The sequence below is a fragment of the Pelobates fuscus genome, chromosome 11 (genome assembly GCF_036172605.1).
Source record: "Pelobates fuscus isolate aPelFus1 chromosome 11, aPelFus1.pri, whole genome shotgun sequence".
NCBI lineage: Eukaryota > Metazoa > Chordata > Amphibia > Anura > Pelobatidae > Pelobates > Pelobates fuscus.
This window is the reverse complement of record NC_086327.1, coordinates 126384289-126528467: the sequence shown is the minus strand read 5'-3', so window position 1 is coordinate 126528467 and position 144179 is coordinate 126384289. Positions and strand designations below refer to the sequence as shown.

At 40.1% G+C, this 144179-nt stretch overlaps 4 protein-coding genes across 5 annotated transcripts in view; 1 reads left to right on the top strand and 3 right to left on the bottom strand.

Moving 5' to 3' along the window:
- NKAPD1 (NKAP domain containing 1) overlaps positions 1–9697 on the bottom strand; it is a 13237-nt gene extending 3540 nt beyond the window's left edge. Inside the window, exons 1-5 of one of the 2 annotated variants that reach the window (XM_063436731.1) lie at positions 9571–9697; positions 5234–5310; positions 4151–4251; positions 2778–2831; positions 2429–2581 (exon numbers count right to left, since the gene is read on the bottom strand). In XM_063436731.1, coding sequence (XP_063292801.1) covers positions 2429–2581; positions 2778–2831; positions 4151–4251; positions 5234–5302 — 377 coding nt within the window. In that variant the 5' untranslated portion in view covers positions 5303–5310; positions 9571–9697. The remainder of the gene's footprint in view (positions 1–2428; positions 2582–2777; positions 2832–4150; positions 4252–5233; positions 5311–9570) is intronic. The other variant, XM_063436732.1, reaches the window with a different exon arrangement.
- Positions 9698–10422: 725 nt separating this feature from the next.
- PIH1D2 (PIH1 domain containing 2) lies at positions 10423–17432 on the top strand. The gene is made up of 5 exons (XM_063435967.1): positions 10423–10621; positions 11277–11400; positions 12287–12520; positions 13582–13868; positions 17072–17432. The coding sequence occupies exons 1-5, from the start codon at positions 10439–10441 to the stop codon at positions 17243–17245; spliced, it is 1002 nt and encodes a 333-aa protein (XP_063292037.1). The 5' UTR covers positions 10423–10438; the 3' UTR covers positions 17246–17432.
- Positions 17433–19458: 2026 nt separating this feature from the next.
- Positions 19459–46113, bottom strand: DLAT (dihydrolipoamide S-acetyltransferase). Its single transcript, XM_063435637.1, has 14 exons — positions 45913–46113; positions 36479–36580; positions 35178–35302; positions 34344–34497; positions 32712–32838; positions 31547–31728; positions 30747–30900; positions 29952–30019; positions 25213–25320; positions 24557–24664; positions 23869–23987; positions 22479–22641; positions 22136–22272; positions 19459–19715 (listed from the first exon to the last, which is right to left on the bottom strand). Exons 1-14 carry the CDS (start codon positions 46111–46113, stop codon positions 19586–19588), a joined length of 1878 nt encoding a protein of 625 aa, XP_063291707.1. The 3' UTR covers positions 19459–19585.
- A 9090-nt stretch (positions 46114–55203) lies between these two features.
- Positions 55204–132965, bottom strand: DIXDC1 (DIX domain containing 1). Its single transcript, XM_063436376.1, has 20 exons — positions 132755–132965; positions 112196–112325; positions 109877–110002; positions 107242–107491; positions 103234–103344; positions 81863–81975; positions 81228–81376; positions 75579–75668; positions 75434–75487; positions 74678–74728; positions 73387–73491; positions 70380–70433; positions 64309–64401; positions 62196–62267; positions 61426–61518; positions 59376–59537; positions 58724–58790; positions 58080–58191; positions 57427–57535; positions 55204–56757 (listed from the first exon to the last, which is right to left on the bottom strand). Exons 1-20 carry the CDS (start codon positions 132812–132814, stop codon positions 56671–56673), a joined length of 2088 nt encoding a protein of 695 aa, XP_063292446.1. The 5' UTR covers positions 132815–132965; the 3' UTR covers positions 55204–56670.
- Between the last annotated feature and the right edge of the window lie 11214 nt (positions 132966–144179).

Sequence of the window (144179 nt, the reverse complement as noted above, 5' to 3'; positions counted from 1 at the left end):
CATCAGAACACATTAGAAAAAGGAACAAAATATAGTGCCCTTGAACATTTCACATAGTACACAAGTAGGTACAATTTTGCCGATCGTCAAGGGATTTTCCAATATCTTTGACATTGTTAGATTACCAGACATGCGTCTAAGTATGCAGTGATATCCCCACAAAGCCATAGAACATCATATGTTGTGTGATTGGAATACCAACTGTGTCTAGGCAGAACAAACAGATAACACTTATATTGATCGCCAGCCCCTTGTGTGTATCGGATGTCCAACAACATCAACCAGCCCCTTATCATAGACTGGTCTAGTAACAAGAAAGAAAGAGAGAGAAAGAAAAAGGCCGAAAGAGGGTAAAAAGAATAAAGAGGGTGGGACCGTTTGGAGTTTATCGATAAAAGGTGACAAGCACCAGTTAGTGCTATGCAGGGGGACTAGGCGGTTAGACAATGTATTTAATCATGTATTTGCCATGAATATTTGATTGGTTTGATACTCAAACTGAACCCCTTTAACAAGCCTTGACAAAACTTAAATTTCAAAGCAAAACATTAATAAGCAGAACTAAAAACACATCTAACACCAACCAAGCTTCTGAGACTTACATTGGGACACATAGCAAGTACTAAGAAGAACTGCAACAGAAGACACAGGCGCTAGCTCAGTGTTTCACCTGGGACTGGATAGGCAGTTAACCACAATTTTCTTGTGCCTTTATGGAATGCGGGAGTTTCATTTACCTCGCCCATGTGCTCATGCTCTGGTTTGTACAAACAAACTGGAAATAGGAGGACTTGTTGCAGATACGCCGATGACGTGTTTATGACTCTCTATCACAACACCTCTACTGCCCCTGCTCATACTACACTAATGCATTTATCTGGTTTAGTGAGAGATGCATTGATCTAGCATATATAATTAATTTTATTTTGTATGCAATCTTTTGTATGCAATCCAAAATTTTGTTAAATACCAATTCTCTTTCAGTGAAATTCCAACACAGTCAAAAGGCGTATTTTTTTTAAATGTATTTTTATATGTTTATTCTCAATGTACAGTAATTAGAGAAGGATGGCTGATTACAAGATGGGACTTGCTTTTCAGCAATTCCAAAAGAGTATGACTCAAATGTTCATCCCGCTATTAAACATTATATAAAATAGTGTGTTCTCTTCTTTCTTAGTTTATGAATATATTAAGATTATATAATTAATGCCTTCTTCTTCTTTTGAGTGCATAATGTGAATAATTTTTTTTTTCTTTTAAACAAGTGCTTGTTGAATAAGACATTCATTTGACTTGGGTACAAGCTCTGGTTCACTATTTGGGATACCATGAGATTTGTTTCCCTGACCTCCCAGTTCTATTCTCCTCTTAAAAACTCTAGCAGTGCTTACTCTCTGCCAAGAACCCTCTGGTTAATCACTGTGTGGTCAAATTGAGTTTGTGATTGTGAAGGACTTCCCTGGTACCCTGTTACCCTGGTATTTGCTGGAATATTATTTAGCAAACTTTGAAATGTGGAGAAATGAAAAATAATTTGCAAGTTTAATGCCCAAACCCCCCCTCCCCCCCCCAAAAAAAAAAAATAGCAAAATGATCTAGTTCAAAAATAAATGTTTCCAGGTGTCTTAAATCTGGTCAATTCTTTACAATTCCTAGTATAGTGCATAAACCCTAAGATGAGATCAAATTGTGGTGGGCATCAAAATGGGTCTTTGCCTAGGTTGATATAAATCGTTACACCACCCTGACTTTTGGAATGCTTCCTAAATGTCTATAGGTAGAATAGATATCTATTGGAGAAATAGAAATCTAAATCTACAGAGTTCCAGCCAAATCACTTGACCACGGAAACAATTAAGCCTTAATCACGACATGGCTGTAAATCTTCTCTTTTCTCTTCACTAGCCTATCGATATGACATGATCTAAGCATGTTCATTACAATATACATTCCACATGCAACAGTTATGCAAACGTTGAATAACTATGCATGGTATGCTTATACTTTGCTTGTAAGTGCTGAAATTTTTTACCAATGTCTTCTTTTTAATTGTATGTTATAGGCAGGAACTAATGGATACATGGCTCCAGAAAGGATAAATATTCTATCTTTATGAAATGCTATTTTTACATGGAGGAATGACAGTGCCATTTTGAGCTGTCCCTCCTCCCCTACCAATACTCATAGAGAGGGTATGTTTCTTTATCAGCACAGAATATGGAAACTATTTATCAGATCGAAAAAAAAAAAATTATATATCTATATCTATATCGGCATATGAATGGTAGGATTGAAATCAGGAAGATCTGATTTAATCCTTGACCTTAGATAGATCTGGTGACATCACTAAATTATTGCACACCCCTCTGGATACCATACCTGCGTTATCACTGACTATTAAGTTATTAAAAAGCAGTAAACGCACCTGTCAGGTAAGCTGGCCTCACACTCGTAGAACTTCTTGTTCAAAGCCCGGATACTCAGGGCACCCTGTCTCAGCATCACTGCCGATGCCGCTCCTGTTTTTTCAGCTTGTTTACTTCCATCAGCATCAAAACCATCGGATCTCATGCGGCTTCTGCAAGATGTTAGTTATAGCGTCAGTAAAGTTAAATCAAGGCCTTAAACATGGAGGATAGACAAATAGAAAGTGAGACAGACAGAAAAAAAAAATGAGTGTACGGATGTGACGAAACATTAAAAAAAAAAAAAAAAACGAAAACAACAAGTTATATGGCCTTTCCACTGGCAGCAACTGTGTTCAACAAACTTACTTGTCATTATCAAATTCTTCGGGATATAACTCCTTGTAGCCATTGTGATCCCACCTAGATGAAAGGAAGATCGTGACACACAACAACTAGGAGAGTATGGGAAGATAAAACGTCATACACTGAGGAATCTAAATGAAAGGTAAAGAACAAAATGTAAACGAAGATGGTAAAGCAAGTAAATAGAGAAAAGGCATTCCCTGCAAAGGTTACCACAATCGGGAAATTTTAAATATGAATGGTTTGGAGAGGCTGAAAGGAAATAAAGCAACAGAACAAGTAAATCCCACATCAAATGGAAATTTTAACACATGGATTTTTTCTAAAACGTTTTGTCTAAATAAAAAAAAACTCTTTGGCAGACTAAGAGAATGAAGTATTCGTGGAACAGAATAATTACATAAATCTTTGCCATAAATACGGTCAATGCTAATGGCACATAAAGCACTAGGTTTAACGTATCTTCCCACAAAAAGTATCAGAGTACATTTTTCCAGGTGTGGAATAACCATGAAGTATTCTAACATTCATTATGTAACAATATTTAAACAAACATCCAAATTCACAGCTAAAAGGTACAGGTAATGCAGTATAATCCATTATTAACTTCATGCACAGAAAAATATAACACTATTTGTTAAAATAAGTTCATCTAAGTCAGTGGTTCCTAAACCAATCCTCATAGCCCACCAACAATCCAGGACTAATGTATTCATGTATGTCCCTTTATTATTCCAATGGAGATACTGACAAAACCTGGACTGTTAGTGGGTCGCGAGGACTGGTTTGGGAACAAATGCTCTAAATGGTTAAATTCCTATAAAACGTTTCTATTCCTTTCCTACTCTTTCTAGACTATCCTTACCCTCTCTAAGTTAAATGAAAATTAATAGGAAATAAATCCTACAAAATACAGCTGTAAACTGACTGACAGAGCTCTGTATTTGATATTTTTACATTTAGAATAATTAATAAATGGAATGCAAATCATTGATGGTGGCATTAAATTAGAATACAAAAAGAGAAGTCCTGCGCTCACTCCCATCACTACTGGGCCGGCAGCAAGGACCACAGTACACATCAGCCCCAATATATAGTAAAAACTAAAAAAAAAAAAAGAAAAAGTTACCTGCGCTGTCTCCTTAATCCCTATGTATATTTAGACAAATGGGGGTCATTTAGTTGCTCCAAAGGCCATTGGAGGGAATGCCCGCCTGCCAACGTCAAGGCAGACCCCCCTAAGTGGGTCCTAACACTGACCCTTTCAGCCTGCTTCCTTGAGCCTCTGGCAAAGATATCTCTCATGAGACAGAGAGGGGTATTTTTTATATACACCCCTAGATACTTTTTAACACTTATTAAATTAGAATACCAACCGGTTTGGCTCTGGTGAGGTTCTTCTCCGCTTTGTACCATAATCATCTTGTGCCTGCTTCTCCATTTCTCGAATTTTCCACATTTCCGATTCTTCTTGAATCTATCAAAAGATGTCACAGCAGATAGTAAGGACAAGAAATAGTAAGGAGCTCACGCGGGATGCAGATTTAATGGTCTTATTCTTTGCAACTCCCTCTTTAATTCCCTTTATACAAATAATCTTTATTTTAATTTTAGAAAAAAAAAAAATTAATGTTAGACATGCAACGTAAGATTTAAATAAAACAGAACTTATAATAAAACAAACAACCTTTTAAAAATAAAAAGATTACAAAAATCAGATATGCAGCCTAGCTCAAAACATACTTTATTTTTAAATCGTACGGCGAACTCATAAAAATCAAATTATACATTATTTTTTTAATCCTAAATTAACACCAACATCAAAATAAATTTAAAAAGTGACTGATTCAGTCAAGTTTCATAGTATATATATCTGGGGTGTGGGACTTCTTATCTCAATCTCTGTTAACAGCCTGCAGCAGCTTAATGTGAATGATTAACGTTCAATAAACAGAGCTGGAGATGATAACTTCTAAAGTAATATTTTTACTTACTAAGCTTTAAATAGAGTATATAAATTTTCTAAAGATTTATACTTGTATTTACCTTTGCACTTACTATCATCGTTCCAGCCTTCTCAAAGAGGGTGGCATGGTCCCTAACCATACTCTGCTGTTCTACTGAGCCAATTCATAGGCTCCAGGCTTAAACCAGAAACTATAATTTACATAAGGAAACCCTAAACCACTCTTCAAAGGAAAAAGGGGAAGGTCGTCAAAACTGGCCTACTGGCCAATATTCCCAGAGCTAGGTTATAGCTCTGGAACATGTGAGTGCCCTATTATTTTGTGTATTATATTTGTGTACACAAGGGTACTACACTATTTTCTGTTATTTATATTTATTTTAAAGGTATATACACAACACTGGACTGCTCAAGAAGAGAGGTGAGAGGTGTGACTCGGGCTGCATAAACAGTGCTGTTCTCTGCACATTCCCCCCATCTTAAGAAATATTACCTTGTTGTGGGCATCAGTATGGCGGATGACATTTCGAAGAAGAACTTTTCCAAGAGGAACACGAGACATCTTATTGCCTGCAAAAAGAAAACTCAAATAAATGCGATTGACACAAAATTGTCCATGAAGCAGTTTATAACTATAGAATTGTAAACTTAAGTTTATTATTTCTTTGGTTACAAATCATATAAAAAATGAAAAAATTATGGTCTAAAGCATTAGTAAACATTTTTATGAATAAAATAAAATAATTTTTTACAGAATTTAGGAGGTATGTAGAAATTTGCAGCAGTGCATGGTGCCTGGTTTTGGGGAGGGTTGGTGTCTATCTCTATCAAGCTTTAATCTGACAGCACCTGTTGTATTTTTAAAGGACCACTCTAGTGCCAGGAAAACATACTCGTTTTCCTGGCACTAGAGTGCCCTGAGGGTGCCCCCACCCTCAGGGACCCACTCCCGCCCGGCTCTGGAAAGGGGAAAGGGGTTAAATCTTACCTTTTTCCAGCGCTGGGCGGAGAGATCTCCTCCTGCTCTCCTCCTCCGATCCTCCTCTTCTCCTCCCCGTCGGCTGAATGCGCACGCGCAGCAAGAGCTGCGCGCGCATTCAGCCGGTCACATAGGAAAGCATTCATAATGCTTTCCTATGGACGCTTGCATGCTCTCACTGTGATTTTCACAGTGAGAATCACGCAAGCGCCTCTAGCGGCTGTCAATGAGACAGCCACTAGAGGACATAGGGGGAAGGCTTAACCCATTCATAAACATAGCAGTTTCTCTGAAACTGCTATGTTTATGAAAAAATGGGTTAACCCTAGAAGGACCTGGCACCCAGACCACTTCATTAAGCTGAAGTGATCTGGGTGCCTAGAGTGGTCCTTTAATGTCGCTCCTGTTGGCCACAGATGGCAATCATGGACTTTTGTTAAACTCCAGTGGGAGTTCACAACTACCTCACCAGGGCTGAATTTTCACTTGCCAATGGCTAACAGGTGAGCGGGAATTCTGACCCCTAAATTAAATACATACAGTATGTTCACATCATCAAAACAAAAATTAACAATACGGAAAACATTTTTTAAAAATTTAAGCTGCAAAACCCAGGGTGTATTAATTTGTTGATTCCCTTAAAATCTATCTTAAAAATACAATTTGTTATCTGCAATCTAAAGCAGGCTCTGGAGAACAGTTGTAAAATAAATAAATTGTAGTAGGTGTGGATCATTAAATCTTTGCATAGAGAGAGTTTTCCAGGGCTCCCAAAGCCCAGTCCTACTATAACTACTTTAGTTACACTTCAGCATTATCTGCCCAAAGCTGTACAGCAATGGATGGCAAAGACAGAGGGAAAGTGTTGGACTACCCTGTCCTCCAGAGTTCTCAGTCTATTACTACCAATGACTGGCAGCTATGGATGGATAAAGTAGTTTTGTAACTATTTTATCTGAGTCGCTGCAGACGGATCAGGGTTTGGGAACTGGAGAGAGCTCTTGTTTTTTTTTTCAAACTTCTCAAAAATGTTTTGGCAAAAGAACATCTGACATGGTTTCAAAACTCAATGCACCATAATCAATGCAACAACTTGTAATATTTAGAGTGACCCATTTTTTTGTCTGCCTCACCCGTATTTGTGCATATAATTCCTGAAATGTAAAGATTCAATTTTCAGTTTTGAATAGTTCCAAATATGAGGTTTTCAGATTATACACCCAACCTATTTGTAGCTGCGCAAGGCTTTCTTGTTTTCTTCCGATTTGTATTTATATTAGTTATTGGCTGCCAGGTATGCTATATCTGCTATTTACAGTCCAAGATTGTTTAGTTGTTAAAATTGTGAGTCAGTAGGATGAATAATGTATGCGTAAAAGGGCAGTCCAGGCTGCCATAACCATTACAACACACCATGGTAGTTATGGTGCCACAGTACCAACAGTTAGTAGTCAAACACTTTGTTAGCCCCACCATATGCTGCAGTACGTTCAGTGTAGTCTATGCATCATCACCTTTGCAATTATGTAATGTTCTAATGGTGGTTAAAGTGACCCTATAAAAGGAATATTTGTGGAGGAACTAATGCACTCGCAGAGCTAGCCGCGCATGCGCATATGCCCACCCTACACGGAGAAGGCAGCGCGCCAACCCATGACGAGGGAGATTGGCGTTGGAATCAGGTGAGTACACAATGGGATTTTAACCCTTTCGATGTTGTGGGGCACATGGGAGCAGGTAGCCACTAACACCTAAATGGCAAAGAATTTAGCAATGAGACAGTAGGGGAATAATCTATACACCAAAACTGCTTCATTAAGCTAGAGTTGTTTTGGTTCTTAGAGTATCGCTTTCGTGGCAAAACCTACAAAATAAATATTACACTTTGCATCTCCAATTGGGGTATCTGACAGCTATTCCCATGCTGCTCAGATAAAGAGGGGTGGCAAATAGCTAACCCCACTTGTTAAAGCATCATGGGAGTTGTAGTTATAGTTAGATTTTACTTTTTTCAGATTTTTCCTGCCCTGAGGTAATGCTAAGAAATCACTTCAGCTCAGTGATGGCACCTGCCAGCCTCTATGGACCAGCAATCCCATAATGCTAAACCAACCCCATAACCTCCTAAGGGTTACTTTTCCAATAAACACAGATTAATTACCAGAATATAAACACTACAATCAATAGTCAAAGATCCATGTGACAGCCACAATGTGTCCCACTGGGTATCCCCTGGGTTACACAGGTTTATTGTTATATAATTATATCAGAGAGCCACAGGTCAGACCCTCCAGCTGCTGTAGAACTACAACGCCCATCATGCTTTGCCACCCTCAAGCACCATAGGAAATGCAGTGTTATAACAGCTGTCCCCCCTTTATAAAGTAGTCCATGTGTCAAACTCTCAGAGGCCTCGCTCAGCCACCACTCTCTGACCTCCCTCCCTGCCAGCCTCCACTCTCTGACAGCCTCCACTCTCTGACAGCCTCCACTCTCTGACAGCCTCCACTCTCTGACAGCCTCCACTCTCTGACAGCCTCCACTCTCTGACAGCCTCCACTCTCTGACCTCCCTCCCTGCCAGCCAGACTCCACTCTCTGACCTCCCTCCCTGCCAGCCTCCACTCTCTGACCTCCCTCCCTGCCAGCCTCCACTCTCTGACCTCCCTGCCAGCCTCCACTCTCTGACCTTCCTGCCAGCCTCCACTCTCTGACCTCCCTCCCTAACAGCCTCCACTCTCTGACCTCCCTCCCTGCCAGCCAGACTCCACTCTCTGACCTCCCTCCCTGCCAGCCAGACTCCACTCTCTGACCTCCCTCCCTGCCAGACTCCACTCTCTGACCTCCCTCCCTGCCAGACTCCACTCTCTGACCTCCCTCCCTGCCAGACTCCACTCTCTGACCTCCCTGCCAGACTCCACTCTCTGACCTCCCTCCCTGCCAGCCAGCCTCCACTCTCTGACCTCCCTCCCTGCCAGCCTCCACTCTCTGACCGACCTCCCTGCCAGCCTCCACTCTCTGACCGACCTCCCTGCCAGCCTCCACTCTCTGACCGACCTCCCTGCCAGCCTCCACTCTCTGACCTCCCTCCCTGCCAGCCTCCACTCTCTGACCTCCCTCCCTGCCAGCCTCCACTCTCTGACCTCCCTCCCTGCCAGCCTCCACTCTCTGACCTCCCTCCCTGCCAGCCTCCACTCTCTGACCTCCCTCCCTGCCTGCCAGACTCCACTCTCTGACCTCCCTCCCTGCCAGACTCCACTCTCTGACCTCCCTCCCTGCCAGACTCCACTCTCTGACCTCCCTCCCTGCCAGACTCCACTCTCTGACCTCCCTCCCTGCCAGACTCCACTCTCTGACCTCCCTGCCAGCCTCCACTCTCTGACCTCCCTCCCTGCCAGCCAGCCTCCACTCTCTGACCTCCCTCCCTGCCAGCCTCCACTCTCTGACCGACCTCCCTGCCAGCCTCCACTCTCTGACCGACCTCCCTGCCAGCCTCCACTCTCTGACCTCCCTCCCTGCCAGCCAGACTCCACTCTCTGACCTCCCTCCCTGCCAGCCAGACTCCACTCTCTGACCTCCCTCCCTGCCAGCCTCCACTCTCTGACCTCCCTCCCTGCCAGCCAGCCTCCACTCTCTGACCTCCCTCCCTGCCAGCCTCCACTCTCTGACCTCCCTCCCTGCCAGCCTCCACTCTCTGACCTCCCTCCCTGCCAGCCTCCACTCTCTGACCTCCCTCCCTGCCAGCCTCCACTCTCTGACCTCCCTCCCTGCCAGCCAGCCTCCACTCTCTGACCTCCCTCCCTGCCAGCCTCCACTCTCTGACCTCCCAGCCTCCATCCATCACTCTCATACCTACAATCCCTGGTGTCACATTAATTATATTCCGCCTTGCTTCCACCAGCAGCGCTCTCCGGGCCGGGCTCTCCTGTCCCCAGCTCCCTCGGCCCAGCCTCCTGCAGAGCCGCCGTTTCCTTTCTACCGGAAATAGACCTGTCAGAGCTGGGCTGGGAGGGCGGAACCATCGGCGCCGGCCGTGTGGGGAAAGGTTTTGGCGGTGCACAGCCGGTTGGTTGCCATAGCAACACATGCTAACAACAACGCGAGAGAGAGAGAAAGACCAGGTACAGGGAGAGCCATGTGCAGCTGCTGCCAGTTTGATGTTTTTATTGAAATTAGGGAATTTACAGCAAGAAATAACCTTTATAATGAATTAATTCTATTATATTATATCCCACTGAACTGGAGACTCATTAGTAAGCTCTGATAAAGCAGATAATTCACTGATAAATGGCTTGTTACCATGGACAGACATTAACCTATCATACAGCCATACAGGGGTCACTGTATTCTATGGATTTAACATTTTCCTGTATATAGAGTCAGTTTGCATGCCAAGGGAACTGGCATTAGTCTGTTTATTTAAAGGGCCAGTTTAGGCACCATAACAACTTCATCTAAATAGGCACTCTTACCCCCAGGGGTTAAACCGTTCTCGAACATTTTAACCCCCCAACGTTGACTCCAGCAGCACCGATCACGTGCAGCATATGAACCTTACATACTGCAGGGCAGTACTTTCAATGTGCTGCCCAGGAGTATAAAGAATGATATACACCCAGGGAAGTATGCTGGGTATCATATGGCAGTACTGTTTAGTTTCGTTATCTCTGTTAATATTAAATGTGTTCTGCTGTTTCCCCACAGAGAGAGAGAGAGAGACATGGATCGTATCGGGAACCCAAACGAGCTGTTAACCCAGGTGAATCATTTTTGGAACATGCTGGATGACATGGCTGATAACAGCCCTGAGAGTTACCAGAAGTTTATACAGAGGCACATGAAAGAGGGAAAGGATTTCATGGCCCCACCAGAGCCGCATCTCTGTCTTCAAACCAAAATATTAGTAAGTAAGCATTGTTCGATGCATAGTCTATTTCTAGAAGTCTGTTTTTTTTTTTTTGTTTTTTTTTAATCATAGATCTTTAAAGAGAAACATCAACCTGATAATGAGCCATCCTTTTTAATGCATTGTAAAGATAATACATTAAAAGTGTCACTCTAAAAGTAATAAAAGAGAAAATAAAATAAACATTTTCCTTATTTTTGCGCACTCTCCACACATTATTACATCATTAGTTTTCCAAATATCATGATGTAGCTTTACTAGTCGGAGACTCTCATGCACATCTACAGAGTCTGAACTGTTGGACACGTTTAATCCAGCACTGTAAGGGCTGTAGTGTATTCGGGGGGTGACTGGCACATCCTCAGTTTTGCTCAGATCAGGGGTTTCTAGTAGTTGTATATTAGTTGTTAGTTGCATTACAACTACCATAGACTTTGTGGTGTTTCCCAATGATGGGTACGTCTGTGTTATTGAACACTGCTGGGGGAAGAAGGGGCAAACATTGTCATTTATTTTACAAAACTATATTTAATATGCAGAATATACAGCCAAAAAGATGAAAAGCATACAAGTTGTGTTGGTGCGTTTCTACAATATTAGTTTCTGTACTAATATATAGAATATTCTCATGATAAACTAATGTCATTTGCAGGATCCAGAGGAGAAGGTTTTGTTCATCAACATTTGCAGTTGGAGCAGGGTTCCAGCTCCTCAGTCTGAGGCACATCCTGTGCCACTGGGTGCAGGAAGACTTGATCATTTGTCTGAAGGAGCAGGTAAGCAGATCACACTCTGCCTGTCAGATCATCAGAAATTTACAGATGAAACTCTCAAACCATGTTTTTATGATGTCCATTTTTTGTTGTCCATTTGAACTTACTGTACATTTTTAGCTTGGGATATAATAAAGTTGATTCTAACAAGTATTGTTATAAATCTATAACTCTTCATAGATTGAAAGCTTATTTAATGCAGTGCCTCCTTCACCTCTTGTCTCTGTTCATGTTATATATCCACTTTTTATGATTGTAAAGCACTGCAGTCTATGTTGGCACTATATTATTGCTAGTAATAATAAAATTAATCTAGCTTTTATTTAAAAAGAACACAGTCACATGTGAAGAATGTTATAATTTGATTCATTATCATTATTTTTAAGTTCTAAGCCTGGAAACACTTCTATAAACTGACCTTTCCCTTCCTTGTGACATGCTTTCAGTAAATGAACCCAGTCAGCCAACTATATCAATGATATGTGCTCTCGTTGTGTGTCAGCTTAGACGTTGCACTTTGCCAGCCTCCTGCATGCAAGCATGACTCTCAGAATTGATACATACGATTCTAAATTATTGTTTAAAATATTAAAGTTTTCTGTCTATTTTAATTATATGTATTTTTTTTTGTGTAATTATTTTCTTTTACAGTACCTTATAAAAATATACGCTCGTTTTGGATGTTACCTAGATTTTGCCATGTTACAACTTTTGATTTACACATTTGAAGGTGCAAAATAGTTTTTAATGTGACACATTTTATTTTAGCAATCTGCGGTTTTGACTTTTACACAATTTAAGTTTTCAGGGATTTTTAATACAGAAATGCACCTAGTCCTTTCCATTTGCTTGCTAACTGTATAAACCTCAATTTATATTTCTCCAACAGTCACTGACATTGCATATAATCCTGCGGTGCTAAATAAAGCTGAGAAGGATCCAATAGAATCTGATCAACTGATTCGCCTGGCAATGAAATACATTGAGGAGAAATACAAAGTCACCCTTTGCCATGCGTACCGCCTGGCTCCATTCAAACTCAAGGGAAAAGTCAAACGGATGAGAGAGAGTCTGCAAGGGATGGAGAAACAAGCTGACATCAAGACGGAAGACTCAACGAAAGGTGGGCAGAAAACATTAAACTTACTTATACTGTACCATCATAAAACTATACATTTACCTCAATTCCTGTTGCTGTTTTTAAAAAAAAAGAACATTTCTTTAACTCAGCTAATTGTGGCCTAAGCTTTGCAGTGCGTTTAATTCATTATTTAAAAGTGTATTTACTAAATGTGGTAAAATCTAAACTTACACGATTTAATCAGAATTGCTTCTCTATCGATTAGATAAAAAAAATTTTAATCGATTAGATTAATTTTTAATTTTGCAAGTTTGGTTTTCACTTTATCAAAAGTTACTAAATATTTTTTATTATTTTTATTTTAAATTCATTGTTTTAATATATACTATTTCAATGCATTATATATGCCTATGTCAGTTCGAGGTAGCAACGTAAAAGAGAATCAGCTGGAGCCAGAGTAGATGAGAATTCTTATACAAATGTAGACGGAATACTGTATAGCAATAACAACTGAAGACCTAATAATGGATTGATTGCAAGGTGTGATATATCATTCTAGAATTGCTGGAGCTGTACCTCATGCATATTAATAGAAAATAATTGATGGTTGTCCCCTGTGTTAAAAATGATTCAGTAATCACAATCTTATATAAAATACAATAAATGTGTTGACAACAGATCTAAATTAAAGAGCTGCTTTCATTTTATGAGTTTGCAGTTAGTCCAGCACGTACCAAGTAGGGTTACTTGATTCACCATGTTTTACACACACATATGACTTATTCATGGTGTGAAGCACTACCTGAATATTGCTGTAGTATGAGGCATCCATTTGCTGCATATGAGACCATCTATTGTGCCAATTGTCACTTGAAAGAAGTAGAGTATGTTAATTATTTTAAATCCTTTAAGTATGCAGAACAAGCTCTAGTATTTAAAACACACTCACAAAGTAGACTTGAAAGGTACTAAATATGGGTACTTAGTGGCTTATGTACTAAACTTGATATTGGAACTGTAGGTTTGATCGAAATTGTGCAACTGTGTTATCAACTCATCATACGTAGTGGTTTACTGAATAAATCTTTTACCTCTTTTTTAAGTGAATGATTCGTTGCTAGAACAGCTAAAAAGCATGGCTATTAAAGGAGAAGAGCAGGAGACTAACCCATCTATAAGTTTAACTAAAGACGAGACTCCCAGAAACGGCATAGCAGGCTTGATCGAAGAGATCTCCAGCACTGAGATACAGGAGGAAGGCTTGCTTGTTTCTCCAAAGCATGACCTTTGTGTGATGAAGGATGAATCTGGGCATCCCACAATGCTGACTCTGAAAATTGACCTGGAGAATGTCCATTCTGTCGCAGAGTGTGAGCTGAGTGTCTCCAAGGTAAGAGCCAGATGGAAGTCATTTAAATTCAATAGTGAGAAAGCAATACATCATGGTTGGCTAACCTTTCTTTTGGAACCTGTGTTACCATTGATGCTCAGTCCGTGTTTTGGCACTGTAAATATATGTCAGATCCTATATAAGAACCTGTATAAAAATGTGTAATTATAGTCTATACATAAAATAGAACTGACCAGGTAAATCAAAAGAGTAACACAATAATAAAATAAACCAAACAAAATAGCATGCAGCTCATGTTTATAAATCGGTGACCTACTCCATATCTCGAAATGCCTAAATATCCAGAACATGCAGGCCATACTATAAGATTGTCAGGAATAACAGATATAAAGAATAAAGTAAATTCATCCAATTGATGTTACATATGACAATGTGAAACTGATAAAATATCAGTTACCGTATTTTTCGCTCCATAAGACGCACCTCACCATAAGACGCACCTAGTTTTTAGAGGAAGAAACCCAGAAAAAAAATATTCTGAACAAACTGTCCCATAGTGTTTCTTACTATGGGACAGTTTGTTCAGAATATTTTTTTTCTCCCCTGTCCCATAGTGTCCCCCCCTCCCATAGTCTTCTCCTCTCTCCCATAGTCTTCTCCTCTCTCCCATAGTCTTCATCCACCCCCTCCCCATAGTCTTCATCCACCCCCTCCCCATAGTCTTCACCCACCCCCTCCCCATAGTCTTCACCCACCCCCTCCCCATAGTCTTCACCCCCCCTCCCCATAGTCTTCATCCCCCCTCCCCATAGTCTTCATCCACCCCCTCCCCATAGTCTTCATCCACCCCCTCCCCATAGACTTCATCTCCCCCCTCCCCATAGACTTCATCTCCCCCCTCCCCATAGACTTAATCTCCCCCCCTCCCCATAGACTTCATCTCCCCCCCTCCCCATAGACTTCATCTCCCCCCCTCCCCATAGACTTCATCTCCCCCCCTCCCCATAGACTTCATCTCCCCCCCTCCCCATAGACTTCATCTCCCCCCCTCCCCATAGACTTCATCTCCCCCCCTCCCCATAGACTTCATCCACCCCCTCCCCATAGTCTTCATTCCCCCTCTCCATAGTCTTCATCCCCCCTCCCCATAGTCTTCATCCACCCCCTCCCCATAGTCTTCATCCACCCCCTCCCCATAGTCTTCATCCACCCCCTCCCCATAGACTTCATCTCCCCCCTCCCCATAGACTTCATCTCCCCCCCTCCCCATAGACTTCATCTCCCCCCCTCCCCATAGACTTCATCTCCCCCCCCTCCCCATAGACTTCATCTCCCCCCCTCCCCATAGACTTCATCTCCCCCCTCCCCATAGACTTCATCCACCCCCTCCCCATAGACTTCATCTCCCCCCTCCCCATAGACTTCATCTCCCCCCCTCCCCATATACTTCACCCCCCCTCCCCATAGACTTCATCCCCCTCCCCATATTCTTCTCTTCTATCCCATATTCTCCTCTCCCATACTGTCCCCCTCCCCTTGTCCCATAATTACTTGCCTGTCTTGTAGCGTTGGCCAGCAGCACAGGGCGCACCGCGGTACTGGAACTTGAATTTCAGGTTCCGGTTTCCGGCGGGACTGAAAGGAAGTGCGCACTCAGCTTGTGCACACTTCCTTTCAGTCCCGCCGGAAACCGGAACCTGAAATTCAAGTTCCAGTACCGCGGTGCGCCCTGTGCTGCCGGCCAACGCTACAAGACAGGTAAGTAAAGCTTCATATTCGCTCCATAAGACGCACAGACATTTCCCCTCACTTTTGAGGGGAAAATAAGTGCGTCTTATGGAGCGAAAAATACGGTAATTATCACAGTCATGTTTGGGTCAATATAGCAATCCCTAAATAAAATACAGTAGGGGGTTACATATTCTATCACTGTGAGAAATGCAGGTCCAACGAGATATGAGCTTACTTAGATTACTCTCCAAATGTGGAAGGAAACAACTGAATCGTTATATCCCTCACTATAGAGGAATAAAGCAGAAATGTGTTGTATAGAAGGTTCAGGTTGAGGAGAAAACATGCAATATTATATACAAGCACACCCCTACCAGTCTTTAACATAATTGCAGCAGTGACTAAAATAAGCACTGACTTAAATGGTCCATGTACTCATACATGTCTATTCATTTGCACAATCTCGTCGTCACGTCTTCCTAATTACGAGGTGCAGGGTTTAAGAAAATGCTGCCCAGCTCAGGTCACCTGCCTGTTGTATTAGAAGATAACCTCCACTAATTTCAGTTGATGTATTGACATATCACTTATCAGAATGGTTTGTAGACACTAAAATAAAATCGCTAGATCAGATTTTTTTTTTAGTTAAATTGAGACATTAATTCACCATATATGCACTAATCAGCCACAACATTGCAACCACCTACCTAATATTGTGTAGATCCCACTCGTGCTGCCAATAAAGCTCTGGTGGGTTGGAGCATGGACTCCATAAAACCTCTAAATGTGTCCTTGGTTTCTGGCACACATACCCAGCCATCCACCTGATCTAAAAGAAAACCATGATACCAGACCAGGCAATCTTCTTCCATTGCTTAATGGTCCAGGTCTGATGCTCACTTTATCGTTGAAGGTTATTTGAGCTCGGGACAGGGGGGGGAGGGATCATCATGGGCATTCTGGCTGCTCTGTGGCTATGCTACCCCATCCACAGCACATTATGATGCACTGTATATTCTGACACCTTTCTATCATGGCCAGCATTATGTTTATAAGCAATTTTGAACTACAGCAACTCTTCTTTGTGATCGGACCAGACAGGTTAGTCTTTGCTTCCTATGTGCATCAGTAAGCCTTGGGCAACCATTACCCTGACCACCAGTGGTCTTTTCTTGCACCACTATTTATAGGTTCTATCCACCGCATACAGGGAACGTCTTACAAGGCTTTCCCTTTTGGAGATGCTCTGACCTTGTCATCTACCCATCACTGTTTGGCCCTTGTAAAGGTCACTCAGAGTGAACACATGAAATTCAACACCTGTTCACTCGCTGCCTAATATATCCCAACCCTTGACAGGTGCGATTTTATAATCAATGTTATTCACTTAGTCTATCAGTGTAATCGGTGTACTTGGCGAGTAAAATTCATTTCATTGGGTTCTATGTTCTCAATACAAAGAGATCATTAGATAAATGTCTCAAAAAAAATTTATTTTCATATTTTTGTAGGATGACTTGATGTTTGAGGTAGCTGGAAGATACCATCTACATTTAAATCTGCCACAAGAAGTTAACGAAGACACAGTTAAAGCACAACTCCACAAAGAAAAGCATGTTCTGACTGTAACAATGCCAGTACTTAAACACCTCACTGCTGAACAAACCACTAAAGCGTCTCTGTGACAGCCACCAAATCTTTGCATGCAATGAAATGTATGCTTTATATAGCTTTTAAGGACTGTAAAATGTTCCTCAAATTCTGCAAATATATCTGATCATTTCCCACAGGTGGTAGTCAGAGAATCAAGCATGACATATAAAAGGAATATCAGAATTAGTATGTGTTTAGTCTAATATTTGGCCCTATGTGTTGTTGGGTGTTTTTTTTTTTTTTGGTTTGTTTGTATAAATGACGTCATTTAGCTTTTTAGGTGCTGGTGCAGAAGTGTCTCTTTCTAATCTATAGGGACTGATCTTAGCGATCATGGGATTTGTACTTCTAATCATTACACAGCGTGACTAGAACAATAAACCAATAGCTGACAGTTTACATCTAGACTCGTTCACAGTTTAATAAACAGATTTGAGGGGGGGGAAAAAAGAGAACTGTGCTTGCACAGACTGAAGCTTGTTTTTTTTATATGGAGTTAATTAGAGTGGTTATGGTGCAAAACCCACCTCCAGCATTATCAACTTATCATTGATAACCAAGTTTGTTCATGTTCAATCGATAATATAAAAAAAAAAAAAAAAATCTTAAAGGCTTTTGGCAAAATGTAAACATTTAAATGACATGTAATATGTAACCCAGTCTTTGCAAACTCTTTTGACAAACAGTTAACACATACAAACCCTCTTTGATGCTGGGATCCAATACGAACCATTAAAGATGTAAATGTAGACAGAACGTAACAGACATTACACTGAAGTAAAGGAACACAAACATTTTGGGTCGTGTACCCATTCAAATAAAAATGTTTTATTTATGAATATCTAGATATATGTTTGTATTTTTGCACAAATAAACGGTTTGTTCTCTCAGTAATTCTGGATGTAACTCTTAAGACCAGATGTATTCAAGTAAACGTTACTTTGCCAGCAAACTATCAGTAATTACTCAAATAAAATATTAACATAGTGTTGGGTAACATTCTTAAAATTGCGTCAGATGGAAGAACAGAACATGGTAACAAAATCTTGTGAGATAATTTCATGTGATGGAAGAACAAAACAGTCTTGAATATCAAAATGTACAAACCATTATCTCCAAAATGGGAAAACAGAAATGTAAATGTATTTCTATACTATACTTTGAAATGTCTTGTTCCTTTAACAAATGGCAATTGTGAAGGATTATTTGCATAACGAAACGGAAACTATTTATATATTCCAGTTATGAGTTAAATGACAATGCAGGTATTTAAAGACCGCTTTACAACAAGATTTGTATTAGATTGAAACAGAATCCTTAAATGTCTGATCACCCATCCTGATCTACGTACTTGGACCTTGTTTCTGTTTTTTTTGGTTCGATATTGAGGAGTGTTTGAATGACAGACTTACCAAGTTTATTGGACTGTGGTTTTTATTTGACGTTGAGCCACTGCTGTTTGTTTTAAAGTGTAGGCTTAAACCATCTGTTGACTTGTATTTTTCATCGTTAAAGGGTGGTATACTAATGAATACCCTATAGCCAGGTTTACCACCTCGTGCCCTATCCAAGATCTCTCCACCTTTATAGGTCTGTGGTGAAGCTTAAGTGCCCAGTCTCTGGTTGTATTGTGGGAGATCATCTTTATTATTCTCTTCAATATTGCTCAGCTTTGTAGCATAGGAAAGTGCTAAATAAGGAATTACACAATTACTTCTACAATTCCACAAGTGAATAGAAGGAAGAGATATCTCTGCTCTTTTGCATTAGAAGTGAAATTTACAAAAGATAGGCAGACATGGACTAGAGTCTCTGTTACAGAATTATATGCAACCTCAAGGTGGTCCTCATTCACTTTTAAAAAAGTGTTTAACTTAGCGATGTAAATGTACAGTTTTTACCATAATAACTCATATAGAAAAAAATATATATATTCATACACCATTAGAGTGATTTCCCAGCAAATGACAGCTGGGTCAAACCATCAACCTTCTATTTATTAGACCATCTGGAATACACACAGACCTTACATTTACACAGATGCATATTTTGCCCTTGGAGCACGTCCCAGACATGATTTAAAATCATATCAGGAAAAATTGACCTTTAGGATAAGATACAACATGGTAGAAACAATCAGACCTGGCAAAGTGCTCGACAGTCTTATTAAAAGTTAGTAACAGTTATGGGAGTGGGGTACTTGTTACTGTACAGCATGGAGATTAAAAAAAAAAAAACTACCACGTTTGTTTGTTCTTTTAAATAAAAAGAAAAAAAGTGATGTATTTAGGAGTCTTTTGATGCAGAAGTACATAAATAGCTTGTTTGGATAACATGTGGGACAAGGAAAGTAGTGGATCTTTGTTCTCCTATTATAACAGCATGGTGGTGGGCTTCTCCAAGAACTTCTTAAATTCAGCAAGCCACTGCGCCCCAACTGCTCCATCCACAACACGGTGATCACAACTTAATGTGACAGACATCATGTTGGCAACATCAAAACTACAAAATAAAAAAAAAAAAATAGTACTGCTTTTATTAAAAAGTCACAGTTTGTTTACATTTTTACGTAAGGTACTTCTGTTGCAATGCAGAAGTCATGTAAAACAATTAGAAGGACACTACATGCGGTCTGTCCCCCTTTTGCATTTTTTTGTGTTTTATTCAGTCATGTAATTCAAGAGAAGTGATTCATTATTTTGGTCACTTTTCTATTTAAGAGAGAGATGCAGCCTACAGCCCTGAGTGTCCCTACAAACTCACTTTAGTCTTTTTAAAAGGGAGCCATCACTTCTCTTGAAATTACACCACTAGATAAAATATTGTAATATGCTCCGTTTTCCTTAACGTGTATATTAAAGATCAAGCAGTATTTAATAGGGAGATATATGTTCTTACAGATCCACATGGGAAAGGTGGGGGAGGTTTCTGTTGCTTACAGTTAAGGAGTTAAAATACGATTTTCATAGCATTCATTAAGGAGCATTCTAAAGTTAAAGGACCACTATAGCTGAATGTACCCCTAGTTTAACCCTGCAGCTGAAAACAGTTTCAGATCAACTGCAGGGTTAATCCAGCCTCTAGTGGCTGTCTCCCTGACAGCCACTAGAGGCCGCTTCCGCAATCCTCAATGCGAAAATTGCATTGAGGACACGCTGACGTCCATAGGAAAGCATTGAGTAATGCTTTCCTATGGGCGGTTTGAATGAGTGCACATTCGGAGCCGACGTCGGCAGAGGGAGGAGGGGTCACCAGCGCAGAGGGAGCCCGGCGCTGAATTAAGGTAAGTGGCTGAAGGGGTTTTAACCCCTTCATCCCAGCGGGAGGGGGGACACCTAATAACCCTATAGTGCCAGGAAAACAAGTTTGTTTTCCTGGCACTATAGTGCTCCTACAAGCAAAGTACAGAAAACGTTATTGATCTGGAAATTATAGAACATCAGGTGTTCTGCTTAAAGGCACACTCCAAACGCCAAAAACAACTTGAGCTTAATTAAATGGTTTTGATGTTTGCAGTCTCAGCACTCAATTCTCTGCCAGTTAGGAGTTAAATCACATTGTTTATGCAACCATAGCCACACAGCATCAGACTGGAAATCACACCACCTCCCTATACACTTCCTGAACAAGAGTTACATTTTTACCTTCCCTTACTCCAACAAAGTGTTTAAGAAATTATCTGTTGACCTGTTCACAGCTTGCAAACAACTCCTGAGAGTAATTAAAGTTCAAGTAATAGAACAGGAGATATTAACTTCTAAAGTAAAAGTACTGTGCTGTAAGATCTGGTTGAGGCAGTGGGAGCATAAATATAACTTTAATTACATACAGAGTCCATGCTGGAGCATCCTGTATGTAATTAAAGTAATATTTACAGAGCAGGAGATTTAAACCTTTAAAGTAAGTTACATCTGATTGAAAATTATTTTGTTTTCATGCATTTAGTGCCAGTCACAGCCATGAGAGGTGTGGCTAAGGCTGCATAAAAAGAAACAAAACTGACCTAGAACTCCCAAATGGCAGAGAATTGGGCAGTGAGACTGCAGGGGAATGATCTCTACACAAAAAGTGCCTTATTAAAGGAACACTATAGTCATCCACACCACGTCATGCCTTATCCTTTTAACCCTGTAAAACACTGCAGCTTTAAGAAACTGCAATATTTAAATTGCAAGGTTAAGTCCACCTCTAAAGGCGCTTCTGGTGCTCTGACCGACCAAAACCTGGTCACCTAACACGGAAGCCCACTGGAGAGCATTAAATACAATGTTTTCTTATGTGGAAGCTTGCACATCAAGTCCCCAATGCTCCTCTCTGACATTTCAGAAGGGGGAGAGGTGTGCAGCGCTGAGGTAGCCTCTGCACTGGAAAAAGTAAAACATTTTATTATTTTTATGGTGAACGAAAGGAACCTATATTTAATTAGGGATAGGAGGCACTATAGCATTAGGAATACACGTTTGTATACCCAACGCTATAGTGTTCCTTTAAGCTAAAAAGTTGTTTTAGTGCTTCAAATGCCTCTTTAAATGTAATAATACACCTTTCAATGTTAGAGCATATTAAAGACACACTTTTACAGTATAAGGAGAAATATTGGCTTTCAAAAGTTCCAGAAATAATCTTCATTTGAAACAATTACAAGTGGTCAATGTAACAAAATAAATAAAAAAATAGAAACAGGAGCATAAGATATAAGGAAAGAAAAAAATATATAGCATATTGATTAATAAAATATATTTTTACATGAAAAATGAAAAGAGAGCTAGTTAGCAGAATGAATTGTACAAGTTTTACAGTTGTTTATAGTATCACCACAATATAGAGAACTAAAATGCCCCCCCCCCCCCCCAAGATAGTAAAGTGCTGACACTGTAATGCCACCAAATGGTGCACTGGATCTTATATGTCTGCATACTTACCCTTTTTCATTGTCTGCTGGTAACAACCTCTTTTCAGATCCCCCCACAGCAAGAATGCAGGCCTGGGGTGGGTTAATAATAGCCGAGAAGTTTTTAATTCCATACATTCCTAAATTGGACACTGTGAACGTTCCTCCCTGCAAAAAGGAAAAATGGGAAATGCTTAAATTTTAATGACTAAAAATAAAATAAAAAGTCCAGAATTAGGAGAAAACAAATATTCTTAAATAGAGGCACCGGAGTTAATATTTAATAATGTGTATGATAATAATGAAATATTTTGAAAGATAAATGCGTCACTTGCCATGTAGAGGTTTGTTTGGGTTTTATTTGACAATCTCACCTGGAATTCATGAGGTTTGAGTTTTCCATCTCGTGCCCGGGTTGCCAAGGAAAGCACATCTGAGCTAATAGCTGCAAGGCCCTTTATGTGGGCATTGAATACTATGGGTGTTATAAGACCAGCAGGGGTGCTCACTGCCACGTTCACATCCACCACATGATTCCTGAAACAGAGAGACAGGCATTTTGGTTACCTACCAGAACCTTTATATACCACCACCTGAAAAGCAGCATATTAACATCTGATGCTCAGACAGAAACGTACCCATCATTTCATCCATTTAGTATTCGGTTGGATTGGAATATTGGAGAAACAAATATTCATTAAAAGGGACCCTATAGTCACCAAAACAACTACAGCTTATTGTATTTGTCCTGGTGTGTATAGTATGTCCCCCTAAGTCATTGTAATGTAAACACAGTCTTTTCAGAGAAAAAGCAGTGTTTACATTACTGCCTAAGGACCCCTCCAGTAGCAGTCACTCAGATGGTCACTAGAGACGCTTCCTGGGTCAGTGCTGCACGTTGCACTGACATTCAGCGTCTCCAAGCTCTGCATGGAAGTGCTGAACGTTTCTCACAGGGATGCACTGAGTCAATGCGTTTTCCTGTACATGCGCGATAGCCTCCCACTTGCTTTCCTATGGGAAACCATTGGACTGGGTGAGATCATAAACACAGGACCCGTGGCATTGCTGTAAAAAGGTGAGTAAACTTACTCTTAACCAGAGGTAAGGGGCAGGGGGACCTAAACTGTTATTTAGACCTAGTGTCAGGAATACTCGTTTATATTCCTCACACTATAGTGGTCTTTTAAGGCCACAAAATCTGATAACACTGCATTTTTATGGTGGCTGCAAGCTTTCAACTTTTTTTTTTTTTTTTTAAGTGGAACTGTCAATTATCTGAAAACCTCAATCCTTCACCCAGAAGATACGACTTATTGAGACCATGTAGAGCAGTAGGTTTATCTTTAACAAAAAATGATTTTGTTTTATTTAGCCCATCTTAAAGTCCCTACAATATTTCGAATAAGTTGATGGGGAGCAGTCAGCTTTATTTTTATAACACGCAACCTACAAGGCGGATTTTCTGATTATGCCATTTCTAGATTATGTAAATCCCGGGAGATATTTGACATCAAAATGCAGGCCTAACGAGTATTTTATGGGTCTATAATGGCAGAAGTATGTCAGAATTCTCTGTGGCTATAATTTCACTCCAACACCCAGAGATAGAGAGAAAGCCACCAACTTCAGCTTGGCAAGCCAACACTGCACAAAAGGCCCCCCCTACTCTGAAGTGACGCTTTTACTTAATTATTCTTTCAGCTTTGTTGTGGTATCACAATACATTAAAGATGGCTTCAGTAACGGTCCCGGGAAACATACTGTCTAATGACTGTGTCCAACCAGGAGGAGTTAGCCTCGGGCACTTTGAGACATGACAGGGCCGAGGCCTTGATGATGAAGTCGTTCACGGAAAGCTTGATGTTTTCAGGCTTGAGAACCTGCAAGAAAAAGGGCCAACTCACAATCATACTATTGAAACCATTTCAAATGAAGACAATAGAATAGAAGCATGCTAGCCACCCGCCAACACTTAACAGTCTTTAATCAGTCAGCTGGTATTTGTTCCATTCTTCAAATTAATTATTATACGGACAAATTATGTAACTCTGAAGCTCCACATTGACGCATCATGAAAGAAATGCAACGGACAAGCCGTTTCATGATTCGGCTGTCAGCAGATTCATTGTTAATGTTCAGTTCTGCATAAAACTTTAGGCAGGTCACAAATGCCAACACTGCAAAGTTTATTTTTATGGAAATTATCCATTGTGTCCCATTACTGACACTTACTTGTCACTCTATATTCAAACCCTATCAAGTCGAGATAAGGCATGCTAGAAAGGATTGTGTTGATCTACAAACACGCTAGTGAACTAAAACCATCTCAATCAATAATCAATATGGATCAACCGCAGTGGTATTTCTAATAGGTATGGATCCAAAGATTTTTCCTAGCCCTGGTATTGGTAGTACCGAATAGATCATATAAAAAAAAAAAGTTTCTTACCTCGTTTAGCTCCTTCCTTAATTCAAGAATTTCTCCCATATTAATATCAATGGAGAGATAGTAGTGAGGTATGGTTTGTTTCGACTGCATGAGCCGCTGAGCAATTACCTAGAAGGAAATGAAACATGAGAAGCCATAATAGTATATTTCTCTACAGGTAATCTATTCACTAGACGTTGAACTATAGAAAACTGGTATCAGAATGGCTACATTTTGGGAAAAATAGCAGATATGGAAAGATTCCCTGGCTTTGCAATAGACACAGCTTGACTCTTTTAGACTACATTTTGCTGCAGTTTAGTGAATAAAACCCACTATTCTCACAGCTACAGATCTTTTTAAATCTATGTATTTACAAGCAATTTCTCCAGGGCAAACCTCAGTTACTGTTTTCATTGCCAATGAATGGCTCCTAAGGCTGTTTAACAGGTCACAACGACCAAAGCTAAAATACACGTAGAACTTCTATTCCTTAGAATTTCAAGAATGGTTTTACTATGTACGTCTTTATACAAATATTTTATGCTTTAGGCTTGAGCTAAAAAGCAATGTGTTTACTGAATACTGCACAAAATAAACCAAGGGGAAACCTGCGTAAGCAAACTAGCAGAGAAACTGCAGACAGTGATAAGGAGCTTGGAATTGTATTCTCTTACCCTCCTGATGTTGCTAATAGGGACATCTGTGAAGACCCCAGTGGGAACAGCTGCCACAGCTGGAGATGAAGGAGTAACTGCCTGGGTTGGTACAGCAGCAGCCGGAGCCTAACAGTAAAGAGAGAGACAGAAAAAAAAAAAAAAAAAACTTTAAAAACGCAAAACTGAGCCGGTTGACGAAAATCATTTCTGAACGTATTAAAATGCAGAAGTATACACAGACACCCCTATTGAACGCCCTTAAATCTCCCATTGAGGACAAAGAATAAGTTATGTGCACGCATTGCTTAATTCAGCAATTGTATAATTTAACAGAAAAGTCTTTGTTGTCTGGAATAAAGCAAGCCTTTTCATTTTGGTATAAAGATCTAAAAGTTTGTAAATTTGTAAATGCATGCACACATGTACACAGAAAATACATGTACACAAATGTTTGTAAAGGTCATAATATTTCCCTGTTATGTAAACATCAACACATAATAAAGAGATTGGAAGGAAAGCTAGCCAGGCAGGTTCTATGAGTTTTACATTTGTGAGTTTCTCTAAAGGGTGTACTCTCTAAACCATGGGTCGTCAACCTGGTCCCTACCGCCCACTAGTGGGCGTTTTAGGATTTCAGGTGGGCGGTAGGGATTTCCAGGTTTTGACGACCTGACGACCGGGCGGGCGGGTGCGAGCCGGCGGTACCCCTGCGACTGGGTACCGCCGTGACAAATTGCTGCTCCGGCCCGCGCGGCAAACCGCCGGGGCTGCATATGGAGGGGTCCATCGGGTGGCCCATGCTGTCAGGGCCACCCGATGGATGTGGATTGTGAGGGGGCCCGGTCAGCGCTGGGCGCTTTAACAGCGCGACCGGGCCCCCTGTGATGACATCGCAGAGCTGGGAGGAAGTGACTGCACATCACTCCTCCCAGCTAACCCTGAGAGCCGCGCGGGAGGAAGACCAGGGAGTCAGAGTGGGAACTCTGACTCCCATCCACCTGAGCCACCACTGGACCCCAGGGAAAGTCACCCTCCTGAATCTAAAAGGTAGGAAACAGGAGGGTGACTTAAATATAATGTGTGTGTGTGTGTGTGTGTGTCTCGTACGTGTGTGTGTGTGTGTCTCGTACGTGTGTGTGTGTGTGTCTCGTACGTGTGTGTGTGTGTGTCTCGTACGTGTGTGTGTGTGTGTCTCGTACGTGTGTGTGTGTGTGTCTCGTACGTGTGTGTGTGTGTGTCTCGTACGTGTGTGTGTGTGTGTCTCGTACGTGTGTGTGTGTGTGTCTCGTACGTGTGTGTGTGTGTGTCTCGTACGTGTGTGTGTGTGTGTCTCGTACGTGTGTGTGTGTGTGTCTCGTACGTGTGTGTGTGTGTGTCTCGTACGTGTGTGTGTGTGTGTCTCGTACGTGTGTGTGTGTGTGTCTCGTACGTGTGTGTGTGTGTGTCTCGTACGTGTGTGTGTGTGTGTCTCGTACGTGCGTGTGTGTGTCTCGTACGTGCGTGTGTGTGTCTCGTACGTGCGTGTGTGTGTCTCGTACGTGCGTGTGTGTGTCTCGTACGTGCGTGTGTGTGTCTCGTACGTGCGTGTGTGTGTCTCGTACGTGCGTGTGTGTGTCTCGTACGTGCGTGTGTGTGTCTCGTACGTGCGTGTGTGTGTCTCGTACGTGCGTGTGTGTGTCTCGTACGTGCGTGTGTGTGTCTCGTACGTACGTGTGTGTGTCTCGTACGTACGTGTGTGTGTCTCGTACGTACGTGTGTGTGTCTCGTACGTACGTGTGTGTGTCTCGTACGTACGTGTGTGTGTCTCGTACGTACGTGTGTGTGTCTCGTACGTACGTGTGTGTGTCTCGTACGTACGTGTGTGTGTCTCGTACGTACGTGTGTGTGTCTCGTACGTACGTGTGTGTGTCTCGTACGTACGTGTGTGTGTCTCGTACGTACGTGTGTGTGTCTCGTACGTACGTGTGTGTGTCTCGTACGTACGTGTGTGTGTCTCGTACGTACGTGTGTGTGTCTCGTACGTACGTGTGTGTGTCTCGTACGTACGTGTGTGTGTCTCGTACGTACGTGTGTGTGTCTCGTACGTACGTGTGTGTGTCTCGTACGTACGTGTGTGTGTCTCGTACGTACGTGTGTGTGTCTCGTACGTACGTGTGTGTGTCTCGTACGTACGTGTGTGTGTCTCGTACGTACGTGTGTGTGTCTCGTACGTACGTGTGTGTGTCTCGTACGTACGTGTGTGTGTCTCGTACGTACGTGTGTGTGTCTCGTACGTACGTGTGTGTGTCTCGTACGTACGTGTGTGTGTCTCGTACGTACGTGTGTGTGTCTCGTACGTACGTGTGTGTGTCTCGTACGTACGTGTGTGTGTCTCGTACGTACGTGTGTGTGTCTCGTACGTACGTGTGTGTCTCGTACGTACGTGTGTGTGTCTCGTACGTACGTGTGTGTGTCTCGTACGTACGTGTGTGTGTCTCGTACGTACGTGTGTGTGTCTCGTACGTACGTGTGTGTGTCTCGTACGTGTGTGTGTCTCGTACGTGTGTGTGTCTCGTACGTACGTGTGTGTCTCGTACGTGTGTGTGTCTCGTACGTGTGTGTGTCTCGTACGTACGTGTGTGTGTCTCGTACGTGTGTGTGTCTCGTACGTACGTGTGTCTCGTACGTACGTGTGTCTCGTACGTACGTGTGTCTCGTACGTACGTGTGTCTCGTACGTACGTGTGTCTCGTACGTACGTGTGTCTCGTACGTACGTGTGTCTCGTACGTACGTGTGTCTCGTACGTACGTGTGTCTCGTACGTACGTGTGTCTCGTACGTACGTGTGTCTCGTACGTACGTGTGTCTCGTACGTACGTGTGTCTCGTACGTACGTGTGTCTCGTACGTACGTGTGTCTCGTACGTACGTGTGTCTCGTACGTACGTGTGTCTCGTACGTACGTGTGTCTCGTACGTACGTGTGTCTCGTACGTACGTGTGTCTCGTACGTACGTGTGTCTCGTACGTACGTGTGTCTCGTACGTACGTGTGTCTCGTACGTACGTGTGTCTCGTACGTACGTGTGTCTCGTACGTACGTGTGTCTCGTACGTACGTGTGTCTCGTACGTACGTGTGTCTCGTACGTACGTGTGTCTCGTACGTACGTGTGTCTCGTACGTACGTGTGTCTCGTACGTACGTGTGTCTCGTACGTACGTGTGTCTCGTACGTACGTGTGTCTCGTACGTACGTGTGTCTCGTACGTACGTGTGTCTCGTACGTACGTGTGTCTCGTACGTACGTGTGTCTCGTACGTACGTGTGTCTCGTACGTACGTGTGTCTCGTACGTACGTGTGTCTCGTACGTACGTGTGTCTCGTACGTACGTGTGTCTCGTACGTACGTGTGTCTCGTACGTACGTGTGTCTCGTACGTACGTGTGTCTCGTACGTACGTGTGTCTCGTACGTACGTGTGTCTCGTACGTGTGTCTCGTACGTGTGTCTCGTACGTGTGTCTCGTACGTGTGTCTCGTACGTGTGTCTCGTACGTGTGTCTCGTACGTGTGTCTCGTACGTGTGTCTCGTACGTGTGTCTCGTACGTGTGTCTCGTACGTGTGTCTCGTACGTGTGTCTCGTACGTGTGTCTCGTACGTGTGTCTCGTACGTGTGTCTCGTACGTGTGTCTCGTACGTGTGTCTCGTACGTGTGTCTCGTACGTGTGTCTCGTACGTGTGTCTCGTACGTGTGTCTCGTACGTGTGTCTCGTACGTGTGTCTCGTACGTGTGTCTCGTACGTGTGTCTCGTACGTGTGTCTCGTACGTGTGTCTCGTACGTGTGTCTCGTACGTGTGTCTCGTACGTGTGTCTCGTACGTGTGTCTGTCTGTTATAGTGGACTATATAGTAAGTGGGCTACCTAGCTCAGCCTTCCTACTGGGCATTGCTACAAGGAAGGTTAAAAAATAGAAAAAAGGGGAAAAAAAAGGTGGGGAGGGGAATTGAGGAGGGAGAGGAGATGAGCTGACGCACAAGAAAAATCATAGAGAGATAATATGAGAAATCATATTATGCGCAAACAGAGAAGTCGTCTGAATATCACTGAAAGAGACCTTCGTTTGTTCCTTACGAAAATCGAACCAGATATCAAATATTTAGTCTCGCAGCATCAACCTCAAGGATCTCATTAATCACTAGTAAAGGTAATTTCAATTTACTTTATTGTTTTCTCATTAAACTTTATAAAGTTAAAAACCTTATAAACCTGCATTAAGTAGAAATAAAAAGATAAATGTACGTACATTTATTTTTTGTAAAACACCCTCCTTTCTAAAAAATATTCCGCATTTGCGCGAAAACTGGTGGGCAGTAAGGAAATTTTTTCAACCAAAAAGTTGCATTAGTGGGCGGTAGGTAAAAAAAGGTTGACTACCACTGCTCTAAACGGTGAAATGTGGACAATGGGCAAGGGAATTGCCATATACTGGACATTTTGTATAAAAATCTACAATTTTTTTTTTAAATTAAATTAGCCATTAAATGGTATTTTATATAAATAAGTAAACAGCATCCTACTTTTAAAAAACAGTGGACAATCGCTAAAAACTATACTTTGGATGACAGATTAACAAAGTGACTTGGACATCAAATGTTTTATTGCCATCATTACAAATCCCTTTAAAAAACAGCACAAAGCTTGGAATTGTCTTTTCCACTAACACTTTGGAATAGTGGGAATGAATTGGTTCAGTTTAGGATATGATATGATATGGGACTTACTGCAGTAACCTTAGGAGGTACAAAGGCATCAATATCTTTCTTTGTAATCCTGCCATCTGGGCCAGTACCTAAAACCAAAAAAACAGCAAAGAATAAATAAAAAATATTTTAAACAAAGTGAACAGCATTAAATAAAAATGTATTTGTACCGGAATAAAAGTAGGATCACTCAAGGATTTTACTACTTCCTTGTCCTGACAAAACCATTTTCTCCACAGAGGATCAAACCCCTATGAAGAGTATTTTAAAGGTATAATTACTTATACTTTGTGTATCGTATACCAGTAAGAGTGTAAATACTGGATGGGACTGAATTAAAACCTGCGACATATCACTGTATTTACCTAATCCCTTGTCTGGAAGAAGTTGATGGTGGCAGCCACAAACAGCAGTTATATATATACTTATTTAATTAGAAAACCATTGGTTCAATTGCACTCATTTCTAAATGCAAAACTTTGATACACGTTTCCTGGGTGCTCTAATAAAAGCTATATGTAACTCCGTAAAATCCAGAGACAATTATACCTAAAGACTAACACATATACAGAAACAAAATGTCTTTAATATACTGCTGCCATCTTTAACTACGCAAGCTACACTATCAATCTTGATCATCGTTATCAGGCAATAAACAGGGTAGTAACCTGAAAATGTATTTCAAAAGAACATTTCCTTTTATAACCGTGAATATATTAATGCCTGATCATTATTTATTCCATTTCATCAGAGTAAATGCAGCGTAGGACAAACTACAACCAGACCCACCTTCAAAGTACCCAGATCGACACTCACCTTTTACTTGTTTGATGTCTATGCCTTTCTCAGATGCAAGTTTTTTGGCTAGAGGGCTCACGAATACCCTCCCCTTAGCACCAGAAGAAACAGGACTTGGTGTGCCAAGTGGGGGAGCTGTAGTTGCTGGGGGAGGTGAAGGCAGTCCTGCAGCCTTAAAAAATAAAGCACATGACAGTTAAAATTGTATTATCAGGGTTAACTCATTATTATTATCCCTAACAAATGCGTCCATTGGCGTTAGCAGTCCACACGATGACATTCACAAATATATACTTGTCTTCCCTGTATGGTATATGAGTAAAGACAGGACTGAAATATGAAGCAATTTCTGCAAATTAATACAGGGGATATCTTTCCGGGGGCAGTTAGATTGAGATTTAGCATGCAGTGCTGCACAAAGAGCAATTAGAGGGTAAATGTCTGCACCGCCTGATCACACAGGGCATATTAGTCTACACAACCTGCAAAAATTGTGCTGCAAGCATTGTCCCCTGTCTGGCTCCAGGCAGAGAACAGTGCTGTATGCGTGTACGCTCCTAGCACAGCTCTTGCACGTTAAAAAGGATGAATTGCACAGCGTGAGACACCAGTGCACACTCACACTATACAGGTACTGGGACGGCAAGTCAAAAAGGAAAAAAAAAAAAAAATAAAGTGCTGGGATCTTAAAGAGAGCTTTCATGCTTGACCTGCTTCCAGAGGCACTAGAATCTGCTGCAGTAGTTTTTAATGCACAAAGTGCCCCTGTAAATGTCTGTAAGAAATGTGTGCCATTTGGAATGGCTGGGTTTTATTACCGGAGCAGAGGGTGCTGGTTGAGGTTTAATATCTACTACAGCGGACTCCTTGTAATCCACAAAACTGGCAATATCGGACTCCTTCTCCACGATGATGCACAGAGGGGTCCCCAGAGGTACATCTCGCGTCCCTTCTGCTATAAGGATTTTTGCCAAATAACCTTCTTCCTGTACCTCAAAGCCTGCGTGCAGAGAGAGGAGAATGAGATACAGAGCTACACAAAGACACCGGAAATGTATATTCATATGGTTGGTAGATATGTTCAAGTGCTGCCCTTTCTTTATGGAATGCCCTCCAACTCCACATTCAACTCTTCCAGTTTCTGCAGTGTTTTACAAAAACAAAATCCTTAAATACTTTACAAACCAAGGAAAACAAACAGTTACTTGCGTTCCATCTCAAAATCCCTACGCACACTTAGAGAAGTGGAGGTTTTTAGTATTACTACAATGGACAGTCAAGTGTATGTTCACCTGCCATGTTAAGGCAAGCCTCTTAGGTGACTACTACACCAACAATTCACCTTGCTAGGTAAAATCCCTAATGAGAGAGAGGGGTACACCATGCACAAATTAATTAACCCTTAATAGGGAACACATGGGGTGGGTGGTAGCACTGGCTGTTATATTGCACAAGTAGCTTATTGTCTGTGTCTTTTATTGAATGTATTGGGGATGATGTGTACTATAGTCATTGCAGCCACCCAAGAGTAGTGAGAGCTTGAGCGCAGGGCTTCATTTTATATGTTTGTACTTCTTCGGAGAAGCCCATCAGCTCGCCCATTAACTCCTCATTCATTACAACCACCTCCCAAACACCCCTTCCATCCTTGCAGGTATACTTCGATTATCCGATTCCCTGTATATTTCTTTTAAATTGTACGCAGTGCACTCTTCACCTATTGCTTCCATATGTCAAATGTGTTTTGTTAGAATTGTTTTGACTATTGTACAGCACTACAGAATATGTTGGTGCTATATAACGAATTGTAATTGCTATGGATCACTGTTTATCCATATAAAATGATCAATTCAAACAAAATGGTAACATACCGTGGTTTATAAATTGATCCAACCAAGTTTGCTGTGTTTTCAATAAACACAAATAAAAAAACACTACCAGCATTAACACACTGCCAAGTAATATAAATGGGCTAGTAGGTACCTATGGTGGCTTTGTCCGTCTCAATTTCTGCCAGAAGGTCTCCTTCACTGAGCTTCTCGCCAACCCTTTTCTCCCACTTTTGTATTGTGCCCATGGTCATAGTTGGTGACAAGGCTGGTAAATTAATCTGTACAATGGCAAACACAACATATTGGTAAAACTGGCATTATAAACATATGTGGAAGATTTAAGGCGTATCACCAATATTATACATTGTGTCTTAATAAAGGATCAATATAATGTATGGCCAACATTTAATCAATTTAACCCCTTAAGGACTGAGCCAAAGGTACACGTTGTGATCAAAACAAAAATTAAACAAACCTAGGAATTTGCACTATATGTCTGTCCAACCGTAAGACACCTCTTTCCTATTAAATGCACCCAAACGTAGTATACATCATTTTGTTCTGGGGTTAAGGGCTTTCATGTTACATCAAATATTTATATATTAAACATAATTTAAAGGGACACTATAGTCACCTGAACAACTTTAGCTTAATGAAGCAGTTTTGGTGTATAGAACATGCCCCTGCAGCCTCACTGCTCAATCCTCTGCCATTTAGGAGTTAAATCCCTTTGTTTATGAACCCTAGTCACACCTCCCTGCATGTGACTTGCACAGCCTTCCATAAACACTTCCTGTAAAGAGAGCCCTATTTAGGCTTTCTTTATTGCAAGTTTTGTTTAATTAAGATTTTCTTATCCCCTGCTATGTTAATAGCTTGCTAGACCCTGCAAGAGCCTCCTGTATGTGATTAAAGTTCAATTTAGAGATTGAGATACAATTATTTAAGGTAAATTACATCTGTTTGAAAGTGAAACCAGTTTTTTTTTCATGCAGGCTCTGTCAATCATAGCCAGGGGAGGTGTGGCGAGGGCTGTATAAACAGAAACAAAGTGATTTAACTCCTAAATGACAGTGAATGGAGCAGTGAAATTGCAGGGGAATGATCTATACACTAAAACTGCTTTATTAAGCTAAAGTAATTTAGGTGACTATAGTGTTCCTTTAATGTGAATTTTAAAAAAAAGTGAGAAATAAGGAAATTGTTATTTTTTTTTTTAGTTCTGCAAGGTATTTTAACTGTGAATGGTATACTAATATTAGCAAATAACTAATTTGAACGCTAATTATGGCCAGTATGTGTGACTAAGTGGCAACTAAAAAAGACTGGACATACCCCATTTGCAATACCTTGGGTTGTCTACTTTTGCCAATGGTATGCCATCATGGGGGTAATTATCATTCGTGGGCTATCATACGGTCTCAAAGACATCATAACCAATAAAGCAAATTTCAATATTGAAGAAAAAAAAAAAAAAGGAAATTCAAGCCTTATTTGTGATTCAGTAACTTTTGAAAACCCCATAAAACCTGTACATGGGGGGTACTGTTATACTCGGGAGCCTTCACTAAACACAAATCTTAGGATTTCAAAATAGTAAAAGATATCACAACAATTATATTGTCAGTGAAAGTACAGTTTGTGTGTGAAAAATGCCCAAAAAAAAGTGCATTTTCACTGACGTTATCATCGTTGTGATAGGTTTTGCTGTTTTTAAACACTAATATTTGTGTTTAGCGATGTCTGTGTTTAGTGAAGACAAATTCTCATTTGTGACTTTCACCTTCATGTGTGTGGGGTAGGTACTGCCTGGGGACTGAACAGCCTGGGGGGTCGGTGCTGCAGCGGTTTGAGGAGGCGCCACAGCCGCTCCTGGACTAGGAGCAGAGGTTGCAGAATCCAAAGTGTAATTTTTAAAGGCTTCAATAAACTCTGGTCTAAGGAGGAAAAAAAAATAAACATGAATAATTGTATCCAGTAGGAACTTATTGTAAGCAACAATCACATACCAAAACAATGTTTACAAATTAGCAGATATATTACAGATGTGATTCTCCGTGTCTACACTCAATAGTGTCAAAACATATCAGTGATTAATAGAAAAAAAATGCACCTTTTTTTTTTTTTTTTTTTTTTTTAACAAATTCGCAGTTAATATTGTTTTAAATATTATACATAAAAATATATACCATGCAGGTACAACACTCAATGTAGAAACACTCCAATATTCATCAAAATGCATCATTAAGTAGTATAATATTTATTTTGTTTAATACACAGCTATTTAAACCAAAATCTTAGGGAAAAAGCGAACTGAATAAACGTTTATTAAACTCTTAACGCAAGTCATGCTGAAATATTTACATGTCTATACTTTTGACGTTTCTTGAAGTAAGGATTCTAGCCCAGTAGTAATAAAACATAGTACTATAGTCTTTTTTATTTTTTCGCTAATGCTATAGAAATGTAGCAAAATGGACTTTGCAAAGCCAGGGATGATAACATAAGTTAGTTTTTCCCCCAGCAGAATTAGAATACCAGAGTTAGTAGAAATTGTTTATCCACTTTCATATGAAGTGGGTAGGAAGATGCTCAACCTCCTTTGTCTTTTACTCACTTGTCTACAGTTATACAGATTACAGAACCAATGGGGACATCTCGAGTTCCTTCTGCCACCAGAATTTTAGCCATGTAACATTCCTCCAAGCTCTCAAACCCCACAGTCGCTTTGTCAGTCTCTACCTGTGCAACAGAGAAAGGTATGTGAGATTATATAGCAACATCTTCCAGATACCTTTTAGATTGGAAGATAAGGATCTAATATTGCTAGATTATAGCCAAACATGACCATCCCTGCACCTGGAACCTGCCGATAATCCATCAATAGCATAAAAGTAAATAAGAAGATGGCATAAACACCGGACACTCAGTATTTACAGACAGCTGCTAAAGGCACTTTGCTCACTGAATTTTCATGTTTGGAGGCAAACACGGTCAGGGTTATTTAACTAAACTGAAAAATAAAGGCCCAAATAGTTGAATTGGCAAAAAAAAAAAAAAAATCTCTAAGTCAGCTAAGCTTCCAGGTCGGCTATTTTGTTCTACAATTTGAAATTCACTTTGAATTCTCACTTTAGTAAAAAAAAAACAAAACAAAAAAAAACGGAGAAGATGCTTCTCACGAAGAAGCATTGAGGTCACTAATTGTCAAAGAGAAGCATTCGATTATCTGAGCCCAGTGATTGCAGCGCATGCCCGATAGGTCCTCAATACTTCCTAAGAGAAGCACTGGGTTGGACCAAAGATGATCCAGACGGCTGTTCTCAGCAGCAGCAGGAGTAACTGCCAGGAGGAGAGTGTTCCATTAACTATAAAACAATGAAGTTTCAAATTCTCTTGATTAATTCAGTTTTTGAGAAATGTACAGTTTAAACTTTGTTGATGCAGGCTGATGCCTATGGAACGACCAGACTTCGCAGAACAGGGAAATATTTGAAAGGACTTGTTGTTTAGAAAGCAACAGTAGAAGAAACAAAAGTGGAGTTGTCAGCCTGTAATATCTTACGCACCACAAAAAAAAAAAAAAAAGAGGAGTTGTTGCCTTTTATTTATCATAAAAAAAAAATACATGTTTCCCGTAAAAGGACACTATAATCACCAGAAGAACTACAACTTAATGTAGTAGTTCTGGTGTCTATAGTCTGTCCCTGCAGGCTTTTATAGGTAAACAGAGAAAATGCAGAGTTAACATTACAGCCTAGGGACACCTCCAGGGGCAGTCACTCAGACGGCCACTAGAGGTACTTCCTGGGTCAGTGCTGCACAACATGTTTTATTATTTATTTATTTTTAAAGCGGGGTACAGTACACATTCTCATCAATGAAGTACGTGTAACTGTGGTCATACACCAGTATTACCTCAGCAATAAGGTCCCCTTCATTAATTTTATCTCCATCCTTTTTTTCCCAGCGAGCAATGGTTCCATTCTGCATTGTAGGGGACAAAGCAGGCAAAGGCACCTACAGATCACAAAGAGAAGACAAACGAAAAGGTTTCAAACGGCAATGCAGTGAAAGCTGTGGAGAGAGTGCAAACAAAAACACTAAAAACAAGCCCACGGTCGCTCTTATGTTTACGGTTTTATCTCATACAAATTAAAATGAGCTCAGTTTCACATATAGTTTGTGACAATCACAAGTCATTACAATATATTCCTAAGCCAAAGGAAAAGCTAAAAAAAAAATGTAGTCCTCAGAGCCCTCCTTGTAAAAACAACCATAAAAAAGTAAAATGCTACAGCATATAAAATCATGAAGACGGGTTGGTGTGGAATGGGGGCGAGCCAGTGATACAATAAGCCCTGCCAGTCAGTGCTGCAGATGAAATGCCAGCAACTTCCCTCAACCAGCACAAATATTACACTGATCAACTTATTTCATTTCTATATAGAGTTCTCCACTACAGCAGTATCTTGTAGAAAATGTGAATAATTCCCAACAAATTCCTGCAGTTGAAACACAATGGTTTGTAAAACTTAAAGTGACGCAATTGTTTAGTTTTCGACACTAGCGGTTCTAAACAGGTTAAATACTGAAATAGTGTTCCTGGCTGGAGGGCACAGTGACAGTTGCACAATTCTCAATGTACAGAATGTTAACTCGATGTAAGTAGAAGCCTTTGGCATCTATAGCCTTCCCACTCATCAGCAGCACTGAGAATAGAAAAAAGAAAATATATAAATCCACATGATCAAGTGCAATCCCATCCAACCGGGGCAACAATGGTGGGCTGAGAGTGGAGGAGGGGGGGGGATGTTGTTCCTCTGAGAATGGTAAGCTATAGGACTATACACGAACGTTGATTCACTTAAATTTAAATGTTTGAATGTAGCCTTAAAGCAGCTCTGTCATCTTTTTGCAAAGACCCCCTAAGGTGACATGCCCGCTTGGGGAGCAGTGCTATACTGACTCGAAGCTGTACCCGAAGCCACCATCATCTTCTTTTTTCAGTTCCTGTGGTGACCATGCTGCATTAGAGCACACAACTCTAATGTCTTGGAGGGTCCCTGAACAGGTCTATTAAGCCCGTAGCCCTATATTGTGTGCGCACCAAGCAATGGAAACTCTGTTGAATAGACATGGGATCATTGTAACCGAAATTTCTGGGATGATGTATTGCTATAGTGGCAAAAATGTTGACACATTGATTTGTGTTCTCTAACTTTGTAATCTGGGCATAATTGTTAGACGTCCGTTATCAACTCACCATTAACAGCGGTTTCCTACAGAGGACAAAATGTGCTATCTTTCTCTTACGCTCATAAGAACCTCAATAAAATAATTAGCATTCACACACATAGTATTTTATTGCGGTTTTCTTCCTGGTTACATACCACTCTCTCATGGACCATACATGATAAGTGTGGCGCTGACCTCAGTAGAATTCCCAGGCATTAGAGAGGAATTCATCCATTAATTCATTACAGTAATGGCTCAGTAGCAATTTACCATCAGCAGCATATGAATGCTACATACCCACTTTCTGATGGACCATACATGATAAGTGTGGCGCTGACCTCAGAAGAATTCCCAGGCATTAGAGAGGAATGTATCCATTAATTAATTACAGTGATAGCTCACTAGGAATTTACCATCAGCAGCATTTGAATGCTATATACTATGCTATATATGAATGCTATATACCCACTTGTCATATTTGGTCTACCAGTATGTAGGAGTGATGTATGGGGGTTCTGGTTTTTGGGGTGCTCATGTCACCCCCTCCTTTGTCTCCTAGTCTGCTGTCACCTCATTAACCCTCTCACTGCCTGGCTGATGATTTAAGTTCTTAATTCTTCTGTTTGCTGGATGTTCACCACAATGCTCTTTGCAACACCCCAATTGTTGAAAGGGTTAATACAGACATAGCGGCATTAGACAGCACTGCACCTTCAGGACTTTCCAAGTCAGTCTATGTACTCATAAGTAAGCATCTTAGTTTCTTCGGCCAGCATGGATTTTGACCAAACAGATTTAATTGCAAAAAAAGGTAGGTAGGCAGGTAGGTCAGCCAGAGAGATTGGTGTGTAGTCCCAAATATCAGGCGGCACAAATACTCCAGTATGGTCTCTATAATCATACAAACACAAGGATCAGTACGACATCAATAACTTCATTATCTAGGCTAAACTCAAATTAGAGACTAAAGTTAAACCCTTAACTTGTGTAACATGTACTTCTCTCAGTGTTGCTTATATATGTGTGGGTGATATGTGTATATATGTGTGGGTGATAGGAGATGCAGGTAAAGAAGGTCTTCAAAGAACCCCTTACCTGACATCTCCGCTCCGACCAATTGCCCCCAAAACTTCTGACACCAGTTTGTTGGGGATAAAATCAGCCCGGACCCTTTGTGGATGATGGATATTTGCCAACTCATTCAGAGCTCTGGAAATTGGAAATGAATAGCAGAGACTTGTTCAATAACCAATTCAAAGTTTATTATACAGTCATATGCATTTATACCCCATTTTCATGTCGGTGGGGGCCATGAGCATTAGTGACATCATTTGTTTTTCACAAGTTATAAACAGCTGTTTCTAGTTATAATCTTTCGTCATATAACGTATCACATATTTGATTAAAACCAGATATTTACAAATACCGATATATTGGACAATTAACAAGAACATTTCGAAATCAGTATTTTTCCAGCAAAAAGGATTTTATACAAATCCTTTTTCCGAGAAATAAAGATGAAATGCCAAATTCATTCTTTGTTCAAATTAACTCTTATATGGACAGCTAGGATAGATATCAAAATAGATATTTGCATCTACACCTGCAGGCTTTTCAATGTAAACACTCCCTTTTCATATTAAAGCCAGTGTTTACATGTCTGGCTAGTAACACCTCTAATGGCAGTCACTCAGATGGCCACTAGAGGTACTTCCTGGCTTTCAGCACGCTGCATGTAACTCGTACAGATACATTAATACAATGCATCTCTATGAGGAGATGCTGATTGGCAAAGTGCGATGTTTTGCCGCGCGCGAGCTACAAAATTGACAAAAAGGAATGGAGCATTTTAGTTACGAAGAAAGGTTAAACAATTTTAATCTCTTTAGTTTGGAAAAAAGCGCCTCAGAGGGATATGATAACATTATACAAATATATTTGGGGCCACTACAAACCATTATCTGAAAATCTATTCATAAACAGGGCTATACATAGGACACGAGGTCAAACATTTAGGCTGGAAGAAAGGAAATTTCATCTAAGGCAAAGAAAAGGTTTTTTTTTTTTACAGTAATAGCTATCAGGATATGGAATTCTCTGCCTGAAGAGATGGTTTTATCAGAGTCCATACAGATGTTTAAACTGCAATTGGATAAATACATGCAAAAACTTAACATAGAGGGATATCATTTCTAATTAGTGGAGTAATAGTTGCTTGATGCAAGGAGACATCTGACTGCTATTTTGGGGTCAAGAAGGAATTTTTTCCTAGTTTGTTGCAAAATTGGGAGCGCTTCAGACTGGGTTTTTTGCCTTCTTTTGGGTCAACAGCAAAAATGTGAGGAAGGCTGAACTTGATGGACGCAAGTCTCTTTTCAGCTATGTTACTATGTAACATTGGAAGGCGATCCTCCTCTATAGGCCATCGGTTCAGGAAGACCCACAGAGAAGACTTGTCAAAAAGGGACCTTGGTTTTTCTGTGTAAATGTGTTAATCCATTGGGGTTCCAACCCCCAGCATATTCCAGCAGCCTGACACACTCTCCCTGACTTATCTTTCTCTGACTAACTTTAACAAAAATAAAGCCAAAATGGGGAAGCCATGTGTGAAAAACTAAGTACACCTTATGATTCAATAGCTTGTAGAACCACCTTTAGCTGCAATAATTTGAAGTTATAATTTTCAATGCACATGCGCATTAGGTCTCCCCGACCGGTGGGCGGGATCAGTCTCGCCCACCGGCCGACGCAGTCAGAACGAGGAGTGGCGCGGAGGGAGAAGCAGCGACGTGGGACATCGTCGCTGCCTCAGGTAAGTTACTGAAGGGGTTTTCACCCCTTCAGCAACCGGAGATTGGGAGGTGGGAGGGAGAGGGAACCTGCAGTGCCAGGAAAACTGATTGTTTTCCTGGCACTGGAGTTTCCCTTTAAGGTCCCACAACAGCATTTCATTTGGGTTAAGATCTGGACTTTGACTGGACCATTGCAACACCTTGATTCTTTTTTTTTTTCAGCCATTCTGGTGTAAATTTGCTGGTGTGCTTGGGATTATTTACCCGTTGCATGACCCAAGCTTTAGCTGTTGGACAGCACATTTGACTCTAGAATAATTTGGTCTACAGCGGAGTTCATGGTCAACTCAAAGACTGCAAGGTTCCTAGGTCCTGTGGCTGCAAAACCAGCCTAAATAATCATCCCTCCGCCAGCGTGCTTGACAGTTGGGATGAGGTATTTGTGCTGATATGCTGTGTTTGTTTTTTGCTAAATGTGGCACTGTGCACTGTGGCCAAACATCTCCAGTGTGGTCTTGTCTGTCCAAAGGACATTGTTCTAGAAGTCTTGTGGTTTGTTCCGATGAAACTTCCAAACCTAAGCCATGCTACCATCTTCTTTTTAGAGAGAAGAGGCTTTTTCCTGGCAACCCTTCCGAACAAACCATACTTGTTCTGTCTTTTTCTTTTCAGATAATTTTTATTAAACAGTTTTTGATACAGATACCACAAAATCGTATTGTCATGAACTTTAATATTGTATTTGCTAACCTTAGGCCTGTTGAATCTTTTTTGCAATTTCTCTGAGCATTGCCGGGTCTGACCGGGTCTGACCTTGGGGTTAATTTTGGTGGGATATCCACTTCTGGAAAGATTGGCAACTGTCTTGAATGTTTCCCACTGTTGAATAGTCAGGCTGGAATGGCTCATTGAGATACAGTAACTGCTGGACTGCTTTATCCATTCTGAATTCTAGAATGTGGAGCATAGTGAATAACCCTGGCACTCAGGTTTAATAATTAAAGGGACACTACAGTCACCTGAATAACTGCAGCTTAATGCAGTGGTTATGGTGTCTATAGACTGTCCCTGCAGGCTTTTCAATGTAAACACTCCCTTTTCATATTAAAGCCAGTGTTTACATGTCTGGCTAGTAACACCTCTAATGGCAGTCACTCAGATGGCCACTAGAGGTACTTCCTGGCTTTCAGCACGCTGCATGTAACTCGTACAGATACATTAATACAATGCATCTCTATGAGGAGATGCTGATTGGCAAAGTGCGATGTTTTGCCGCGCGCGAGCTACAAAATTGACAAAAAGGAATGGAGCATTTTAGTTACGAAGAAAGGTTAAACAATTTTAATCTCTTTAGTTTGGAAAAAAGCGCCTCAGAGGGATATGATAACATTATACAAATATATTTGGGGCCACTACAAACCATTATCTGAAAATCTATTCATAAACAGGGCTATACATAGGACACGAGGTCACACATTTAGGCTGGAAGAAAGGAAATTTCATCTAAGGCAAAGAAAAGGTTTTTTTTTTACAGTAATAGCTATCAGGATATGGAATTCTCTGCCTGAAGAGATGGTTTTATCAGAGTCCATACAGATGTTTAAACTGCAATTGGATAAATACATGCAAAAACTTAACATAGAGGGATATCATTTCTAATTAGTGGAGTAATAGTTGCTTGATCCAAGGAGACATCTGACTGCTATTTTGGGGTCAAGAAGGAATTTTTTCCTAGTTTGTTGCAAAATTGGGAGCGCTTCAGACTGGGTTTTTTGCCTTCTTTTGGGTCAACAGCAAAAATGTGAGGAAGGCTGAACTTGATGGACGCAAGTCTCTTTTCAGCTATGTTACTATGTAACATTGGAAGGCGATCCTCCTCTATAGGCCATCGGTTCAGGAAGACCCACAGAGAAGACTTGTCAAAAAGGGACCTTGGTTTTTCTGTGTAAATGTGTTAATCCATTGGGGTTCCAACCCCCAGCATATTCCAGCAGCCTGACACACTCTCCCTGACTTATCTTTCTCTGACTAACTTTAACAAAAATAAAGCCAAAATGGGGAAGCCATGTGTGAAAAACTAAGTACACCTTATGATTCAATAGCTTGTAGAACCACCTTTAGCTGCAATAATTTGAAGTTATAATTTTCAATGCACATGCGCATTAGGTCTCCCCGACCGGTGGGCGGGATCAGTCTCGCCCACCGGCCGACGCAGTCAGAACGAGGAGTGGCGCGGAGGGAGAAGCAGCGACGTGGGACATCGTCGCTGCCTCAGGTAAGTTACTGAAGGGGTTTTCACCCCTTCAGCAACCGGAGATTGGGAGGTGGGAGGGAGAGGGAACCTGCAGTGCCAGGAAAACTGATTGTTTTCCTGGCACTGGAGTTTCCCTTTAAGGTCCCACAACAGCATTTCATTTGGGTTAAGATCTGGACTTTGACTGGACCATTGCAACACCTTGATTCTTTTTTTTTTTCAGCCATTCTGGTGTAAATTTGCTGGTGTGCTTGGGATTATTTACCCGTTGCATGACCCAAGCTTTAGCTGTTGGACAGCACATTTGACTCTAGAATAATTTGGTCTACAGCGGAGTTCATGGTCAACTCAAAGACTGCAAGGTTCCTAGGTCCTGTGGCTGCAAAACCAGCCTAAATAATCATCCCTCCGCCAGCGTGCTTGACAGTTGGGATGAGGTATTTGTGCTGATATGCTGTGTTTGTTTTTTGCTAAATGTGGCACTGTGCACTGTGGCCAAACATCTCCAGTGTGGTCTTGTCTGTCCAAAGGACATTGTTCTAGAAGTCTTGTGGTTTGTTCCGATGAAACTTCCAAACCTAAGCCATGCTACCATCTTCTTTTTAGAGAGAAGAGGCTTTTTCCTGGCAACCCTTCCGAACAAACCATACTTGTTCTGTCTTTTTCTTTTCAGATAATTTTTATTAAACAGTTTTTGATACAGATACCACAAAATCGTATTGTCATGAACTTTAATATTGTATTTGCTAACCTTAGGCCTGTTGAATCTTTTTTGCAATTTCTCTGAGCATTGCCGGGTCTGACCGGGTCTGACCTTGGGGTTAATTTTGGTGGGATATCCACTTCTGGAAAGATTGGCAACTGTCTTGAATGTTTCCCACTGTTGAATAGTCAGGCTGGAATGGCTCATTGAGATACAGTAACTGCTGGACTGCTTTATCCATTCTGAATTCTAGAATGTGGAGCATAGTGAATAACCCTGGCACTCAGGTTTAATAATTAAAGGGACACTACAGTCACCTGAATAACTGCAGCTTAATGCAGTGGTTATGGTGTCTATAGACTGTCCCTGCAGGCTTTTCAATGTAAACACTCCCTTTTCATATTAAAGCCAGTGTTTACATGTCTGGCTAGTAACACCTCTAATGGCAGTCACTCAGATGGCCACTAGAGGTACTTCCTGGCTTTCAGCACGCTGCATGTAACTCGTACAGATACATTAATACAATGCATCTCTATGAGGAGATGCTGATTGGCAAAGTGCGATGTTTTGCCGCGCGCGAGCTACAAAATTGACAAAAAGGAATGGAGCATTTTAGTTACGAAGAAAGGTTAAACAATTTTAATCTCTTTAGTTTGGAAAAAAGCGCCACAGAGGGATATGATAACATTATACAAATATATTTGGGGCCACTACAAACCATTATCTGAAAATCTATTCATAAACAGGGCTATACATAGGACACGAGGTCACACATTTAGGCTGGAAGAAAGGAAATTTCATCTAAGGCAAAGAAAAGGTTTTTTTTTTACAGTAATAGCTATCAGGATATGGGATTCTCTGCCTGAAGAGATGGTTTTATCAGAGTCCATACAGATGTTTAAACTGCAATTGGATAAATACATGCAAAAACTTAACATAGAGGGATATCATTTCTAATTAGTGGAGTAATAGTTGCTTGATCCAAGGAGACATCTGACTGCTATTTTGGGGTCAAGAAGGAATTTTTTCCTAGTTTGTTGCAAAATTGGGAGCGCTTCAGACTGGGTTTTTTGCCTTCTTTTGGGTCAACAGCAAAAATGTGAGGAAGGCTGAACTTGATGGACGCAAGTCTCTTTTCAGCTATGTTACTATGTAACATTGGAAGGCGATCCTCCTCTATAGGCCATCGGTTCAGGAAGACCCACAGAGAAGACTTGTCAAAAAGGGACCTTGGTTTTTCTGTGTAAATGTGTTAATCCATTGGGGTTCCAACCCCCAGCATATTCCAGCAGCCTGACACACTCTCCCTGACTTATCTTTCTCTGACTAACTTTAACAAAAATAAAGCCAAAATGGGGAAGCCATGTGTGAAAAACTAAGTACACCTTATGATTCAATAGCTTGTAGAACCACCTTTAGCTGCAATAATTTGAAGTTATAATTTTCAATGCACATGCGCATTAGGTCTCCCCGACCGGTGGGCGGGATCAGTCTCGCCCACCGGCCGACGCAGTCAGAACGAGGAGTGGCGCGGAGGGAGAAGCAGAGACGTGGGACATCGTCGCTGCCTCAGGTAAGTTACTGAAGGGGTTTTCACCCCTTCAGCAACCGGAGATTGGGAGGTGGGAGGGAGAGGGAACCTGCAGTGCCAGGAAAACTGATTGTTTTCCTGGCACTGGAGTTTCCCTTTAAGGTCCCACAACAGCATTTCATTTGGGTTAAGATCTGGACTTTGACTGGACCATTGCAACACCTTGATTCTTTTTTTTTTCAGCCATTCTGGTGTAAATTTGCTGGTGTGCTTGGGATTATTGACCCGTTGCATGACCCAAGCTTTAGCTGTTGGACAGCACATTTGACTCTAGAATAATTTGGTCTACAGCGGAGTTCATGGTCAACTCAAAGACTGCAAGGTTCCTAGGTCCTGTGGCTGCAAAACCAGCCGAAATAATCATCCCTCCGCCAGCGTGCTTGACAGTTGGGATGAGGTATTTGTGCTGATATGCTGTGTTTGTTTTTTGCTAAATGTGGCACTGTGCACTGTGGCCAAACATCTCCAGTGTGGTCTTGTCTGTCCAAAGGACATTGTTCTAGAAGTCTTGTGGTTTGTTCCGATGAAACTTCCAAACCTAAGCCATGCTACCATCTTCTTTTTAGAGAGAAGAGGCTTTTTCCTGGCAACCCTTCCGAACAAACCATACTTGTTCTGTCTTTTTCTTTTCAGATAATTTTTATTAAACAGTTTTTGATACAGATACCACAAAATCGTATTGTCATGAACTTAAATATTGTATTTGCTAACCTTAGGCCTGTTGAATCTTTTTTGCAATTTCTCTGAGCATTGCCGGGTCTGACCGGGTCTGACCTTGGGGTTAATTTTGGTGGGATATCCACTTCTGGAAAGATTGGCAACTGTCTTGAATGTTTCCCACTGTTGAATAATCTTTTTCACCATAGAATGATGGACCTCAAATTGTTTGGAAATGGCCTTATAAGCCTCCCAGGTTTGATGGGAAGCAACTATTGCTTCTCTAAGAACATTGCTGATGTCTTTCCGTTTTGGCATTGTGTTAACACCTTAATACTCCAAACCAACAAACTGCTAAAACTTTGGATTTTATAGAGGTGGTCACACTTACTGATGATCAATTATTCAAGGACATTTGATTATCAGCACCTGTCTGCTTCATAGCCTCTTAATTCCTATGAAAGGGTGTACGTGGTTTTTCACACACAGCTTCTCCATTTTGGCTTTATTTTTGTTAAATAAATCATGTCACAGTGTAACATGTCATGTATTGTTCATCTGAGGTTGTGTTTACCTAATTTCAAGACCTGCTAAGGAACAGATGAAGGTTATTATGTTGTGATATGTAGATCGATAGAATTCAAAGAGGGTACATTTTTTCCCCCATGACTATATGTATGACTAACTTGGTTAAACAACTGTGCATAAGATATTGTCAAGATTTGATCTGGATTTTTTCAATTATGTCTCATCTGGACAGGCTGAACTCTTTACTTAATACAAGTTTATTCGGAAACACAATATACAAATGTGTATATTGATACATCTTGTGATTGTTGTAGATTATGGTGTCCACATGGCTTTAGGTGGTACTGGATTTTTCCTAAACCAGACTGTGATATCTGGATATGATAAAAAATGTTCTATTGGCTGGAGTTCTGAGTGTGACATCAGATATCTCTGCAACCTCCATCTGGAAATATCCAGGCCTTGAGAACATTGAGATTGTGGAGCAGCAGCCATACACAAACCCACACAGTGCTGAGCTAACAATTCCTGCCTGCTACTGTGTCAACAGATCCCAATACAAATAGATAAGAAAATATAAGAGACTGTATGTAAAGCAATCTTCACTAAAAGTGAAGGGAGCCACACAGTGGTCAGAGTTGGTGGTACCAGTTCCACCCTAGGGCTTGAACCCAATATATTACAAAAAAGAAGTAAAGAACTAAAGGAGTCCCCAATCTAATGAGGCGCAAAATCTGTTTTTTTTTTTTTTTACAAAGTCTACAGTGGACACTTAAAAGAAAAAATTTAACTAATTCTGGAGAATAAACTTGGAGTAAATTAATATAAAGGTGCTACAAATAGCAATTGTATCTAATCCTAAAGCATGCCAATAGAAAATCAAATATTGAAAGCTTTATTGGTAATTAAACAAACAGGCACTTGCAGTAGGAATAATTACTAAATAGGAAGGGGTTTATTGTAGTCTAAAAATACTAAAGGACTATAGAACACATCCATGGATTGGCAATTCAATTAGGAAGTATAAAGATATTTCAAAACTTAATAGGGCAGCAATTCATCAATCAACCAGGGTCAACCACAGTTGGTAGTTAGAGGCTTCTATTGTTAGGCAACTCTCATCATCCTCAGCTATTGATATGAGTATAGTGCCTAATGAAAAACTTAGGAATAAATTAAACAACAAGAAAGGAGGAGAGGCACTTGACTAATAAACCCCTATAATTCCTAATAAACACCTTCATGGGTGTTTTAAGCTGTCCCTATAAGTTTGAAGTTCAAGTACATCAGATTACCCCTTGCCAAAAAAGTAACCAATAGAACTCCAAGTTTAGATAGAAAAGAATAATAAATAAAAGGTGTTAAACACCTAGTGCTCCCATAGTGAGTGAAGTGTTAATAAATAAAGAACCCTTATTAACACTTCACTCACTATGGGAGCACTAGGTGTTTAACACCTTTTATTTATTATTTTTTTCTATAAGGGTTCTTTATTTATTAACACTTCACTCACTATGGGAGCACTAGGTGTTTAACACCTTTTATTTATTATTTTTTTCTATAAGGGTTCTTTATTTATTAACACTTCACTCACTATGGGAGCACTAGGTGTTTAACACCTTTTATTTATTATTTTTTTCTATAAGGGTTCTTTATTTATTAACACTTCACTCACTATGGGAGCACTAGGTGTTTAACACCTTTTATTTATTATTTTTTTTCTATAAGGGTTCTTTATTGAAAATGCAGGTATTTTGCCCTACCCCTGTGCAGGACTCACCACCAGAAGACTTTCTCTGCAATAATGAATCATGTTTCCTTTCTTCCAACAGAAGGAGATATATGCCTGAGTGACATATGTAAAGTGTTTGTTGTCAATTTATGGCCTGGAGTAACCATTTTCAAAATACATTTTTAGGTTTTTGATTGATCCAAAAAAGATCTCAGAATTGTTTAGTTATTATTATTATATGTTCGACAAGCTGGTGCCCACATCGTTTTTGTATGTATTTAATTTACATATATGGCTGTTGCACTGGTTACCACCCACAAATAATGCATGCGGTATCGCATAATTCAAAGCAGACACCATGTCTTAATCACTGCGAGATATAGCAAGTACTGTATGAGAGCAGGGTGGATCACCTGCATACTTGCTGCCGATGTTGAGGAAGTTACAATTGTATTTCTTCCAGATATTTAACATGGTCACATAATCCTTTTGCAAATGACCGTTTTTTTTTCCGTTCTTAATGATGGAAGAAATACGTTCTATAAAAAATGCCTTTCTACAACTGACACTTTCATTCATATTCCCTAAACTTATATATGACAGGTTGTGTGAGGGCGGATTTAAATAGAAATTGCCACGTTTATAAATTATACCACTTACATCCCCTGGCTTTTCAAGCAGAAAACAGGTCCTGTTACTTACTCATTTAGTTAGCTTATTTGCACTGAACTCAAGAGGCAGCAATTGCCCTGAGTATCTGCCTTGCAAAGACTTCTCATTGAGCTGCATTGGGAAGTCTGTGATTGGACAGCCACAGAAAGTCTGGGCAGGGTTTGAAAGGGAGGGCTTGCAGAGGCAGCAGACAAGAGAAATGCAGTTTTTTGCAAGCTACTTTTAGACATAACTCCTATGAAAAATGCATAATGAAAGGCATGGGGTATAACTGTGTATATAAACAGATCATAGGAATTGCATTCACAAGTTTTGACTTCCGGGTCTCGGCAAAGAAACGGCGCACGCGATGACATCACAGCACCCGGCCGAGGGATGGCGCACACGATGACATCACAGGATTTGCCCGAAAAAGAAAACACCTGCGGAAAATCATTTATCTTGTGGACATTGAGGGATGTTTATAAGGACTAGGGAGGGAGGGGAATTTTATTGTTCATTTTATGTTAATTTGTATCTGTTCATTATACACCACGCAAGTCCCTGAGGAAGTCCTATTCTCTGGATGAAACGAGCAGGACCCCTGGTGGTGACATAGAGGGACTACACTGATGATTTTATAACTTGTAAATGCAATTCCTATAATCTGTTTATATACACAGTTATACGCTATGTTGCTTTATTTGTGATTGGTTCAGCAGATCATCCCCCCTTTTTTTGCTTATACTTTTTGGAAGACAAAAAGGAAGTATTTGGGGATATTGTTGAGAACCTTATCCTGTACAGGGAAGTTTCTTTCTGCTGATATAAATTGAGCACTTATTACACTGTGGTTGGTGCACATACACATTGTTTGTTTTACACATAATGAACGTCATGCAAGTTTTCATGTGGGGTATATTTACTAAACAGTGATTTTTATTCATTTTGTATTTGATCAGTGGAGTGTCCCTTTCATAGGCACGGATGTACGTCACCACATACAATGTGTAAGAAATGTGAATAAATTATATGTGTAAAATACATTTTTTTGTGTGTTTCTGCATACTAAGCTTATGAAAATGTTTGTGTGTTTTAAAGTAGGATACAAATATAATAATACATATATGCAATTAACACACTCAGGGTTAGTCTCTAAAGCTTAAAGGAACACTATAGTCCCCTAAATTACTTTAGCTAAATAGAGCAGTTTTAGTGTATAGATCATTCCCCTGCAATTTCACTGCTCAATTCACTGTCATTTAGGAGTTAAATCACTTTGTTCCTGTTTATGCAGCCCTAGCCACACCTCCCCTGGCTATGATTGACAGAGCCTGCATGGAAAAAAAACTGGTTTCACTTTCAAACAGATGTAATTTACCTTAAATAATTGTATCTCAATCTCTAAATTGAACTTTAATCACATACAGGAGGCTCTTGCAGGGTCTAGCAAGCTATTAACATAGTAGGGGATAAGAAAATCTTAATTAAAAAAACTTGCAATAAAGAAAGCCTAAATAGGGCTCTCTTTACAGGAAGTGTTTATGGAAGGCTGTGCAAGTCACATGCAGGGAGGTGTGACTAGGGTTCATAAACAAAGGGATTTCAAACTGAAATCAAAGAGAACTTCAGAATTGAAGCCCAGCTGACTTGGAGAATGTGTAGCCTCTTGCATAGTTTGCACCTAAATTTAAAATTCATTGAATTCCCCAGAAATCTCACATTAGTGAATAATCTATTTAACAGACACACAAAATACATACATTGCTTTGACTTGGCTACCTTTTATTCATCTTCAAAATTCGTAACTGGTCCTGTGACTTATGATTCTTCGATTGTAAAATTAACTTGGTGATTCACTCTTACGTTTCATTATACTGAATTCTAAAAAAAATATCTTTGTTAGAGATGATTGTTAAAAAAATAAATAAAAAATAAATTGCGTCCTGACCTTGGGGACCTTGCTAAATTCATATTTAGTAACAAATAAACGAAGCAGCACACTAAATGTGATATTCATTATTTTTTATTTACAGAGAATAGCTCATAATGCGGGTTACCATATAACCTCATTTTGTATTTACATCGATAGTATTCTCACCAGACGCTAATTTCTCATAACAAAATAAAATTACTAGTAGAATTTCCTTTGTATGAACGCGAGGCAATATTTGAACAATGTAAGAAACCTACAGACAGCATACAGAAAATTTTGGTTTAATGATGGTTATGACAATTGAAAGACTTTTAACCGTGTAAAAATAGACAGAACTCTGGAAAATCTTTTACTTTAAATAATTACATCGTAGTACAAACATGATACATCACTATAAAATGAAGACTGACTCATTTCACTGCCCCAAAAAGGCAGGTGACATTTGAAAAAATATAAACACAGCCTACATTCACACCTACAAACAAAGAAATGGCAATTTTTAAATAGGGTATACACAAGGAGAAAGGTTAAGTAAACAGAATTCCTTTTGCCGATATACATATATATACAGATTTACAGATCAGATTTCATTAACATTTTGAGAAACATAACCCAACATCTCTAGAAAATAGTATAGATCAAGTTAAAGGACAAAAAGATAAACCAAAATATTTGCATTTCATATTTTGCAGTAACAATAAGGCCTTCTTTAGACGTGTTGAATGTCTGTTTAACCCCTTAAGGACCAGACTTCTGGAATAAAAGGGAATCATGACATGTCACACATGTCATGTGTCCTTAAGGGGTTAAGGTGTGGGTTTCAAAGTGAGTCCTGTAACAAAAACACGGGACATTGTAACTTTGGGATATTTTGAAATAAAAATATACCGTTCCACGATCAGTTAACATAAAGGATATTCACCAATTTCACTTTTATTTATTATTTAATTGGCTTTCGAAATACATTGTCACACACAGCTGCCTTATTGTGGAATTTGGCCGTCATTTTGTTTCAGGGAAAAAACGGAATTGATGGCAATTAATGATAAGAGCCAAGATATGAGATACCCCAAAATATAAAGTACTGTAAAATGCACACATTACCCATCTTGATCATTTTTTAATCAAGTTTAAAGTCAGGCTGGCTCTGTAGAAATAATCTCCAATCTACAACAAATTCATTGTAAATAGATCATTATCATTTCACTGTAAGATATGCAACTTTTGATCTTTTAATAAGGATAATGATTTAAAAATAATTCTGTCATCCACAAAAATAAGTGTAGGAGAAGTCCAGCTGCCTGTAGGAATGGTATCTCGATCTATATATTGTGCTAAAATCCCCAATAAATGACAAATTGAAAGATGCATCTGAGTATTTGCCAATGTGACACATTTGTCATTAACCAAGGAAGTGAGACAGGTACACAGGATTCTGCATAAAAGATCAAACGTTTGGTCAGAAGGTTAATTATATTTAGTTGCTAATTGGAATCCTTGCACAATGTACAGAAGACGTGATTGGGGCAATATCATAGTATACGTGTCACAGTCATCTGGTGGTGCATGAAAAACATTTAGTATAACTGATTTAGAGAAACATCACTAGCCACTGTGTCATTTTGTCACAAAGTTAAAGGGACATTATAGGCACCCAGATCACTTCATCTCATTGAAGTGGTCTGGGTGCAGTGTCCCTGTCCCTTAATTCTGCAATATAAAACATACCACTTTTAGAGAGGAGGGTGGGCGGAGGTGGGACGTGCAGAGAGCCACTATACTATACAGTTTTGTATCTCTAATACTATAGGGTTTCTTTAAATCATTTATATTTAATTGCATCAGCACCTTTCCTTGATATGAACAAATATTTTCTAGATGTGATTGATTTGTAGCAAGACTGAGATATGTCTAGAAAGTTCTATATTCAATGTTCTGTGCGGAGTGATATTGCTGCTGCAGTTACAGAAGAATTAAAGGGACTTTAACATATTTTATTTTAAATGCACTCACAAGCTACCTCGGCTGGGGTTTGCTGTAAAAGGATACATAGCATCGAAATCCTTTTTCTTGCTGTTTTGCAAGCAGAGATAAGAAGCGTACAATCATGTGCATAAAAACAAGAATTCAAACAGAGAACACATTGTGTGGTGATATTCGTGTCCATGGTTTTATTTACTAAACATTGGTTTGTATTTAACTTGCAAGCACATTGTAAAATTTGGGCTAGAATTATGGATTTGGAAAAATTCTTTAATTCCGCTCTAGCTGGACTATTTGTGCCTTCAATTCCCTACAATTCGGTGTTTAGTGAATAAACTATTATATGTTTTTGGTCAATCGGAATGCAAGCCTGTGTTCCTAATGCTATAGTTTTCACCTCTTTATTTAAATGTAATCCCCCTCTTAAATCAAAATACAATTTATTTGTAGCACCAAGATCAAGTCCACAAAGCCGCTCAATCGGCCACCCGCAGTGTCACGCGGATGCCTCTAAACATCCTACCCAACCCTCTTATTAGAGGAGCACTGGGGACGAAAATGCATGCATGGAAAGAATTGAACTCCTCCAATGGAATGGAGGTTAGCTGGGAGAATTTGACTCGGTTCTCGATAGTACCGTAGGGGGAAGACTGGGATTTAGTATATGGGGGGGGGGGGTGTGGTTTAGTAGAGGGGCATGCTGTTGTTGTTTTTTTTTTATACTGTACTTTTTCAAAATAAACCTAAGTTTCTATGAAAATTAAAGGTGTTTTTTTTTTTTTTGCGGTCCACGTAAACTTACATTTTGTTTATTTGGCCCGTGCTAGCCTTTGAGTTTGGCATGCTTGCTATAGAACAAACATATGCACTGCCATTTTTAGACACTAGGTGGGGCTGCTGAGTTGTGAGCCTTTACAACAGGATCATTTTAATCTATATTTTTTATATATGCATCAAATGTATCAAGGGGGCACTCGTTAAATAACATGTGTTTCCCCTTTCATGTTATACGACCCTTAAGATGAACATGAGTTTCTCATGACTGGTATGGGATGTACAGTAATGTTCAGTAGATTGATCTCTGTTGGGATACAAGGTAACACTAATAGCAGCAGTTAGAAGAGATTTGCATAAGAGACAGTTGAGGGAACAGTTAACTACGAGGAGTATAAATTTCTATCAATTATAACACTAACAATATATATTCTTGTGGTGAACTTACATCATATACTAAGGAGCACTTAGAGCAGGGTTAGGCAACCTTCAGCACTCCAAATGCTGGGACCATATCTCCCTTGATTCTTTGCCTGCATTATGACTGTAAGAGTATTATGGGCGATGTAGTCCACAACATCTGGAGTGCAGCAGGTTGCCTGCCCCTGACTTACAGGGTAAAGTAAGGAATATGTTATGAAGCTGATGGACATGTTCAAGCAGCATATAGGAGAGACAGTGGAGGTAGTTTATTAGGTAGCAGACTGGGAAAGTAACATCCAAATAATAATACGATCAGATTCAGAAAAATACCAGAATTTTGTGGCTCATAAACTGTGAGACATTTTGTTTCCTATTGTCCCATTTTTATTTTTCTGTTTCAATGGAATGAGATATCATTTGGTGTCTTGTTAGAAGCTACAGAACAACGTGTCACGGCTATAATACAGTGTTTGTTTTAATTGCTGTCCGAGAGTTCGAGCTAATTCTAGCAAAGATTGCACTAGCATAGACACCGTCTCTCTGGTTTCATATTTGTGGGTGACATACTGCGGATTGCAGAGCCAATCAGGAACTACGTACACAGCAGCATTTGGGGATAATGTGCGGTTACTGTGCCGTGGTTGGTAGAGTAACAACATTTTCAGTATCTGAAAAAATATATTGAAATGAATAACTAAGGCACCAGCGATGGGTTATTTAGTATGGAACTGATCAACTGTAACTTACGTTTTAGATTAAAGCAACACTACAAACCCGAAGTGCTGAAGTGCTTTATGTATGAAGAGAGTGTCCTCTTTTTTTTTTTTTTTCATTTTACGGAAACTGCAGATTTCAATAAAGTGCAGATTTCAGTAGAAATTGGCACTTTTAGAAATGAGCATTGTTACACCCCCCCAGTGTTCAATCAGACAACCAGTCCTGTTATTTCCTGGTTTGGATAGCTCAGTGGAGATAAACTCAAGAGGCAGCAATTGCCCAGAGCACCTGCCTTACAAAGACTTCTCATTGAGCTGCTTTGGGAAGTCTGTGATTGGACAGCCACAGAAAGTCTGGGGAGGATCAGAAGGGGAGGGCTTGCAAAGGCTTTAGACAAAGAAAATGCAGGTTTTGCAAGCTGTTTTTAGATATAACCCCAATGAAAAAAATAACAATTAAATCCATGCATGTTTTAATTGGGATATATCTGCTATATAGTGATATTTTTATTCATTTATTTATTTGGGGGGGAGTGGAGATGAGTGATCCTTTAATTGAGGTTTGTGTTAAATCCCATACTGGTATGTCTTTACTTCTGCTTTTTTTTATAGTTAATCCATACTCAGAGTGCTCAGTTGATTCACAGTAAGTAGCATGGCTTTAATTATTTTTTTTTCTATTTGAAAATGGTTCTCAATCCAATTCTTAAAGGTCCAGAATTTGTCAGTATCCTCGCTAGAACAGAATTAGGAAATGTCTAAATCTGAGTACATTGTAATATAGGGGACTTTGTATGTTAATTTACCTCTAACAGCCGTCTAAAACAAAAAATCTAAATGTTGTCCCCAATTATTAGAGAACACTAAACCACAGTAAATAGAGTCTTTGGGAAAATACCGAACCTCTGTTTTTGCAACCTAATCAAAATCTACATTGCCCCTTTATGTACACTGTGTGGAACCAATACATTAAACATTTACATGCTAAAAGGGAAATGTACTAAGCTGTGAAAAACTGGAGAGACAAATATTCATCGAAAATGCATTTTTTGCATTGCACCATTGTGGGGGAAAATGTCTGCCAATTTGGTTGTATTTTCTATATTTCCTAAATCCAAGTTATAAAATGTTTGAATAAAGATTTTTAAAAAATGCTTTAGTTCTTGAGTTTAAATTGCATGTTTCATTTACCCACTGTACGTAAATATAGTGTTTTTGAGTAGTATTACAGGTTTATGAGCTGTGGAATATATATTTTATAAATAATATAAAAATATAAAGTTTGTGTTCTACCCAACAAACTGGCAGATCTACATTTCATTGATTATAAACCCCCTATATATAGTTTTGATTTGTATCAATTTGACTGGTTACAGGTTATCTAAATCTGATGGTGGGGGGGGGGGGGAGGAAGAATCAGTAAAAATATACAATAATTAAATTATTTACGGGTAAAAGAAACCTAGTACTTCCCTCTGTATCTGGTATCATCGATACTGTACATTATAAATAATCATTATTATGCACAGTGCATGGGAAATTACACCAAATCCCTACAGAATTGTCTGCAGTATTGGAAATGTGCGTGGTCATACGTGGATCCAGTAAATTGTAACCTGTGCAGGTAATGCTGGGATCTCCTTTTTCAAAACGTACACGCAGCCAAAGAGATTTAAGGTAATACTTGACCTTGTTTGAGGATTGTCTGTCCTGGATAAGGTTCGTACACATTGTTTTTTTTATAGCAGATGAGACATGCTCCTTCCATTCAGAGAATACTAAGACCATTTGTCCCTTGTAAAAAATACTGTATCTTCTTCAACAGGATATTTACACAATGTAAGGCTGCTTACATCCTCAAGCCATGAAGAAGCTAATCCCAAAGAATTAGTTAGTTGTCCAAAATTCTTCTTGCCAATACAGATGCTCTCGATGTACCACCAATAATTGGCTACAGACCCGTTAACATTTCTTTAGTATAAATAATGTTCCATTCATTTCGGTGCCCACAGGGACCTATTTTGGCAGCATGAGAAATATTCCTGACCCGTATCATGGAGGTTTTTTTTTTTTTATAACTTCTCTTCCACGTCCAAGATGATGAGCACGTCTCCTACATCTAGGGAAAAGTTTTAATTTCCACTGCTTCCGTGGTCTTCTTCAACCCAGGCCACTATTTTTCCTTCCCAGCCTGGAATGATGTCATCATCATGAAACACCTATGGCAAAACAGAAAGCCACGAGAGTTTTGGTAATTGAAGTTGTTAAATGTGATAAACCTACACAGGCACAATGAGCAAATCTACTGGTAAGAAGTTAAAGGATCACTATAGTGTCAGGAAAACAAACTCGTTTTCCTGACACTATATCATCCTTAGGACCCCCCACCCTCAGGGTCCCCCCTCCCTTGGCGCTGAAGGGGTCAAAACCCCTTCAGTTACTTACCTTAATTCAGCACCGAGGGAGCTTAATCCCCCTTACCTTAATCCCCTGCCGAAGTCAGCTCCCAAGTGGAGCGGAATGCACATGCGCGGCAAGCGCATTCAAACAGTCCAGAGGAAAGCATTTCTTACTGCTTTTCTATGGACGTTCTGCACGCTGGATGCGAATTTCGCATTCAGCGTTGCAGAAGCGCCTCTAGCGGCTGTCAGGAAGACAGCCACTGGAGGTTGGATTAACCCTGCAATGTAAACAGGGCAGTTTCCCTGAAACTGCTATGTTTACATCTGAAGGGTTAAAACCTCTGTAACTATGTGCAAGTTTTATCAAGGGGTCAACAACACTGAATATTTCCACTACAAACAAATGTTTCTAATTTTCCATTAGTATGGATATTTTTTTTATTTCATAGAATCTGAATTGGAAAACAGATTTCCAGATGTATCTACCTCTTCTTTGACAGTTCCAAATTCCGGATCCAGTGCCTTGAAGTGGTATCTGTGATTACCTTCTCTGTCGATTGCTGCTTTGAAGTCCTTCAGTGTGACCTCTCCCAGCCTGGAAATAGGAAAAATCACATGAAGAACTCGGCACAAGAAAACATTTATCAAGCAAAATACATTAACAAATAACTCCACATTTTTCTTAACAGGTCTTTGACCACCTTCTTGATTTCACAAACACAATATATACTATACTGAATTAAATAAATTAAAATAGGACCCATCTGATCTCAGAAAAGGCTGAGGGTACTGACGGCCCTCTTACATTCTAACTATTCAAATAAACTGAAGTGGTTATGGTGCTTACAGTGGCCCTTTAAAACAAACAACACTAGCACATAAAGATTGAACTCCCTACTTCATGAAAACTGTTTCTGCATTTAAACTAAAAAATAATTAGCATATTCAGACAATTTATAATAGTAAATAAATATATAAAATTAAAGACACCTCCTCTTTAATCTAGAGCTCATGCATTTCTTACTTACTACATATATCTGGATAGTATAGAATTCTGAATATATTTTAATATAAATTTATGTATGCATCATACGAAAGGTGAATCTAGGCCCCTTTACTGATTGATGAATCAGTATTACCTCTTTGGGATGTTGACCATGAAAGGTGTCAGTGAGCGATCCGTAAAGTAGAGCACTTTAGTGCCAGAGTTGCTGCTTCCCATCACAGGCGTGCTCTGAGAGTGAGGCATTTCTAAAAAAGAAAAATACAGTACACAATATAGATACATTCACAAACCAGTGGTTAAATTAATATTTCCTATATAAGTAGATTGTACTATTACAATTTTAAAAATGGACAACTTAAACCGAAATCATAAAAACAGCATCCTTAACAGTATGTATAATAAATGAAACCAAGCGTTGCTGTAATGTGGAGGATAACTAAGCAGCGCTTTACGCTGTGGTATAATATTCGCCATGCTAATTAACTGCAATCAATTAGACATCCACTTTCTAAAGGACCTCGAGGGGGTCCAACCTCGTATTTCTACTTTATATGAGCCAAAGAATGAAGACATAATGTCCCATCATCAAAAATATACTGTTGCCAATCAATTAAATATATTTACTTTATTATAAGCAGATTCGAAGCAATTGATCACATAAAGCAAACAATAGTGGCTTTAAGACTCACATAGATATGCACAGATCAACGTAAACAACGTATTCTTTCAAGACTCTAACAGTATAACAGTAACAGAATAAGCAAAATGTCCACTCACTGGAGTTGGGAGGCCAGGAATCTCTGTATTCATTCACTCCTTTACTTCCAGACATCTTTCCCCGAGCCTAGAATACCGCAACGGACAACAGAAATACATATTACAGGTCAGAGAATAAGGTCAGCATGCTTGTATAGCGGCTGTAAACCGTTTGTGTCCTGTTACAAATGTGCTTCAGGGTTTTGTTGTGTAAATCCTGGACCAGTTAAATCATTTTACTACAAGTTCTTTTAAATTATAGAAATCTTTACTTGAAAATATATATAATAATTAGCCCATTTTTCGGACAACGTTAGCATTTGTGGAACCATTTTAACTAGACTGGTTGGACTTTTAAATATTACATCTTATTTGGGCGACATAGAGGATCACACCAGTTATTAAAAATAAACTACATTATAAATTGCAATTCTTATTTTTACAATGTACACAAAAAAAAAATTGTGTTTATGAGAAAGAAGTTGCTGAAGCTGTTGTATACAACGTATCACCTCCACAATTATCAAGCCGTTTATGTCTAGTTTTGTTTAAGAGCTAGTCAGTAATGGATGTCTTTAGACCAGATTCTGTGAGGCCTTCAAGCCAAGAAGGTGAGATTTTATCGGTTTTCCAGATGCCCAGTATTTGTGTCAGCTTGGGATTCAGCACATACCCGCCTGTCTTGCCTCCTCTGGGTCTCAATGGCATGCAGTCTGTCCATCAGGCTAGAGATCCCCTGCTCCAGGCTGTCTATTGTGTGATGCTGGGGATCGTGTCCGCTGAAGCTGTTCCTAAGGCTACGTAAAGAATCCCGTACCAACTGCAAATCATTAGCCTGAGAAACAGCAGAATGAAAGGAGTTGATGCAAATGCACAGATACAAACTACAGAATTAAACATTGTTTGCAAGAGAACACTCGTTACTAAGGCTCCAAAGGTGAAAGTACTGAAGGACCTCCTGTCATTATTAGTATTATTTACAGGAACACTATACAACACTGTATTCCTAACAATATAGTGCCTATCTGCTCCAGCACCCCCTTCCCACCCAGCAAATAAAAGGTAAACAACCCCTTAAACATTTACCTGATTCCAGCACAGAGGGACCTCAGCGCTGGATCACTCTCTGCCTCCTCCAATGTCAGAGATGCAGCGAACATAATATGCATGCGCGGCGAGCGTATGGTCTGCCCCTCAGGAAAGCACTCACTCAATGCTTTCCTATGGGGATTTTCAAGAAGCTGGAGGGCTTTATGCAAAGCATGAGGACGTCCAGCATCGTTTCTCGCAGTTAAACTCTGTGAAAAGCCAGGAAGCGCCTCAAATGCTATGAAGTGGTCTAGGTGCCTATAGTTTCCGTTTCAATATTAAACCCTCCTATCTGTTTCACTTCAGACCCACGCAGTTTAGATGGCAACATCTGTGAACTTTGCAGGCTAACTTTCATTCTTGTGCCGCTGTCATTACAAAATATGTAACTCATTGATGGAGAATCAAACATGGAGAATACCATCATTAGATCTGACCGTCTAGTTCTTTCCGTTTTCTAGTGATATCGTGACACAGCAGTAAGTGGAACAAGTGGGTTATAGAGGCATTGATGCAAAGCATAAGTTAAAGATTGCTGGTCTTAGTTTTACCTTCTATAACAGGCATCGGACACCTTCAACACTCCAGATGTTGAGGACTATATCTCCCCTGATGCTAGCATTCTGATAGATGTAGTCCACAACACCTGGAGTGCCAAAGGTTACCTACCCCTCTTCTGTTATACACCTGGTAAGCAAGATACCACCTAAGCAATGCTTTGGAGTGCCTTAACCTTTATTCTAACACAAGAACAACGAAACTACAAGTACAAAAATAAAATATCCCTGGCAGTACATGAAAGGAGATATCGGAGATATGCAGGCACGTGGCGATCATCTGCACACAGTGAAAATTCCAATTTTCTATTTTTAACAATACAAAAAAAAATTATATACAAAATAAATTATAAAGGGTGGACCCCCAGCCCCCCCTCCCCCCCCCCCCCCTCACTCCATCTCCTCACTTGTCATGCTGCTCTCTTCTGGTGGACTAGATGACATCTTTTTTTTGGATATGTTATTTTTTTCTTAATAAAACAGGCCTTTTATGCATTCGACGAGGAGTTATATTGCACTGACACGTGAATCACACGTCATTAATAAAGAAAACATTGCTTTATTATGGGAGAAGTACCCCACAACATCTGGAATAAAGGTTGCCTAACCCTGTCTAGAGAATTAAACTTCAGAATGTGCGATCGATGTATTATTAATTAAATGTAGCCAGAGAGGTTTCCCAGTAGGCAGAATTCAGAGTAAAATATAACTGAATGCAATTACCCAAATATGTAAAATATAAGGTTTAGGGAAATAATAAGATCATGAACTGAATGAAGCCCAATCATAACAGAGATATATGCATTATGTGACCCAATGATTTAACCCATAGCTAAAAAACGATGTTAAGGAGAAGTTACCAAACATGCTCTGGCAGTGTTACAAATCTACCAATACCCAGTGTCATAACTAAAATAAAAAAACACGCGCACACACACACATACCCAATGCATATCTAACCAGGTCCCAGTATTCTCAGTAGTAGACAGTTTTAACGTGCTATATTATGGTAAACAGACGATATCTGAAAACACATCTGCATTGAAGCAAGTGATACTCTGTTACTGCTGTACCCACCGTTCTCTGTGGCACCGGGTCCCGTGACACTCCCTTACTTGCTGGTTGCAAGAATCCATTAGTCTGAGAGGGGTGACTGATGTAGCTGGTGACCTGATAAATGAAAGTGGCAGTGTGAAACATTGAATGATGGTAAAAACCGGATTCCTTCCACAGTGATATTACAAAATAACAAAAACACTGGGAATTATAAATCTGGATCTATTAGAGTTGTATCTGAGATCTGTATCTGAGAGCTGTAGAAACACAGCACGCACAATGAAACGTAACACGGTGAGTGAGAAATACAAATTGGCAAATCTGAGGTCACGGGGCTGTCGGGAAAGTTAAAAAAAAAAGGAAGTTATGTTTCCAACCTGCTCCTGTGAGTTTAACTCAATCAGAAAATAGCTGGAATTTATATCATGGTCAGTGACCAGAAAATCCACATTTAAATATATATAATTATAAAAGTTAAAATTTTTTATAGAAATCTGCATTTTTTACATAAAAAGCATTTCAGCAAGTTAAAGTGCTGTAGGGGTCTGGAGTGTTCCTTTAAGCAAAAGAATGTCACATGATGCATCATTTACTCATAAAAAAAAAATTTGGATTGTGGAAGACCAGCCCCAAAACAGTGGAGTGTGAAGAATTGAGCCTGATGGACTTGAGTTATTTTCAGCCTATCTTCTATTTATAACTATGTAACATTTTTAAAGTGATATTCCCTGTGTCACAGGGTTACCGGTAGTTAGTAATGTTAATAGGTAAATACAGAACAAAATAATAACCTGTTCGTCTTCTCTGCTCATAAACTGCTGCAAAAGAGCCTTCCTGTGATCTAAATCTTTCTGGAGGTCATTCTGGGGAAAAAAAAAATAGAATTAAAAAATATTGCACGTTAAAAAGGAATAAACAATAAAAAAATACATCTTACACATGTCCTGCGCAGCAAGACAGCAAATATACAAATGATGCGCCGTCCTATATATTGTTCCTAGAGTTGCCAATGCCCAAAGGCTACCGTTTCTGTGGACACTGCTGACAAACCACAGGCCGAGGCCCGAGGGAGGAACGGATATTCCCTGGCCACAAAAGAAAAGACAGAGTCTTGAGCGAGAGAGAGAGAGTGGTCAAATGAAGGAGAAACCAGAAATCATTAAACAGCCCAGGGGTTGGTGCAGGCAGATATCATGAGAGTGCAGAGTCAGGTAGACAGTCAACAATGAGAGACATCAGTGGAATCCCGTACATTCTATTGACCATGGAAACCTTTAATTAGGCAAGGCCAGGCTGGGAGATTATACTACAAACGTGGAAATGAACACATCGTGAACATGAAGACAAATCTTAGCACTAAGGACTAGAAATACAATAATTCAAGAAAAAAAGGGAAAAGTTATCATTTTTAGGTAACCTAACATTGTTACTCTCTTATACTTTTAGTAAGAATCCCTTTGGAAATAAACAAACACAGAATGAATAATTTATCTGTTTTTGTAAAGCACCATCTGGAACATTCTTGACATCTATATTTAATTGTAGAAAGAAAATAATGGCAATTTGCCAACACACTCCGAGTAAGAGGCACGGTATGTCTAATGCCACCTAATGGAGGGAAGATCTATTTACTAAGAAGATTACTGTGTCCACTGTCAAAAGTTATTACATCCAATCAATTATCCAGCATCGTTATATATTCCCTCCCACCTAGTGTCCCTCTGTCAGGGCTGCTTACCTCCATCCCCCAGGCCTGCTGTTGGCACCCATACTGGGTGCAATAATGAGGGCACAGAGCAATGCATTAACCTCGCTAGTCAATGCACTTATATAAGCAGCAAAGTAACAGGCACTCTTGGGAAGTTTTGCTGCACAGTGTGAACAGCTATAACTGCTTTCTAAACAGCTTTACACCTCTCGCCATGATCCAGTCTCTATACATCTTCATGTCCGTTTCAGGCCAGTGCTTAGGCATTCTGGGTGCTTGTGTCTGAAGACCAGCCGGCTGTGACCTCTAGATTCTTGTTTCACCTGTTTCTGTATTTGATACTTTCCAGAACTCTTTCATTCCCTTTAGCATGTAAGCTCATCGAGCAGGGCCCTCAACCCCCTCTGTTCCTGTACCTCCAGTGGTCTGATCTCAATTATGTGTCTGTTAGTCCACCCATTGTACAGCGCTACGGAATTTGTTGGCGCTATATCAATAATAAAATAATAATAATAATAATAATTCTTGGACTAAGAATTTTGACAGTTTGCTTTGATCATCAGACATCTCTCTGATGCTGGCTGGGAATTCTGGTAGCAGATGCTATGTCTTTATGGTGTATATTTTGCCATATGACTGTAATCATTAAATACAATGTAAATTAACTCTGAATAATCTGGGCTTTTAGAAGTGTTTTCACACATCCATCCTATCCCCGTGAATGAGTCATTTGTTTTAAGGGAGGGGGCAGGTGCGTCTCTGCTGGTGTAAAGCCCTGCTGAGCACAAAGAGGCTAAAACAGATTGTCTCTTTGTAAGCAAGATGCAAATGGAAATCAAGACAAGAGATAATAAAAACAAGTAAATTTTAAACAAAGTTATTGAGAGAAAAATCCACACTAGGTGCTTTTGCCCTGTAGATCAAGCTATATGTGAGTCAGCTGACGAGCCTGAAGTTGTAGTTTGGAGATTTCCACGCACAAAAAGAAAGTTGCACGGAGTATACGTTAAACTCCGAGGCTCGGTGTTGCAAAATAGAACTCACTACAACTCTTATCACCTATGCTGATAGCCAACTTCACACTAATGGGCACGGATTAGGGAATATTCCCAGAATTATGTGCATTTCGTATAACGTTGACCACTCGCACAATGAAACGTTGATAGAACGTAAACGATTGAGATAATTCCATGTACCTTTTGATAGTTAACTTCAGAGAGTTTCCGATGAGCTTCATCCAGTTTCCCTTGCATTTGTTGTAAGAGCCAATCCTTTTGGTTAAGTTCTTTCTGCAAGGGACAAGATCAATTTAATTCAAATTAATTAGATACACATTAGACTATTTCATCCATTCATACAAAGATTTAAAAGCACTCTTCACAATGGCACTTTTATTCTTTCAACATTGGTTTGGAGGTCCCGGGAACTGCGCGATGTTCGGTCTGCCCCCTATTCATCATCATTGAGTAAACTTTGACCCTGTACCTCACGGTCAGCAGACACATTTGTCAGGGTACCTGTGGTCTCTACCTCCGAAAGAGGTAGAGACTTAGCTGTTCTTCCATCCAGACGGCCTGATGGCTCCCTTCCCCGCGGTCTATCCGGTCATGCTAGGCCGGCCGCGAGGGAGTGACTGCCTTTTACAGCATCTAGGCAGGAAGTAGTCATCAGGACACTCCCCCGGATCGACCTGTCAGTCAATTGCTGCAGGACCAATCAAGACGCCTTGGAGGCGTGGTTACTGCTCTGAACAGGGTATTTAACAGAGCTTCTTTCATTAGCTCATTGCCCTGTCGTGGTTCTAGTTTGTTCTAGTCACTCAGTGCTTGTGTATTCTATTATCCCTTTTGGTTTTGACCCGGCTTGTTTACCTTACTCTGCTTATCTCTGTTACCCTTGATTCGGCTTGTCTCTCGCTTACCTGTCTTCTGTTACCCTCGACCTCGGCTTGTCTTTGACCATTCTATACTGTACTACTTACGTTAGTCCGGCCATTCTAAGGTCCGGTATACGTATCTGGCTACTGTTTGTACTCTGCGTGTTGGATCCCTGTCCCGATCCTGACATTACGACAGGGCCAATGGATCCTGCAAGTACAAACAGTAAGCTGGCTGCTCCTGATCCTAGGTTTGAAGCCATGGATCACAGAATGGATCAGATGGCGCTTGCGCTACAGGCTCTATTAGCTTGTGCCAATAACCCACCAGAGGAGATACGTAATACCCCTGTTTCTCCTGTCGGTTCAGGTCTAGAGGTAGCCACAGTGGGTGCTTCTTCTCACATTACCCCCCCAGTACGCTATGGTGGGGCTCCTGAGAAGTGTCGTGGTTTTTTAAACCAAATTAGTATCCACTTTGAATTGCAACCTCGCTCTTATCCTACAGATAGGGCAAAAGTAGGATTTATTATCACCCTACTCATTGAGAAAGCTCTGAGATGGGCCAACCCACTATGGGAGAACGATAACCCATTAGTGTATAACTATAACGCATTTGTAGCTGCTTTTAGAAGAACATTTGACCCTCCAGGTAGAAAGGTTAATGCAGCCAGATTACTGTTGCGCCTGAGACAGGAGAACCGAACACTGGTGGATTATGCACTAGAGTTCAGGTCTCTGGCGGCAGAAATCAAGTGGAATGAGCAGGCGTATATGGATGTATTTTTGAATGGCCTATCTGATGTAATCCTTGATGAGGTTGCTACCAGAGAACTCCCTGAGAATTTAGAGGATTTAATTTCGTTCATCTCTCGTATAGATGAACGTCTAAGAGAGAGACAGAACACTCGAGAGAGGAACCAGAGACCTTCTTTTAGGTTAGCTCCCGCTTTTCCAAGTCCTGACTCCACGATATCTTTGTTTACTGAACCTATGCAGATAGGGTATACCCGCCTCTCTGAGGAGGAAAGACAGCACAGAAGAAGAAGGATGGCACGCTGAGACCATGTATCGATTACCGAGGCTTGAATAAAATAACTGTCAGAAATGCCTATCCTATCCCACTGATTACCGAGTTATTTGATCGTCTTAAGGGCTCCAGAATCTTCACCAAGTTAGATCTCAGAGGGGCTTACAATTTGGTGAGAATCCAGCAAGGTCACGAGTGGATGACGGCATTCAATACCCGGTATGGCCATTACGAATACACTGTTATGCCATTTGGACTCTGCAATGCGCCTGCAGTATTTCAAGATTTGATTAATGAGGTACTTAGGGAGTTTCAGCATGATTGTGTTATTGTTTACCTGGACGACATACTAATACACTCTAAGGAGATTGAGACTCACCATAGACAGGTCAGAAAGGTATTACACAAGCTGCTGCAACATGGCCTATATTGCAAATTGGAGAAGTGCAGTTTTGATCAGTCTCAGGTAGACTTTCTTGGATACGTGATTTCTGGGGAGGGTTTTAAAATGGATCCTGTAAAACTCCAATCTATTTTAGACTGGCCCTTGCCCAAAGGACTCAAAGCTATCCAAAGGTTTATTGGTTTTTCCAACTACTATAGGCGCTTCATTAAAGGATACTCCTCTATCATTGCGCCTATTACCAATATGACCAAACAAGGGGCTAATACTAAGTTCTGGTCTAAGGAAGCTCTTGGTGCTTTCAAGACTCTCAAGGAACTTTTTGCCTCGGCTCCCATTCTAGTCCATCCTGATACGACTCTGCCTTTCTTGCTTGAGGTCGATGCCTCTGAGACAGCAGTTGGGGCTGTTCTGTCTCAAAGGTTAGGGGTGGATAAACCGTTACACCCTTGTGGTTTCTTCTCTAAGAAATTTTCTGGGCCTGAGAGCAGATATGACATCGGGGAAAGGGAACTGTTAGCAGTCATTAAAGCCTTAAAGGAGTGGAGACATTTGTTGGAGGGGACCCTACACCCTATTACGATTTTGACGGACCACAAAAACTTGTCCTATATTGGGGAGGCTAAGCGCTTATCCTCTAGACAAGCTCGTTGGTCCTTATTCCTGACTCACTTCAATTATGTACTGACTTACAGACCTGGTTCTAAAAACTCTAAAGCCGATGCATTATCTCGCCAATATGAACCTTCTACTGTACCTGAACCAGTTCTTTCTTCTATAGTTCCGAAATGCAATATCATTGCTAATACGAATCTCAGGATTCATTCTCCATTACTGGCCGAGATCATTAAGTTGCAACATCTAGCACCTAAACAGACTCCTGCGGGCCGTCATTTCGTTCCTCCTGCTCTTCAACTGGAACTTTTACAGTGTTTACATAATAGCAAGATGGCGGGACATCCTGGTATTCGCAAAACTTACGCGTTGATCTCTAAGGACTTCTGGTGGCCTGCTTTACGGAGGGATATTGAGGAGTTCATCGCTGCATGTGAAGTTTGTACTAAAACCAAACAACCCCATACGCTTCCATGTGGATTCCTGCACCCCTTGGAGGTTCCAGAAAAACCATGGTCCTGTTTGGCCATGGACTTTATTGTCGATCTACCTATCTCTAAAAGACAGACTGTTATCCTCACCGTGGTTGACAGGTTTACTAAGATGGCACACTTCATTCCCCTGCCTAAACTCCCGTCTTCTCCCGAATTGGCAGTGATATTCGCTAAGGAGATTTTTCGCCTACATGGGATACCCTCTCAAATTGTATCGGACAGAGGCTCCCAATTTGTTTCCCGCTTTTGGAGGTCCTTCTGCTCTCAACTTGGTATTAAATTAAACTTTTCTTCTGCCTATCATCCTCAGTCTAACGGAGCTGCTGAACGTACCAACCAGAAAATTGAACAATATTTACGATGCTTTGTTTCTGAACACCAGGATGATTGGGTCGGTTTGATTCCTTGGGCGGAGTTTGCACACAACAATCTCGTTTGCGATTCTACTCATTCAAGCCCCTTCTTCATGAATTATGGTTTTCATCCGTCTATTCTTCCTTCGGATTCTCCTTCCCAGGGGGTGCCGTCGGTTGATGTTCATGTTGCCAATTTGAGGAAGTTGTGGGATCAAACTCGACAAATCCTTGTGCACAACTCTATGTTGGTTAAGAAACACGCTGATAAACGTAGAAGGGCGGCTCCGGTCTTTGTTCCAGGTGATAGGGTATGGCTGAGCACGAGGAACATCCGTTTAAAAGTGCCATCCATGAAGTTCGCTCCTCGTTATATTGGACCCTACAGGGTGCTGACCCGTATCAATCCAGTTGCGTATCGTTTAGCTCTTCCTAATACCTTACGCATCCCGAACTCGTTTCACGTTTCATTGCTGAAACCACTCATATGTAACAGATTTTCCTCCACAATAGCCCCTCCTCGCCCCGTTCAGGTGGAGGGTCAGGAGGAGTATGAGGTTAACTCTATTATTGATTCTCGAATCTCCCGGGGGAGAGTACAATATCTGGTTGATTGGAAGGGATATGGTCCTGAGGAGAGGAGTTGGGTACCTCAGGAGGATGTTCATGCTCCCCGTCTCCGCAGGGCGTATCTCGCTTCCCATCTCGTCCCGGTTCATTCCGCCCGGTGGGCGTATCTGAGAGGGGGGGTACTGTCAGGGTACCTGTGGTCTCTACCTCCGAAAGAGGTAGAGACTTAGCTGTTCTTCCATCCAGACGGCCTGATGGCTCCCTTCCCCGCGGTCTATCCGGTCATGCTAGGCCGGCCGCGAGGGAGTGACTGCCTTTTACAGCATCTAGGCAGGAAGTAGTCATCAGGACACTCCCCCGGATCGACCTGTCAGTCAATTGCTGCAGGACCAATCAAGACGCCTTGGAGGCGTGGTTACTGCTCTGAACAGGGTATTTAACAGAGCTTCTTTCATTAGCTCATTGCCCTGTCGTGGTTCTAGTTTGTTCTAGTCACTCAGTGCTTGTGTATTCTATTATCCCTTTTGGTTTTGACCCGGCTTGTTTACCTTACTCTGCTTATCTCTGTTACCCTTGATTCGGCTTGTCTCTCGCTTACCTGTCTTCTGTTACCCTCGACCTCGGCTTGTCTTTGACCATTCTATACTGTACTACTTACGTTAGTCCGGCCATTCTAAGGTCCGGTATACGTATCTGGCTACTGTTTGTACTCTGCGTGTTGGATCCCTGTCCCGATCCTGACAACATTCCAGCCAATCAGCAGCAGACCCTCCCTCCCAGACCCTCCCACCTCCATTACGAATAGGGGGCGGACCGTACATCGTGCGTGTTCGCGACTGCGAACACGCTATGTTCACCGGCGAACGGTTCCCGGCGAACTGTTCGGGACATCACTATTTGGAGGTTGTTGAATTGTTGAGTTCGCCAGTATTCCATTTTAATATGCTTTAAGTGTTTTTAAATTGAGGAATTTTAAAAATAAGTAAATAAATATCTATATATGTGTATTCACACATAAAATGAAATGCATATAATAATTACATTTTATTTTCTGTTTTCTGTTTTTATTTCATAATGATAATTGTTGCAATGATATCTATGTTTCCCTTTAACCCCTTAAGGACCAAACTTCTGGAATAAAAGGGAATCATGACATGTCACACATGTCGTGTGTCCTTAAGGGGTTAAGTCATAATTATTGGCAAATGGAATAAAAATGATAATACTATAATCTATTTACGTTATACTAAAATAGTATTTTGTAATAGGAGGGAGGTTGCACAATGACACAAAATACTGTAGAAGTAGAAAGGTCCCCTAATTGGCATTAGACCAGAGAATTAAAAATAGTCAAAGGACGAGGCATTGTCAATGATGGAAGGTCTTGCTAGCAGCCAGATATAGTTGCCATGAGAACAGGAGAAAAAAAACATTTTGGTATCTCAAGTATTTATCTAGAAATTACAACTAATGACAACTAAAGCATTTACGTTAGCGAATGCCGACTGAAAATAAGAAGAGGCCTATACATGACTATTTAAAAAAAAAAAAACTAGAGTTAAACACACAAGAGTATTCAAAAACCGCGCTACAAATATAAATGAAACTTTACATACAACTGAAGCAGCAGAATTTAGAATTAAATATCCCTTGGCAATATTATTAATATATTAGAGCACAAATTCCAAGAACAGGGTGTGTGAAATGAAATTGTAGTAATATCACATGTAGTGGTGTCATGCCTAAAACACGAATGATCGCAGAATGTGATGACTAAAAGTACGAAAAGTACAGAAAAACAACACATAAATCAACAAAATTCAATTCAGGATTAAACTTATTAAAGGAAAGCAGGTTCATTTTTTTTATGTTTTATAAATGTAAATGTGACTAATGTTTGAATTTTTAGACTGAAATGAATCTTACTTTGTATTCCGCAAGTAGCTGGCTCCTCTCCTCCGTTTTTCTCTGTAAATCCACCTAAAAAGATAAACCTTAATTCAGATGTCTGCTCAATTATGTCATTTTTGGTAATTTATTTATAATTTTTTATGGTCCTATACATAATACTGATATCCACGCGTGGTGTGACGCACATGCGCATTTTAGAATGTTATGTACATTCAAGGGCCACACGCTTTCATCTAACTCCAGAATCTAGCTGGTGGTACAGCTCCCATCATTCACACCTTTAATCCAAGCACATCCAGAAGTATGAGCCAAATGTAATAAATAAACAGAGAGCCAAATGAACATGAATCCTAAAGCCTTTTGCCAAATGCTGAACAGCTGAACAAAGATTTGATATGACAAGTGCGTGCAGCGGCTAGCATTGTGTGTGTATAGCCACTGCTCACAGCCATGGGTCGTGACGTCAGCACGTGTTGCCTACATCTGGTTACAATATCTCAGAGCTGTATTTGCAGGCGTATCCTCAGCTAATTTGGAGAACTGTGTGGCCTTCATCTGTTGCTGTGTTCGTCTTTAACAATTAATGTTTCAGTGTGATGCCTTATAATTTAATTGTGCATTCATTGCTACTATGAACTGCGTGACCATCTAACCTGCAAATGCTGCTGTACGTTGTGTGCACTCTCTCCAGTTGTGGTTGTGTGTGTCTTTAATTGTGTTCATATTAGCTGTGTTTTCTCTCGAGTTGCAGTGTGTCTGTCACAGTTTGTGTTCCTGTATGCTGTGTGTACTCTCTCCTGTTGCAGGGTGTGTCTATCACAGTTTACGTTCCTCGCAGTGTGTCTGTCACAGTTTGTGTTTCTGTATGCTGTGTGTGCTCTCTCCTGTTTCAGAGTGTGTCTGTCACAGTTTGTGTTCCTGTATGCTGTGTGTACTCTCTCCTGTTGCAGGGTGTGTCTATCACAGTTTACGTTCTTTGCAGTGTGTCTGTCACAGTTTGTGTTTCTGTATGCTGTGTGTACTCTCTCCTGTTGCAGAGTGTGTCTGTCACAGTTTGCGTTCCTCGCAGCGTGTCTGTCACAGTCTGTGTTCGCGTATGCTGTGTGTACTCTCTCCTGTTGCAGAGTGTGTCTGTCACAGTTTGCGTTCCTCGCAGTGTGTCTGTCACAGTTTGTGTTCCTGTATGCTGTGTGTACTCTCTCCTGTTGCAGGGTGTGTCTATCACAGTTTACGTTCTTTGCAGTGTGTCTGTCACAGTTTGTGTTTCTGTATGCTGTGTGTACTCTCTCCTGTTGCAGAGTGTGTCTGTCACAGTTTGCGTTCCTCGCAGCGTGTCTGTCACAGTCTGTGTTCGCGTATGCTGTGTGTACTCTCTCCTGTTGCAGAGTGTGTCTGTCACAGTTTGCGTTCCTCGCAGTGTGTCTGTCACAGTTTGTGTTCCTGTATGCTGTGTGTACTCTCTCCTGTTGCAGAGTGTGTCTATCACAGTTTACGTTCCTCGCAGTGTGTTTGTCACAGTCTGTGTTCCTGTATGCTGTGTGTACTGTCTCCTGTTGCAGAGTGTGTCTATCACAGTTTACGTTCCTCGCAGTGTGTCTGTCACAGTTTGTGTTTCTGTATGCTGTGTGTACTCTCTCCTGTTGCAGGGTGTGTCTATCACAGTTTACGTTCCTCGCAGTGTGTCTGTCAGTTTGTGTTTCTGTATGCTGTATGTACTCTCTCCTATTGCAGGGTGTGTCTGTCACAGTTTACGCTCCTCGCAGTGTGTCTGTCAGTTTGTGTTTCTGTATGCTGTATGTACTCTCTCCTTTTGCAGGGTGTGTCTGTCACAGTTTACGCTCCTCGCAGTGTGTCTGTCAGTTTGTGTTTCTGTATGCTGTATGTACTCTCTCCTTTTGCAGGGTGTGTCTGTCACAGTTTACGCTCCTCGCGGACCTGTTTGGAGGATTTGTAAAGGAAAACAAGGCTCTCGGTGGAACTGCTTAGCATATTTACAGAGTGCCAGAAAACCCACTCATGTGCTGATGGCCATCCTTATGCAGATAATAACAATTAAGGATGAAACAATTTGTGTTGATGATTCATTTCAAGGAATCTTTTTCTTTTATTGCAAAAAGTGTTTTTTTTAATCAGTTAATATTATCAGTTATTATTATCAGCTGATCAGAGCAAAGTTGATTCTGTATATTTGAGTTCATGCGTTTGTTAGTTGTTTATTTTTGTTGTTGTTGCTTTTTTCAGATTTATATCATGTCCATTATCAGCTATTCCTTGTTACTACAAGTAAGTTCAATATGGCTGCCCTACTGTATCCGTGAGTACCATCAGTATTATTCACTAACGCTAGAATTGCGGGGAATACAAAGTGAATTTTAAAGTGAATTTTAAATTTAAAACAAAAGTAGCTGATCTGAAAACAGGCCTGAATTTATTTCAATTTGGTTATTCTATCCTTAAATTAGAAATTTATTAGAATTCACTATGAGATTCTGTCAATTCTAACTTTGGTAAATAACTCTGCATGTGTTTTGTTATAATTGCTGTCCGTTTTGTCAGAATTACCGTTTCTCCGTGCTACGGCTTAATTCCAGAAGCATTTATACCAGGAGTTGCCAAAATCTATGTTCCCAGCTGTTAACGTTACAGTTACCTAGGCTGAAAAGAGACATGCGCCCATCAAGTTCAGCCTTTCTTATATCTGGTGTGCCGGCCTAAATTTTATCACACGTGGCTTTCATTCACTGCATTAGAGTATTCTGAAGTCTTTACTGGCAGTGCTTGGCTGTACTGTGATTTTAATTGGTGTATATATATATATAGGATCCATAAATCTTAACTAGGCAGGAAAACAACTTGTGTTGCCTGTGTACAACAAAAGGCCCATCATAGCTCAAAGTCAAATAATGCAAGGTTTTACTAGAGGAGAACACTAGCTGGACAATAATTTTTGGATTATGAATGTTCCCATGAGACCACATCAATAGTGGGCTACATGTTCATGACATTTGATGTCTGTACTCACATTCTGGTTGTGTAGTTCATCTTTGTCCATGTTAGCTCGTAACAGCTCTTGTTTTAGTTGGAGGACAGACGTTTCTTGGTGAGCCATTCTCTGCTGCAATGCATCCTGGGAGAAAAACGCTGCATGTTATTTGATCAACACTCTATAAGGTGGTGAACATTGGTTTCATCATCATGATCATTTAGCAATGGTGAAATGAACACTCCAAGCATCATATCCACATACAGCGCGCTGCAGTAGTTATGGTGCCAGAAAAACCCTGATGCACTCCTTTATAAATAGTCAAAGCAGATTTATAATGTAGTTTGACTTTTTACTTGGTGTCCACCCATTGCTCCCTACCTCCACTACTAATGCTAGAGAGCTCACTGGCTGAGAGTGTCAGTCTGCTTGGAGCATCCAGCTGTACGGTATTAGCTGTGAAAGTGGGGAGCAGAGCCCCAACTAAAACAGCTTCACTACTTACAACAGGGCAGAGGAGTGTGGGGGTACACCTGGCACCATAACCACTCCAGTGAGCTGTAGTAGATGCATACAATTAATAATGATTTTTAATACAACTGCCAAGTAGAGAACAATTCTTACAAGCATTGAAAATTGAGAAATATGTTGTATGAATCGAGGTAGGTTAGTCTCATTCCTAATGGTTTTCTTTGTTGCAATTTTTCTCACATATTACAATTTAGATTGGGATTTGTTGGGATAAGGATTCACCATTCTTAGTGACTGCAACTCCCACCATACTGTGCATGAAGTGACTCCAGATATCTGTGAGGGTAAGTGTCCATGAAAGATAACAGGGATTTCAGAAGAGCTTGCGAAGATGCATGGAGCGAAAAAAAAAATGGTCTTTCTTTGGGAATGACTAATTGCCTTTTTGTTAATTAAAAAATCCATGGCGATTGCCATTCCATGACATATTTAAGTGATTGAGTTTGTTTGGGATGGGTAATGGAGGAGTGTCAGATTTATGTAATGGCTAGCCTAGGACACTTAAGTTCCTATGGACTCTAAATCCCAGGATGCTCCTTTGAGCATGATGCCATCCACATCATATTCATTATAACTGGCTTGCGTGACTGTAATGCTTCTACTTAATCCCTGAGTGTTAGAAGTACCGTATAACTGCTTCTTGCCTAATTCCCTTAACACATTAGCCAACAGAAGCAGCAGCGGAGAGATTATTTCACGCTTACTACACTACGTTAAACCCTTTTCGACTTTTAAGAATAATGAGCTGGTTCTGCAAGGTGTCCAGTTTCATTAAGAAAACCCTCTCTGTGCTCCTCACCTTTATCCCCTGCAAGTTTCGGTTTTCCTGTTTGCAGTTCAGAAGTTCGTTCTGTAATGACAAAGACAAACTAAAAACGTTACAGTGAATACGTCGCACAAAATAAGACTATTGCAGACAAGGACTTAAATTCTTTCTTTATATAAACTTTTATTATAAAACTTTAATCAAACTTCATGATTGTTATTTCAACTAAACCAAGATCAGCTGTCCATATTCCCACCTTACTCTTTCTAAATCAAAGCAAGTACAAATCAAGTCCAATCAAGGTAAAAAAACACTTCTAAAGTGTATCTGCAAGTGAAAACAATAACGGAAATATCGTCAGCAATACGTTATGAAGAATGTTAGATAAAGTTCACATTTATCAAGGTGCTTTACTAGCACAAAGTTTGAAATCGCTATTACGTTACAAAGCATTTTAAATTTGCCCAGAATAAGAACTCCTGAACTCCTGTACCTTGACAAATCAATGTAGGGATAACACAGACATTAGACCCCTGGCAATAGTACTACGTCGATATCTTGGGGAAAATGACTCACATAAAAATAGTATTTATCACAATAAATATTTTATTGGAGAGCTGCCAATAAGTAAACTCCCCACCCCCAGTGCTGCTGAACTGCATATTTTGCTGAATTCTCATAGATTGTTGACCCTCTATTACATATTGAGAATTTTGGGAGTTGTTATGCATTAGCATCTAACGGGTTAGGATTTGACAAGCCTGCATTACACCTGTATTATTTCCTTACCTTTAACGACTGGTTTTCACTCATGCTTTGGTCCAGACGACTTTTGATGATAACCTAAGAGTAAATAAGAGACACCGTAAGCATCGGCACCATCAGTGCCCGAACATGACGAGGAGGGACAAGAAAAGCGAAGAAACTGTCTCACCAGTTGCTCCTCTGGGCACGCCCCGTCCTCACGCAGACCGAACAAACTCTCTTGTTCATCCTCAGGGAGGGATCCGTTTAATAGCAGCGCCTGAGTGGGAAACACAATACGGTAACCAAGGCAAAGAATAAGCTTGAGATCCTATTACACAAGTTCAGAAAAAAAAAATACAAAACACAAGCTTGAGAATTCCATGATTAAATTAGCATTTGTGTGTTTCGTTTTGGTTTGTTTTTATGTGGAATCAGATCAAGAAGCTCAAGCAATTCTAAATTAAGTCCAAAGAATGCTAATAATTATTTATTTTATCTCAATTCTGAGCGATTCCCACAACCCCTTGCCCCCCACAGCATGGGTTCTGCTTTCACTGCGGAGAAATCGAATCCATTCTCAGTCTTTTCATTACATTCCAAGCCTTAAAGGGGAATGAGCACATGATGAATATGGACAAGTAAATTTGTGATTCTGGGGACCCCTGTCTAACGTTACAGCTAGTCTGTACCCCTGAAATGGCTATACAAGCTACTTACTATGTTGATGTAGATACACATAAGCTGATTTTACTACAAGGTTTTAACAGGGAATCACGTCTAGCTTTACAACAGCAGTCTCTGGTGCACATTATCATGGACTGAAATGTTACATCAGTAGCCAAAACTGAGCTATATTCTACAGATCTCTTGTTTGCAGCCATTGCAAGCCCTCCCCTTCTAACTCCGCCCGTCTTTCTGTGGCTGTCCAATCACAGACTTCCCAGTGCAGCTCAATGAGAAGTCTTTGCAAGGCAGGTGCTCTGGACAATTGACACCTCCTGGGTTTAGCTCCACTAAGCTAACCAAAACAGGAAGTTACAGGGCCGGATGTCTGATTTACAGCCGTGATTGGGGGAGGGTTGTAGGAAGGTCAATTAATACATTTCTATTGTAATCTGATTTTTTTGTAAAATGAAAAAATAAAAAAGAGGACACAGTCTTCACACCTGAAGCACTTCTGCAAGCAAAAGTGATTTAGGGGTCTGGAGGGTCCCTTAAAAGTAGAAATCAGATTCACATTCAATTATTTAAAACCATCCATTTTATTGCACTCTCATAGGATAGAGGTCAAGCCTCCCAGATGTCTGTTATTAAGTAAAATAAGATCTAGCTTAAAAGGCTCACAAACCAGTCCTCAATGCGCACCATTAGACCAGCTGAGGCAGCCAATTATAAACCAAATGCATCCAGAATAATTGAAAGACCCCCATATTGCTATAATGAAGGTATAGCTTAATGTGCCTATCTATTGAAGTAGTGACTGGGCAGTGGGTGGGGATTACTTTAAATATTAATGAGGGAGGACCTAGTGTACCCCCTGACCCCTACCCACGGGTGACTGGAGGGGCCCTAATATTAACATTAGAGGGGGGACCTATTGTCCCCTCCCCTGGCTGGTCCCAAGCATAGACAGTGGGTGAGGTCAATAAAATAAACCATAAAGAGAGGGGATCTATTGTCTCCTCCCATGGCCCCCAACAAGAGGCAACAGGTGGGGGCTTTAATATTAACAATAAATGGGGGAGCTATTGTCTCTACCACTGAGACCTATTGTCTCCTCCACAGGCAGTGGATGGGGGCCAAAATGTATTATAATAATAGGAGGGGTTGGATGTGCCATTGTCCAACACTACAAATATTAGTAAGACCCCCCTAATCACCTCGAAATGCACCTAAATAAAGTCCTTACCTATCTCTCTAACCCTAATAATAGTGAGGAGGGAGTTTATAAATCTAAAACCTGTAAAAAAAACTAATTATACTTCCAATCAGAAGTCATTTTCCTTCTAATTCTTCTGTTCTTCAGCTCTTAAATAGGCCAAATAAAAATCCAATATAACCAACGCCATTAATTAAAATAAAAAAAAGGCCTGATCGCAAAAAACAAAACCAAAAAACTACACGCCGCAATAAAAAATAATCCATCTTCACCCATGGAGGGATGGCTGCAGAATGAGTACCGACAGCGCGAAAAACATTTATATAGGCTTTCCCATGTTATGACAGCTATTGCAAAGTGTGGGAAAGCCTATATAAGGACTACCCCCACTATCAGCGCTCATTGCTCAGAGTGAAGATGGATTATTTTTTCAGATTTTAATTTATTCATTTTTTTAAATTATTTTTTAATACTATTTTCATGTGGCGGCTGGCTAGCAAGCACTAGTGACAGGTAAGTGTTGTACTCTCGCACATGTACGAGCTGAAGAGGACCTCGCGGGGAAGATGGCGGTGGATGCAAGGTTCACTACCTTCATTAGCTGCAGAGGACAGGTAATTTGCAGAGCTCAGTTCATTTGAGCAAATGCATATTGTTTTGAAATGATTTGGTATGCGTTAAAAATGTGTGCATTTTTGTACATGGGGTTTCCTTATAACCTTTTAAAAGTAAGCTGAGAGAAAGCCGGGCAGAGGAGATATCCATCTCTGACTTCACTGGCATGTGTTATAAAAGCATGTGTTTTAAAACAGTCATTTACATATTCATGATTTTTCTTTCTATTTAAAGCTTTAATTGTATTCACATCGATTACACATTTTGTCTTGCTGAGACACGTTATATAAAAAGCGCCCTCCTTGCTCACAGAGCAAGAATGTTTGACGTAATGTGCAAAATATATCTGTATAGTACATAAAATCAAATGCCTAAGCAACAAAGTATAATAAACATATTATTATTATTGCCATTTATATAGCACCAACAGATTCTGTAGCGCTTTACAATATCATGAGAGGGGATTTAACTATAAATAGGACAATTACAAGAAAACTTACAGTAACGATAAGTTGAAGAGGACCCTGCTCAAACGAGCTTACAGTCTATAGGAGGTAGGGTGTAAAACACATTAGGACAGGAAATAGCAATCAAATAAGCTGGGAGTGAAGCAGAGCTGGAGGAGAGAGTAAAGTGCTGCCCTTTAGGAGAGAGCAAGAGACAGGTATGTGAGGTAGGGGTTACTGTGGGAGGCCATAAGCTTTCCTAAAGAGATGAATTTTAAGGCACTTCTTAAACAATTGAAGACTAGGGGAGAGTCTGATGGCGATAGGCAGGCTATTCCATAGGAAGGGAGCCGCCCGCGAGAAGTCCTGCAAGCGCGAGTTGGCCGGACGGGTGCGAAAAGCAACAGGAGAAGGTCACGGGCAGAGCAGAGAGACCGAGAAGGGGCATACCTATGGATCTGTGATACAAGAGGGGCTAGAATTGTTCAGTGCTTTATAGGTATGGGTTAGCACTTTGAATTGACTCCTATAGGATACAGGAAGCCAATGTAAGGACTGACAGAGGGGAGAGATGTGAGAGGAGCGACAGTAGCGGGGCAATACGGCAATACCGCAATGACACTTTTTAGAGATGGCAATTAGTATCACTCGAGCAAACAAGGTAACAGTTTTATTTTTGTTATGTAACCTTACAACTATACATACCCATACAAATCTAGCACCTGAAAGGTAGCATTTTATGTATCCATAGAAACAAAATATAACAGAAAAAATGCAGAGATGTTTACAAGAAAATAATATATTTTCTTGCAATATGTTCACAATATATAATAAATCCTGTTAAATATATTTAAATATATTTGAATGGACACTATAGTCATAAAAACAACTTTAGCTTAATGAAGCAGTTATGGTGTATAGATTACGCCCCTGCAGTCTCACTGCTCAATTCTCTGACATTTAGGAGTTAAATCACTTTGTTTATACAGCCCTAGGCACACCTCCCTGCATGTGAACTGCATAGCCTTCTTAAACACTTCCTGTAAAGAGTTATGTACTGTTTACACTTCTTTTATTGCAAATTATGTTTAATTTAGAATTTCTTACCTCATGCTCTGTTAATAGCTTGTGAGACCCTGCAGGGGTTTCCTGTATGTAATTAAAGTTCTATTTATAGTAAGTCACATGTGAAAATGAAACTATTTTGTTTTCATGCAGGCTGTGTTAGTCACAGCCTGCATGGGGCGAGGGGTGGGGGTGGATGGGGCTGCATAAACAGAAACAAACGTGATTTATCTCCTAAATGGCAAAGAATTGAGCAGTGAAACTACAAAGGCATGATCTATACACTAAAACTACTTCATTAAACTAAAGTTGTTTTGGTGACAATAGTGTCCCTTTAATACAAAAATGAAAGCTATAATAACAGATTTACATGTAGCAAATTCTTTTATACATTAGTTTGTTACAAATTATTGACATGTTTCCTCTCTTACCAGAACCCTGTCCTTTGCATGAATGTGTGTTTGTTTGACTTATTTAAAAAAAAAAAAAAAAGACATAAAATTAAAAATAAAATGAAAGCAAACTGAGGAAGAAAATAAAGTATTTTTTTTTTCCATAAATCAGACATTTAAATAAAAGCTCTGACGGAAGAGTTCCATTTTAATCCATGTGGATATAGAGAATTTAATGAATGTTCTTTTTGTTTTAAAGCCAATAATCTGTCACTTGTAAGTACTAAGTACTGGTGCAATGTCGATGACTTGAAAGCGGAGATGGATTATATGGCATCCAGCTTGTGCAACGTTTATGGGAATGGAAACAATATATTTCTCATGCAGACATGCAATTCATGGTGATTTTTGCTCTCTCTGATTTTTTTTCTCTTGTCTCACCAATATAGTCCCAAAAAGGAAAATATTTTTTTATGACTATAAGTTCCCTTGTATCACTGTGACCGTTCTCCATCCACGTTTGTTGGTCAAATTTTAAGATTGCTTATCTTGTCTTCAGTACTGAGACTCCTACACAGTTAATTTCTATGGCATCTATAATCACACAAGCAAGAAGGTTTGTGGAAGATCGGCCACTCTCACAGGATATTTGACGGTCCCCTGTTTTATATTGACTTGAGCAAAAATTATTACTGTGCCATGGGGGGAGAAATTAGATCTAAGGAAATCACACTTTCTCCTCCTAGGAAAGTCTATGCAAAGATGTCTGAGGTCATAAGACTGCGTTAAATATAAGTAGAAGAACATCCAAGTTTTGGTTTTTTTCTTCCTCATGAATGTTTGGTAACGGGTAAAGGGTTACTCGAAACACTATAACTACTACAGACTGCTGTAGGGAGTCCCCTGGCACCATTCCACTATTAAGAGTATCTTGCTACCCCATCCATAGTGCTCCCCGTGGCCTAGTACAATACAGGTCACTGACATGGACCTTTATCACTGACATGGACCTTTATCATGGACATGGACCTTTATCACTTTATCCCTGACATGGACCTTTATCATGGACATGGATCTTTATCATGGACATGGACCTTTATCATGGACATGGATCTTTATCATGGACATAGACCTTTATCATGGACATGGACCTTTATCACTTTATCCCTGACATGGACCTTTATCATGGACATGGATCTTTATCATGGACATGGACCTTTATCATGGACATGGACCTTTATCATGGACATGGATCTTTATCATGGACATGGACCTTTATCATGGACATGGACCTTTATCATGGACATGGACCTTTATCATGGACATGGATCTTTATCATGGACATGGACCTTTATCATGGACATGGATTTTTATCATGGACATGGACCTTTATCATTTGCATTGCTGACTATGACATATAAGGAATGCGAGAAGCTTACCTGTAAACCAGATATCATTTTCTTAGCTTCTTCCATCTCCTTCTCCAGGTGCTCCTGCTGCTCCAGGAGATGTTCTTCCCATGACGTGTCCTGCGGTATGGCAGGGCTGGCAGGCTGGCAGTCAGAGAGGGGCAATGTATGAGAGTCATCTAAAGAAGAAACCAAAAATCTATTGGAAATTCTGCATTTAATTAAAAATGTGGTGACAGACAGACCGACTGGTCCGTTTTCTCATTTGTGATGTCCCCTAAGCTCACAGAGAGTCTAGATCTTGCTAAAAACTGCAACCCACTGTTTGTCTAATTCCCTAACTTCATAATTCAAGAATCATTCATCGGATACAAATGTACACTGTTAGTGTGATATAGCAGTTTCTCAATAAAGCCATATTCTTTTTGATACATTCAAACAAAAGGTTACTTACATAAGCCAAGTGTGGCATGTTCAAGAGAGCAAACTGTTTCATTTCAAACTGCACACGTAACAAATTCACATGACTGCTAAAATGTGTTGGTTACACAGTCATTATAGTATCAATATAGGAATAATGACACAATTATTAGAAAAGAAGAATGCCCACAGTCATGATATTGGTGTGGTTAACAGTAAGTGTCCAATCAAGCCATAGTACTCACCTTTCTTAGAAATGAATTCCTCAGTCTGAATAACTGTAAATCCAGATTTTTCGTCCCGCTGAGCATCATTGAATTCTGATTTTGTGCTGTGTACAGGACTTGGAGATGTTAGGCTGAGGAATGTAAAGGGAATACCAAAATTAGACATTAAACTTACATTGAACTAAGTCTACATATTCATACATTGTAAGTGACCATCAGGGCTACTAACTAAAGTGAGAATTCAAAGTGAATTTCGAATTTAAGGCCATAGTAGCGTAACTGAAAGCATTGATGATTCAAGGAATGTTCCCAGTTACTTGGATCTAACATGTCAAATTCTCTTTCAATTCCCACCTTAGTATATAACCTTGTAAGCATGGGGTTAGTATTCATGACCACTTACACTAAAGTAATCAAGCCATTGAGAAGCAAAATGTCTCTTAAGTGCTATAAAATGTGCATTACAGCGTGTGTGCCGTATATTGCACTGCAGCCCCATGTGCAATTTAAATTACATTTTATCTGTGTATAAGACTTTTTTTTTTTTTGTGAAAAGCAACAAGTCAAGTTATCGAATGCTATTTCAACACATTACAGCTATAGAAAATGCAGTTTCTAAAATCTCGGTAAATACAGAACAGAAAAAAACAAAGCTCTTTAAAGGAGCCTCACTGAATTTTCATAAGACGTTATCTTTTGCTATGTAAACGCACTGAACAAAATGATGCTGAAGTTTGTAATCTTAAATGTGCTGTTAAAGTCAAGGTACCCCTTCCCTCAGTATACAATTTAAACTTCTTGTTTAAGGATCATTTTAGTAAATGCATTCTCTAATTTATTGTAGTATATAGAAAACCCACCAGTCAATACACGTATTGTGTTTCTTAATTGGTGTTTATTCTGTGTTGGAGATGAGCTCCCAAAATAATTTAGCTTAGAGACTAGAATTAACCCCTTTTTCACCAATAAGGACAGCTAGAGGCTTGGTCAGTGCACGGAGACATGACTCCGTCTTACTGGGAGTTCCCACAGTCTGTGTATTTACAGTGTTTGGCTTGTTTTTTGTTTTATTTCAGGTGGGTATGTGTTTATGCCAGAAGGTTTTAGATATTCATTGTACGAACGCTGTTTATATAAAGTTTATACATACACAAATGTATGTCATATCTGCTATTGACTGAACATTTATACAAAGAGTTCCACTGGAACGTACAATGTCTGCTAAGTGATTGGTTTTGGTGTAAGACGTTGCACTTTAAGAAGAGGACATATTACGAAATCTCAAAGCCAATAGCTAAGTCTACTGGAGGATCAGTCTCTGTAGGAGATTAGATGCCTCTTGTTACTGCACCCCCTGGAGATTAATACGATTTGCCTGTATGATCACTTTAGATGAGTAGACTGACGTTGGACTGGGATCTGCCGTTTAGGGAAGCAGGTTTCATTAACTTCACTTTAGATGAGATGATTCCCGTATCAATGTGTTGCAGGGAAATCCCATACCAGATGAGCGTTGGTAAATCTAGATAAGTTACAAAAGCTGTATGGAGCCATACAATAGGTCTGTCCTTTCTAGACACATTGACCCGCTACCTGCCCAAATGGAATCAAATGTAATCAATGTTAATCTATTTCCTGACAACTGGTGACATTATCTTAAGTGAGCAATAAACCACTTAAATGTCGTTTGTGATACAATCTAACTGTGAAATAAAATGTACATGAACTGCAAGGTGATGTTGGAACAAAGAATATAGTGCATGCACCACTTGGAAGACTTGTTTTATTCCGAAAATTAAATATAACATCTATTAAATATTAACTTGAACGAGAGGTGGATGCTATGCAGTAAAGTAAGCAAAAAAAAAATATGTTGAAGCTTGAAACAATATAGCAGCCTATTATATTCAATGATTATAATTGTAGTACAGCACACGCCACCATTTTTGGATGTGTACACAGTGTGCCTCCATTGATAAAGGAATCGCACATTTTTGGGGTCACGATAGCCAAACTAGAACATTTTGCCGTCTCGCAGGTTTATCTAGCTGGATATTGAGCCTATAAATTCAAACTTTAGTAAATACATTGCTTACTTTTACCCTATGATGGACATTGTTACAAGAGAAGTGAGAACCCTCACCAAAAAGAGCGACTAACCCTCCCATATAGGGAAAATCGGGCAGTATGCTCAAATACTCTTTCGAATCACTACTGCCAACCGGCTCCTAACGCGCAGCATGTATACCATGTGTCTTACATGTAATTTATTCACATCATCATAATAATTGATTACAACAATAATCGCAGGACAAATCCACTCCAATTTCTAAAAAGAACAGTTTGCAAAGTGTAATTTTTTAAATAATTAAAGGGACACTATATGCACCAAAACAAGTTTAGCTTAATGAAGCAATTTTTTGAAGTTTGCATTGAGTGTTTAGATGGAAATATATATTTTTGGTGTACAGATCATGCCCCTGCAGTCTCACTGCTCAATTATCTGCCATTTAGGAGTTAAGTTACTTTGTTTATGCAGCCCCAGTCACACCTCCCTGCATGTGATTTGCATAGCCTTCATAAACACTTCCTGTAAAGATTAATTTAATGTTTATATTTCCTTTATTGCAAATTTAATTTAATTTAGAATTTCTTATCTCATGCTCTGTTAATGGCTTGTTAGACCCTGCAGGAGCCTCCTGGATGTGGTGAAAGTCCAATGTACAGAGCAGGAGATAAAAACTTCTAAATAAACTTACATCTGATTGAAAATTAAACCATGTTGTTCGTGCAGGCTGTGTCAGTCACAGCCAGGGGAAGTGTGGCTTGGGCTGCATAAACAAAAACAAAAGTGATTTAACTCCTAAATGGCAGAGATTTGAGGCATGATCTATACACTAAAACTACTTCATTAAACTAAAGTCGTGTTGGTGACTACAGTGTCCCTTTAACGTTCTAAATACAAGCATATATATATTGATAAAAAATGTTTAGTTTTTTTTTTCTTGTTTTGTTTTTAGGTTTGTATTAAGTGTTCAGATGGAAAATAAATATATATATATTTCAGCTGTGTTTTAGCTTGTTGATGAATAGAAATGATCCGTATAATAGCGGAGTTTACAAAATACTTTCATTTTTATTAAATGTATAACCTAATGTAATGCTCTATGTATGTGCTCATCTCAGATTTATGTCTAGCTTTGCTTGTTCGTAATTTATTATTTTATTGTTTATATATCCGTTTTACAGCCTTGCAGAACATTTAGGTATAGTAATAATAGTAAGGTGAAAAAAATACTTCACTTTCCCCACTATTCCGTAAGATCAAAATACTTATGAATATTTTTTATTCAGCCAGAACAGGACCATATGCATTATTTTTTTTGCCAAATGTATCATTTGTCCAGATTCAAAGTAAGTGCTTTTTTGTTCACCAAAACACCGAAATGTAATTATTTTCTATCTATTTTAAGTGTTTGCCGTGATAAATACGCTCGCCATTACGCAGCGATCTGATGCTGACACTAGATCTAGAGTCATGACACTGATATATTAACCCTGACCTCCGGGACTCTCATTGTCCCAGTGAGATAAGAAAAGACATAGCATATTAGGGGAAAAGGCATGGGGTGCATGCAAAGGGGGAGGTCACGATTGACCTTTACTGGTAAAAAATGGAATTTAATTTGTAATTTAATAACACGGATTTCAACAAGATCTAGCATTAGACAAAGAAAACTGTCAACCTGGCTTTTTTGTCTTCCTCTAAGATTTGCTAAAAAAAAGGAATAGAATATTAACAAGGAATGCACTTTTTAAAATTGCCATAGGACTTTAGATGTATTTAATGTTACTCCCAAATAGCTCCTATACAGGGTATTTTAATAATTATACCGTATTGTACTGTTTAAGGTACAAAGGATGATTATATACAAATACAAGTTATATTTTTGTGTATTTTAGGCTCTATCATAGCCCTGTGTAGTTGGATTATATTTTGAATTTCTTATATATTCATATTTGAATGAGAGCCACTTCAACTGCTGCATTCTTAGAATAAAATTGTTTATGTGGCTGAATAAACAATTCTCGTAGTTTAATGACATGAAAAAGATAATGTTACTCTACGTACTGTAATGTATCAATATTCCACACTATACTAATAAATCTGGATCTTAAATGTATTCTTATTTAGAATTTTCTGATACATTTACATGTGATGTGTCAGGGTCCAAGTGTTCAAACCTTATAAAGCTGTGATCTGCCTGAGTGATACCCCACACTCTCTGACAGACAATATACAAGTAATTGTATAAGAAATATGGCAAGTTGTACAGCGCTGTGGTATATGTTGGTGCTATATAATTCAGACAAATAACAGGTGCCAGACTCTTGCAAGGAATCTAGACTTGCACAGAAGTCTCCCCATATTATGGTTGAGAGTAAACAAACCTAGCTACACCCCACATCAATGCATTAGGCTTTATGGCTACTGATCACAGAAACAGCTGATGGGCAGAAGGAATACATTTTAGATTAATTCCAAACAGCCGTTTTAGCCTGGGAAGCAAATACTACCAATCTCAGGCAGTCCAAGACATGTTGCTGCCTTACGATTAAAGGAATCCTAGCTCTAAGCCTAACCCTGATAAATCACATTATATAAAAGATTCAAAAAATTTAAGTATGTATTAGTAGAAAATAATGTCATTTATAAATCATTCTACCGTTCTCATTATTTTTCAATAATACACACGTCTATGCAGTCAGTATCCACTTTGTCAGATATATCTGAACCTACACTAGAAACCTGTTCATTAAAGGGACACTATAGTCACCTGAACAACTTCAGCTTAATGAAGCAGTTTTGGTGTATAGAACATGCCTTTGCAGCCTCACTGCTCAATCCTCTGCCATTTAGGAGTTAAATCCCTTTGTTTATGAACCCTAGTCACACCTCCCTGCATGTGACTTGCACAGCCTTCCATAAACACTTCCTGTAAAGAGAGTCCTATTTAGGCTTTCTTTATTGCAAGTTCTGTTTAATTAAGAATTTCTTATCCCCTGCTATGTTAATAGCTTGCTAGACCCTGCAAGAGCCTCCTGTACGTGATTAAAGTTCAATTTAGAGATTGAGATACATTTATTTAAGGTAAATTACATCTGTTTAAAAGTGAAACCAGTTTTGTTTTCATACAGGCTCTGTCAATCAGGGGAGGTGTGGCTAGAGCTGCATAAACAGAAACAAAGTGATTTAACTCCTAAATGACAGTGAATTGAACAGTGAAATTGCAGGGGAATGATCTATACACTAAAACTCCTTTATTTAGCTTAAGTAATTTAGGTGACTATAGTGTTCCTTTAACCCCTTAAGGACACATGACATGTGTGACATGTCATGATTCCCTTTTATTCCAGAAATTTGGTCCTTAAGGGGTTAATGTAAAGATCTAATTGGTCAACAACTTACTGCACAAAAGTATGCCGACCTCATCAAAAATATCAGTTGTATTTCAAACCAAACATCAGAATGGGTAAGAAATGTGTGAATTTGTTTGTGCCAAACTAGGAGAGCCTCTCTGATCATCCAATATGGGTGAATGGGCTTTGGCAACTGGAGAGAACATAAGTTTTTACTCCTACCACTACAAAGAGGAAACTGAAGATACATTGGGCATTGGCATATCAAAACTAGCCAGTCATCTTGAGATGGTTTCACAGAAATTACAATGGCCACCAGGATCATCAGATCTCATTCCTTTAGAGTACATTTGGGATATTCAGAGCATGTTGACAAATCTGTAGGAACTGCGTGACGCTATCATGTCACTGTGGATCAGAACTTCAAAGCAATGCTTCCATCTTAAATCCATTCTGTAAATAATTTAATCTGCTTTGGCAGCGAAGGGGGCAACCTTCTCTGTATCAACGAAAGTGGCCACCGAGTGTAATATAAATGATATGGACAGTTTATTTGAATTCTTTTCTGCAGTACTATCAGATCTGTAACATATGGGACAAGGTTGGAAAGACATATTGATCCCCTAAGATCGTTAGAAATCCAGATAAAAGGTGACAGTGTGCCAGGTGGCCTCTTTAGATCCTGCTGGGAAGTGTTCTTATTGTGATAAGATTGTTCCTCTTCTTTAACAGCTTGAAAAGGCCAAACAGCTCATTAATTCCAGTAAAACGGCTGAGTCCCTCGCAAAGAATTATTTTCAAAAACTTGAATGAATTCTTTTCAAGCTAACAAATTAGATGGACACTATCATAACTTCTAAATATATATCACTATTTATTTACTTTATCAATGAACTCAACAATGGTCCCTTTCAATTATTTTTCTAGTGCCGTGATGGGTAACCTTGGCTGCCCTAGTTATCGCTGACTCAAACAATCCATCTCTCCTTCACGCAGATGTTTCTATCGGATATGAAACCTTCTGTATACCAGCGGTCAGATTTGTTTTGTTTGTTTCTACAAAAAAAAAAACTGCCAGCAATTAAATAATGGAGATTTTTGTTATTTTTATGCTACACTATAGACATACGGTATTTTGATTAATTAATTGTATTATTTTTAGTCTTTTGAAATGTGCTAAATAAACATGAACAAATGCAGCGTCAAAGGGTGAAGAAAAATGTTAGAATCTAGAAAACTAAGAAGGTTAATGCATACACACCCCATTGAGGAGGGTGTTTAAATAGTTTACTGGTTTTGCAGATAGAGATAATCAAGAAATCCCTACATATGAGAACAATGAGAATTCTAAGTGAATTTCAAATTTAAAGGAGCACTATAGAGTTATTCACGAATTGGCCATTCCGTGAGTCCATCTAGTGGCTTGGCCAAGAGATAGGTCCAGGGGTCCTTACCGACCGGTCTTTCCAGTACATCCGTCATTAGCTTCTCTATTCCCAACCAAAAGCTCTCCGCCCTTAAACATGTCCACCACATGTGGATACAGGTCCCCCTTGTGCCGCAGCCCCTCCAGCAGTCATCTGTGGGAGTTTTGCCCATTCTATGTAGATTGACAGGAATGGTGTACCACCTTAAGAGAGTTTTGTATGACTGCTCTTGGTGAGCCACGCAAATGGAAACTTTGGTTGCTGCCTCCCAGATATCCTGCCATTCTCCTCCCTCTAAGGTTTGGTGTAGGTCTGTTTCCCATTGTGTAATGTATGCAAGGGGTTTTTCGTCACTCTCTGGGGAGCTAAGCTGGGCATAGAGGGAGGTGATCAAACCTTTGCGTGCTCTCTCTGTCATGCAAAGTCTTTCGTAGAATGTGAGCGGAACCCTGACTGCTGCTCATATGTGTGGTTTCCTAGCAAAGTCTCTCAATTGAATATATCTGAAATGGTCTTTTGTGGTTAGCGGTGCGAGTTGTTTAAGTCCGTCAAACGTCCTAAACTTATCCTTATCGTACATTTGGCAATACCGCTGTGGCCCTGTTTATTCCAGTCCTCTAAAGTCCCGTGCTCTCAGCTTTTTTTTTTTCACAAGATCTCAGCACATTGTGGGAGGCTGTAGCACTTAAAACAATTACAACACAGATCCTCTTAAGAGAAAGTAACTTTTTAACAACCAGGACAAAATCTTAACAATACTGAGGAGCAACATGAGACACATAGCGGGGTTCATAGCACCGTATATGTCTTGCTTCTTACTTGTTTAAGGACCTCAAGGCACTCTAGGGATTGCCACTACAGCACATGGTAGTGGTTATGGTTCTTGCAGGCTACTGGTACCATCCCATGGTTCCGTGTGTCACCACTAAATCACTAACACAGCCACTCAAGACTGTCCATATTTGTACATCATCAGTATATCAATTTCAGAAAATGAAGTCGTAAAATGGGCAGCAAGCTGCTTTGTAGTGGTTATGGTGCCCCTTTAAATACAGATATCTTATCTGTTTGGAAAACTGTGAATTTTAGAGAAATCATAAGGAATTATTAGACCAGGTTAGCTGAAGCTCTGCTGTCTTTACAGCTCAGCAATTTTGGCTCACATTTGCAATTCCCTATGAACTCTCCACAATTCATAGTTTAGTGAGTTTGTTTCTTTTTTATCCAGGCACATTCTGTTTATTGATTCCATTCCTAGAATTCTAAAATTGAGGCCTTCTGTGCTAGAAATAAATCATGGTCCAGACTGATAATCAATATTTTCTGAAAAGAAAAACGGAGAGGGGTCAAAACATCAACATCCAGATGTAGTTTTAAATAGAACGTATTATCCTGGATGGAATCTCCTATTATATATCTTAAACACTAGGATCATTCACTTCTTAATGATAGCCCTATCAGGCATCAGTGGACATACAACCTTCCGCCCTGCTAGTGTTATCCTCTTGGTGTTCCTAAAGTAGTTGTATACAATGCCCCTCAGAGGATAACCCCAATGCTGGTATCACTTTAAGGACGTCTGAAACATCTCCTATTGCATTACAAGTCCGGTGGGGCTTTCTTCCCATGTACCTGTTGTTGTGAAGAGCAAAACACCTTGAGATCGGAGTCTCCAATGGCTCTTCACAAAGAGCAGGAAAGGAGAGAATGGTGCCATCTCACAGCATATGCCCAGCTCTCTTAAACTGCCCACCATGGATTGCCCCTACCTGTGAGGTAAGGTATGAGTGAGAAACGGAAGAGAGGCAGATAGAGGCCTCAAAATGTAACATGCTGTAAACCCTGCAACCGTGGGCCACCAGCATACTTTCAGGGCTGCATCAGTCTACGGTTGCTGGTTTACCGGCAGGAGGGGAGCGCTGCGCTGCACTTCCTGTCAGACCAGGTACCGCGGCGGTGAGCAGGTACAGGAATGGAGGGGATACACATGAAGGGCCTGGGGGAGGGAATGAGACATATGGACGGGCTTAGGGGTGACGAAATGAGACACATGGAAATAAGACACACGGGGGGCTTTTGTTGGAAATGAGACACCTGGAGAGGCTGGGGAAGGGAATGAGACACATGGAGGGGTTAGAGAGGAGGGAATGTGACATGTTGGGGCTGATGAGACACATGGGGGGGGGGCAATTTTCGCACTGAGGCCCAGTGGTTTCTAGTTATGCCTCTGAGAACATGGTGTGTAGCAACACCACTGTTTGCAAGAGATAAAGAGGTACACAAAAATGTACATAGATTGTGAATTTGAGAGCATAGGGATTATTAACTCAACAGTTAAGTAAGAAAGAAAAATTCTAAATGAAGATGAGACGGTTTAAGCAGGAAGATTTCTCTCCAATTTAGATATACTCTCAGCTTGCTCAATTTTATCTCATTGATTTAACTTCTGTTCACAAGCACCAAGGTGCGTAGGGTAAAGCCATGTTATCTTCACCTTTGAGGCACGCAGCTTACTGACGGAGAGCTCAAAACGTGTGTTTAGTTATGGGCTCGACCTGCTTCCTGGTTGTATTTAATTTATTAGAATTTTTTATAAAATCAAAATAATTTCATACAGATGTTCTACTCCTCACTGCGTCCTAGAGGTGGGCTCTGGTCTTCTTATTACTGAGGTCTCCTACGGGCTACCTACGCTTATAGATTTATTACCTAATTAACTGTTACATTTACCTTTAAATGTTACATTTCCAACTTTAATGCAATGTACAGCTACTCAGCCAATCAGCAGTGCCCCTGCATGGGGCTTCCTCTTTAAAGAATCTGAGCAGAAGAGGGACAAGGGGCAGAGGATCAGGCACCAGGGACCTCCTGACACCATAACAACTTAATTCCCATAAAACAATGAAACCAGAAAATAAAGTACATACAAACTATCTTAACAAATTTATGAGCACATACATGGTTATTTAATAATGTGAGAATTCAAATTCAAGGTTAGAGTAGGGGAACTGATAGCATAGCTGACTTAGAGAATGTTTCCATTTCAGGCTATTTTGACCTTAAATTGAAAATAAATTTTGAATTCTCACTTCAGTGAATAACCCTGAAAGTAGAGAGACAACTCTCGGGTCTGAACCATATGTAGATCATTGTTACCCCAACAACCGTATTTATTGCATCTATCTCATTGAGAGAGGTTTAGTACACCTTCCTGGGAACAGATCCTACATCCCTGACGTCTGCACTGATTTTACAATTATTAATCACTAAATAAGCCAAGTTATCTCACACACATCACCAAATAATGGACATGCCTTTACTTGGTCACAATGAAAACAGGTGACGTGTAAAATTGTTTAAACGTTTTATAAATCATCAAGCATATATCATCTGTTTATTAGAACATGAGTTGACAATTGATCTACACCGTGTAGGTCAATATAGTAGCGTTATAAAAAATAATAAACTAAACAGACTGTCGGCATACAGACAATGACACAAACTGTCAGCAAGACAACATGTGCCAACTGGGTCATACCTGTCCAGGTAATACTGGATGATGAGCCTTTTAATAACATTGTTTGGAGCCACACACACATGATTTCAAGAAAATCTAAGACAGAACATAACACTAGCCACAATGATAGCCAACATTCTTAATACCAATCTCCTCAAAGAGTAATTTGATCACTACACTCAGGATGTTAACATTCCTATAATATGTTTCTATGGAACTCAAGCTGGAGGTCCCTAAATATTACGACTCAGCAGAACAAATCCAATGGTGTTAATGTAGAAAATATACAACTAAACAACCAGTATATACAATTAAATTGCAAGGTGTATGTTAACTGCTACATCTGTTTGCTTGTCTCCCTGGCTGGTTTTAGCTCACAGGGACAAGCTCTAACAAGACAGAAGTGGGCTCTCTTATGACAATCTGTAAATTAGCGAACCCTTAATAGAGAACACATTGAGGTAGGTGACTGCAATGTAATCTAATAGAAAAGGAATTAAGAAAATACTAGCCCTTTTCTCAGAAACTGCTTAAGACACAGCTGAGACCGGCACAATTGTACGTCCGGGCTGTCCTCAATTCGTGTGTGTGTTTTTTGCAGATATCCATTATTGATTAAGAACTGCTGTTAGAATGCACTTAGAATGTGCCAATTACGCTGCAACGTGAATTGCACTGAGCTGGGTATTGGCTTGCATAATTTAAAAATAATGGAAACACAAAATCCGATTCAGCAAAGGATAGAAAATATATACACATTTACTCATATATGTTATATACATCACATATACAAACATGCACACAAGTCTATGAATATCTCTATATATAACCCCAGATCATTATATATATACACACACACATATATATATATATATATACATATACACACACAAACACACACACACATATATACATACACACACACACACACACACACACACAAACACCCACATTATGGCAATATATGTTGACACACGTAAAATGAATGATGTGCATTATAAATACGCTTAATTATCTAACTTTATATTGGCCAAAATCATTTTTCACAGCAACTAGGAAGCTCCATCCAGCAACTAAGGAGTTATTCATACGTCTTCCTCCTCCCCCTCTCCCCCCAGTCTCCCAAACCCAGGCACTGCCACTGCTTCCCCATGCATCTCTCACCATTTCACCACCTTCCCTCCCATGTTTTTCAATTCAAGTCTTTGGCATTCCGAACTCTGCAGCCAAGGAGCTGTGCGAGCCACGCGTGGCTTATTGGCAGCGTCCTGTCTCCAGATGTTGGCCGGCCACAGCTGATGTTTTTTTGGGTTGTTTTTTTTTTTTTGCTCTTGCCAAACCTAGCGATGCTGCATTCTCTCCATCCTTTGAACTCAGCTAGTCCTCAATAGGAAGGTGCAAGCCTGGCTTCCTAACTCCTGCATCCATGTAGCATCCCTCCATCTGCAGATCTGATTCCCCTGTGCTGTTTTCATTACAAGCTCCTTGCTCCATCACACATTGCCTTTTTCCATAACCCTCTTGCCTATTTTGTGTTTTTTCCCCTCATCTGGATAACATTCTAGGAGCATGCAGTCACTCTCTCTCCTCCTCAGCCTTGGAAACAAACTAACCACATTGTTCTAGCTGATACATTTCAAAGCGTCAGTCATTTCTGTGATAAAAGCCATTCGGTAGAATCCCTTTCTGAAGCTCTGTTGCTTGTTTGTGATCCGTCTGCTTTGCTCTCCCTTCTGTCACCCTTAGCCTGCAGACTATTCTCCCACCCAGTATCACGAGAAGATGAATACAAGCTTAGGGTGAGGGGGAGGGAGAGCCACAGCATCCAATAGGCAGAGGAGATATCTGGGTACCCTGAGAATAGGTGGGATTTTATTTGGCCATCATCATGTTTATATATATATATATATATATATCCAGCACCTCTAGAAATTGTAAATAAAACATCAAATAAATAAATAATAATAATAATAATAATAATAATAAATAATAATAATAAATAATGTGAGATTGTCAGATCTGGCTCTATCTGTCCATCATCACCTTAATACGCTAAGCAGGGTTAGTAGGACTTTGATGTACAGTTAAAGCAATGTATTGTATTTCATCTATTCTCTGATCCGCGTTTCATTATATATGGTGTCTCTGAACCTCTTCATCACAGACACAAATCGGTGCATGTTTATGTATGTGTGTGTGTGTGTACGTGGGTTTAGGCATTCACAAATATATGACATGTTTATAAAATGGGTACATATATATATATATATATCTAGACAGCGAGGCCTTTTACTCATATATCGATACTATCAGGGTTATTTACTAAAATTAGAAATTAAAGAATAGTCAAAAGCTGACAGAGAATTTTTCCTGTTTGGCTATTTTAAAATTCACTTTGAATTCTCACATTTTTTTTTTATATTTGATTAAAGATTAGGAGTTGCACTCACAAGAGTATTTCCTGCCATTTTAATGATGCTAGCTGAAATAGCTGACACTCAGGACTGTAACCTGCACTACTCTCAGGCAGCACTATATGTATGCCTCAGTTCTGTCCTTAAAGTATAGTCCCCTTAACTCCCACACTAACACATTCAACACCATTAAACATGAACCCATACTACTCTAACACAGTACAATAAACATTGAAGGAAAACACCAGGCACCATGACTACTGCAGCCTAGTATTAACGCCAGGCACCATGACTACTGCAGCCTAGTATTAACGCCAGGCACCATGACTACTGCAGCCTAGTATTAACGCCAGGCACCACGACTACTGCAGCCTAGTATTAACGCCAGGCACCACGACTACTGCAGCCTAGTATTAACGCCAGGCACCACGACTACTGCAGCCTAGTATTAACGCCAGGCACCATGACTACTGCAGCCTAGTATTAACGCCAGGCACCATGACTACTGCAGCCTAGTATTAACGCCAGGCACCATGACTACTGCAGCCTAGTATTAACGCCAGGCACCATGACTACTGCAGCCTAGTATTAACGCCAGGCACCACGACTACTGCAGCCTAGTATTAACGCCAGGCACCACGACTACTGCAGCCTAGTATTAACGCCAGGCACCACGACTACTGCAGCCTAGTATTAACGCCAGGCACCACGACTACTGCAGCCTAGTATTAACGCCAGGCACCACGACTACTGCAGCCTAGTATTAACGCCAGGCACCATGACTACTGCAGCCTAGTATTAACGCCAGGCACCATGACTACTGCAGCCTAGTATTAACGCCAGGCACCACGACTACTGCAGCCTAGTATTAACGCCAGGCACCACGACTACTGCAGCCTAGTATTAACGCCAGGCACCATGACTACTGCAGTCTAGTATTAACGCCAGGCACCATGACTACTGCAGCCTAGTATTAACGCCAGGCACCATGACTACTGCAGCCTAGTATTAACGCCAGGCACCATGACTACTGCAGCCTAGTATTAACGCCAGGCACCATGACTACTGCAGCCTAGTATTAACGCCAGGCACCACGACTACTGCAGCCTAGTATTAACGCCAGGCACCATGACTACTGCAGCCTAGTATTAACGCCAGGCACCATGACTACTGCAGCCTAGTATTAACGCCAGGCACCATGACTACTGCAGCCTAGTATTAACGCCAGGCACCATGACTACTGCAGCCTAGTATTAACGCCAGGCACCACGACTACTGCAGCCTAGTATTAACGCCAGGCACCATGACTACTGCAGCCTAGTATTAACGCCAGGCACCATGATTACTGCAGCCTAGTATTAACGCCAGGCACCATGACTACTGCAGCCTAGTATTAACGCCAGGCACCACGACTACTGCAGCCTAGTATTAACGCCAGGCACCATGACTACTGCAGCCTAGTATTAATGCCAGGCACCACGACTACTGCAGCCTAGTATTAACGCCAGGCACCATGACTACTGCAGCCTAGTATTAACGCCAGGCACCATGACTACTGCAGCCTAGTATTAACGCCAGGCACCATGACTACTGGAGCCTAGTATTAACGCCAGGCACCATGACTACTGCAGCCTAGTATGAACGCCAGGCACCATGACTACTGCAGCCTAGTATTAACGCCAGGCACCATGACTACTGCAGCCTAGTATTAACGCCAGGCACCATGACTACTGCAGCCTAGTATTAACGCCAGGCACCATGACTACTGCAGCCTAGTATTAACGCCAGGCACCATGACTACTGCAGCCTAGTATTAACGCCAGGCACCATGACTACTGCAGGCTAGCATAAGCTTCCAGTTCCAGATGAGGCTGTGACCAATGCCTGGAGGACGCCAGGTAAGTTGTCAAACTGTTCACAAATGCTTGGACGACTTACCCTGAGAGGGAGCTGGCTGTAGTGGCCAATATAAAATATTAAAATATTACCCAAATACACTACCCTATAACTAAGCCCCAACCCCTACATTGCACATAAACCCCTATACTACACAAACACAAAACATTAACTCTTACTGTACACTAACATTAACCCCTATACTACACAAACACAAAACATTAACTCTTACTGTACACTAACATTAACCCCTATGCTACCTTAAAGGGACACTACAGGCACCCACAGCACTTCAGTTGTTTAAAGTTGTCTGGGTGCAGTGTCCCAGTCCCACTTAGTCCTGCAATGTAAATCATTGCAGTTTTAGAGAAACTGCAATGATTACCTTGCAGGACTAAGACTGCCTCTAGTGGCTGTCAGAGGCACTTCCTACTTTCTATGCAAGTTTTGGTCACCTAACTGATGCTGGATGTGAGGACATCCAGCGTCAGTAAAATTCTCATAGGAAGCATTGCAGCCATGCTTTCTAAGGGGAAGGCCTAATGCACCTGCAGCATTCAACCCCCCCTATCGGATGATGTTGGAAGAGGTGAAGCGCCAAGGGAGACAGGTGCTGAAATGGGGAGAGTACAGTAAGGTTTTTTGGGGTTTTTTTTTAACCCTTACAGTGCCAGGGGAGAGAGGGGGGTGTGAGGCTGGGTGAGGCCAGAGTGAAGTATAGTGTACGCAATTCAGCTTTGTATGACTTACTCTATAGTACCCCGTTAACACCAACCTTAACCTGAAAATCTCATATGATAGAAATCAGATATAACGGTAAAGCATTTATTAGGAAAAAAATTATGCTTATTGAGGCTTCTGGAGATATTTATTAACCACTCGGCCTTTGTCTCATTTTCCCATAAGGCACGGTTCACTGTTATGTAGCCTTTAAATACATATTATATATATTTGACTTTAAGGAACGTTTGATGTCATAGCTCAGTGTGTGAGTGACAGTTCTGCTTAGCGGAACTTAATTTAGGGCGTTAGAGGGCATCACGATGTATTGTACACTGAGAGCTATAACCTGCTGGGAGTGGGAGAAGCTGACAGAGTGAATCATGCTGAAAGTGAGTAGGTGGTTATAGTAGAGTGGTCAGAGCTAGACAGATAGATGGGAGTCGGCCTGAAGAGTATTATCTTCATCATTGTAACATTCTGAATCCAGTTACAATGTTACTAAGGGCAAATGGAGAAGAAGAAACTGGGAGGTCTGGTTATGGGGTATTCAAACAAAGACTATAAGGGGCATTAAGGTAACACGGTACGGTAAGGTTGATTTATTTAATTCAAACGGTGTGTGTGTACCTTATATTCTACAACTCAAATGCAATATAAAAATGTGGCATTAATGGTTAGGAGATAAAATGAGTTTATACAGCAAACTGTATTTGCAAAATGTTGCTATTATTTGTAAGTTACGAACGTGGCTCAATTGGACAATTACCAAAATCCACCTTTTTCCCTCAATTTGTTAAAGTGGGTCTCAATTTGGCAATCCAAGTCAGGTCATTGTTTAGTGAATTAAAGGAACACTATAGTCACCTAAATTACTTTAGCTAAATAAAGCAGTTTTAGTGTATAGATCATTCCCCTGCAATTTCACTGCTCAATTCACTGTCATTTAGGAGTTAAATCACTTTGTTTCTGTTTATGCAGCCCTAGCCACACCTCCCCTGGCTATGATTGACAGAGCCTGCATGAAAAAAAAACTGGTTTCACTTTCAAACGGATGTAATTTACCTTAAATAATTGTATCTCAATCTCTAAATTGAACTTTAATCACATACTGGAGGCTCTTGCAGGGTCTAGCAAGCTGTTAACATAGCAGGGGATAAGTAAATATTAATTAAACAGAACTTGCAATAAAGAAAGCCTAAATAGGGCTCTCTTTACAGGAAGTGTTTATGGAAGCCTGTGCAAGTCACATGCAGGGAGGTGTGACTAGGGTTCATAAACAAAGGGATTTAACTCCTAAATGGCAGAGGATTGAGCAGTGAGGCTGCAGGGGCATGTTCTATACATCAAAACTGCTTCATTAAGCTAAAGTTGTTTAGGTGACTATAGTGTCCCTTTAACTCTCCCTCAAAAGCCTAGAACTTTGGGACAGTTTGCTGCATTTTGAAGTGAACTGAGATAGATCCGAATTTTGAATCCATTGAATAATTTTAATCTATCTTTGCAGTTTCATTTTGGATTTTTTTTTTTTGCAACTTATTGAAGCCTTTAATTTAACAAGTCATACAATGTTTAGCTCCTTGAAGCATACCAGACATATTGTAATAATTTTTTTCTATTTTTCAATGATATCTAATAAGTATTTATAAACATTTTCTGTTCAGTACGTCTATTTTGCTACATTTTTGATATCACAAGATTTCAAACAGTCATATAACACATCATACACTGATTTCTTTATTATTATGTAGCTAGCTTAAATAAAAGCAAAAAATTTTCTGTTCTGTCTAAGTGGACAGAAAAAAATACCTGCTTGGTATGCAGATACTCTACTGAAAGTTTTCTTCTATTTAAATTATATATTTTTTTTCATGGATTTCAAGACTATTTATCTAGGACAGATTATTTTATAGAGGAAGTAAAAATGCACATTGTTTTATTTATATTGGTAATATGGAAATATTTATAGCGCACAATAAAATGTTAGCTCTTTCGTGCCAGGTTTTCCAGTAATGGGTTAGACATAAAGTGAGTCAGGATTCTGTGTCTAATCCGTTATCCTTTCCATGGCTTGTGACTTGTATTTGCCTAGACGTATGGCATGTCCAATGTGATTAATTGGAAGCGTTCAGCCTTTGAGACACAGATTAAATCTTAATTAAATGGTGCAAAGTGTCCCATACATAATTACGATAATTATCAGGAATACAAAGCTAAGTCCCCAAAGTATTTTACAGTGTCCTTGAAATTGTTTTAAAAACTGCTTTTACCTGGTATTAATAATTCTTTAAGTCTGTTCAGCATATTTTAAGGTGACATGAGAGACTTCTTCTAACATTAGATTTTTTTGGCTTTGGCACATTGGGTACTGAGTATCGGATAATCCATGGAACCTTTTACTGTACCTTGCATAACAGAAAGCTGAGAGCTATTCTGTAAATCGTAGGTTCTGATTGGCTGCTAACATGACCGACTGTCTACAATCTTGTGGTTTTTATCAGTTACTGACTGGCCTTCTAACATCAGATCACTATCTGTAGATACAGGCAAGTGATAGAAAGACGTACTACAAATCTTACGGTGATTGAAGCTAACAAACAAAGATATCCCGCTAGGTGTTAACTAAATATCAGAAACAGCTAGCCAAAGTTAGGGATCCCAGAAGTCAGGGTAGTCGATATAAGCAATAAGCTGGGTCAGGAGTATAGAAATCAGGGTCAACAAAGAAACTAGACAAAATATGGGACACTAGAGTCACCAGAACCACTATAGCTTAATGCAGTGGTTCTGGCATCTATAGCCTGTCCCTGCAGGCATTTTAATGTAAACACTGCCTTTTCAGAAAAATGTTTACATTACTGCCTAGGAACACTTCTAGTGGGAGTCACTCAGACATGCTCAACATGGAGGCGCTGAACGTTCCTCATAGAGATGCATTGATTCAATGCATCTCTATGAGGACATGCTGATTGACGCAGAGCTGAGTTTTGCTGCGCATGCGCGATAGTCTCCCAATGTTTTCCTATGGGAAAGCATTGGATTGGCTGAGATCGTCAATTTCGATGATCAAAGTCAAGGAGGCTTTGCTAAATAGTCCTATGTTGAATTTCTAGTGTCAGACTGTGGGTGATCATCGTGCATACAAGACATTTTAAATATAGAAACAAATGAGTATAAATATTTAGAACAAAGATAACACTGAATTCCTATTGTTACAGTTATCAGCGAGTGACTGAGAATTCTCAGCCATTCCTAGTCTTCGCATTTTTTGTCATGGAAGCTCTATGCATATTATATATTGATGAAAAAGAAGGTATTAATGAAACTAACGGACAAATAAATATGCACAGAGAGACAATTGCTATTAACGTATAGTTTCTTTCTTGGGGGGGAGCGGGTTCATGTATGGAACTGTGCAAGCAGTGTTGTTGGAGCGCTGCCCCGAGTTACCATGGCAACGCTCCGATACAGTGCTATCCATCTACAGTGCTATCCATCTACACATAGCATAGACCCTTTGCACCCTTAACACACAAACACATTACATCCCTCACACACGCACACTGCCACCCTCACACACGCACTGCCCCCTTCACACACACACTGCCCCCCTTCACACACACACACACAACACCTTTCACACACACAGCACCTGTCGCACACACAGCACCTCTAACACACAGACACAGCACCCCTCACACACACACACACAGCATCCTTAACACACATAACACCCCTCACCCACACACTGCACCACTCACCCACACACTGCCACCTCCACCCACACACTGCTCCCTCCACACACACACACACTACACCCTTCGCACACAAACACACACACAGCACCCTTAACACACAGTACACCACAGACACACAAAGTAAAAAAAGTAGAATAAAAAATGGAAATATAGATAAATTTAAGTACAAATAAATAAATAAATAATCGCACTTGCGCTATAAAATTTGTTATTGTGGTACTGGTGGGTGGTAAGGAAATGTTACCATCAACAAAGATGCAAAAGTGGGTGGTAGTTAATAAAAGGTTGACTACCTCTGGTTTAGAGTGTCCCTTTGAGGTTGTGTGAAAATTAGCCATCTGCATATGGTAACAGACGCAAAGTCTCTCTTGCTCAGGAGACCGGCCCGTGTCTTGGCCCACGGCTGTCTTAAAGGGACCATGTAAGCACCCAGACCACTTCAGCTAATTGAAGTAGTCTGGGTGCTGTGACCCTTTTGCACTTAGTGCTGCAATGTAAAACATTGCAGTTCCAGAGAATTACAATGTTTATATTGCAGCTCTAAGTCTGCCCTCTGTGGCTGTCTACCAGACAGGCACTAGAGAGCTTCCGGAATCCAAACGGACTTTTGATCCGTTATATGATGCTTGACTTCCTCAAGGACCTCCAGCATGAGATTTTCACGATAGGAAAGCATTGAATAATGCTTTACTATGGGGAGGTCTAATGCGCAATGGCAATGGGCGCGCGCCCATTAGGTCTCCCCCGCCAGCTGACGTCCGCGGGTAAGGACAGTGGGCGCAGCCTGACCCAGACCTGAGGGACATCGGTGCTGGATTCAGGTAAGTGGCTGAAGGGGTTTTAATCCCTTCAGCCCCACGGGAGGGAGGCACCGAGGAAGGGGGGCACTCCAGGAGCCTATAGTGCCAGGGCTTGTTTTCCTGGCACTATAGGATCCCTTTAATGGTTAGGACCAGCTGAATTTCCAAAAAGTAGACTTTCCCTATGTAATGGCACATGTGGACTAATACGTGTATGAGACCAGAGCCGGTGCCAAACAACAATGTTTTTGCCTAATCTTAGTGTTCTCATATGTTCTATTTCGACAGATGCAAAGACACTGTAAATAAATATAGTGTAGCACAGTGAATGACTAAACCACTGAGTGAGGCTGCCACAATATTTGACCAATTGTCAGATCACATTACGGTGGTCTAACCGCACATCCAGGCGAATGCTGAATAAACAGAGTGAGGAACATTTTTGGAAATCATTAACTATATAAGTAAAAACGGCCTTAAGCCTTAATAAAGAATAAGAGTGTTAAATCTACTCATAGGTTATTTTTTTACAGCTTCAAACATTTTTTTTACAAATCACAAAGAATAGCAGCCAGTGTACAGACAGATACAATCTACCCTGAATCAATATCTATGACTCTTGAGTCTCCATTTCCACGAATCCTGCAATATAATCCCTCCCTCTGGGAAATATGAAGTTCAGCACTCGAAGCTAAGAGAAACCGCAAGAGGTTTGTGGAAGTTAATAAATTACTTACGCCGTTGACAGTTAAAGAAAGTGTTTTATTGACTGGTTCCATGCACTAGGTCAAGCACTACATCAGAAATATTTAAGAACAGACTATAAAACTATCTGAATCCAAAATAGGGCGCAGTACAAAGAGGGGTTTCAGAATATATAGAGTGAAAGCGACTGCGTTCTATCCAGCCTTCAGCTTTGCGTAAAAGTCTCAATGCTGAAGTGTGGATTTGCTGGTGACATTCAACTGCGTAATAACAGGATTAGATGATAAATGGCCACTAATGGAGTAGGGAGCAGTATCTTTTCTGCCAAATGTGAGTCCCACAACGGAACCTTGACAAAATAAAGGGATGGCAGAACTGGATGACACGTTCCTGCTACTTTTTAAATCCGTACCAAACAAACGTGAGTATATAATTTTTTTAATATTTTTTATTGCATTGTCTGCGTAACGCATTTAAGAAATGGAGGATAACGCTAGCCTGGAATGCCCCTTAAATCCTACAATACTTACGCACCGTCACTAATGTAATAAAAAGGAAGCAGGAGATTTTGCAGGATACAGAAATATAATTTACAGTGTTGCTGCATGCGTGACACAACATTCTAGCCCTTTATAATATTATATGCGTCTTTAAGTTGTATATATAGTGCTAGATTCTATACATCTCCAACTTCTCGTATCCTTCAATCGGACCCATTATTAAAGGCTTACCCTGATGTGTCGGAAGCAGGAGGGCTACCTTGATTGCCTTCGTATTGTTGTACCATTGCTCGAACACTCCAGTAAGGGTTCCCAATCTCTTCCTCCATGCCACTGCTGTTCCTAAGACGATTTGAATTACAATTAACGAAGAAAAGGCCAGGTGCAAATACTTACAGAAATACCTTGAAAGATTTGGGTTTGCTTGTTTATTTAATGAAACCATATAGAAAAATATGTATATAAACAATTATTGCAACCACTGGGTGTAAAACTGCTAGATGCATGCAAATAGCACATAAAGAGATGTGAATTGTATCAAAGGGCCATCAATCAACAGAACAAAAACAGAAACAAAAAAAAATTAGAATAGAAACATTTCAATGCAGCAGCAGACGGAATTCAGACAGTTTTTCTCTCTCTCTAAGAAACAACAGAAACAGTTTTTATATGGTGTCTTAACATTCTTAATTAAAGGAAACCTGTAAGCACTATAACCGGTATAGATCAGTGAAGTGCTTATGGTTTGAGTCTTCGGGCACTTTCCTTTAGTTTTGTCAAAATGCTTTAAAACATATTGATAAATACTATGACTCGCCCATGCACCCATAGTTCACACCCCCTGCAGGCACACTAATAATTATCAAGCACCAATATGCTCATTCTTGGACAGCATTGACTGGCTGTGAGAGTGCTGGTAGTGGGCTAGTCCATGGCTCTCATACAATAATAGTCTAGTGTTGAGCAAATGTTAAAAAAAAAAACCTTAATGAGCAAATAACTAGAATTACACCTACAGGGAAAACCATTACAAGGTCTATTCACAGAACAAGAAGTTACGGTGATGGAAAAATTGCAAAATTGATGCTAAAATGATGAATTAGGACACAATCACTAGTTTGTTTGAGATGAAGATTTCGCTCCATCTTCCTAATTTTCATGGAAATTGTACATCTCAGCACGAGTTATTATTTATTGAATAGATCCCACTGTGTACACAGCATTTTTTTTATAATTTAGTATTTTGCTAATTTACTTGAGTACTGCTGACATATGTGCAAATGAATACCTGAGCCAAATAAATTGGGGATAATCTATATTATGTTTCATGCAGACTTTGTCCATCTGCCGGCTACATCAAGTGCCCGCGTGAGAACCCATTTATCTTATTATAACTGTGTTATTATTCTTAGGGACGGTGTTATGTAAAATAAATCATATTTGTTTTTTCAAACCCCAAAAACCGCCTCTGACATCAGTAAAAGAGAAAATCTACCAGGTTTACTTTATTATTAATTATAGAACAACCTCCTGAGCAACTCTTAAATCTTATCAAATAACAGAGAGGTAAATGCTGTCCAGAATTGAATGCGTCATTAAATCTCGTTTGTTTATAATCTCTCGCATGTAAACTGACCCTGCAACAATCCGTGTGATGTTTCGGCTGCTATAACGCTACATCTGTTGCTATAGGAGACACAGCAGGCTAACGTATGAGGAAGCAGATCTGTCCTCACGAATAATGACTTCAGCCTGGGATGTAAATTGTAACCTTTTTCTAAGATACAGAACGTTAATGTCAGATAACAAGATCAAGTCTCACACAGGCTCTTAGTCTTCCTGTCCTCAAACAATTAACGCCTTTCAAGCCTCGGGACAGTTCCCTATTTTCGTCCTTTTATAGTTTGATATTAAATACAAACTGGCTTTATCCTTATTTAATTATTGCAGATTAGTAATCGATTTGCTTTCAGCAATACATATGGTATATATATTGTAAGATCTTTCGAAGTTGGGTCCTCTTTTTCCTGTAATAATGTTTAACTCGCTAATTTATTGATACATTTCCCCCTTAACCTCTTAAGGACCAAGCTTCTGGAATAAAAGGGGATCATGACATGTCACACATGTCGTGTGTCCTTAAGGGGTTAAATAGACACTATAGGCACCCAAACCATTTCAGCTCTTTGAAGTGGTCTAGGCACAGTGTCCCTATTGCACTTAGTGCTGCAAGTTAAAACATTGCCATTCCAGAGAAACTGGAATGTTTACATTGCAGCACTAAGTCTGCCTCTAGTGGCTGTCTCACAAACAGCCACAGAAGGCGCTTCCTGGATCCTAACAGACCTTTGGTCCCGTAACGGACGCTGGATGTCCTCACGCTCTGCACAATCCAAGACAATTTCTTTTTAAAAAATAAACAATTAAGTAACTTCATTGAGGAAGGATTAGACACTTTGAGGTCTAATTTTTTGCAGATATATCTTTTAAATGTGTTGCTTCTTTTGTGCCCTAAACATATTTTTTTAATACAATCATTTGTTCCAATGATAGATAAATGCATGGGGTGAAGGGGGTGGGGGGGGGGCATTTAAATGTTTGCCCCTGTGTATGCTATTTAAACTTCATTAAATGGTGTGGTGCTCTCTTTTGCACATCAGGATTCCCCTCTGCACCTCTGTCTGTTTGTTCCCCTCTGCACCTCTGTTTGTTTGTTCCCCTCTGCACCTCTGTTTGTTTGTTCCCCTCTGCACCTCTGTCTGTTTGTTCTTGCCATGCTGTGAGAGGACTGTAGCTGTGAGAAATAACACAGCTTTGGTTCATTAGAAGCTTTGTGTTTAAAACAGTGAATTCAATTGAACTGAAAACGAACTTGCAAAATCTAGGCAAAATAGCTGATCTGGACGATACTCCAGCTCACGTTACAGCCACAGCTTGGCTTTTTTGTACTGCATTTTGCAATAGGGTTTTCAATTCACCATTAATTTTTTTTTACCAGAAAATCCCCCTGGTTAGATTTGTTTTGGTCTGAAGATATACCGCCCTCTACAGGCTTCTCTTAGAAGACACTGGACACTTAATAGGCAATGGCAGTACAAATTCTTGAAGAGATAACACATGCTTTGCCTTGCACTGCTTGGACCATGATCCCACTGTTAGGCTACAATGAATTATTATTAATATAATTATAATTATATTGCGCCAACATATTCTTTAATGCTTTACAATTATAAAATAAGGATATTTGACAACAGTGATTTACATACCGAATATAACAAAGAGAAGAGGTTAAGAAGGCCCTGATCAAACAAGTTATTCTTAATCTTTTTTTCAATTGAAAATATTTTTCTTGCTTAATTTCCATCGTATGCGAAGCTGTCCTGGCACAACCAGAACATACAATGAGTGCCATGTGAGCGCTGGGCATCACGTAACGCATGTCCAAGTGCGCATGCCCTGATGGGCAATTGTGCGGGAGTGTGCATGGATGTTCCCCAGATATGGAAGAGGTAAGTGTGTTTTATACCTACCTCCAATAGCTGCCCTAAGAAATTTTTTATAGTGCTTACTGGGGTGAGGATATGAGGATCTGTCATTAACAGAAAGGTGACAGATTTAAGTGACAGATGCATTTCCTATAGTTAAGTCAAAAATGAATGCACACCAAAAAACCCTAAGAAATCTCTATCTAGATTTAATATATCAATAATAAGTATACATTGCTGTTACAACAGTCAGTGACACAATATAGATCAAACTAACGAACCCCCCAATGTTTCGGCTCCTCCTGGTAGCCTTTATCACGGGTGTCTTGATAAAGACTTCCGGAGGTGCTGAAACGTTGGGGGGTTTGTTTGTTTGATTCGTGTTTCTGGCCGATTAGACTTGTGAATTGCGGTAAATACTTTTGTTTATTATCTGTAGCCTATATTGTGTCACTGACTGTTGTAACAGCAATGTATACTTATTATTGATTTAATAAATCTAGATAGAGATTTCTTAAGGTTTTTTGGTGTGCATTAATTTTTCACTTAACTATTGTTTTTTTGGTATTTGGGGGAGTACCAGTATTGGATCGCACCCTAAGGTTTGTTTACTTTCTATGTTTGCATTATTGAATGTTCTCTCCATACTTTGTATATTATAAGATTTATTTCCTATAAAATGTAAGTATTGCATGTTGCTGGAGAAGATAGCTATGTTCAAGTTATGAAACAAATATGAACATATCAGATTTACCTCTGTCTGTAGCGGAAAACATCCCGACCTGACCGTGACATGTCCTGGCGTACATCGGCGAGAGCTGCCGCAGCGCCTTGGGCCATTGCGGCAGTGGAGTGAGGCCTGTGGTTGGTTAACGGCACTGGCTGATGTTTACCCGCAATCCCAACCATATTCTGGGGGTTGGAACGTCCAGAAACTGGTTTAAAGTGAGCTGCCAGGGTCAAGATTAGCCGCATAATGGATTTCAGGTTCCCATCGACTATATCTAAAAACAAAACAGGCAAAACATTCCATAAAACAATAAAACACAAAATAAGTTACATTCTTACAGTATTAAAGCATTTTATATCAGAAAACAAGCAAAATGAAACATTGTATTGATACAGGAGATGGGGAAAAAATCATCATATGAATAACTAAACTTTGATTAAAGTCTAAATGCCGATATCATGATAAAATGACATAACATTCTGCAAAAGAAATAGTTACCGATATATATCATCTTAAAAGTGTCAAAACAATACTGATAAAATAACTTTTTGAGGCCTTTAGCATTTCTTAAAAGGTTAATATGAAATACATGTCAAAATAAAAGGCAATTTCAACTCCACTAATTTAAAAACATGAAACATAATGCATTAATTTTTGCTGCAGATTGCTGCAGTTGTAAGCAGCTATGTCTAAGTAAACAGGGCCACCATAACCTATGTAGTCTGTATGAGGAACACAGTCATAGACATGCCATATGATGACTTTTTTTAGATACATTTCCAACGCTAGAAGTTTTTATTCCACATAGCCAAAAAAGAGAAGACCTTGTGCACACTGACTGGCTCCTCCTAGGACTATGCAAGGGTGTGACATCAAGTCCCTTTGTCAGGAATGCTTCTGAGCCACAAATAAGACTGTGTAGTGGACTGATTGTAGCTTTCTTGTAGGGCTATTGAATAAAGTGGGAAATGCTGTGAATTCAACGTGAATTTCACATTTAAGGCTCAAAATAACTGGAGACATAATAGACGTGGATATTAGTTTGTACTGTGACTATTTTGGCCTAAATGTTAAAATTCACTTTAAATTAACAACAATTGTAAATGTTGGAGAATAATTCTGTCAGAATGTATAATAAGAAATTAAGCCCTCTTATATCTCTTCCCAGATCCATAGGTATGCCCCTTCTTGGTCTCTCCGCTCTGCCCGTGACCTTCTCCTGTCCGCTGCTCGCACCCGTACGGCCAACTCACGCTTGCAGGACCTCTCGCGGGCGGCTCCCTTCCTATGGAATAGCCTGCCTACCGCCATCAGACTCTCCCCTAGTCTTCAATTGTTTAAGAAGTGCCTTTAGGAAAGCTTATGGCCTCCCTGAGTAACCTCTACCTCACATACCTGTCTCTTGCTCTCTCCTATAGGACAGTGCTTTGCTCTCTCCTCCAGCTCTGCTTCACTCCCACCCTATTTGATATTTCCTGTCCTAACGTGTCTTATACCCCACCCCCTATAGACTGTAAGCTTGTTTGAGCAGGGCCCTCTTCAACCTATCGTTCCTGTAAGTTTTCTTGTAATTGTCCTATTTATAGTTAAATCCCCCCTCTCATAATATTGTAAAGCGCTACGGAATCTATGGCGCTATATAAATGGCAATAATAATAATAATAAACCATGTTTGGACAGATATAAAAAAAATGTGTCAACACTACACACGGAGGATGAATAATTGTTAAGACCCTTTAACAAATCGATATTTGTCTATATCTGTTTTTGTTCCTGTTTAGTAATCCCCAGTTTAGCTTTGCAGGCTAACTGTAATATGCAGTTTAGGTTTACAGGGGAGACATGGACTTACTCTCCTGTATTAATAATGTCTCTATAGATCTGATAGTATATCATTAGCACCAGGTAATCTTTGGGTTCTTGAAGAGGCAAATCCTCACGACATAAATAAAAAAAATAAAAAACATTTGTAGCGAGGTCTATGCTGCCATTATGTTTGGCATGTGCAAATCATGTGTTAGTTTAATCGCTGAAGCATGAAGAAACTTTATTAACAAGCCAGACTGGAGCACACAGTGCAGGCAAACACTGCTCCTACCCTGCTAGTCTCATCAAACGCATGGAATTTCAGTCCAATTGTGGCCCTAACAAGGACTAGTTGTATCTTTCTCTTTAAGAGCTGTCCCGGTCAAACCAGGAAGGGTTGAGACGGCCAAATGAAAGGCTGGTACTTTAAACAATGTGTTCTAGTGAACTGCATTGTCAAGCTGTGGCTAAAACTCCACTGTTCTGACATAAATTCTGCAATTCAGTGATTTAATTATTGCAATTCACTGTTTAAAGAATAAATCACAGGACTATTAATTACAGAACTTAAAATTTTATTCCAAAATCACAATCTCAAAATCTCTCCAGGTCAGCGATGCTTAGAGCTCCAGTATTTATGGCCTTAAATGATGCAATTTGCTGGTGAACTCCAGTTTAGCGAGTAACACTGTAAATGTTCTTAGTTTTCCCTTATTTTTTACTGTAATGACGAAGAAGAAATCGTTGATGATTCCCAGCTATAAAACTGTTCATCACACACATTTTATTGATGTATTTCATTATTATACATTAAATGGTTCCGGACTGCAGAATACATTATCCAGCTCCTTACCTTTGGCTGAGGTTTGATGCATCCGGATCTTTTTGGATGCCACAAATTGAAGGACTTTCTCCACGTTTTCCCTCATCTCTTGTGTACATCTTGGTTTCTCATTAATTCCAGTGAGTTTTTCACCAGCTTGGGAAGAAAGAGCACAGATTACTATAAAGGTAATACTCCAACCAAACCCATTCCCACAATCACCACCATTATGCCTGGGAAAAAAATAAAAATTTAAATGGAAACTTAGGCTTGTTGGAGGTGTGTGAAATGCGTTGGCATGCAACATGTTTATCGCTCTGGTAGTGAATCACAACTGATATTACACTTCTTTTATTAATTAGCCTAATAAGGCTTAGCAGGTTACTGCAATAAAGTGTGAATTGTCTAGAACTAAATGTGAAGTTAAAGAATGAGTTTTAAGCCAAGAAATGAACCGGAATAAACTCAAAATCAGCTATGTTTTCCCTGACCACCCCCATTCACGACTCTAAAATTAAAGTGTCTCTGTTTGTTCATTTGAAATACCGGAAGTCATGCTGTCAATACGCAAAACCCCAAAAGGACTAAAATTCCAAAAATGATCATCTAATTAATGATTGGCAGAGATAGAAAGCTTTTGGGTGACTGTCTTTGGTCACCCCCAGTCCAGCAATCTCTACCATCCATGGTGGATTAATAGTTTTTACTTTAAATGCAAATTAGCATTTAAAGTGTGTGATATTGTAATACACTATGTGTAATGCCTGGCAATTTCGTATGATTAACAGTAGATTGAAATTGCTTTCTTTAATTGAACCTCATTAAAGGCACAATAATACACAGTAATCTCAAAACAAGACGGGGCATTCAGAGGACGGAACATATAACGATACAGACCGCTGTATTCACAAAGATTGACGTACAAAATTAGAGATCTGTGCCGCTGACATCTAAAACTATTCCTCTGCATTTGATTGAACGCAGCCATTCGGAAGGGTATTACTGTAAGTTTAAAATGGGCAATAAGTATTTGTAGGGTTTTCAATGAACAAAAAGATAAAGTAACACAAAAGAGTGTGCAATTAAGTAACTGAAATTGTAATAATCTCTCTAAAGGAGGAATTGACGATTTAACATCTCTTTTAAAGAGAACATGCTGTATTTAATAGGACACTTTAAATATCACAACAACGACAGCTTATTATAGTAATTTTGGGGTTCGGTGTTTATGATGCACATCCTGGAGGATTGTTCTCCAGAAGTGTAGAGTCTGACTCCTAGAACAAGACTAAATTTGCCACGTTTTCTGCAACAGGAGGGGCGCATTCTCCTGTTGTAAAACCACCAGGATAATGATAGTTTGTCCTTTACCTGCATGACATTAAAACACGTTTACAAATACTGAACTAATTTTGTGAACTTTTTAAAATATAGACTCCTAAAATGTCCAATATAAAACGTTCAAGCAAAGCATTCAGAACAATAAACTTGCAAAAAGAATACATTATTCAGATAAAACGTGACACTGTGTTTAAACGTATGGATCTAAAGCCAGAGAACATCACAAGTCAATATTTTAATCAATTATTAAACTACAGTGTATGTTCGACTTACCTTTGATCTCGATTCAAATGCATAGAAGGTACAGTTTAAAAAGGGATTGTTAAAGCCAGCTCTCGAATGCACGGCAATAAGGGTAGACAAGATCTGTGCAGGAGCTTATCCGAGGATAAGGATGAAGGGAAGATTACCTAACGTGGTCCTGTGACCTGACTTCACTCTACGTTGACATAGACAATCCTGTTTTGTGTATATCTCTACACCTCCTGCTTGTAGCTTGCAGGAGCAGTAGGGTCCTCTCTTCTGCTCTGTCTGAATTTTACTTCACATGGGTTGTGGGTTTGGACGCCTAAACATCTAGAAGGTCACTATAGCATTAGGAATACATATCTCTTTTTACCTGCAGCTGGGTGCCTCCATCTTAGCTCCCTGTCAATCATTGTTATAAGCTCTTTCATTTGCACCTGTCAAACAGCATAGAGAAGAGAACAAATGCAACAATGTTTCTACTTCTTGTCCTTCTTTGTAATGTGTGCCTTGGCTGTGCCTAGACGGAACTGGATTGCAATGGAATTTGCTACATTTGTAATAATAAAAAACAAGGACAATGGATCAACACATAAAAAAAGACTAGCTCAAGTTATAGGTGATTTTCAATGTTTTATTTAGTAGTGTAATTTCCGTAGAAGGGATGGTTTCCCTTTAATAGCCAGTGTTTTCTACTGTTCCAAGCTGCCATTACATGATCACTGAAAATCCATTCGGGTATAAATAACTGTGAAAACTCACCTACTATTTCAATCAGGTAACTTAACGTTACGCCATCCCTCAGATCCAGTCTCAGATCCTGCACGGGGTTAACATCCACCTTCTTTTTTAATTGCGAATTGACCCAGGCCACGTAGGCCTGCAGCTGCTGCTGTAAGACAAAAAAATGCCGCAATTTCAGAACCACAAGTAATCAACTGTCAGAAAAACATTATTTATCTAAAAATACACACACCTACGCATACACATATTTCTGCCTTGTAAAATGCCATATATTTCTCCATTAGATGCTTAACGGTACACTACAAGCACCAAAATATAAGGAGTGGGTACCATTCTTTGCACAGTGAGAAACATCTGGTTATTTGAGATGTTGTCTGTTCTCCTCTTGCACCCTGTTTTGTTGCTCTCCCCAAGGTAAAGGGATTATCCAGACGTGGACCCCTTGCTCACGGTGCCTAGAGGGGTTATGACTATACCTCAACGAGGCAGAAACTATTGTCTTGTGTTGCTGTTTCTCTCGTGCAGAGATTTCCGGCTTGCAAATTTGAATGTGGACTTTTGGGTGGGATACGTATGATATGAAAATGGTTTTGGTTCTCTCTGTAATGGCACAAGAAAAGCTAAAGACAACTTGAGATCTGAGTGGGGACCGACTAAATGGCAAGCTATGTGAACTGTTGTCCATTATCAGCATTGAATAGAGGCTTTCCTATGGGGAAAAAGCTGACCCTGGATGTCCTCATGTAGAGCGTGAGGATGTGCAGCGTCAGTTACCAGACCAAACGTAAGTTAGCTGCCAGGAAGCGCCCCCAGTGGCTGTCTGGTAGAAGCCACTGGAGGCAGACTTAGTGCTGTAATGCAGTTTCTCTGCAACCCAACGTAGCACTAAGGGCAACAGGAACAGGGCACCCAGACCACGTCAATGAGCTGAAGTGGTCTCGTGCCTATAGTGTACTTTTTATGTCCAGAAAAATTGTCAGATAGTTTTCAGTTACTTGGCACGGGCTGCAGGAAAAAGATTAAAAATGATTTGGGGGTGTGGATTTTTACTAACTAGTTTTTTTTAATTGCAGAGAGAGGTAACATTTTCTGTTACTGTGTACATGTAGATGTTCAATAGTAATTGGAAAAAGAACATAAAGACTTCTAATACCAGGTTTTGTAACTTATTATTTTCCAATGACCAGAGAACAAAAAAATAAAATGTGCAACAAATATCTGGTCTTTCAGTCTATATTGATGCGTATGATGTTTGTTTAATATGTTATGACTGCTGGGAGAAGCAGATTCATTATCAAAGTTTATACATAAAAGTTATAGCACGATTTCCATGTTTTCGAAAATATAAAGAAACATATAATACGAAATGCACAGCCACAAGTCTAGTGTTAACAGTAAATCATTGCTGAACATAACCGCATTAATAATTCAGCCCTATGTCTGGTAGAACACACACACGAACACACACACGAACACACACACGAACACACGAACACACACACGAACACACACACGAACACACGAACACACACACGAACACACACACACATGAACACACGAACACACACACACAAAAGCAAAGTCACCTAATTTCCCCTAATTCATGCCTGTGCCGTGTGTTACTAATGATAGCACAGAGACAAGCTAATGACTTTGTTCTTTCTTTATGATTAGAGTTGGGCACAAAGATCACAGATCAAGAGTCTCTGTCAATTATTTTGACAGCTCTAATCCCTGCTTTTTGCAAAGACAGATCCCCCCTACAAAGGAGTTCTCTATAATCTGGGACGCTGAGTCAGTCAGTTGCAACACACAGCATCAAACATTATGTTAATATAGACAGCAAAACAGCAGAGTGAACAGTACTTAAAGGGACACTATAGTCACCAGAACAACTACAACTTAATGTAGTTGTTCTGGTGTCTATAATCTGTGCCTGTAAGCATTTTCATTTTCAGAGAAAAGGCAGTGTTTACATTGCTGCTAGGGAAACCTCCAGTGGCAGTCACCCAGATGGCCACTAGAGGTGACATTCGGTGTCTCCACGAACTTTCCCCAGAGAGATGCATTTACTTATGAGGAGATGCTGATTGGTCATAATTTCCTATGCAAAAGCATTGGATTGGCTGAGATTGTCAATTATGATTATCTCAGCCAAGCAGGGCTGGAATAAAGGTAAGCTTTAACCCTATTTAAGTGGGGCAAGGGGGAGCTGGGCACCTAACATGTGTTTTTAACACATATTTATTCCTGACCCTATAGTGTTCTCTTAACAGGGAAAGTAAAGCATTCAGCTATCGAAACGCCACACTCGTTAAACCTTGCTCATGTCCAGAGGAAAGAGTCATTCAAGGCTCTCTAATCAACTTCACATGTTTGGTGTCCTAGCCACCTCAATTTCCCAAAAATATGTATCTTGCATGTTACAAGGACAGGCTCAGTGTACATCCATTTACAATGAACAACTCGTTCGTCCCAAGTTTCCCTATATTAGACCCAAATCCCTAATGCGCGTCCAGTGGTCACCGCGCATGCGCAGTAGGTCTCCCTGGTTTGCCGAAGCTGGAGGAGAAGGAGCTCAACCAAGAGCACAGAGAGCTTGGCGCTGGAATCAGGGAAGTTTCTAAAGGATTTTTAACCCTTTACTTTGCGGGGGTAGAGATGCAGGGGTGGGTCTGGACAATTATATTAGTGCATAGGGACACTGTAGCATTAGGAATGCACTTTTGTATCCCTAACACTACAGTGTTCCTTTAACCCCTTAAGGGCCAAACTTCTGGAATAAAAAGGAATCATGACATGTCACACATGTCATGTGTCCTTAAGGGGTTAAGCTCTGAGCATTTTAGTGGCGTTCAACACACCGGACATTTTAGGATCTTAACTAGAGTCAAATAGCTTAGGATATGGTGAATACACTTTTAAAAGGTAACAGACCCTAATTCTTCAACTATGGAGAAAGGAGAACCTTACCAAGGACTTTCCTTATTAGATAAGTGTGAGAATAGGGCTATGATAGAGCTTAATAACTGTTCACCATAACTGCGTCATCATGTAAATCTACGGAAGACGCCTCTTTATCATTACAGTTCTACATTTGATTTCAATGGACAAGAAGAGCCTCTGCTCAAAGGAAGAATAGACTGTTTGTCCCTGTCTGGCTCAGTCGCAGTTTACAAGCTTTACAAGCACTTTCTTTGGCATTAACTTTATTTCAGCACGTGACAGTTTTTCTAGCCCATATTTATCAGGAATATACAAAACATAGTGGCACGTCACATTATGATTAAAGCCTCTGGATGAAAAAAAAAAAACAGTCTAATGTGGAGTAAAATAAATTTTGAATGTATCGCTCTGCTGCATGTGTCAGTTACGCATCATACGGCAAATAAATATTTTACAACAATAACATTTTATAGTAACAGGGTCTTTTAGCCCCATATTTGAGCCTCAATGGAAAAAAAAAATCATAAAGATTTGTATATTTGTATATTGTTATTTAATTCTAGAACACGTTAGGTATTGTCTGACTGATTTTGCTCAATGTTTGCATTTTTACAAAACAATTTTACAAAAACAAGTTCTGCAAATGTTTGGTTACTTTGATGACTAAAAATACAAGTGCTTTACGATTTCATATTCAGTAAATGTTCACCTTTCATTTAAAAATAAAATACACGGGGGGCGGGGCCTGACCTTAATGGCAGACAGACGCATCTCACTTGAGCTCCTCCACAACCCTGGCATCTACCGCACTAAAATACCCTACAAAGCCTGAATCCAGCGACAGTTGGAGCCCACCCAGAAGCCAGACCTTGCGGGAGCCGGTGGCGGGGGTCGGAGACCCGAAAGGAGCTGAACGCCAGCCTGAGACAGGATGCGGCCTGGTGCGCACCGGGCGGGAGAGGCGGCCGACCTCCCGCTCGGGGGCTATCTTGCAGCGGCTCCTGTGCAACATGCACCTCGTTACCCCCCCCCTGGGACCGTTGGGGGTAATCACGGTCCGACTCGGGAGTACTGCTCTCGTCTGGAGAGAGGGAGAGGCGATGCCGAGCAAGCCGACCGACTCACCCAACATGGCGGAAGCCACGTGCCTTCCCCGCCATCAGACTGAACTACAGGACAAGCTGGAGGCCATCTTCAACGCCTTTTGGCTCAAATTAGAAAGCCGGGCAAGACTACAAGCCTCCCTACAGGCAAGCAGCCAACCACCTGACCGGCACCCCTCACACACGGTGTATCAGGCCGGGGTTCGAGCGACGAGGAAGGTCCCAAGGGGAAGACGGAACAGACCACATACCTCAGCCAAGCACAAGCACACACATAAAAAGAAGCCGATGGGGCCCAAGGCAGGACCCCGCCGATATCACACAGCGTACCCGGGCACTCCTACTCAAGGGTTTAAACAACCATACACGACCACACCAGGGCCCAGAGGCCTGAATCCCCTTACTGAACTGCAGTTCGATGAAGTGCCTGCAGCGGGTATTGGCTGACCGACTCTGAGGCAAGCACCATGGGGCCCATGACCTCCCTACATCACCACGCACAGCTCCCACAAAGAGAACTGAGCAAAGGTCACCATCATGATGCCACATCTCCCCATGTTGCCTGACCGGCGCAACCTACCTCACCTGATTTCACCGGCCTGATGCTCCCTTTCCCTATGGACAGAACCTGGAAAACACTTCCTGGGACAAGCAAGCTCTGTGACAATAGTACCATGATTTAACGTGTTTTATTAGTATAACTTAGACTGCCTCTACCGTGAAATTCTGTTTAAAGCTGTTAAACTAGGATTAGCATATTATACAATACTATGACTGAGCGCAGCATATCTTTGGACAGTAGCATGTCTCTGGATCCCTAAGCATACTAACGTACCCAGTAAGCACATCTCACTAACTCACTCCCACTAGTGTCATACCAATTAGAGAGAATACCCTGCCTTGTTAAACCTGCTCATATAGAAATGTTTACATTGAACCTGCCAGACATGTACCACAAACGTAGATCTTAACATTCTTGTGATTACTTCACCGGTTAGGCAGCAATATATGGTCAGACTAGCTTGTTTAACATATACTGAGACACTATAAGCACATAAACATAGGCACTGGGACCAACCTGCTAGGCAGGATTCTAATCGAGACCAACGTAATGCAACATACAATATAGTGAATCACTGAACAGTGTGGAAGTAGCGTAGTGGATCCATAGCATATTACCTAAGCCTGCATATCGTATGTTAAACCATATAAGTTCCTGATGTTAACAAAAATGTCTATCCTACCTTTTCCTACCTATTAGCCTGATTGAAACTAATGTTGTAGACATTTATATCTAGCCTGACTCCTTTTAAAAAATTGTGCTGTCAATGTTCGCCATGAAACTGTTTATTCTTCGTTATACCATTGACTTGTATCTGATGTCGTGGCGATATAAGCATGTCTGTAACTCTAAGCACTACAAAAATAAAGAATAAAAAAAAAAAAAAAAAAAAAAAATACATTTCCTTAATTAAATCTGGCGTGCACACTTACACACAGGCACCCACCATTATATATTCTATGTGAATGTAAGTGCTCCAGAACCTATTATTGCTGTTTTATGTATGTACATCATACTACAATAAAAACAATAGATACAATTTAAACACAGCTTTTCTACCCATAACATCTTATATTACTACCCCTTTCAGGGTTGAATATGTGTCTGTACAGATGGTGCAATTCATGCGATATTTCTATCACGTCGTCTTTTATTTGCACTCCCCAATAAATTCGCAATGACGGAATCCATGCATAGTTAAATCCTCCCAAGGGAACTGTTTTTTTTTTCTATTAAATATAAAAGGGTCTTTTCCTTACAATACTGCCCCATGGCGTTTCACCATGGGAACTGGTATGACATCAGCCAGATTCCTACTTAGCTCAATTAGTTTAAAATATCTAATAAAAGGATGAAAAAAGAGATCAGATTTAACTCTTAGTCATCAGTATTCCGTGTGTCTGTAATTTATACTCTAAAACAGAAAACCACACTGCAGGTGATGTTAGCAAGGGATTCAGCTTGCAGGAAGATAACCGGAGCTTTGTGGGATCCCTAGCTCAATGAGACCTGTAGCTCGAAAGACCATAAGTTCCACGAGGTCTCCCAAAAGAAGCAGCCACCAACTTGGGAGGCTATTTGAAAGGCATCTATAGGACATTAGGCCCAAGCACGGCTCCAAACCTCCACAGGAAAAGTACCCAGCTTTTCTGCTCCAAAGATATGTAATGCATTCCTACCAACCATCCTGATTTTGGCAGGGCAGTCCTGATTTTTCAGTCCAGTCCCACCATACTGACATTATTCTAGCCAACCTGCTTGATTGGCAGGCAGCATGATGGGCATTCACGCCAGTTTGACCTGCCAATAATTTGGGCAAACCCACCCCCTTTCCGGGCAGGTCCATCTTAAGATTGCATCACTGGTTCGCCCCCTTCTCCCCCTCCCACCGTGGCGGAACTACAATCACTGCAGCCGGTGTGTTGCACAGGGGCCTGGCATGCTTTAGGGGCCCGTCGGGTGGCTCATATACATAGGGTCATTGATGGGTATTATTTCTTTATTGCTGAAGAGGTACGCAGTCGGAAGCCACAGCCATTCAAGAGAACAACCAGGCCCATTTCACATTCCAGAGAACTGCAATGTTTACATTGCAGCTCTAAGTCTGCCCTCTGTGGCTGTCTTCCACAATCCTAACGGACGTTCGGTCTGTTATTTGACGCTGGACATACTCACGGACCTCCAGCATCAGATTTTCCCCATAGGAAAGCATCGAATAATGCTTTCCCATGAGGAAGGTATGATATGTGCGCAGCCATTGCCGCGCATGTGCATTAGGTCTCCCCCGCCAGCAGACGATGTCCCTCGGCGCTGGATTCAGGTAAGTGTCTGCGGGAGTGTGGGGTGCGAGGGAGGGGGGGGACCTATTGACCCTATAGTGCCAGTAAACAGCTTTATTTTCCTGGCACTATAGGATCCCTTTTATCTGTGACATATCTAAGTGAGATGTAAGGGTTTTGCAAACTTCTGCACTTATGAAAAAATAAACAAAAACTATTTGTAGGGTTACAGGGATAGAAGATCTTCTAGCACCATAGCCTACGCAAAAAAAAACTAAGTTTTTATGGTGGTTGTAGTGTGGTGTGTGTTTGGAGTGTCTCTTTAAGTTTGGAAAGATATATTACATTGGTTGGTATTTCTGTCATGTCATGTGTAACATGGAACACAAAGGCTCTTGTTTCATAACAAACTGCCTTAATATTCCGTAACATGCGACCAGCCGCCTGAGCCCAGCCAGTAACCTACATGTTGACTCCAGTCATGGTACTCACACACAGATAAAAATAGCTACAATGTCTGTCTTCCTAGAAGTGGTTTGCTTTCACAGAGGAATAAATTGATTCAGATTCAGACGTGGAGCAGCTCAGTCATGCAGAAGACGTTTTCTTCAAGACACAGAGTACCCTTGGATACACGGCTAAACACAACATAAATGTTTCATCACTCTTCCTGCCTTTTCCCGTGCTCAGTCCGTAAAAACCCAGGCCTCGTGGGTCGACCCAGAGGGCTGCTTATAAAGTACAGACAGCCTAGCCATTTACACGAGAACTCTTTGTCTATGAGTTATACACTTGAAGTGCACTCCAGGAACTTTTCGACCCTTTATTTCCCTCCTTTAGAGGAAAGTCTCCCTTTAGCAAGCATAAAGTGAAACATTTATCAATCAAGTAGAATTAGTTCCCTCTGCTCGACACCATATTCCTATGGATAGCAATAGGTTTAAAACACCTAAGAAGGGCACAATAATCCTACAATGTGGAAAATGGTGTTTTTTTCACCACCTCTACAGCCGAACCACGTTAGGTGGTTATCATACAATCTAATGAATACAGTAGGATATTTCTAAAATCATGAGACCCTTCTTTTGGATCAATCTAAGACACTGAGATTTAGTAGATACGGGAATGATTTGATGAAGGGTTAGGCACGCCTAAAGGTAAGTAAAAACATTTTTCTCTATTTTTTTCCAGGTCAAAAAGAGGGGGTGAGAGGGGTGGGGGGCGAGGTATCCTGAAGCTCAATAGGGAATAGGACAATATAGCTTTAGGAAAACGTGTTTGTATTCCTAATGCTATAGAGTTCCTTTATAGATTGAACTCAATGGACTTCAGTATTTTTCAACGTAGATTGCTATGTAACTAATAACATCCACTTTTTCACTTTCTGTCACATTCTTGTAACACTGACTATGCGACTGGATAATACAAATAGGATAATTAACCTAATATATATATAGTTAATACATTGCTAAACACAAATACACACACCAGTCAAGCCATAAGACTTGCTTTCCCCACAGAAATCTCACTTTAACAGTGCTCTCACTACTGCAAGGGATTCTGGGTAGGCATATGCAAATGAGCTAAAAAAAAAAAAAAGAACCACATTTTTGCCTCAATTCCACTTTATGCATGGATTCCTTGGAGTATGTGTCTGCTGTATACAACAGCTTTGAAACACAACTCAGGAAGAGGAGCAAAGCCAGTGAACCACTCATGGACAGCTGTTATTAACTATCCACCCACTTCAGGTGGAAGGGGTTTTCATCCACACTTTTTTACCCACCACAACTCTTTTGGTATAAATATAGAGAGAGAGAGAGAAAGAGACAGAGCGAAGGTACGGACTTATGTGAGAATTAGACGGCGGTATTAAACATAGCAGGAGGACCGCAAAAGGGACTTCGATAGGACATCAAATTATTCCATCCGGTCGACTTTTCCCTTTGTTAATTATATTTAGATTTTCTTTAAAAGTACTTTTTCATGAGGAAGCGAAAACACTGCTGGACTTCGAAAGACATGCTTCACTAGAGCGCCACGCAGGAATATTTTAGAGTGCCGAATCCGAGAGCTACAGACCCAATCTTTCAGCCACACATGACCTTTTGTTGTGTGGTACTCATGGGGAGGCAATCAAAATAGAACTGGACTGATCCAGGCCTTGGTGCAATGGTGCGCAAACATTGGGGCTTTGATGAGACAGATCCCAAAGCCTCGGACATCCAAGATGGTGCAGAGCGTGGCCTACCTCTCAGGTATACTTTGTATAACAGAGCTGTAACTGGTAAATCTCATGAGCAGAGCCCTCTTCATCGTTTGTACTGATCTGTGTATATTGTACTGTCTTTTTCCCCAATTGTACAGCAATTCAGAATTTGTTGAATTTGGCGCATTATAAATGCCAGTAATTATAATAATATCCCTTCTACTTATTAATAACCGCCACATAAAAAGTCCTGCCATGCAGTAAGTATAATTCAGTGTCAGAGGGAGGAAATCATTGCATTAATTTAAAAAAGAGCCCTGCGGCGTATGAATGCTACACTTACTAATGTACCGTGACTTGATATGAAGAAGTGATATGTGTCAAGGAAAGAGTGGTGGTTCTGGCAATCCTAACAACACTGAAATCCTGCTGCAATTCACTAAGCAACCACAGATGCTCTTCTAATTAGCCACATGAGGCAAACACAATGTTTGAAGTGCAGTGCAGTTTTAAATGATTTGTCGTTACATAATACTGTCATTACTCTTTAGTATTGTGGGAATAGGTAACTCTAGCATGCAAGTGTGATCTGCGGCAGAGGAAGAGTTAATGGCATCTCCCATGGAATATAAAAGCGTCTGAGGATTTTCTCTGCTTCAGCCCATGGGGTGCCTCCTAACACATCATCTCTTCTTAGGATAAAATGATATGAAAACCATAAGGCACTCCGAATAAAAGATTCATTAAATGTAACAGGCGGCTAAATTGAATCATTTAGATTTTAATTAGAAAGGCTATTAATCTCATCATCGCCAAGGAAACCTACCAAATGTCACAGCCCAGAGGAAGATACAGTTCAAGACAAACAAAAAAACTGTAATTATATTTACTTGTGTACGACCAATAAATACTCTTCATACCATATGTTGTAATTACCAAATAGTGTAATCTCATACAAACAGTAATGATTTTGCATTATAAATCTCATATCAAAATGAATAGAAAACACAGCACCTAAGCTTGGGAATTAGTATTATTAGCAGTTAAAGGGTCGTTCTGGGCAACAGAACCAATTGTGGCTATTATTCAAGCATTCTATGCTGCTGTCCCACCTTTTTTTGTCAAAGACCATCTACCCAGTACCAAAAGGACTGCACTCACAGAGTCTCTGCACGGTGATGATTACAATAAAATGGAGTGATTAAGATGCTTGGAATGTCCTTTACAATGCTTTGTGTTGAAATGCAAAAATGTAACAATACCAAAATGACTGCTTCTGTGTCTAACTGGTAGACTATATGCTTAGAATATAATGATTTTGAAGTATTTAATGAATAGTACATGTTAGAAACAAATAAAGCTTATTTTCAAGAAAAGCTCAAGCCACGGTACACGACTCCAGATCCCGGGGGCCACGTACAGGCCTGGAGACCCAGCTCTGTTTAATAAAGCTCTATTAAGACCTGTGTGTGGATTCTGTGGCCTGGTGTTGGGGATCCCCAGAGTTAGTTACGTATTTTACAGGCCTGGAGACCCAGCTCTGTTTAATAAAGCTCTATTAAGACCTGTGTGTGGATATTGTGGCCTGGTGTTGCGAATCCCCAGAGTTAGTTACGTATTTTACAGGCCTGGAGACCCAGCTCTGTTTAATAAAGCTCTATTAAGACCTGTGTGTGGATATTGTGGCCTGGTGTTGGGGATCCCCAGAGTTAGTTACGTATTTTACAGGCCTGGAAACCCAGCTCTGTTTAATAAAGCTCTATTAAGACCTGTGTGTGGATTCTGTGGCCTGGTGTTGGGGATCCCCAGAGTTAGTTACGTATTTTACAGGCCTGGAGACCCAGCTCTGTTTAATAAAGCTCTATTAAGACCTGTGTGTGGATATTGTGGCCTGGTGTCGGGAATCCCCAGAGTTAGTTACGTATTTTACAGGCCTGGAGACCCAGCTCTGTTTAATAAAGCTCTATTACGACCTGTGTGTGGATATTGTGGCTTGGTGTTGGGGATCCCCAGAGTTAGTTACGTATTTTACAGGCCTGGAGACCCAGCTCTGTTTAATAAAGCTCTATTAAGACCTGTGTGTGGATTCTGTGGCCTGGTGTTGGGGATCCCCAGAGCTAGTTACGTATTTTACAGGCCTGGAGACCCAGCTCTGTTTAATAAAGCTCTATTAAGACCTGTGTGTGGATATTGTGGCCTGGTGTTGGGGATCCCCAGAGTTAGTTATGTATTTTACAGGCCTGAAGACCCAGCTCTGTTTAATAAAGCTCTATTAAGACCTGTGTGTGGATTCTGTGGCCTGGTGTTGGGGATCCCCAGAGTTAGTTACGTATTTTACAGGCCTGGAGACCCAGCTCTGTTTAATAAAGCTCTATTAAGACCTGTGTGTGGATATTGTGGCCTGGTGTTGCGAATCCCCAGAGTTAGTTACGTATTTTACAGGCCTGGAGACCCAGCTCTGTTTAATAAAGCTCTATTAAGGACTGTGTGTGGATATTGTGGCCTGGTGTTGGGAATCCCCAGAGTTAGTTACGTATTTTACAGGCCTGGAGACCCAGCTCTGTTTAATAAAGCTCTATTAAGACCTGTGTGTGGATTCTGTGGCCTGGTGTTGGGGATCCCCAGAGTTAGTTACGTATTTTACAGGCCTGGAGACCCAGCTCTGTTTAATAAAGCTCTATTAAGACCTGTGTGTGGATGTCGTGGCCTGGTGTTGGGAATCCCCAGAGTTCGTTACGTATTTTACAGGCCTGGAGACCCAGCTCTGTTTAATAAAGCTCTATTAAGACCTGTGTGTGGATTCTGTGGCCTGGTGTTGGGGATCCCCAGAGTTAGTTACGTATTTTACAGGCCTGGAGACCCAGCTCTGTTTAATAAAGCTCTATTAAGGACTGTGTGTGGATGTTGTGGCCTGGTGTTGGGGATCCCCAGAGTTAGTTACGGTATGTATTTTACAGGCCTGGAGACCCAGCTCTGTTTAATAAAGCTCTATTAAGGACTGTGTGTGGATATTGTGGCCTGGTGTTGGGAATCCCCAGAGTTCGTTACGTATTTTACAGGCCTGGAGACCCAGCTCTGTTTATTAAAGCTCTATTAAGGACTGTGTGTGGATATTGTGGCCTGGTGTTGGGGATCCCCAGAGTTAGTTACGTATTTTACAGGCCTGGAGACCCAGCTCTGTTTAATAAAGCTCTATTAAGACCTGTGTGTGGATATTGTGGCCTGGTGTTGGGGATCCCCAGAGTTAGTTACGTATTTTACAGGCCTGGAGACCCAGCTCTGTTTAATAAAGCTCTATTAAGGACTGTGTGTGGATATTGTGGCCTGGTGTTGGGGATCCCCAGAGTTAGTTACGTATTTTACAGGCCTGGAGACCCAGCTCTGTTTAATAGAGCTCTATTAAGACCTGTGTGTGGATTCTGTGGCCTGGTGTTGGGGATCCCCAGAAATAGTTACTTATTTTAGAGGGCTTCACATAATTTCATGCTGTCGGAACAAGGTAACACTTAGTCAGCAGAGAGAGATTTAGTGTTATGAAAAATGTAAGCACTTCTAGTGGTTGCCTGGAAAGCAGCAGCTAGAGGTTGTTTTAACCCAGCACTGCAAGCTCTGCTGGCTTAAAGGAACAATATGGCGTCATGAATATAAACATGTATTCCTAACATTATAGTGCATTATAGTATATGATTAGGTCCCCGCCCCCCCTCTCTCTGGAGATAAAAGGTTCTTTTACGTACATTTTCTCCACAGTTGTGGTATTGCCATTGCTGGCCCTGCCTTCATGGCTACGAAATCATTGGGTGGCTATTGCGCATGTGCCGCAAGATGCCGTTCTGTGCCAATCAGAATCTCCTCAAAGAGATGCATTGTATCAATGGATCTCTATCGCAAGATTCAGCACTTTCATGCAGTGAGTGTCCGTCTGAGTGACTGTCACTAGACATGTTACTAGCCAGGAATGTAAACAATGCCTTTTCTCTGAAAGAGTAAGCAGTGCCCCCCTTAATATTTAGTGCAGTAAAATTAGAAGTCAGAATCAGTATTAACAACAAAAAATCTGCAAATGTTAAATGCCAGTGATTTACATTTGGAATTTAGAATATTCTAAACACCGGGAAACGTCTATGCAAAATAAACTAAAAATTGATGGTTATGGCCATCTGGGTAAATAGAAGAGAGGAACACTCCCACCTTTTTAACAGTTTATTGCAGTATGTTACGTTAGACTGGAGGAAAGAAAGTTAAGGGGGATGCAGTGTCAGATACAGGTGGACCAGGTTTGGGGTTACATCGCTAGAGAATGGTTCATCTCCTGGCCTCAGACACTCCTGCACCCATAACGATTTTAATGAGTTGAAGCAGTTGTGGGGGTGGGAGATTAGCATTAGAAGAGAATAATTCAACAAGATGGTTATAGTATCGAGAGTGTCCCTTTTAATAGAAAACAGAACATCATGTCTCAAAAGTTAAAACAACATAGATGCTTTTTTTAATAAATATTTTTTCCAACTATGTCATTCCCAAAGATGTGATGGTTCCTTTTTAAATACAATTAAAATAATAAAATGTGTATTTATTGTGTTTTCAGACCTTCACGTAGGAGTTTGTATATCGCCAATTCTATTAGAACCCCTCCTTGTCTCGTAATGTGTCTGTCTACATGGATAAGTAGGTAATTAAACATGCACTGTAAATTATTACATTGCATGCTGGGAAATCCTTATAATGGTTGAACTTTAAAGAAACAAAGAAAGTAACACAACTCCTGGAGTTATGTAATTACTGCCATAATAATATGGGTCTAAAACAAGGATTAAAGGATTTCAATCATTTTACTGGATGTTGCAGGAAATGAGTATTAGAGTTTGAATACATATCCTGCCACATACGGCTCACAGCCATTACGGGTGGGTTGACGCAGTAGCTTTTCTGCAGACCTGTTTTACAAGTTTTGCAATACTACAAGTTCTCTGGGGCTTACTGAGCTATGCACTGCCTGGGAATTCTAAAAGCATCTCACAGGATGTGAGTGGTCATTGTCTAAGCTCTGATTCCAAAACTGGAGCAATTCAAAGATAACAATTTAGAGTCTCTAAATCTACCAACCTCTTAATTTATCATAATAAGACCGGACGCCAAATTGGAAGCCGTCCAAGTAAAATAGCCAAATACTCCTAATATAACCCTGTGGTGAAATCAACGAACACAAAGTTTGTTCAGCAATTACAGTCTAGCACTTTTCATATTAGTCACAAAGTGACTCGACCAGCTGTCAGCTTGGGGCTAAAAAAATATAATTAAATACACAAAATGAAACAGAGGTATTTGGGAAACCCTTTTAACCCCTTAAGGACACATGACATGTGCGACATGTCATGATTCCCTTTTATTACAGAAGTTTGGTCCTTAAGGGGTTAAACAAAACACTCAGAACATGTTCCTGTCCAAATTCAGAAGACAAGTCAGTTTATGACATAATCAAATCACTAGACATTATATGAAATGCAAACTCTTTCCCGGCTAACTTATTAGCAGACGTATAATTCCTCCAAAGTGGAGATGAACATTTGAGATCACTGTCTAAATTTGACTTAAAATTACCTTTAGTGAATACCTCATTTGTAATTATGAGTCAAATTCTAAAATGTCGGGGAAAATTAGCAAATTTGGTAGCGGACATGACGAATATGCCGGTATCAAGTCCCTTCCCATCCGTTAAATGACATCATTCCAATCTACCCCAAAATGAAATTTGTTTTCAAAGTCCCTAAATGAGCATATGTTGTTATTCAGTGAACAAATAATGTAATCACTTGCTTCTTATTTTGTTTGAAGATGCAATTTGACCCTATTGTAATGTCATTTTATTTTTATTTCTATTGCTGATGACTTTTAATAGAAACCGATTAAAACAAACATTAAAAACACATGTATGTGTACACAATAATGTGTTCAGTACTGCAGAGCCAGCAATAGATTTACTGGTAAAAGGATGCAAATATGAATACATGTTTATTAAACACCCAACACTGATCCTGTTTAGAGGATAGAGAGTCCTGCAGCCTCTCTCAAACTTTTTCAGCAATTGAATAACATAGTCAAATAACAAAATGTGAACAATTAGAAACTATTTAAAAAGCATTACATACATTCAACATCTGTATATGAAGAGAGTCTTAGCCTACTGCACCCAGCTTGCTACCCTGCAATGGAGCATATCGTCTGTGTAGCGTGAGCTATGCGTTGTTTGTTAATGGAGTGATGCCTTTCTCGTGGGACGTTATACATAGCAACACACTTCCCATCTGTGAATCACAAGTCACCGTAAACTGGTCGATTGTGTAAGACTCTTAACACGGATTCCAATTTATTTTCCCTCTGGCACTCAGAGAATAGTCAACGTTCCATGGTGAAGCGATGTCAATCAGCGATCAGGACTGGATTTTCCATAAGACACACCAGGCGCTAGTTGTGAATTTTCTTTGCAGATATTTCTTTAAGCGATACGTGTTCGTGTTCAAATTTTATGACGAAACAGACAAACTAAAAACAAACATTTCCAATTCAGCTATTGAGGCCAAAAAGCTTTGTTTTGTTTGGTTTTAATTAATGCCAATTTACACTTTGATGAATAAACCTGTTTAGTAAATCACTCTCCAGACGTGACTGTCAAACAGCCAGTCAAACACCCACACCCCGAATATCCTACTAATACTCCGATATGCACACAGGAGGCAAAATAGCTTCAAATCACCTGTGCTGCAATATGAAAATGCTGCTTTTAGCAACTGTACAAAGGGGAGATTAGCATTGTAAATAAGCCCCTTTAAATACGGAGCCTTACATACTGTACATGCAAAACCGCTACCCAGAATACATCAATAGCTTAACTCTAAAAACTAAAACAGAGATAAACTCATAGGTATAGATATAGATATCACTCAATAATATGGCGCATGATCTCTCAGGCTTTTCCAACACGGTGCAAATTTATTGCAACAAAATGTCGCTGGGTAAGGTCACAATCGACGTTTCCGCCCCACCTGGGTCTTTTTCATAAAATAGATATTTAACCATACTGGTTCATATTTTACAAAAACATACTCTGCTTCAAAAATAAAGAGCAATTAGCAGGAGAATTAATTGGTTTTTCATGATGAAGGCTCCACTTTTTGAACTTTCAGCCACAACTGCTCTCTATACATGAGACATACTGTATGTCCCACGATTGGAGAGCCATTAGGGCATCTCTGTGACTGGTGCCCTATTGGCTCTCCTGGTGGACCTGTAATGGTACTTTGTACTCTTGGTAATTCAATTATTATTATTATTATTATTATTATTATTATTATTATTATTGCCATTTATATAGCGCCAACAGATTCCGTAGCGCTTTACAATATTTTGAGAGGGGGGGGTGTAACAATAAATAAGACAATTACAAGAAAACTTACAGGAATAATAGGTTGAAGAGGACCCTGCTCAAATGAGCTTACAGTCTATAGGAGGTGGGGTATTAGAAACATTAGGATAGGAAATATCAAGTAGGAGTGAAGCAGAGCTGGAGGAGAGAGCAAAGCACTATCCCATAGGAGAGCAAGAGACAGGTATGTAAGGGAGAGATTACTCTGGGAGGCCATACGCTTTCCTGAAGAGATGGGTTTTAAGGCCCTTCTTAAATGATTGAAGACTAGGGGAGAGTCTGATGGCAGTGGGCAAGTTATTCCATAGGAGAGGAGCCGCCCGTGAGAGGTCCTGCAAGCGTGAGTTGGCCGTACGGGTGCGAGCAGCGGTCAGGAGGTGGTCGCGGGCAGAGCGGAGGGTACGAGGAGGGGCATACCTCTGGATCAGTAAAGAGATATAAGAGGGGCTGGAATTGTTCAGTGCTTTAAATGTATGGGTTAGCACTTTGAATTGACTCCTATAGGATACAGGGAGCCAATGTAAGGACTGGCAGAGGGGCGAGGTGTGAGAGGACCGACTGGATAGGAAAATCAGTCTAGCTGCAGCATTCATTACAGACTGTAGCGGGGCAGTACGGCTTTTGGGGAGACCAATCAGGAGAGGGTTACAGTAATCCATGCGGGAAATTACTAGAGCATGGACAAGCTCCTTGGTAGCATCTTGCGTAAGAAAGGGGCGGATGCGGGCTATGTTTTTGAGTTGGAACCTACAGGACTTGGCAACAAACTGTTCTACAGGACTTGGCAACAAACAATTCCTCACTTTAAACTATCTATACAATATACTAGCTAAATGTATAGATTTGTAGATAATTCACTACTCAAAATTGGGCCCCTCCTCCTATTGGGCCCCTCCATAGAGTTTATACAGATGTTTTTCAGCAAGACAGCACGCCTAGAGGCTTTTCTTTTGCCGTCTTCATATCTCATAACGCGCATGTGCTGCGAGTTTGTCACGCATTTGCCCTGCATTACTTTAGCTAGTGAAACTCCTTTGCCGTGTGCATAGGGTGCGTTAGTTCACTTGCTAGAGATGGCCACTGAGAAAGTGCCCCCCGAACCCCTTCGGTACGGAGACAAGAAGTGTATTGGAAAGAGAAAAACAGGGAGTGTGACATCACTCCGTAAAATACACTGAGGTACAAGCAATGAAGCTCATTGAGCAGGGCCCTCCACCTCTCTGTTCCTGTACGTCCAGTTGTCTGGTTACAATTACATGTCTGTTAGTCCAACCATTGTACAGCGCTGCGGAATCTGATGGCGCTATATAAATAATAAAATAATAAAAATAATAATAATGAAGCCGGCACATCAGCGTCATAGCGTAGGGCTGTGCCAGGCTTTGTGAAGAGAGACCAGGATTCCAAATAAAGTCTAGTCACAGAGAGTTGGTTGCAGCCCATGTAGGAGGTAAGATGGCGCAGGGGGAACGGTTAAGCGGGAAGTGAGTTTCACAATAAAACACTGAGGTTCAGTGGAAAGCAAGTTTAATGGGTCATATAAACAATCTTTGCAAACTTGTAAACATCAATGACAGGTTCACCTTAAAGGACCACTATAGTCACCCAGACCACAGCTCAATGAAGTGGTCTGGGTGCCAAGTCCCCCTGGTTTTAACCCTTCAGATGTAAACATAGCAGTTTCAGAGAAACTGCTGTGTTTACATAGCAGGGTTAATCCAGCCTCTTCACAATGCAGAACGTCCATAGGAAAGCATTTCCTATGGGCATTTTTAATGCGTGCGCGGCGCTGGCTGAGCATGCGCATTCCGCTCCACTCGGGAGCTGACGTCGGAGGGGGAGGAGAGGTCACCAGCGCCGAGGGAGCCTGGCGCTGGATTAAGGTAAGTAGCTGAAGGGGTTCAGCCCAGCGGGAGGAAGGCCCTGAGGGTGGGGGGGAGCTAATGGTTATATAGTGTCCGGAAAACGAGTTTGTTTTCTTGACACTATAGTGATCCTTTAATTCAATATTCTGGTTACAAACAAAATTTCATGGTCTTTAGAAATTCACTAAACTCCGACGTTGAGCAAGTTAGCAAAAATAGCTGCTCTGGAAAAACTTTCCAATTCCGTTATAGACTTAGTGTGGCTATTATGGCCTCAATTTTGCAAATCAACAAAAAGAATTGGAGTTCAGTAAATAGCCCTTCATGCATTTTATGTGTGTGAGGACGGGAGTTGGGCCACTTGAAGGCAATGCTTGTCTCACCTTTATGTGAGGTTTGTGCAGCTTTGATTCCTAAGTTCCAATTTAAATTGGACAGGAATATCTCTATTTAGGAGGTTCAGACCATAGTATCAGCCCAAATTCCCCAGATCCTCTTTTCTATCCCAATGTCCACATATATGTGTGAGTGTATGGCAGAGCTTCACAGCAATATAATATACAGTAACATGACTTTAAACTACAATGAATCTCTGCAGAAATGAGTCTGTGTACACAAGAGTTTTGAGATTCTTCAGAATTTACGTTTCTGTTACATACATGCATACCTCCCACCATGCTATGATATCAGTGTGGCAGTGGGCAGAGCACTAGGGAGACGTGCCAGTGACGACTTCCACATCACCGAAGAGACCATAAGGGGGAAACCTGCTGGTAAAGACCATAAGACTCACTGGCTGCCCTGCTGGACCACACAGAAGTGCATTCACAAAAAATCTCTAGTCCAGACTTAGATTCACAGGTTAAAGAGTATACTGTCTTCCAGGAGAACTGTGGGTTTCACTGAGCAGCATCTGATTTTCCCAAGTTGTTTTTTTTCTTGTACCCTAAGAAACACCAGATCACTTTTTATTTTTTTATTTTTTTTTGTGGGTGATTCACTGATCCCCCATCTGTACCTGAGCTGTCAGTGGGATTTCCCAGGTGATATATTCAGAGGCTCTTTCCCTGCTGGAGAGGAAGGCACCAGGTGTTATCCTCAGCAAGGCTCAGTGATTTCTTTATTTTATTCATTTTTGAGAATACCAAAGGCGACGATTCTTGACTCAAAATGAGTATTATAAATCAGGAAAATTGTAAATGAAACCCCCCTCATTTCACAACATAAAGTAAATACTGCTTAATAAAGATTTATTTTAGTATGCTGAAACAAAGTTTCTCCATTCTCACCCTATGTGAGGAAGGCCTGAGTTTGAAACATTTAGGTGTTAAAACAAAATATAATTGAGCGAGGTATAGCTGCTGTGGACTACATGCCCCACAATGCTCAGATTAACTTCCTGACATCGTGGAAATATAGTCTCCACAGCTGGAGAGCCAGAAATGTATTATCCTGGATTGATATAAATAAATATGAACTGCTGACTAAATACAATAAAAAGCTGAGTCAATACAGGCATGCATAGCCAATGTCAAATAATATAAATTACATGATAAATAATGCAGATTCAAATATTTGCTACAACAACCGATAAACAATATTAGCAACATTCAAATCTGTTGGGGTTATTCTCTAGAAAGTGAATTGTTGGGATCTCAAAGCAAATACAAACTTAATTAAAAAATGTTATGCCAAAATAGACAAATTTGAAAAATCCTTAGGTGGTTTTCGTTTAGCTGTTTTTGTCCTAAAATTTCAAATTCACTTGGAATGTTTTTTTTATAGTTTTATTGAAAAAATAGCTTTATAAAAAAATAACATTTTAAACTTCACAAAAATGACGAGATGCAAATATTTTTCTTGCATCGGCTTGCTGCATTATATGATACGTTGTGATGGCCCCTTCTAAGCTAACAAACACTGCACACAATCCATAGACTCTGTCCTCTCAAACGATAACTAAAAAAGCCATTTCATATAACATTTACAACTGCGATGAAGAGACTAGACAGATTACACAGGAAGATGACAGTGACAAACCCAAGTCACAGACAACCACGAGAAGACTTCGTCCCACCCCTTGCTGATACAGAACTCTTTTACACAACCACTGCATGGGTTAAAGTGAAAACAAACTATTAACCGGCCAACCTCTCCAAACACAAACTAGTTCACGAAACATGCAGTTACCTCGGGAAAGCCTTCATTTAAAATTTCCAAGAGATTCCCCTTGGCCAGGCAAGCAATCATCCTTCGCAGCCGGGTTTCCCTTGAAACAAATGGGTTCCAATCTCAATGTTACAATAGTTTGCCGTTTGCATTAGCCGTTCCCAAGCACAAAGAATTAGAAGCCATAAGGGATAAAAGCTGGTCCTTGCAGCCCGTTAATTTGAAACTAGATCTAGTAAGCAGAGCCAGAGAGAAGGAGGGGGGTTAGCCCAGTAGACTGAGCATGCTCGTAATGACATCCTAGTAGCGTATGAGGTGTCAGGCTTAGCATCACTATAGAGACTTTCGAGTTTACAGGATGGAGACACAGGAAGGAATAACAGAAAACAGATGCAAATTATTGCAGACCATGCTGGGACTTCTATGACCCAGGCATGTGATCTGAGAGCAGATACATGAGCATTCTAACCCAGCGTATCCAAGTACAAGAGAAATCTCACTTAATCTCCCCCCGGTAACATGAAAATATTACTGAATAAAGAGTTCTCGCTTGTTTTTAAATTGATTAAATAGAAAACCTTAACAAAAAAATGCTCAGCAAAAAAATAAAAAAAGGCAGATCAGACTTAAAGGACGAATTTAGCAAATCTTCCAAGTCGGCTATTTTATCAGCGCGACTCCTGGGGATACAGTTTGCAATTCTTGTATCAATTCTTAACAAGTCACAGTTTAGGGAACAGCCCCCGGTAAAATAAAACATCTTGCTGACAGTTCCTCATCCACTCTCTCTGAAAAAAAGATTTTTAAACACTTACTGGACTGCAGTAACACACTTACCTCCACAGTATCTAGGGATACAGTGAAGGTAAGTACACACTTACCTCCAGAGCAGTTCTGTGTTTAGGGATACAGTGAAGGTAAATACACACTTACCTCCGCAGCACTTCTGTGTCTAGGGATACAGTAAAGGTAAGTACACACTTACCTCCACAGCAGTTCTGTGTCTAAGGATGCAGTGAAGGTAAGTACACAGTTACCTCCGCAGCACTTCTGTGTCTAGGGATACAGTGAAGGTAAGTACACACTTACCTCCACAGCAGTTCTGTGTCTAAGGATGCAGTGAAGGTAAGTACACACTTACCTCCACAGCAGTTCTGTGTCTAGGGATACGGTGAAGGTAAGTACACAGTTACCTCCAGAGCAGTTCTGTGTCTAGGGATACAGTGAAGGTAAGTACACACTTACCTCCACAGCAATTCTGTGTATAGGGATACGGTGAAGGTAAGTACACACTTACCTCCAGAGCAGTTCTGTGTCTAGGGATACAGTGAAGGTAAGTACACACTTACCACGGAGCACTTCTTTGTCTAGGTATACAGTGAAGGTAAGTAAACACTTACCTCCAGAGCAGTTCTGTGTCTAGGGATACAGTGAAGGTAAGTACACACTTACCTCCACAGCAATTCTGTGTATAGGGATACGGTGAAGGTAAGTACACACTTACCTCCAGAGCAGTTCTGTGTCTAGGGATACAGTGAAGGTAAGTACACACTTACCTCCGCAGCAGTTCTGTGTCTTGGGATACAGTGAAGGTAAGTACACAACAAAATGCTGTGCAGGCACATGTGCAGTTAGGCATTACTTTTAAACCCCCTCAGAGTACCCTCGTGCATTGCACCAAGGGGGGGTTAAATTAATTTAGCTTTTATGGTCTGGCTGTAATCAGGACCATCTGCCATCCAATGTAAATTAAAGAAAAATGAGAAAGCATTCGGAGTGTGAGATAAACATAACAAAACCCAAAACTGACTTTTCGTGCACTATAAGTGTGCAAACAAAATAAATAAAACAGGACATTGTTTTGGGTTTGTTTGTTTTTTACAAAATTACACAAAACATTTAAAAAATTCCATAACTGACCAAGAAAATGTATAACTGATCATATTACAAACCTGTGACAAAAAACAAAAATCTCAAAGAACTTGAAATCACACATCAATAATAACACCTTGTGCTGTGCCCTGCAGTTTAACTATGTCATTATTGGCCTTTTTGACGAACCAGGACAGGAGGCTCCCCTTTAGTAACATCACCCCGGTCAGAAGAGAAAGGACTGAATAAGCCTAGGTTTTTAAAGTAACCTCCCTGTCAAATATTTGCCTTTAAAAACTCATTTCCATAGATCTGGCGCTGCGGTTATTGTAAAAATAGAAATAAATTGTTGTTTGAATGTTTATGTTACTGTGTGTTCACGGATTTCATACTAAAGCCTTTGCTAGGGAGAGGAAGGCTCCCGTGGAGCCACTACAATTGGCTTGTCTTTTAATTGAATTCTTCGGTAAGGGAACTGCACAACTCCCAACATTTGGACACTTTATATTTAAAGGTGTGAGTGGCGTGTGGCCAGGGGTGCGGCTAGTCTGAGAGATTTCATGTGACTTACTAATAACAATTTTTGCAACTAAATTTTAATTTAGAAAAAAAACATCATAGCACAAAAACACAAAATCTTATTCATAGACTGAGTCAGAGGCGGAACGAACGTAAAGTGGGCCCTGGTGCAAGAATTGTTTTGGGCCCGCCCTATTGCAAGGGTGGCCAAAAGATAGATCTCCATCAGTCATACAACTCGCACAATGCTTTGCCAGCTGGGTATCTACCATTTGCATATTCTTGCAGGGTAGTATTTAGCACCGAGCAGTGTTTGTGTGTTTGACTGTAAGCATGTTTTTCTATGGAGTATGTGTAAGTGAATGTAGGGGCGTTTGTGTGTAGTGTTAGCGTTTGAATGCACGCTTGCATTTGTGTGTAATGTTGGATTTTGATATAGAGGCGTGTTTATATATAATGTTGATGTTTTAATACAGAGGTGTGTTTGTATGTAGTGTTGACGTGTGAATGCAGTGTTAACATTTGAATGCAGGGATGTATTAGTGTGTAGTCTTGTCATTTTAATGCTGAGATGTAAGCACATATACACATATACCGACACACACACCGATACACACACATATGCAGATAAAAAGACACACTGCCACACATGCAGATAAACAGATACAAGCATTGACAACATACAGAAACACAGACACACAGATACAAACACTGACACGTTTACAAATTCACAGACACACAGCTACAATGACACACACACATACACAATCAATGACAAACACAGATACACAGACATCCAGATACACAGACTGACATACAGACATACAGATACACACACTGATACACATACACAGTTACAAACACTCACATGGATACAGACACAAAGATACACATACAGTTACATAGACACAAAGAAAAAGCACACAAAGACACACATACATGTCAAAATTATAGCCACTCTCCAGTTTCCTACTTTTAAGGTGCAAGAGGGTGGCTTATGTTACCTGGGGCTGTTGGGATTTAGGGGACTGCTCTCTCAGTCTGGCTCCCCCCTATCCCACCCATGCGACTCTGTTAGCTGCGGGGAACTAACAGATACGCACTTCCTGCCAGTGCATATTACATGGGCCACAGCGCACGACCGGGACCATGATGTCACATGTCTATCCGGTAGCCCTAAGTGCATGGACCACCAGATGTGCCATTCAGCGTGTGGACCCTAATGCAGTCGCACCGGCTGCACTGGCAGTAGTTCCACCGCTGGACTGAGTTCTAAACACATCTATTGTAGTTTAAAGACACATTACTGGGAGTATTAATGCTGTGCATCTCTGTGATACACTCGGACACACCAACAATATAGAACTCCTAGAAAAGAGAGGCATTAGGAGAGAAAAGAGGGAAAGGGAGAGAAAAAAGGGACACTGGGATAGAAAAGGTGGAAAGAGGGAGAGAGCTCCTCAATTAGGGACTGTCCATCCTAAACAGGAACACATACCTGGGCTCTGAACACAGTATCACTCATCGGAGAGCAAAGACATAGCCAGGTGTGGCACGGCGAGGGTAGAAAGAAAGTAAAACTAAATTTTCACAGCAATCTGTGGGGGCTGGGGACCTAAATTGACACTCCAGCACTATAGAGTTAGAAATACATTTTCGTTTTCCTAACACTATAGTGTTCCTTTAAGTCTGCATGTGTGTTTGCATTTTATTTTGTTCCTGTAGGATAAAAAATAAATATAACAAACAAAAGATGAATTACAAATCGCTCTGGCAACAACTTTAAAAATATATATAAGCCTGCTATTAGTTCAAATAGGTTTTATTTTGTAAGCTACCCTTCAATTAATGGCTTATAGTATCTCGCACAACACCAATTACACAGTTATAAACATTTAAAAATAATTAGGAGGGAATGTGTTTACTGTGGAGTTATGTGAACAATTAACAGGTACAAGAGGTTTGTTGAATATTATGGGAAATGGCTGGCTAAGTGTCATATAACCAACTGTTGGCCAGACAATAGAAAACAGTGAAAATGTAGATATCAACCTTTAATACTATGTACTGATACTATGTATAAAACTGAAAGGTTATTTACAAACACTAAAAGGCAGAATTATCTGGAATTCAAAGCAAATTTATACATGGTCGCACTTGGTGAGGTTCCGTATTCTGTCCCAGAGAGAAAAAGGCACACCAACTCAAGTAAGGCACAAAATGGCACGTAGGATAAAAAAAGAACCTGGAGCATAGGGAACCGGTGTTCTGTTTATTCTTTAAATAGGAAGTGTTTCTGTCCAATTTGGAATAGGTAAGAGTTATACTCATTGTAGTGATGTCATGGATGTTACTGAAAAACTATCTTTGTTTTTCTTCTCTCATGGGAAGCGTGATGGGACGCTTAATAGGATGTCCCCATCCTTCTTCTTGTTGTTCCTTAAATAGTAGTTGGTGAAGGATGCAATATTCAGATGTCTTTCAATTTGCAGATGTGTCTTTATTTGATGAATAAAAGTTGTACAAAAGTAAAGGATAAAAATTCCAATTGACAATTAAAAGGTAATATAAATAAAAGTCCTGTATATACAGTCTGATCCAAAACGCGTTTCGCCCTGTGGTGGGGGCTTCCTCAGTTGGTGTCAGTCAGTATCTTCTGGGTAGGCTTCCTCGGCGTTCTTTTATAGCACTTCTGTGCTCTACTTCCGGGTTTGCATTTCTTATCCGCATTTGGAACGCATACTGCGTTCCACCGCCGTCTACATGCGTTCCACTTCCGGGTCGCGTATTGTGTGTCAATCGGGCGCACAATAGACGTCACTGGAACGCATGGTAGTCGGTTTATGCGTTCCACTTCGGGATATTTTATAATTAGAGTCATAACAGAATGTATATTTTCAAAATATCGGAATGGTTTACAATTAAAGACTTTGCAAAGTGTATATTTACAAAGTGTGGTGATTACTATGTGATATATTAATTTGTATATTCCAAACTCAATTTTATATACATATATAAAACTTGTATGGTAGCTAATAACCAGGAATAAATAAGAGTACAGAGCAATCTTCACAGAAATTATAATGCTGTGCGGTTTAAGTTAATGTATGGCATTAAAATACATGATATACGTATTGATATTGGGTTTTCTTATATCTGTTATATATAAATTAGTTCTAAAAAAGACATATGTGTAATAATATATACATATGGAGCTTATGTGACATATAGTAATATTGTACATAATTGTAGCTAAAATCTATTATGGTAATTATTGCTAAAAATGAGGAAAAATTCATACTTTGAAAGGAGTGGATAGGAAAAATTATGTATATATTTTAAATGAAGTGACAAATCTCGAAATCTGAATTTAGACCATAAGGGATAAGGGTATTAAAATTGAAAATAAATTTCATCTCTTCTGAGCCTATCTTTTTGGTGTAATCTCCCCCTCTCCAATTTTTCTTAACTATTTTGAGGGGGCAGAAAAAAAGGTGATCCGGATTAAGGTTATGCTGTGTTTTAAAATGGTTGGATACGCTGTGGGTTTCCAAACCTTTTTTAATATTTCTCACGTGTTCTGATATTCGTACATGTAGGCACCTAATTGTCCTGCCAATATATATTAAATTACACGGACATTTTAATAGGTAAATGACTCCTTTTGAGTAGCATGTTAATTGGTCTTTAATAACAAAATCGATATTGGTGTGTTCTCTAAGGTCTGTTATATGTCTCTTTGGATTTTTTGTTGACCTACATGCTAAACATGTTCCGCACCCATAAAAACCTTTGCTTTGGTTTAGAAAGTGTCTGATGTTTTTTGGTGGCCCTTCGCTGCTGTGGACTAATGCTTTCTTTAGATTCGCTGCACCTCTATAGACGATTCGAGGTCTGGATGGTAAAACATTTTTTAAAATTGGATCTCTTTGGAGGATGTGCCAGTGTTTTTTAATAGTCCTATTTATTTTGTTATTGTTTCCGTTGTAATTGCATATAAAATGTGCCTCATTTGTGTTTAAAATTTTGGGGTTTTTCTGTTGTTTGTAAATTAATAGTTGCTCTCTGGGAGTATCTCGGATTTCTTCCATAGCTTTAGTTAGTTTTATCTCTTCGTAACCTCTTTCTAGGAATTGTTGTTTTATTATGCTTGCTTGATCCATGTAGTCCTGTTCAGTCGTACAATTGCGTCTTATTCTTAAGAACTGGCTCTTAGGAGCGTTGTCCAGCCAGGGTTTGTGGTGGCAGCTCTTTTTTTCTATAAATCCGTTGGCGTCCACTGGCTTAAAAAAGTTTTTAGTTTTAATCTGTTGAGCTTCGATAAAAATATGGAGGTCCAAAAAGTTAATTTCTGTAGTGCTATGTATGGTAGTGAGTACGATTCCCCATTCATTGGATGTGAGGAAGGCTAGAAACATATTTAAAAGATCATGAGAACCATTCCAAATTAAAAATATGTCATCTATGTATCGGCGATAGGTCACCAAATTCGACACCCAGGGATGCTCTGAAAAAATAAAAATCTCCTCCCAGTATGCCATAAACAAGTTGGCATAACTGGGTGCGAATTTGGTGCCCATCGCCGTACCTCTAATTTGCAGATAAAAAGTGTTCTCGAACCAAAAAAAATTATTGGTTAAAATAAGATGGATGCCTTCCAATATAAAATTCATCTGTTCTTCCTTAAAATTTGCTTTTCTTAAAAAATGTTTTACTGCCTCTATGCCAATTTCGTGTGGAATTATGCTGTATAGAGATGTGACATCACTAGTGACTAATACATTGCCATTTTCCCATTTACTTGTTTCTAAAAGTTGTAATATGTGTATAGTATATTTTAGATATGCAGGATTTTTAACTACTATGGGTTGTAAAAGCAAATCAATGTATTCCGAGACTCTGGAGGAGATGGAGTCTATCCCGGAAATAATTGGGCGTCCTGGGGGATTTTTTATGTCTTTGTGAATTTTAGGAAGGTAGTAAAATACTGGTATTTTTGGATGTGTAATTGACAGATATTTACTTTCTTTTTCCGTTAGTATACCCTTATCTAGACCTTTTTGTATGTAATTGTCAAATAGATCTTTGACTTTACTGGTCGGATCTGAATTTAGTTTTTTATAAGTGTTGTTATCTGAAAGAATTCTTTCCGATTCTTGTAAATATTGTGCTTTGGAAAGGACCACTATTCCTCCCCCCTTGTCGGCTGGTTTAATAATTAAATCTTCATTTTTCTGTATCTTTCTAAGGGTGTTTCTTTCTTTTGCTGACATATTGTTTTGATATTTGTTTAGTTTTTTCGCATTATTTATCTCTGCCATGACTATCGTCTCAAAGGCCCTCATCTCATTTGAGATCATGTTTTTAGGAAAGAATTGTGATCTCTCCTTCAAATCTGTGTGTATGAATTCTAATTCCCCTTCCTGTTCTGTGTGTATTGATGTTTCTTTGTTATGAAAAAATTTCTTTAGACATAATTTTCTTAAGAATTTGTTCATGTCTATGAAGAATTCGAATTTGTTTATTTCTAATGTGGGCGCAAATTTAAGACCCTTTTTTAGGACTTTCAATTCTTCATTGGTTAGGGGGTAGTCGGTGAGATTGAAGATCCCGTCTGAGTTTATTTCTTCCCTCTTTTTTCTTTGTTCCCTCTCTCTTCCTCCTCTATTTCGTGTTCGATTGATCTTTGGCGTTTGCCCGGGGATTCCCACGATGGGGTTTTTTCTTGCCATTTGAGCCTCTCAGTGATCGGTTCCCTCCAAAAAAACGAAGATGTTGATGCTTGTTGTGTCCTATAATTTTCCAATGTATCATCTATCGTTTGTAGTGGTCTTCTTCTTTCATCCTGATCTCTGGACTTTCTATCGTCCCTTCTACGTTCTCTGATAGAGTTTGTTTCTGGATGGCTGTTCCTTTGAATAGGTTTGGAGTATGTATCTCTTCTCTCAGCCGATGTGGGAGAGGGTCTCTCATATTGTCTATTCTCTCTTTGTTTCAGTGGGGACCTTCTATCTGTCCTTTGTGAACCCTGTTTTACTACCTCACTGTAGCTTCTATGAGATATGTATATATTTTAAATGAAGTGACAAATCTCGAAATCTGAATTTAGACCATAAGGGATAAGGGTATTAAAATTGAAAATAAATTTCATCTCTTCTGAGCCTATCTTTTTGGTGTAATCTCCCCCTCTCCAATTTTTCTTAACTATTTTGAGGGGGCAGAAAAAAAGGTGATCCGGATTAAGGTTATGCTGTGTTTTAAAATGGTTGGATACGCTGTGGGTTTCCAAACCTTTTTTAATATTTCTCACGTGTTCTGATATTCGTACATGTAGGCACCTAATTGTCCTGCCAATATATATTAAATTACACGGACATTTTAATAGGTAAATGACTCCTTTTGAGTAGCATGTTAATTGGTCTTTAATAACAAAATCGATATTGGTGTGTTCTCTAAGGTCTGTTATATGTCTCTTTGGATTTTTTGTTGACCTACATGCTAAACATGTTCCGCACCCATAAAAACCTTTGCTTTGGTTTAGAAAGTGTCTGATGTTTTTTGGTGGCCCTTCGCTGCTGTGGACTAATGCTTTCTTTAGATTCGCTGCACCTCTATAGACGATTCGAGGTCTGGATGGTAAAACATTTTTTAAAATTGGATCTCTTTGGAGGATGTGCCAGTGTTTTTTAATAGTCCTATTTATTTTGTTATTGTTTCCGTTGTAATTGCATATAAAATGTGCCTCATTTGTGTTTAAAATTTTGGGGTTTTTCTGTTGTTTGTAAATTAATAGTTGCTCTCTGGGAGTATCTCGGATTTCTTCCATAGCTTTAGTTAGTTTTATCTCTTCGTAACCTCTTTCTAGGAATTGTTGTTTTATTATGCTTGCTTGATCCATGTAGTCCTGTTCAGTCGTACAATTGCGTCTTATTCTTAAGAACTGGCTCTTAGGAGCATTGTCCAGCCAGGGTTTGTGGTGGCAGCTCTTTTTTTCTATAAATCCGTTGGCGTCCACTGGCTTAAAAAAGTTTTTAGTTTTAATCTGTTGAGCTTCGATAAAAATATGGAGGTCCAAAAAGTTAATTTCTGTAGTGCTATGTATGGTAGTGAGTACGATTCCCCATTCATTGGATGTGAGGAAGGCTAGAAACATATTTAAAAGATCATGAGAACCAAAGAGATACTATTGAAATAAAAAAAAGAAAATATCTAAGAGACACAAATGACTATAAAACTGGCAATATCAGATTCCCGAAAAGGTCTAATTATAACAAGAACAAGCACAATCAGAAAAACCAACAGTGGAGAACACAGGTAGAAAACGAATCACGCTATAGGAATAGAAACCGCAACACTTATCATAGGGATAATATAGAACCAAGATCACATAGAAAAGCACCTAAGAGAGACACTAACATTAGAAAAGAATCACCTTCCATTCCCACCCGAACATATAATCATCCGAATAAAAGATACATTCCCTCGCACGACCAGTCTCATAGAAGCTACAGTGAGGTAGTAAAACAGGGTTCACAAAGGACAGATAGAAGGTCCCCACTGAAACAAAGAGAGAATAGACAATATGAGAGACCCTCTCCCACATCGGCTGCAAGAAGAGATACATACTCCAAACCTATTCAAAGGAACAGCCATCCAGAAACAAACTCTATCAGAGAACGTAGAAGGGACGATAGAAAGTCCAGAGATCAGGATGAAAGAAGAAGACCACTGCAAACGATAGATGATACATTGGAAAATTATAGGACACAACAAGCATCAACATCTTCGTTTTTTTGGAGGGAACCGATCACAGAGAGGCTCAAATGGCAAGAAAAACCCCCATCGTGGGAATCCCCGGGCAAACGCCAAAGATCAATCGAACACGAAATAGAGGAGGAAGAGAGAGGGAACAAAGAAAAAAGAGGGAAGAAATAAACTCAGACGGGATCTTCAATCTCACCGACTACCCCCTAACCAATGAAGAATTGAAAGTCCTAAAAAAGGGTCTTAAATTTGCGCCCACATTAGAAATAAACAAATTCGAATTCTTCATAGACATGAACAAATTCTTAAGAAAATTATGTCTAAAGAAATTTTTTCATAACAAAGAAACATCAATACACACAGAACAGGAAGGGGAATTAGAATTCATACACACAGATTTGAAGGAGAGATCACAATTCTTTCCTAAAAACATGATCTCAAATGAGATGAGGGCCTTTGAGACGATAGTCATGGCAGAGATAAATAATGCGAAAAAACTAAACAAATATCAAAACAATATGTCAGCAAAAGAAAGAAACACCCTTAGAAAGATACAGAAAAATGAAGATTTAATTATTAAACCAGCCGACAAGGGGGGAGGAATAGTGGTCCTTTCCAAAGCACAATATTTACAAGAATCGGAAAGAATTCTTTCAGATAACAACACTTATAAAAAACTAAATTCAGATCCGACCAGTAAAGTCAAAGATCTATTTGACAATTACATACAAAAAGGTCTAGATAAGGGTATACTAACGGAAAAAGAAAGTAAATATCTGTCAATTACACATCCAAAAATACCAGTATTTTACTACCTTCCTAAAATTCACAAAGACATAAAAAATCCCCCAGGACGCCCAATTATTTCCGGGATAGACTCCATCTCCTCCAGAGTCTCGGAATACATTGATTTGCTTTTACAACCCATAGTAGTTAAAAATCCTGCATATCTAAAAGATACTATACACATATTACAACTTTTAGAAACAAGTAAATGGGAAAATGGCAATGTATTAGTCACTAGTGATGTCACATCTCTATACAGCATAATTCCACACGAAATTGGCATAGAGGCAGTAAAACATTTTTTAAGAAAAGCAAATTTTAAGGAAGAACAGATGAATTTTATATTGGAAGGCATCCATCTTATTTTAACCAATAATTTTTTTTGGTTCGAGAACACTTTTTATCTGCAAATTAGAGGTACGGCGATGGGCACCAAATTCGCACCCAGTTATGCCAACTTGTTTATGGCATACTGGGAGGAGATTTTTATTTTTTCAGAGCATCC

What these genes read in the sequence shown, in the direction of transcription:
- PIH1D2 (XM_063435967.1), top strand. Translation starts at nt 10,439, where the DNA reads ATGGATCGTATCGGGAACCCAAACGAGCTGTTAACCCAGGTGAATCAT. An exon ending in GTCTTCAAACCAAAATATTA is followed by an intron (nt 10,622 to 11,276) that starts GTAAGTAAGCAT and finishes TGTCATTTGCAG; the next exon opens with GATCCAGAGGAGAAGGTTTT. An exon ending in TCATTTGTCTGAAGGAGCAG is followed by an intron (nt 11,401 to 12,286) that starts GTAAGCAGATCA and finishes TTTCTCCAACAG; the next exon opens with TCACTGACATTGCATATAAT.
- DIXDC1 (XM_063436376.1), bottom strand. Translation starts at nt 132,814, where the DNA reads ATGATTGCTTGCCTGGCCAAGGGGAATCTCTTGGAAATTTTAAATGAA. An exon ending in TTACCTGATTGAAATAGTAG is followed by an intron (nt 110,003 to 112,195) that starts GTGAGTTTTCAC and finishes TTTCTTCCCAAG; the next exon opens with CTGGTGAAAAACTCACTGGA. An exon ending in TGAGCAGAGAAGACGAACAG is followed by an intron (nt 61,519 to 62,195) that starts GTTATTATTTTG and finishes TTCATTTATCAG; the next exon opens with GTCACCAGCTACATCAGTCA.
- DLAT (XM_063435637.1), bottom strand. Translation starts at nt 46,113, where the DNA reads ATGCCAAAACGGAAAGACATCAGCAATGTTCTTAGAGAAGCAATAGTT. An exon ending in GACGGACAAAGCCACCATAG is followed by an intron (nt 31,729 to 32,711) that starts GTACCTACTAGC and finishes CTCTGCACGCAG; the next exon opens with GCTTTGAGGTACAGGAAGAA. An exon ending in TACCTCCTAAGGTTACTGCA is followed by an intron (nt 25,321 to 29,951) that starts GTAAGTCCCATA and finishes CTTTACTGTTAG; the next exon opens with GCTCCGGCTGCTGCTGTACC.